General features: G+C 40.5%; 2 protein-coding genes, 2 non-coding genes and 1 pseudogene across 4 annotated transcripts; 1 reads left to right on the forward strand and 4 right to left on the reverse strand.

Moving 5' to 3' along the window:
* Positions 1–40678: 40678 nt before the first annotated feature.
* Positions 40679–69329, reverse strand: CISD1 (CDGSH iron sulfur domain 1). Its single transcript, XM_049790530.1, has 3 exons — positions 69188–69329; positions 60462–60667; positions 40679–41074 (listed from the first exon to the last, which is right to left on the reverse strand). The coding sequence occupies exons 1-3, from the start codon at positions 69210–69212 to the stop codon at positions 40985–40987; spliced, it is 321 nt and encodes a 106-aa protein (XP_049646487.1). The 5' UTR covers positions 69213–69329; the 3' UTR covers positions 40679–40984.
* Positions 69330–71243: 1914 nt separating this feature from the next.
* Positions 71244–119295, forward strand: IPMK (inositol polyphosphate multikinase). The gene is made up of 6 exons (XM_049764559.1): positions 71244–71484; positions 88489–88574; positions 96209–96305; positions 106150–106322; positions 114649–114730; positions 118330–119295. Exons 1-6 carry the CDS (start codon positions 71244–71246, stop codon positions 118953–118955), a joined length of 1305 nt encoding a protein of 434 aa, XP_049620516.1. The 3' UTR covers positions 118956–119295.
* LOC125995412 (U6 spliceosomal RNA) lies at positions 77281–77383 on the reverse strand. The gene has a single exon (XR_007490946.1). It is a non-coding gene; the product is annotated as a U6 spliceosomal RNA (small nuclear RNA).
* On the reverse strand, positions 97493–97607 carry LOC125995224 (U5 spliceosomal RNA). The gene has a single exon (XR_007490778.1). It is a non-coding gene; the product is annotated as a U5 spliceosomal RNA (small nuclear RNA).
* LOC126033557 (cytochrome c-like) lies at positions 102990–103777 on the reverse strand (annotated as a pseudogene).
* Positions 119296–132539: the final 13244 nt, after the last annotated feature.

Below are 132539 nucleotides of genomic sequence, written 5' to 3' on the forward strand. Positions count from 1 at the left end.
CAACACAGTTGCATTAATGGTTTCTTTCTCCCAATTACCAAAGGAGAGGGCAATTCAAGCCAATAAACTTGTGGTGATGATGCACACTGAAAACACCTTACAGAACCTTACCAGAAAGAATAGAATGAGATAGGTAAAGAAGTTTTCAAAGATCACATTGCCAGCCCTGATGGGGTAGTCACTATATCCCAACTCTAGAGAAGAAGAAAGGTTTCAAAATAATAAAAAAAGTGTTGTACATAAGCCACTCAAGATTTCTCTAGCATTAACTATAGAAAGCACAATAAGATGGCACTTTCAGAAACAGCAGCTTCAGTCCCAGGAAAGGGTTATGAGATGTTTCACAAGGCTAACTTCGTAGGGAAAACATTATCTTTTAAGGAAGCAAGAATGCAGTTAAGTGGTCACTTCAACCTAAAAGACATGATTCATTCTGCTGGAAATGTGGAGAGAAGGATTTGGTCTCAAGGGCTGGAAGGGTAGCACAGCAGCAGGGCGTTTGCCTTGCATGTGGCTGACCTGGGATGGACCCCAGTTAGGTTCCTGGCATCCCTTATGGTCCCCCAAGCCCACCAGGAGCTATTTCTGAGCAGAATCACGAGAAACTCCTGAGCGCCACCGGATGTGGCCCAAAAAACAAACCAAACCAAACCAAACCAAAACAAACAAACAAACAAAAAAACAGAGAGAGAGAGAGAGAGAGAGAGAGAGAGAGAGAGAGAGAGAGAGAGAGAGAGAGAGAGAGAGGGAGAAAGAAATGACCCTTTCTCAAGCACAGAAAAAAAAGTTTTGGTCTCAATATCTTAATTTGAGTTATTGTTATTTTTCCCTTCTTGGGCAACATCCAGCTGTGCTCAAGGGACCATAAGAGTTCAAAGGGGGGCCCGGAGAGATAGCACAGCGGCGTTTGCCTTGCAAGCAGCAGATCCAGGACCAAAGGTGGTTGGTTCGAATCCCGGTGTCCCATATGGTCCCCCGTGCCTGCCAGGAGCTATTTCTGAGCAGACAGCCAGGAGTAACCCCTGAGCAACGCCGGGTGTGGCCCAAAAAACCAAAAAAAAAAAAAAAAAAAAAAAAGAGTTCAAAGGGGTTTGAATCCAGGTCAGTCATATGCAAGATCCACAATACTAACACTCCAGCCTCTTGAAACTCTTATTTAAAATTTAAAAAATAAAATTGACAGTTGCCCAGAGATACCTTAAAGCTGAAAAACTAAACAGCTAACTCCTCTTGGTATCCCCTTTCACTATCTGGCTAGACTTTGTACAGAGCTGAGATTTCCCCATAGTGGAGTCTTTCTCTACCAGTGGTCCTCAAACTATGGCCAGCGGGCCACATACTGTATTTGTATCTGTTTTGTTTCTTCATTGTTAAATAAGATATATGCAGTGTGCATAAGAATTCGTTCATAAGTTTTGTTTTTACTAGAGTCAGACCCTCCAATGGTCTGAAGGACAGTGAACTGGCCCCCTATTTAAAAAGTTTGAGGACCCCTGCGTGAGACTCTGTACGGCAGGCCCAGTCCTTATCCTTTTCTAAAGAGAGGACAAAATGCATTCAGCTAAAAAGTTCCCTTCCAAAAGAGAAAGGATTAGAGTGCTGCCTCAATACTGTAGAATGACTTGGAATGTCTCACAAATGGCTTGCTACAACACAAAAGGGTCAATTACACAACGTGTACATTTGACAACATGCTTTTAAAGATACTTTGCATTGTGCTCACGTTCCCTTGCTTAGATGTTGTTCTGAAAGGTGCTTTACCTCTCTCCCAAGGTGCTTTGCCTCTCTTTCAAAGGGAATCTCTGAAGGAGAGGCAAAGAGAGTTTGGCCCATAGCTCCCACCCTCACCCCCTGCTATCTTTTGGGATTTTTTTCTTATCTATTTTTAGGACAAATTTATCTCTAACAGCAATCATACTTAAATAATAAACAACTATAACATCTTATACTAATAATTTAAGGGGCCGGAGCTGTGGTGCAAGCGGTAAGGTGTCTGCCTTGCCCGTGCTAGCCTAGGACAGAAAGTAGTTCTATCCCCTGGCATCCTATATGATCCCCCCAAGCCAGGGATGATTTCTGAGTGAGTACACAGGAGGAACCCCTGAGTGTCACTGGGTGTGGCCCAAACCCAAAAAAACTGGGGAAAAAAATTTACACTTTGGGATTGTTTTAAGTGTTTCAAAACATTTTAGAAAACAAAAGTACAAAGACACTGTCATCAGAACTTTTATTTAATCTTAATCTTTATTTATTTAACCTTAATCTTTCTTTCCAGACATATTATTATTATTATTATTATTATTATTATTTCTATTATTATATTTTGATTCAGGGTCTACACCCTGTGATGCTCAGGGCTTACTCTTTTTTTTTTTTTTTTTTTTTTGGTTTTTGGGCCACACCCGGCGGTGCTCAGGGGCTACTCCTGGCTGTCTGCTCAGAAATAGCTCCTGGCAGGCACGGGGGTCCATATGGGACACCGGGATTCGAACCAACCACCTTTGGTCCTGGATGGGCTGCTTGCAAGGCAAAAGCCGCTGTGCTATCTCTCCAGGCCCTCAGGTCTTACTCTTGACTGTGTTCAGGGATCACTCTTGGCAAAGATTAGTGAGTCCCCTAATATGTGGTTTTAGGAACCAAATCATAGTCTTTTCTTTATTTCTCTCCTTCCTAATTTTGTCCCTTAATTGAAAATTAAAGGAGCTAAAAAAAACTACAGGCCTCAGATTAGGTTTTCTTTCCAAAAAATTGGGACTGAAAGTTCTTTGTTTTTTGGACTGAAAGTTCTTCAACATTCTCTCTGCCAATCACAGTCTAATAGAGTGTGGTACTTGAGGCTTAACTGTTTGCCCTTCCGAGGCAAAGTGAGCAGAGCACTCTTCATCTAACCTACATTTGTCACTGGTCACTGCCCCTGCCTGAACTTTGACTCATTCTTTTTGTTTGTTTGTTTGTTTGTTTTTGGGTCACACACAGCGGCACTCAAGGGTTACTCCTGGCTCTGTGCTTAGAAATCGCTCCTGACTGGCTCAGGGGACCATATGGGATTCGAACCACCAATCTGTCTACATGCAAGGCAGGGAACAGGCCAGCACTATTGTTCCAGATGTCCTATGGAAACTGTGGCCTAGTGGTAGTTTTGTAAATCCTCTTGTCAGCAGCGATGCCTCTAAAACAGGTTTGTTTATCTATTTATCTATCTATTTATTTATTTATTTATTTTTGGGGCGGGATAACAGTCTAGATCTGGGGATGTCTTATCTTGACTCTTTTGCTGATTTCTATCTACTCTCCCTTTTGCCATTTCAGTAATATGGGACAAGCCAGTGCCATTCCCTGAGACTTTCCCTGGGAGGTCTCTTTAATGATGGGCCTAAATTTGATCTCCAAACTTAAAAAGTGCCTGATTTTCTCTGAAAATGTCACATAGTGCCAGTATGAATTACTGCAGCAGGAGGCATAGCCCTTCAATAGCACTAACTCTGGTTGTTACCCCATTCTTTAACTCAATTTTAAATTTTTATTTATTTTTGTTTTTTGGCCACACCTAGCTGTGCTCAGGGTTTACTTCTTTTTTGTTTGTTTGCTTGTTTTAGTTTTTGGGTCATACCCGGCAGCGCTCAGGGGTTACTCCTGGCTCTAGGCTCAGATATCGCCTAGGGCAGGCACGGGGATGGGGGTGGGTGGGTGGGTGGGGGGTGTGTGTGATCATATGGTCATATGGGATGCCAAGATTCAAACCACCTTTCTTTCGCTTGGAAGGCAGATGCCTTACCTCCAGGCTATCTCTCTGGCAGAGGGCTTACTTCTAACTCATTGCAATGGCAGAGTTGAAGGACCATAACTTGTGCTAGAGATTGAACCTGGGTCAGCTGTATGCCAGGCAAACATCCTACCTGCTATATTTTTCTCTCTCTACCTTGACCTTTAATGCTGCCACATTGAAAAGTAATCTGAGGGGTTGGAGAGATAGCATGGAGGTAAAGCGTTTGCCTTTCATGCAGAAGGATGGTAATTGGAATCCCGGCATCCCATATGGTCCCCTGTGCCTGCCAGGGGCGATTTCTGAGCCTAGAGCCAGGAGTAACCCCTGAGTGCTGCCGGTGTGAACCAGAAACAAAAAAAAAAAAAAAAAAAGAAAAGAAAAGAAAAGAAAAGTAATCTAAGTGCCCATACATTCAAGCCTGTATGGCTCCTGACATACAGTAAACATGTAATGAAGCATCCATAAACCCATTAACTATGAAATTAAAAGATCACCAGAATCCAATAAAAACCCAACACTTTTTCATTTTGGATTACCTGAAATATATTTCAACTTAAATCATAACTTTGTCCTGATAACAGGAAAAAAGTTACAAAAACTGAATCAGGGCAACAAATCTCTCTACTAGTTGTTTTTTGTTTGTTTGTTCTTGGGTCACACCCGGCATCGCTCAGGGGTTAACTTCTGGCTCCACGCTCAGAAATCGCCTTTGGCAGGCTCTGTGGACCATATGGGATGCCGGAATGAGCCCTTAGCCAGTAGTAACCCCTGAGCATCAAACGGGTGTGGCCCGAAAAAACCAAAAGAAAAAAAAAACTGCCTAAAACAAAACAAAACAAAACAAAACTGCCTGAAAGGCAAACACCTTACCTCCATGCTATCTCTCCGGCTCCCTCTTTACTAGTTTTAAGTATGTTCTTCAAGGTTTATAACAATAGGGAGAAATCTGATTAAGACAAAAAATATCTAGAGGGAACTGAAAAAAGAGGTCTGATGTGTGACAGTGGCTGTGGGTTTGTGCTTCACTGGCCCAGGCTCCTTCATGGCCTCCACTAAAGCCATGTGCTTGGGGGGGGGGGTCACATAGAGAGAGTACATCAAGTGTAGATACAGAACTTTATCCTTTGGCCTATTGTGTTACTGCTTTAAGTCCCACTTATAGGAAAGATCATTCAGTGTCTATCTCTTATCTTCTGACTCCTTTACTCAGCATGATATTCTCTACTTAACTCTATGTTGCTGCAGATTGCAGAATTTTGTCTTTTCTGATGTTCCATAGTATTCCATTTTGTGTATATATATTATATGCATATGGTATGTATGTTATATATATCACATATACTCATGGTATAGTATATATATCTACATATAAACACCATATATATGGTAAATATCATTGACATATACATATATGTATATACATATGTATATATACACCATATATGTGGTATCTACCATATACATATCACATATGTATATATGATATATATATATATATATATATATACACACAACAACTTCTTGACCCATTCATCTGTATTGAGCTTTTAAGCTGTTTCCATAGATTTGTTATGGTACAAAGCAGTGCTATGAATATAGGAGTGCAGATATCATTTCAAATGAATATTCTGTGTTTTGGAGATAGATACTGATAAGAGGATAGCTGTGTCATACGAGAATTGTATTCCTTTTTTTTCCAAATTTTATAATGTATTTAAACACTGTGATTACAAACATGATTGTAGTTGGGTTGGGTCCTTTTTTTGAGAGAGAGAGAGAGAGAGAGAGAGAGAGAGAGAGAGAGAAAGAGAGAGAGAGAGAGAGAGTGAGAGAGAGAGAGAGAGAGAGAGAGAGAGAGAGAGATCTCCATATTGCCTTGGGGGGGGCACACCCAGCAGCCCTCAGGGGTTTCTTCTGGCTCTGTGCTCAGAAATCGTTCCTGGCAGCTCGGGGACCATATGGGATATTGGGAATCAAACCTGGTCCTACCGCTGTGCTATCATTTGGGCGCTCCATATTGCCTTTTATAAGGGTTGAACCAAATGGCATTCCCACCACAAGCCCATCAAAAAGTTTTCAGGCTTTTTGGCATATGCCATTCTTCTTTTTTTTTTTTTTTTTTTTTGGGTCACACCTGGCAGCGCTCAGGGGTTACTCCTGGCTCTATGCTCAGAAATCGCCCCTGGCAGGCACAGGGGACCATATGGGATGCTGGGATTCGAACCACCCCACTATTCTTCTGCATGAACGGCAAATGCCCTACTTCCATGCTATCTCTCCGGCCCCAAGCATATGCCATTCTTTTTTTTTTTTTTCTTTTTTCTTTTTTTTTTTTGGTTTTTGGGCCACACCCGGAGGTGCTCAGGGTTTACTCCTGGCTATCTGCTCAGAAAATACTCCTGGCAGGCATGGGGGACCATATGGGACGCGGGGATTCGAACCAACCACCTTGGGTCCTGGATCAGCTGCTAGCAAGGCAAACACCACTGTGCTATCTCTCCAGCCCCCGCATATGCTATTCATTTTTTTGTTTGTTTGTTTGGTTTTTGGGCCACACCCGGTACTGCTCAGGGGTTACTCCTGGCTATGCGCTCAGAAGTCGCTCCTGGCTTGGGGGACCATATGGGACACCGGGGGATCGAACCGCAGTCCGTCCAAGGCTAGCGCAGGTAAGGCAGGCACCTTACCTCTAGCGCCACCGCCCGGCCCCCGCATATGCTATTCTTTTTTTTTTTTTAATTTTTTTTTATTTAAACACCTTGATTACATACATGATTGTGTTTGGGTTTCAGTCATAAAAGGAACACCACCCATCACCAGTGCAACATTCCCATCACCCAAGTCCCAAATCTCCCTCCTCCCCACCCAACCCCCGCCTGTACCCTAAACAGGCTCAACATTTCCCTCATACATTCTCAATATTAGGACAGTTCAAAATGTAGTTATTTCTCTAACTAAACTCATCACTCTTTGTGGTGAGCTTCCTGAGGTGAGCTGGAACTTCCAGCTCTTTTCTCTTTTGTGTCTGAAAATTATTATTACAAGGGTGTCTTTCATTTTTCTTAAAACCCATAGATGAGTGAGACCATTCTGCGTTTTTCTCTCTCTCTCTGACTTATTTCACTCAGCATAATAGATTCCATGTACATCCATGTATAGGAAAATTTCATGACTTCATCTCTCCTGACAGCTGCATAATATTCCATTGTGTATATGTACCACAGTTTCTTTAGCCATTCGTCTGTTGAAGGGCATCTTGGTTGTTTCCAGAGTCTTGCTATGGTAAATAGAGCTGCAATGAATATAGGTGTAAGGAAGGGGTTTTTGTATTGTATTTTTGTGTTCCTAGGGTATATTCCTAGGAGTGGTATAGCTGGATCGTATGGGAGCTCGATTTCCAGTTTTTGGAGGAATCTCCATATCGCTTTCCATAAGGGTTGAACTAGACAGCATTCCCACCAGCAGTGGATAAGAGTTCCTTTCTCTCCACATCCCCGCCAACACTGTTTATTCTCATTCTTTGTGATGTGTGCCATTCTCTGGGGTGTGAGGTGGTATCTCATCGTTGTTTTGATTTGCATCTCCCTGATGATTAGTGATGTGGAACATTTTTTCATGTGTCTTTTGGCCATGCGTATTTCTTCTTTGTCAAAGTGTCTGTTCATTTCTTCTCCCCATTTTTTGATGGGGTTAGATGTTTTTTTCTTGTAAAGTTCTGTCAGTGCCTTGTATATTTTGGAGATTAGCCCCTTATCTGATGGGTATTGGGTGAATAGTTTCTCCCACTCAGTGGGTGGCTCTTGTATCCTGGGCACTATTTCCTTTGAGGTGCAGAAGCTTCTCAGCTTAATATATTCCCATCTGTTAATCTCTGCTTTCACTTGCTTGGAGAGTGCAGTTTCCTCCTTGAAGATGCCTGTAATGTCCTGGAGTGTTTTGCCTATGTGCTGTTCTATATATCTTATGGTTTTGGGGCTGATATCGAGGTCTTTAATCCATTTGGATTTTACCTTTGTACATGATGTTAGCTGGGGGTCTAAGTTTAATTTTTTGCAAGTGGCTATCCAATTGTGCCAACACCACTTGTTGAAGAGGCTTTCCCTGCTCCATTTAGGATTTCCTGCTCCTTTATCAAAAATTAGATGGTTGTATCTCTGGGGAACATTTTCTGAGTATTCAAGCCTATTCCACTGATCTGAGGACCTATCCTTATTCCAATACCATGCTGTTTTGATAACTGTTGCTTTGTAGTACAGTTTAAAGTTGGGAAAAGTAATTCCTCCCATATTCTTTTTCCCAATGATTGCTTTAGCTATTCGAGGGTGTTTATTGTTCCAAATGAATTTCAAAAGTGTCTGATCCACTTCTTTGAAGAATGTCATGGGTATCTTTAAAGGGATGGCATTAAATCTGTATAATGCCTTGGGGAGTATTGCCATTTTGATGATGTTAATCCTGCCAATCCATGAGCAGGGTATGTGTTTCCATTTCCGTGTGTCCTCTCTTATTTCTTGGAGCAGAGTTTTATAGTTTTCTTTGTATAGGTCCTTCACATATTTAGTCAAGTTGATTCCAAGATATTTGAGTTTGTGTGGTACTATTGTAAATGGGGTTGTTTTCTTAATGTCCATTTCATCCTTATTACTATTGGTATATAGAAAGGCCATTGATTTTTGTGTGTTAATTTTGTAGCCTGCCACCTTGCTATATGAGTCTATTGTTTCTAGAAGCTTTTTGATAGAGTCTTTAGGGTTTTCTAAGTAGAGTATCATGTCATCTGCAAACAGTGAGAGCTTGACTTCTTCCTTTCCTATCTGGATTCCCTTGATATCCTTTTCTTGCCTAATCGCTATAGCAAGTACTTCCAGTGCTATGTTGAATAGGAGTGGTGAGAGAGGACAGCCTTGTCTTGTGCCAGAATTTAGAGGGAAGGCTTTCAGTTTTTCTCCATTGAGGATAATATTTGCCACTGGCTTGTGGTAGATGGCCTTCACTATATTGAGAAAGGTTCCCTCCATTCCCATCTTGCTGAGAGTTTTGATCAAGAATGGGTGTTGGACCTTATCAAATGCTTTCTCTGCATCTATTGATATGATCATGTGGTTTTTATTTTTCTTGTTATTGATGTTGTGTATTATGTTGATAGATTTACGGATGTTAAACCAGCCTTGCATTCCTGGGATGAAACCTACTTGATCGTAGTGGATGATCTTCTTAACGAGGCATTGAATCCTATTTGCCAGGATTTTGTTGAGGATCTTTGCATCTGCATTCATCAGTGATATTGGTCTGTAATTTTCTTTTTTGGTAGCGTCTCTGTCTGGTTTAGGTATCAAGGTGATGTTGGCTTCATAAAAGCTATTTGGAAGTGTTTCTGTTTGTTCAATTTCATGAAAGAGTCTTGCCAAGATTGGCAGTAGTTCCTCTTGGAAAGTTTAATAGAATTCATTAGTGAATCCATCTGGACCTGGGCTTTTGTTTTTCGGCAGACATTTGATTACTGTTTTAATTTCATCAATGGTGATGGGGGTGTTTAGATATGCTACATCCTCTTCCTTCAACCGTGGAAGATTATAAGAGTCTAAGAATTTATCCATTTCTTCCAGGTTCTCATTTTTAGTGGCGTAGAGTTTTTCAAAGTAGTTTCTGATTACCCTTTGAATCTCTGTCATATCAGTAGTGATCTCTCCTTTTTCATTCCTGATACGAGTTATCAAGTTTCTCTCTCTCTCTTTCTTTGTTAGGTTTGCCAGTGGTCTATCAATCTTGTTTATTTTTTCAAAGAACCAACTTCTGCTTTCGTTGATCTTTTGGATTATTTTTTGAGTTTCCACTTCGTTGATTTCTGCTCTCAGCTTTGTTATTTCCTTCTGTCTTCCTATTCTTGGGTCCTTTTGTTGAGCATTTTCTAGTTCTATTAGCTGTGTCATTAAGCTACTCAGGTAAGCTCCTTCTTCCTTCCTGATGTGTGCTTGCAAAGCTATAAATTTTCCTCTCAGTACTGCTTTTGCTGTGTCCCATAAGTTCTGAGAGTTTGTGTCTTTATTGTCATTTGTTTCCAGGAACCTTTTGATTTCCTCCTTGATTTCATCTCGGACCCACTGGTTATTGAGCATGAGGCTGTTTAACTTCCAGGTGTTAAAGTGTTTCTTCTGAGTCCCTTTGGAGTTCACAAATAATTTCAGAGCCTTGTGGTCAGCGAAGGTAGCCTGCAAAATTTCTATCCTCTTGATCTTATGGAGGTATGTTTTATGTGCCAGCATGTAGTCTATCCTGGAGAATGTCCCATGTACATTGGAGAAGAATGTGTATCCAGGTTTCTGGGGATGGAGTGTCCTATATATATCCACTAGGCCTCTTTCTTCCATTTCTCTCCTCAGGTCTAGTATATTCTTGTTGGGTTTCAGTCTGGTTGACCTGTCCAGTGTTGACAAAGCCGTGTTAAGGTCCCCCACAATTATTGTGTTGTTGTTGATATTATTTTTCAGATTTGTCAACAGTTGTATTAAATATTTTGCTGGCCCCTCATTCGGTGCATATATGTTTAGGAGAGTGAATTCTTCCTGCTCTACGTACCCCTTGATTAATATAAAATGTCCGTCTTTGTCCCTTACAACCTTCCTGAGTATAAAGTTTGCATTATCTGATATTAGTATGGCCACTCCAGCTTTTTTATGGGTGTTGTTTGCTTGGATAACTTTTCTCCAGCCTTTTATTTTGAGTCTATGTTTGTTCTGACTATTCAGGTGCGTTTCTTGTAGGCAGCAGAAGGTTGGATTGAGTTTTTTGATCCATTTAGCCACTCTGTGTCTCTTAACTGGTGCATTTAGTCCATTGACGTTGAGAGAAAGAATTGTCCTGGGATTTAACGCCATCTTTATTTCAAAATTTGGTGTGTCTTTTGGGTAGTCTTGTCTTAGATTTGGTCTTTCAGTTTTTCTCTTAAGACTGGTTTTGTGTCTGTGAAGTTTCTGAGCTGTTTTTTGTCTGTGAAACCATGTATTCTTCCATCAAACCGGAAAGTGAGTTTTGCTGGGTATAGTATTCTGGGTGAAGCATTCATTTCATTCAGTCTTGTCACAATATCCCACCACTGCTTTCTGGCATTGAGCGTTTCTGGTGACAGGTCTGCTGTAAATCTCAGGGAAGCTTGCTTGAACATGATTTCCCCTTTTGATCTTGCTGTTTTCAGAATTCTGTCTCTATCTGTGGGATTTGTCATTGTGACTAGGATGTGTCTTGGGGTGGTTTTTCTGGGGTCTCTTTTGGTTGGTACTCTTCGGGCATGCAGGATTTGATCACATATATTCTTTAGCTCTGGAAGTTTCTCTTTAATGATGTTCTTGACCATTGATTCTTCCTGGAAATTTTCTTCCTGGGTCTCTGGGACTCCAATGATTCTTAAGTTGTTTCTGTTGATCTTATCATAGACTTCTATTTTCGTGTTCCCATTCTTTGACTAATTTTTCCATTGTCTGCTCATTTGCTTTAAGTTTTTTGTCCAATCTCTCCTGCTGTATGGAATTGTTATTTATCTCATCTTCCACAGCACCAAGTCTATTCTCAGCTTCTGATACCCTGTCCCAGAGCTTATCCATTTTGTCATTCACTTCGTTTACTGACTTTTTCAGTCCTGTTAGTTGACATGTTATTTCAGTTTGGAGTTTTGTCATTTCTGCCTTCATATTTTCTTGGTTCTTATTAGTGTTCTGTTCAACTCGATCCATGGTTTCTTGGAGTCTGTTGAGCACCTTCCATATTGCTAGTCTAAAGTCCTTATCTGAGAGGTTGATTAGTTGTTCAGTCATTATCTGGTCCTCAGAATTGTCATCTTCATTCTCTATGTCTGATGCTGGCCTGCGTTGTTTCCCCATTGTCACACTTGTATTGTGGGTTTTTCTACGTGTTGTGGTGGTATTCATTGTCTATATGATGTAGGCAGCACACTCCTCTGGCTCCTCCCTTTCTGGATGGGCTGACTTGCCTCTAAGGGAGGGGAGTCCTCCGTGGATGAAGCCTCACACTGGGTCAAATCTTAGGCCCGAGCATGCAACAGAGAAGACAGTCCAGAGAGAAATGTTTGCTTCTGTGATATAGCGCCGTTCTTAGTGTGATTTTTCCTTCTTGTTGCAATGGAGTTCTTTCCTTAGAAAGAGTGCACGGCCACGTAGCGAAGCGGAGCGGCCGTGCTCCTCTGAGCCTCTTTTTGCCCCACTCACAAGAGTTTCACGCAAGAGGACAGTAGACAGACATAGACAGGTCACACTCACAGTCTTTCACAGCTGAGCCCCACTGGGTCGGTGTACTTTCGCGGATTTTCCCCGCCTGGTGTCACACACAGGGAGCCAGCTTTTGCAAAGGTTAGCCGGTTTTTATGCTCTGAAGTCCCTCCCTGAAAATGGCGTCTGGGCGAGCGAGGTTTCTGGAGGCTCTTTTTGCCCCACTCGCAAGAGTTTCACGCAAGAGGACAGTAGACAGACATAGACAGGTCACACTCACAGTCTTTCACAGCTGAGCCCCACTGGGCCGGTGTACTTTCGCGGATTTTCCCCGCCTGGTGTCACACACAGGGAGCCAGCTTTTGCAAAGGTTAGCCGGTTTTTATGCTCTGAAGTCCCTCCCTGAAAATGGCGTCTGGGCGAGCGAGGTTTCTGGAGGCTCTTTTTGCCCCACTCGCAAGAGTTTCACGCAAGAGGACAGTAGACAGACATAGACAGGTCACACTCACAGTCTTTCACAGCTGAGCCCCACTGGGCCGGTGTACTTTCGCGGATTTTCCCCGCCTGGTGTCACACACAGGGAGCCAGCTTTTGCAAAGGTTAGCCGGTTTTTATGCTCTGAAGTCCCTCCCTGAAAATGGCGTCTGGGCGAGCGAGGTTTCTGGAGGCTCTTTTTGCCCCACTCGCAAGAGTTTCACGCAAGAGGACAGTAGACAGACATAGACAGGTCACACTCACAGTCTTTCACAGCTGAGCCCCACTGGGCCGGTGTACTTTCGCGGATTTTCCCCGCCTGGTGTCACACACAGGGAGCCAGCTTTTGCAAAGGTTAGCCGGTTTTTATGCTCTGAAGTCCCTCCCTGAAAATGGCGTCTGGGCGAGCGAGGTTTCTGGAGGCTCTTTTTGCCCCACTCGCAAGAGTTTCACGCAAGAGGACAGTAGACAGACATAGACAGGTCACACTCACAGTCTTTCACAGCTGAGCCCCACTGGGCCGGTGTACTTTCGCGGATTTTCCCCGCCTGGTGTCACACACAGGGAGCCAGCTTTTGCAAAGGTTAGCCGGTTTTTATGCTCTGAAGTCCCTCCCTGAAAATGGCGTCTGGGCGAGTGAGGTTTCTGGAGGCTCTTTTTGCCCCACTCGCAAGAGTTTCACGCAAGAGGACAGTAGACAGACATAGACAGGTCACACTCACAGTCTTTCACAGCTGAGCCCCACTGGGCCGGTGTACTTTCGCGGATTTTCCCCGCCTGGTGTCACACACAGGGAGCCAGCTTTTGCCACGTCTCTCCCTTTATCAGAACAACTTCATATTGAATAAGACAAGATGCCTTCAATCTTAAACCAGGTGCAGCTCGACCGGCTGCGGCCAATCCTGCGGCGCCCAGGAAAAGGGGCTCCTGTGAAGAAGGGGGGGGTCTTCTCCAGGGTTCACGAGGTAAATCGAGGCAGCGGCGGGTTGTCCCAGGTCACTTTCCCCAAGGCACTCCCAGGCGCCGCATATGCTATTCTTTTTTTTTTTTTTTTTTTTTTGGTTTTTGGGCCACACCCGGTGACGCTCAGGGGTTACTCCTGGCTATGCGCTCAGAAGTCGCTCCTGGCTTGGGGGACCATATGGGGCGCCGGGGGATCGAACCGCGGTCCGTCTCCTAGGCTAGCGCAGGTAAGGCAGGCACCTTACCTCGAGCGCCACCGCCCGGCCCCGCATATGCTATTCTTAATGTTGTTTAATTCTCCTAAAAATGAGGAGGGCCTTTTAATACCTGAGGGCTTTTTCATATGCCTATCTGTCATCTGTATGTCTTGTTTGGGAAAAAGTCTTCCATCTCCCTTCCCTGTTTATGGATGGGGCCATTGAATGTTTTGTGTTGAGCTTCGTGAGTGTTTTATAGATCTAGAATATTAGTCCTTTGTCTGATGAGTTTTATGGAAATATTAACCACTCCCATTTAATTTCTTTTATAGCTTGGTGTTTTGTTTTGTTTTGTTTTGCAAAGAAGCTCTTTAAATTGATGCAGTCATATTTGTCTTTGCTTTTGCCTCTGATCATCTCCTTGAAGATATCTCTGAGGTCAATTTTCTGGGAGATTCTGGCCAAGATTTTCTTCAATATATTTAATGGATTCTGTTCTAATCTCCAGGTATTTAATCCACTTTGAGTTTACTTTTGTGAATGATGTGACATATGGTTCTAATTTATTTATTTTACATGTTTTATTTTACAGTTTTCCCCAGCACCACTTACTGAAGAAATTTTCTTTGCTCCACTTCCATGTAGTTAGCTCCTTTGTTGTAGATTAACTATTCATAAATCTGGGGGTTTAACTCAGGATTCAGTTCTGTTTTATCGGTCTGCGGGTCTACCTATATTCCCTCACCATGAATGTATTATTATTATACCATTGTATTGCACTCCAAAGTTGGGACATGCAATGCCTTCCATTTTCTTTTGTTCCCCTGAAAATTGATTTGGCTATTTGGGGAGTTTTATGGTTTCATACAAATTTTAGTAAAGTTGATTCTCCATATAGCTTTTAGTAGTTTGTGTTTAGACTTCATCATCTGTGGAGCCCAAGATAACCCTTTTGCTGCTAATGCTAGCAATTGTCTCAATGGACAGACTCAATAGTGGCCCCGCATCCACAATCTTACCAACCAATAATATTGACATTTGTTCTTAACCTTGTAACCTAATTTGTCTCCTCTTGCCTCCAGGATCTCAACTGACAATTTGTGGTTCAACCAACCAACAATTTAGACAGTCAAGTGTAATGTTTTCACATGGCTACCTCCTCCCTCAATCTAGAGACAACTACTCCATAATCAGTTTAGAACAGTTTTAGAACACAAGACATTTATTGTCTCCATTCTACGATTTTCACTGTAGGCTGCAAAGTAATATTTTGAGCACAGCTCTGCAAACTGGCTGACCATGGGATCATACTATTTATGGAAAACACCCCCTGCTGTGAAAACATCTGTCCTGTTCCTGCAAAACACCCTGCTACCTCAGGCAGGAGGAAAAACAAACACTAGCTATTGTAAAAAACATGCATATAAACACCTCAATAACATCCTTCTGCTCTAAGTCTATATAATGCCACCAAACCCTACTCTTACAACACTCTTCCGACTTGGCTTTTGCTCTCAGTGCCGAAGCATTTTGGGGTCTGCTTTTACTTTAGTTTTTGGTAAATTCTTTGACCGCTGCAGCACAGGACATACCCATAACCTGCAGAAAGAATAGTTGGGGAGGTTTTTGGATACAATTTCAGTTTTTCAAGGTGAAAAATTATGAAGATTACTGCACACCAATGTGAATTTATTCAACTACTACCCCAGTGGTCCCTGAGAAATTTAAGATGACAAATTTTATGTGCTTTTAAATTTTTACAATAAAAAAGTCACACTAAAAATATAGTTATACTAACAAGGCAGCTATTAGGAAAGATGTAGACAGTTTTAATTCTATAAATCCTGGATACCTCAATATTTTATAGCAATGTATTTCCAGTAATAGCACAGGAAATCTGATGAGTAAGTTATATAGTAATCTACCAAGCTCCGTGATTTTTTTTTGGATTTTGGGCCACAGCCAGTGACGCTCAGGAGTTACTCCTGGCTCTACACTCAGAAATTGCTCCTGGCTTGGTGGGGTGAGGGGGGGAACATATGGGACTCTGGGGATGGAACCACAGTCATTCCTGGATCAGCCACGTGCAAGGCAAATGCCCTACCACTGAGCCATCACTCTGGCCCCCAAGCTTAGTGATTCTAAACAGCAACTCAGAAGGCTCAACTTGTACCATCCACCACTCAGTTAATAAAATCATCAGAAACTGACTTTTTTTTGTTTTGTTTCGCTTTGTTTTTGGGTCACACCTGACAGCTCAGGGGTTACTCCTGGCTCTACGCTTAGAAATCACTCCTGGCAGACTCGGGGGGACCATATGGGATGCCAGGATTTGAATCACCATCCTTCTGCATGCAAGGCAAACACCTTACCTCCATGTTATCTCTCCGGCCCTAACAATGATAACTTATTTTGGGGGGTTTTTGGGTCACATCTGGAGGCACCCAGGGGTTACTCCTGGCTCTGCCTGAAAAAATTATCCCTGGCAGGCTTGGGGGACCATATGGGATGTTGGGATTCCAACCACTGTCCATCCTGGGTCGGCTGCATGCAAGGCAAATGCCCTATCGCTGTTCTATCTTTCCAGTCCCACAATGGTTAATTTATATAGATCAAGATGCAGCATTTTAGTGGTTTCTTAGACGGGGCTATCCAATGAGGGATAGGCTATCAGCAAACCTAATTAAAACTTTTGAGATAATGGAAATTTCTTAAAACAGTATGAAATGATGGTTGTGTATGTGAAATTCACAAAAAATCATGAAAATGTACATTTTAAAGGTAGATTTTATAGTATGAAAATTATACCTCAGTAAGATAAATATTAGAAATAATCATTTAAAATCACCATACCTACATTAGACTGAACTGTTAGCCTTATTCCAGAGCAAGTGTCTCTAGGAACAAAAGTGAATTATCTTGCTGAGTCCAAAGTAAATATTTGTGAACAATATATTATCTATTTATGAGGGGCTGGAGAGATAGCATGGAGGTAAGGTGTTTGCCTTGCATGCAGAAGGACGGTAGTTCGAATCCCGGCATCCCATATGGTCCCCTGAACCTGCCAGGAGCAATTTCTGAGCGTAGAGCCAGGAGGAACCACTGAGCACTGCCGGGTGTGACCCAAAAACCAAAAAACCAAAAAAAATTTTTTAAATTTATTTATGTACTCAAAACCATAATAAAAATAAAATCTAGTTTTCCTACAGATTCTAACGTGTTCCCCATGCCTTTTCTTTTTCTTTTTCTTTTTTTTTTGGGGGGGGCCACACCCGGCGGTGCTCAGGAGTTACTCCTGGCTATCCACTCAGAAATAGCTCCTGGCAGGCACGGGGGACCATATGGGACACCGGGATTCGAACCAACCACCTTTGGTCCTGGATCTGCTGCTTGCAAGACAAACGCCACTGTGCTATCTCTTCGGGCCCTCCATGCCTTTTCTTTATTTTTTCTTTATTTTTTATTTTGGGGGTCACATCCGGCAATCAAGATAAGGCATAAGTATATACATAATACAAATCACCACAGATGACCAGACATTCCAAATTCATAAACATCCCCAAAATAGCCAGACAGTTGCCTCTTAATTAAGAAACTATGTCATTTGCCTAAGTTTACTTATCTATAAACAGATTTAAATAGCAAAAGTAGTCATTTTATGAGGTCACATACCATATATGTGACCAACCTAATAGCTGTGCTATGTGATATTAGCCAAGGCACTTCCACCACATTATAAAACACATTTTTCCTCAAGATATACTGCTCTCCTCAGAAATAACTTCTGTCTTTTAAGAATAGTATATCTCTTCAGAAGAGGGGATTTGGCATTGGAGGATAATCCTCTGGGAGGTTCAGACAGACTTTGCCTACCTATGCCATTTTGGAACCCTGTATATTAGATTCAGCTAGGTCTACTAAAGTAGTCATATGAGAAACTTTTTTTAAATCACTTTCTTAACTACCTAGAGAAATATAAGTTAGAGGTAATACATAGTATTAGGATTTTTTTTGTACCAGAAATAATGTGTCTATTGGAAAACTCTTATCTAAGGTTGTGAAAATATGTAATTATAGAGCTTCTGGTTTTGGTCATATGAGTCAACCTTTCCTCATTACATGAGTTCCTTTCCTCCCTCCTCGAAACCCATGGCCCTTATCCCATTCCATAGCTCTCAAGCAAATGAATTCTTTTGAAAATCTCTATTCATACGAGAGAGAGAGAGAGAGAGAGAGAGAGAGAGAGAGAGAGAGAGAGAGAGAGAGAGAGAGAGAGAGAGAGAGAACAGTGGTTGGAATGCTTATCTTGCACATGGCTAACCCAGGTTCTATCCCCAGAGTTTCCCTAGAGTAATCCTGAACACAGAATAAGTCCCGAGCACTATCGAGTGTGGCCTAAAAGACAAAATAAAAAAAAAAAAAAGCAAGGAAGGAAGAACAAAAGGAAAAATAAAAGAAAAGAAAGAATGGAACAAAGGGAAGGAATGAAAGAAAGAAAGAAGAAAAAAAAGGAGAAAAGTGAAAAAGCAGAATCTATAAGTACATAGTTTTTTTTTAAACTACTACTACTGATCTCCCTCCCTCTCTTTCCCCCTCTCTCTCCCTCCCTCCCTCCCTCTCTCTCCCTCCCTCCCTCTCCCTCTCTCTCTCTCTCTCTCTCTCTCTCTCTCTCTCTCTCTCTCTCTCTCTCTCTCTCTCCTTTTTGGGCCATACTGGTGATGCTCAGGGGTTACTTGGCTCAGGGGACCATATTGGGGGGGGGATTTAATTGCCGTCGGTCCTACATTATCATGCAAGACAGATGCCCTACCGCTTGCTCCACTACTCTGGCCCCTACTGATCTCGCTTGTCATTTGATCAGCCTAAGGACAACCAAGAACTATGAAGAGAATTATTTTTCCTTTCCTCTTCAGCATTCATTCAGTCACATCAGCTATCTTGGGCCTGTCAAGCCAAGTTGTTTCTCCCTTCTATTCTCGGAAAGCAGATGGCTATCGCTCAACTCTGAGCCTGAATATTTCCCCCCTCCCCACCTATCCCATCTTCTCCCATTTTTTGTTGGACTGGGGAAAGGGAAACAAAATCATTGATGATCAAGAAAAAAAAAATGAGGGGTCAGAGCGGTGGCACAAGCCGTAGGGCATTTGCCTTGCACGTACTGACTTAGGATGGACCGCGGTTCGAGCCCTCGGAGTCCCATATGGTCCTCCAAGCCAGGAGCTATTTCTGAGCACATAGCTAGGAGTAACCCTGAATGTCACCAGGTGTGGCCCAAAAAGAAAGAATAAAAGAAAAAGAAAATAAAAGAAACGAGTAAAAGCTTTTCTTGCATGTGGTTGACTCTGTTTTGTTCCCCAGTGTTTCATATGATCTCCCAGCCCTGCAAGGAGTGTTCCCTGAGCACAGATTCAGGAGTAAGCCATGAGTACTACCTTGTATGGTCCCCTAACAAAAAATTAAAACAAAAAACAATGAGGAGTCAGAGGCCAGAGAGATCGCACAGCAAAGCATGTAGGGCACTTACCTTGCATGCAGTCAACCCAGGCTTTGATCCCTGGAAACCCATGGCCCTCTGAACCTTCTCAAGAATGACCCCTAAGTACAGTCACAGAGTAAGCTCTGAGCACAGCCATATTGACCTATTGACCCACCTTTGTTTGTTTGTTTGTTTGTTTTGCTTTTGGACCATGCTGGTGGTGCTCAGGAAATACTCTTGGCAGTGGTGGGGAACCATATGGGATATTGGGGACAGAATTCCAGTCAGTTATGTGCAAGGCAAATGTCCTATTCACTGGCCCAACCAATCTTTTAAAGTCAACCTGCTTCTTGAAGCTTGAAGGTAAACGAATGTCGCTGCTTGGAAAACAATAAAGAGAAAGTATATTTGACCTGGAGAAAAAGATGAAGCAAACATCCCATGTTTGCAAAGAAAACTGCTTGCCCACTGGGAAAAGAGGAGAGGATAATGGCAAAGAAATAGCAAAGATGGCTATATTTAAATCCCGGTTTCTGGCTTGTGACAAAGACATCCTATAAAGGGTATTCTCACATAATGGACTGCTATGTTGTTAATTTTTTTTTAATTCTTCAATCCACCACCTTTACTGGAGGTTAGAAAACCATTGAATCACAATCTCATAGTCACATATGCCCCTGGCAAAACAAAGCAAACTTTTGTTGCCTGACTGATGGTTTCTCTTGCCTTTGCAGAGAGGTAGAATTAGTGTGAAGGTAGGTGTTGGAGCTGCTATAAACTTATATCTTAAAAAAGAATCACCTTATTCTGCGAAAAAAGCCTCAGGCAACTGGCAGGTTTAAGAACATTAAGCCTCTTGAAATTATTTTCAGATCTTTTAAATATGAAATGCTGGGTAGGGAGAAGAGAGAGGCATAGAGAATTGCAAGTCGAAAATTCAGCATAAAAGAAAGGGAAAGTGGGGGCCAAAGTGATTGAAAAGTGGTAGGGTATTTGCCTTGGTCTCAGACAGACCCAGACAGACCCGGGTTCGATCCCCTATAAGGTCCTATAAGAACCTTATAACATCCTATAAGGTCCCTGGAGCCTACCAGGAGTGATTTCTGAGAGCAGAGCCAGGAGTAAAATCTGAGCACAGCAGGGGCTGGAGAGATAGCATGGAGGTAAAGTGTTTGCCTTTCATGCAGGAGGTCATCGGTTCGAATCCCGGCGTCCCATATGGTCCCCCGTGCCTGCCAAAAGCAATTTCTGAGCATGGAGCCAGGAGTAACCCCTGAGCACTGCCGGGTGTGACCCAAAAACCACACACACACAAAAAAAATCTGAGCACAGCTGAGTGTGGTCCAAAAAAGAAAAAAAAGAGGGTAAATATATAGTCAACCCTGAATAAATTATTTTGCACTGGATTCCACAATACCCTGTATTTACGGGTAGTTTATAGTTTAAGCAACTATAGTGTACTGTAGACTAAAGAATTAAACTTTAAAGTGCCAAAAAAATATAGAACAATGGCTCAAGAGATTGTATAGGGCGTATATAAGGTGATTGCTTTGCATGCTGCTCACCCCTGCTTAATTCCTAGGGTCACTCATGATCTTTCAAACAAGGATGAGCCTTGAGGAGTCAGAGTAAGCAAGAAGTAAGGATTAGGGGCCGGGCGGTGGCGCTGGAGGTAAGGTTCCTGCCTTGCCTGCACTAACCTAGGACGGACCGCGGTTCGATCTCCCGGCGTCCCATATGGTCCCCCAAGAAGCCAGGAGCAACTTCTGAGCGCATAGCCAGGAGTAACCCCTGAGCGTCACAGGGTGTGGCCCAAAAACCAAAAAAAAAAAAAAAAAAAAAAAAAAAAGAAGTAAGGATTAAGTCAGCAAAGAGTAAATTCTGAAGCACTGCCAGCTCTGGTCCAATCCCCTGCCCTCTGCCAATGAATAATTTAAAATTGTTTTGGGGGCAGAGAGATAATATAGTGTGCTTACCTTGCACACCATTGACCTAAATTCGATCCCTGATGTTCCGTATGGTCCCCCAAGACTGTCAGGAGAATTACTGAGTACAGAGCCAGGATAACTCCTGACCATCCTCAAGTGTGGTCTAAAAACCAAAACAAACAAGCAAAAGGATAGTTACCTGGCTTAAACATTATCATTAACATTAAACATTATTGCTTTATGTTCCAAACTATCACTACATTCTTTTTGAAATTTTAAAACTTTATTAAAATATATTCATCTACCATAAAATTCACATGCACAAATTCTATAATTAAATGGCTTTTAGTATATTCAGAGTTCTTTAGCCATAAAATGTAGCCTGAATAAAGATGATATTTCCTGAAGCCTGCCTGTGAGTGGATTGTCTCCTTGCCAACACCCTGAACCAGTAGACCCGCCAGCTGAAGGGGGTTGCAGAAACACTGTCCTGGGCTGGAGGAGAAAGGCCTCCATCTCCATCCACCACCATCCAAGCCCGTTCAAAGGGCTTTAATGCAACACCTCCCTACTGGTTTTGCTCTGCTCCAGCTGTGCTGAGAGTGAGTGAGTCTTAGTAATATAGCCCCCTCAGAGTCTTTAAGGGATTAGTCTGGGTGTTTATTCTTGCTTTCCCAATCCTCTTCATGCAGTGGCAGGAAGCATAATTGAGCAGTGTGAGATTTGATGACTAGAGCTGTCCTATAAGGGTGGGTGGAGGGAAGGCATCAAGTTCAGGAGATGTGAAGTTGGACCCATTGATATGGCAAGAGGTCAGTCTTTCAGGGTGCTGGGACCTAGCAGGAAAGGAGGGCACTCTGCCATAGAAAAGAAAATCTGACAAGAAAATTTTGAATTATTTTAAAAATACATTTTTATATTACTGGAGCAATAGTACAATGGGTAAGGAACTTGCCTTGCACAGGGCTCACCTGGGTTCAATCGCTGGCATCCCATATGGTTTCTAAGCATCACCAGGAGTGATTTCTGAATGCAGATACAGGGATAAGACATATGCATTACAGGGAATGTACCCCACAAATATTAAAGTAAATAAACAAAGTTGTATGTGATTAAACAAAGTTAAACCCAACTACAAACATGTTTGTGAGCATGGTGCTTAAATAAAGATAATTAAAAAAAAAAAAGAATATGTTCTAGGGGCCAGAGCGATAGCACAGAAAAAAAACCCTATTCTTTCACACACACACACACACACACACACACACACACACACACACACACACACACAAATAAATGAAATCTTATACACTTGCAAATATTCCTTTCCCAGTTTCTTACTTAAGTTTTGGTTTTATATTTGGGTTATCTATATGCAGTCTGTTTTTTTTTCTTTAAGGGAGTAAAAAGTATGGTTTCTGTATTATACTTATAAAAATTTTTGCCAACTTAAGAGTCCAACAAAAATGTGATCTTCACTTTTACCAGAAAGTATCTGCTCAGTGTTTTTACATTTTGCAGGTCAGGGTATGGAGCCAGAGAAAATTCAACTCGTGAAATATCAGGTAAGTAGTAGGTATTAACACTGTTCTTTCTGCCAAGCTGGTTTTTTTTTTTTTTTAGTTGTTTCAGTTCTGAATACTTTGAATTATTTTTCCTTTATCGATGATTCGAGAGGCGCCACTTTTATTTTCAAATTCTTATTTGCATCAAAGTCTTTCTTAAGCTTCTGTTTTTCATAGATATTTGTATGTAAATTCACGTGTGGTTATCATACAATTTCAATTATTATTGTGCTTTAATAATAGGTCTAGCTCTCTGAGGTTGCTAATTTGGGGCATAATTATAGGTTTTGCTCTCCTCCTACAGCAATCTGGAGAACATCTCAGTAAATGCTTAAGTCAAGAGCCTTGCAACCATCTTTCCTCTTTCTCTCACATTCTATATCCAATTTGTCCACAAATCCCATCCATCCTACCTTTAGAATAAATCATGAATGAATGAGATTTTCTGCCAATTTTTCTTCCATTCTTCACAAGTGCCAATCATTTCCTTGATCTGGATTATGATAATAGCTTCCCAAATAGTTTCCTTGCTTCTGTGTTTGATCCTGCATTTCATCTTCCCCCAGAGAAACCTGTGCTAACATGTAAATCAGATGTCAGCCTTTTCTCAGATATCACTAGAGCCTCTGATATGACTCAACCCCACCAAACATCTCTGTTCCCCTTATTCTTCCACTGCCTCCTGACTCAATTCCAGTCCCAGAACTGCCTCATTGTGTATATGCAAATATACAAACAAATAAAATGCCACTTTATTTCCGGCTTTTTAAAATCATTTTTTATTTAAAGAAAATGCATCACCTAGTCCACGTAACTCATCATAATACATTTGTTTCAAGATGACAAAAAGCAAAGTTATTAAAAATAGAAAGAAAAACAAAAAAATGAAATAAAACGGAATTACCATAAAATAAAATGAAATGAAATATTTCAGGTTTTTAAACTTGCTGGTCTGCCCTCTGACATTGGTTTTTCTCAAATATTTATTTAGGTTGGTGGCAGAGAGGGAAGAAAGGAAGAATAACTATAAATAGATGCATAGCATCATTTCTTTATTAGATAGTAGAATACACCAAACAAATCAAAGAGCACATTTTATAACGAAAATAACAATCACAACAAAAAACTGCTGGGGGCTGGGATCATAGTAAAATGGGTAGCTGCTTGCTTTGTATGCATTTGACTGGGGTTCATTTTCTGTAAACAGAGCTCCATGCTCTCTAAAACTAGGATCTGATGAGACATGGGTCTGGAAGCAAACATCAAAGCAGAAATAATCCACATAGCGAAAGGGTGCAAGAATGGGTTCAGGAGTTCCAACATTCAAGCCAGGAATCCCACCACACACGCCTTCTGCTCCTTAGAAGGAAAGCAGCTTAGTGGAGGAAAACAGAAGAAAAATGAGTCCTTTTTTTCCCCTGAAACCCAGGCTTCTATTTGTAAGAACTGGGCCACATCCTAAAGTGGAGAAGGAATACCAAGTGGGGAATAATCCAATAATCCCATCAACAGATCATACCCTAGGGTGGAATATGAATACTGAATAGGTTAGTACCAGTAATCCAACAAATCCCAGAGCCCAGTCAGCAGTGATACTGAGTGAAGAGCCAGGACTAAATTCTGAGCACTGCTAGGGATGGCCCTAAAATAAACACAAACACAAACACAAAACAAAAATCAATTGTCAGCATGCATCGAACATGTAGCAAAATTATTTTTATTGTACCATCAGGGCTTCTATGATTTTTTTTTGTTTTTGTTTTGTTTTGTTTATCTGTGATGGGGGTTTGAAATCACTCCTGGAAGGCTCGGGGGATCATCTGAGATGCTGTGGAGCAAATCCGGGTCATTCCTGGGGTAGTGTGTGCAAGGCAAATACCCTATCACTGTGCTATTACTCCAGCCCCTTATTTGAGAATAAATTGGTGAACAAAAATATTTCAGAAAATACAAATAAAAGAAAGTGAAATCTGAGATATTATCTGATGAAGTTAATCTTCAAAGGCCAATTACAAAGAGGATTTTATAGGAAGGGTCCAGAATATGGGGTTGGAGTAATAGCACAGCAGTAGGGCATGTGCCTTGCACTAGGCTGACCCAGAAAAGACCTAGGTTTGATTCCCAGCATCCCATATGGTCCCCTGAGCCAGGAGTGATTTCTGAGCACAGAGCCAGGAATAACACTTAAGTATCACCAGGTATGGCCCCAAAACAAACAAAAAAAGGAAGGGTCCAATATATATTAAAGATTCATCATAAGGGCCGTTGTAGGTACATTTGGACCCTCATTCTTAGAAGATGCAAGTGAGGATGTGATGGGTAGTAGTGAAATTCAAAACTCCAGTGTTGCTTTCTATGATCTTGGGCCCTAGCTGCACCATTGGTGCTAAATCTAGGCATTGCCTGGATAGTTACCTACCTTGTGTTTTTCTTTCAAGATACACTTTGAGGAAAGGGCTGACTCCATCCAAGGCCTCAGATACACAAAACAGCTCTACCACTGAGTGGCATCCCTAGCTTCTTTTTTTTTTGGGGGGGGGGGCACACCCAGCGTTGCTCAGAGGTTACTCCTGGCTGTCTGCTCAGAAATAGCTCCTGGCAGGCACAGGGGACCATATGGGACACCGGGATTCGAACCAACCACCTTTGGTCCTGGATCAGCTGCTTGCAAGGCAATCGCTGCTGAGCTATCTCTCCGGGCCCGCATCCCTGGCTTCTAAAGGAACTTGCTGACTTTGTGGAAGTAAGAGGAGACACTCAAAACGAGTCCCTTTCTATGTCTCTCCTATGTCTTTGTTTAATACAGGCAATATCTCCAGAAACGCTTTTCCATTCATCTCTTCATCTTAAATTCTTAAATTCCTTAAGAATAAGGATCCTAGCCTCTCATCTGTTGTCAGGCATCTTATACAATGGAATACAATGCAGATGTCAGGAAAAATGAAGTCATTAAATTTTCCTATACATGGATGAACAGGGGAACTATAATGCTAAGTGAAATGAGTCGGAGAAAGAGAGAGAGATACAGAATAGTTTCACTCATCTATGGGTTTTAAGAAAAATAAAATACATTATTGTAATAATGCCCAGTGACAATAGTGATGAGAGCTGGAAGGACCGGCCCATGATATGAAGCTTATCACAGAGTGGTTAGTGCAGTTAGAGAAATAACTACACCGACAACTATCATGACAGTGGTAATGAATGAGAGAAGCACAATACCTGTCTCGACTACAGGCAGAAAGTGGGGGAGGAGAGAGATGGGGGGCATAGGTGGTGGAAAGGTTACACTGGTGAAGGGGGTGTTTTTTGTTTTTTTTTTTTTGGTTTTTGGATCACACCCGGCAGTGTTCAGGGGGGGTTACTCTTGGCTCTACACTCAGAAATCACTCCTGGCAGGCTCGGGGGACCATATGGGATACTGGGATTCGAACCACTGTCCTTCTGCATGCAAGGCAAATGCCTTACCTCCATGCTATCTCTCCAGCACCAGGGAGTGTTCTTTTATGACTGAAACCCAAATACAAACATGTCTGTAATCATTGTGCTTAAATAATTATAATCCTTTTTTAAAAAGGAATGTTTATAGAAAAAAGAGTAAGGATTATAATTTATGGTAGCTCCTCCCCCATGGCTCTTAATTTTACTTTAAGATTTTGGGCCACATCCGGAGATGCTCAGGGGCTACTCTTGGTTTAGGACTCAGGAATCATTCTTGGTGGGGCATGGGGGACTATATGGAATGCAAAGGATCAAATCTGTGTTGGATATATTCAAGGTGACAGCCCTACCTTCTGAACTATTATTGTTCTGGCCCCAGAATTTCTGATCCTTTAATAGGTGTTCATTCCTTCCTTTCTTCCTTCACCCATCCCATAACCATTAGAAAGGAAACAGAAAAGACTTTGTAGCCTAAGCGGAAAGATTTATAGCAAGTGAATTGAAGACCCATTTGAAGGTGAATGGCATTCTCTGGGCTACAATGAAGAGAACTTCTAATCTTGGCTGGCTCCTCAGAAGAGACAATACTCTGAATGGGCCTTTGATGCTATGAGAAGTTGAGTTTATCTTGGAGGAAAAAAAATTCAAGCAGTGGGAAGCATTCCAAGAAGAGAGTGGCCCAATAAAGGATGTAAATTAGAGTGATTTGGCTGATTCTAGAGCAGGGGTCCTGAAACTTTTTAAACAGGGGGCCAGTTCACTGTCCCTCAGACCATTGGAGGGTCTGACTCTAGTAAAAACAAAACTTATGAACGAATTCTTATGCACACTGCATATATCATATTTTGCAATGAAGAAACAAAACATACAAATACAATATGTGGCCCGCGGGCCATAGTTTGAGGACCACTGTTCTAGAGCATGGGTTGGAAATGGAGCTAGTAGATGGCTAGGTTTGGGCATGAAGAATGACATTGAAATAATACTTGGTGGGGCCCGGAGAGATAGCACAGCGGCGTTTGCCTTGCAAGCAGCCGATCCAGGACCAAAGGTGGTTGGTTCGAATCCTGGTGTCCCATACGGTCCCCCGTGCCTGCCAGGAGCTATTTCTGAGCAGACAGCAGGAGTAACCCCTGAGCACCGCAGGGTGTGACCCAAAAAAAAAAATAATACTTGGTGCAATTTGATAGTACTGCGCACCACTGGGATAACCCAAAAGTAGGCTATGCATTGCTGGGTGGTTTCTCTCTCTCTCTCTCTCTCTCTCTCTCTCTCTCTCTCTCTCTCTCTCTCTCTCTCTCTCTCTCTCTCTCTCTCTCTCTCTCTCCGCTCATTCTCCTATACCCCCTTCTTCATGAATAACACTAGTGTTAGGTAAACTAGCACCTTTCATTTTTCTTTTCCCAGTGACTTTCCTTACTCCCTTCTCTGACCTCTGCAATTTCTTTTTATTTGTTTTTGATTGGAAAAAAATCTCATTATATCCTTTATATATATTTATTTATTTATATATATTTATTATATATATATATTTATATATCAGGTCAATGTCACTTCTAAAATTTTTCTTTATTTTAGACATCATTTATTTACAAAATTGCTCATAAGAGTTATTTTTGGCATTTTGATATTCCAACACCAGTCCCACCACCATTGTATCATTGTATCATTGTATCATTCCCTTTACCATTGTCCTCAATTTCCCTCCCACCCCAAAACTTGCCCTTGGCAGGTACGAATAATTTACTTAATATTGTTTGTCACTACTAAATGGTAGTGGAATTATCAAATAAAACTTTACAAAAAGAAAATTAGTGAAAATTGTCATATCTCACACTGGGGTCATTTATACCATGAACTGAAGGTTTAGTTAGTTATTGCTAGTGAGCTTTCTCTTTTTTTATTTTGTTTGTTAAGCTTAGGTGACTTCGGGGATAATTTCAGATCTAATATGGTGCATTCCAACTGAGATGTCAGTATTAAAATTATGGAGGTATCCCGAGGCCGTGTGATCAGCTGCTCGATCCAAGACTTCGAAGATCTGCAGAGCTGGGCCAGTGAGCTCATATGATGGTAGCAGTGAATCATGGACGTGGCTGTTTGTACTTCTGGAAGTTCAGTAGAGGCATGGGAGGCTGAGGGTCAGCCCTGGCTCCAAAGAGCCCTAGGAGATCTCAGCCACAAAAACAGCATTCCTGGAGTTTTGGGCTATTGGGAGTCTCTACAGAGAAAGTAGTAGTGAAGCTGGGCCATTGGCATGGCGGTAGTTGTGTGTTGTGTGTGCAACTGCAGAAGGGGAACTTGCCCTCCTCTCAATGCTCCCAGAAGTCCCAGTGCTCAGCTTTGAGTTGGATATTTTCATGAGTTTTCACGGAAAACTAGTTGGCCTCTCTATTGCGAGCTAAAACAATCTGTGGCATTGGCTTCTGGGCAGACATGGCAGTGGCTCTGAATCACTGGCATGGCTGCCAGGACTTCTGGAAGTCTAGAGATGGGGGAAGGAGTTTGGGCTGGTAGGTGGGGGAGCAGCCCGCCCAGGATCCAGAGTTCCTGGATATCTCAGAGAGAAAAAAAAATGTCATTTCTTTGTAAAGATGTCTCCTAATTTCTACAATCTTCAAGAAGACAGTTTGAATAAAAAGAACCACTAGAGTTTACATTTTAACTCTATTTTGTTTCATAGTTATTAGGTTATCTTTTTAAATTTTCAGATGAAGTTCCTTCAAAGTCATTTTTAAAAGCTAACTTGGAGTTGTTTTAAAGTAATTTAATATATTTCTGAATTGAAAGCATCTTACATATTTTGTACTTGTTCTTTGAATAAGTATCTCATATTAGTATTCTGGAAGTGCAAAACGAACAAGAGATTGTCAAGAATTTCTCAGAGCAAAGAACATTTGAGATGGTTATTGAAAATAATATTAGAAACAAAAATAACTGGAGGAAATATCATGCAAATGGAATATTGAATAAAGATGATTTATTAAATGACCAAATGATTAAAATAATTAAATGATTTTTCTGGTAACTAAATGGAGATAAAACTTGATGTATTTATATGAAGGAATGTTGTTATGGAATCCCACTTTACTCTGAGCTCTTCTTTCTTCATTTTGACCTATGTTCAACATTTTTTTATTAATATTTTTAAACACCTTCTTTACAAATATGATTGTAGTTGGGTTTCATGTCATGTAAAGAACACCTCCTTCACCAGTACAACATTCCCATCACCTATGTCCCAAATCTCCCTCCTCCCCACCCCACCCCCACCTGCACTTGAGACAGGCTTTCTACTTTCCTCATTCATTCACATTGCTCTGATAGTTCTCAGTGTAGTTATTTCTCTAACTGCACTCATCACTCTTTGTGGTGAGCTTCATGTAGTGAGCTGGACCTTCCAGCCCTCCTGTCTTTTGTCTCTGAGAATTATTGCAAAAATGTCTTTCTTTTTTTTTTTTTTAAAGACCATAGATGACTGAGACTAATCTGCCTCTATCTCTTCCCTCTGGTTTATTTCACTCAGCACGATAGATTCCATGTACATCCATGTATAGGAAAATGTCATGATTTCATCTCTCCTGATGGCTGCACAAAATTTCATTGTGTATATGTACCACAGTTTCTTTAGCCATTCATCTGTTGAAGGGCATCTTGGTTGTTTCCAGAGTCTGGCTATTGTAAATAGTGCTGCAATGAATATAGGTGAGGAAGGGTTGAGGAAGGCAAAGATATTTGCTTCTTTCTGCTGAACAAAATATGATGCCATTTTTTTGGTCACATCTTGTGAAAATCAGAAATTACTCCTGGCTTTCTCAAGGAAGCATGTGAGATGTTGGGGATTAAACTCAGGTTGGTAGCATGCAAATGTAAGGTATTACAGTGTTATTCGCTGTACTATCACTCTACCCCCATGACCACTATTTATTATTATTTTAAGACCCAAATTATATTTGATTTTCTCAACAATCAAAATCCAAAGATGGGACTGGTGAGGTGGCACTAGAGGTAAGGTGTCTGCCTTGCAAGTGCTAGCCAAAGAAGATCCTTGGTTCGATCCCCTGGCATCCCATATGGTCCCCCCAAGCCAGGGGCAATTTCTGAGCACTTAGCCAGGAGTAACCCCTGAGCATCAAACAGGTGTGGTCCAAAGAACCAAAAAAAAAAAATCCAAAGAGTTCTGTTTTCTTTTGAGTCCTCAATTTTCTGCTGGCCCACATTTCAGTACAAACTATAACTCTTTTTTATGGGATGGGGGTCACACCCTGCAGTGCTCAGGGGTTACTCCTCCTGACTCTGTGCTCAGAAATCACTCCTGGCAGTCTCGGGGGACCATATGGGATGCTGGGATTCGAACCACCACCCTTCTGCATGCAAGGCAAACACCCTACCTCCATGCTATCTCTCCGGCCCCTTGTACTTTTATTTATCTTTAAAATGACTTTTTTGGGGCCTGAAGTTGATACTGGCAAGTCACCATATTTACTAGGTTATATAAAAATAAAATTACATTAAAAATTAAAAAAAAAAAACAGGGGCCCGAGAGATAGCATGGAGGTAAGGCATTTGCTTTGCATGCAAAAGGGCGGTGGTTCTAATCAAGGAGGGAGGGAGGAAAATCTTACTGCCTTTTGCAAAATTACAAGATAGTTTTAAATATTAGTTTCAAAGAAATATGCTTTATTCAATAAGAGTATATATTTAAAAACATTCCCTATAATTAAAGATGTATCTGAGATCAATAAAATTATTAATTACTTTAATATTACAAGTGGAGTTTCTCTAAGAAACTGCAAGAATGAGCCTTCCCATATAGACTGAAGCTCCTTTCGATGTTTTTTTTTTCTTTTCTTTTCTTTTTTTTTTGGAGGGGGGTCACACCCTGCAACTCTCAGGGGTTCCTCCTGGCTCTACACTCAGAAATCGCTCCTGGCAGACTTGGGGGACCATATGGGATGCCGGGATTCGAACCACCGACCTTCTGCATGCAAAGCAAATGCCTTACTTCCATGCTATCTCTCTGGCCCCAATGTTTTTTTTTCCTGAAAGGTGTTTGAGTCTGTGCCCTTAGGTTATATTATGCTTTTTTCCCTTAGGATGCTAATAAATTAGCTAGTTTAAAGTCCTTTTTTGAAATAAAGTGGTACACTCTTATTTGTCAAAAACACTTTAGTTTTCCAATCTTGATGAAAGGCTAATGATAAATTTACAAGAGACTTTGCTCCTCTCACCGAGTATCATGCCATAGGTGATGTCAGAGCTCCCCCTGGTGGGAATGGCAAAAAGTACATGGGACTCTCCAAAACTTGGCCTTTTCTCAAACTTCCATCCTACAGAACTAATAAAAGATACTGACACAGGGGCCAGTGGTAGGGTGTTTGCCTTGCATAGAGACCGACCCGGATTCGATCCCCAGCACCCTATATTATCCCCTGAGCCTTCCAGGAGTAAACCCTGAGCTCTGCTGAGTGGCCTAATCCCACCCAATATATACTGATACAAATATTATAAATAATAACAGAAGAAACCAAAAGTGAAGAGTAAAAGTCTAGAAATATTTGGGTTACTCCTGTTTGAAATTTAAATCCAACTGCCTTTGGATTTTTATTGCTTCTCTTCTGCAGTTGATTTACTATTTAATCAATGGTGATTAGTGTAAGAATGAAAGTAAACATTGAATCCAACTCTAGTTCATTACAGTTCTGATCAGAAGTGAGATTCTCAGTGATATACTGTTCCTTCGAAGTGTGATAATGATTCCCCTTGTGAGATACTGTTGAACAATTATTGTCAATAATGATTGAGCACATTTTTTTAGGTGTTAGGCATACTGTGTAGTAATTCAGACATTTTATCTCGTTTGTTTTTGGTTCACATTGGATAGTACTTGGGGTTAGTTGGGGGACCAGTTAGTTAGGCATCAAATATCCAGATTTGGGGGCTGGAGAGATAGCACAGAGGGAGGGAGTTTTGCCTTGCACGTGGCCAACCCGCAACGAACCCGGATTCGATCCCCAGCATCCCATATGGTTCCCTGAGACTGCCAGATGTAATTTCTGAGCCCAGAACCAGGAGTACAGAACCTGAGCACTGCTGAGTGTGGCTTCCCAAAGAAACACGCCCCCCCAAACATCCAGATCTGAGATGTCCCACATGCTATTAAGTTTTCCCAATGAAGCATCTGAAAGGTCCGGAAGTCCTAATTTAGTTACCCGGCGCAGAGAAATGAAGAGGCTTATGAGTTCCAACAGATGCTTTAAAGTGCTTTAATACTGACCAGTCAAATGGCCAGGGTCAAAGTTCCCCCAGAATAGAAAGGGGACCAAAGACCTCGTGGGTCCCTCGTCACCCCCTTATATAAGATGGGAAGTGGGAGGGGAAGAAGAGTCCTTGAGGGCTGGACTTCCGCTACGATAACACCAATGATTCGTGAGGTAGGGGTAGAGGTGGGGCCGAGGCAGTGACGACTTCCTTAAGGGGCAGGACACCCGCCAAGGTTGGTGGGGGGGGGGGGCTGATTTCCCTTTTCACATCACATGCACCATGCCTTAAAACAAACTGACCTGCTTTATGTATCAGCATTTGTCTGATGGTTTTTTTTTTTGGGGGGGGGGTCACACCCAGCGGCACTCAGGTTTACTCCTGGCTCTACGCTCAGAAATCACTCCTGGCAGGCTCAGGGGACCATGTAGGATGCCGGGATTTGAACCACCATCCTTCTGCATGCAAGGCAAACGCTTTACCTCTATGCTATCTCTCCAGCCCCAATGGTTTGTTTTTTATACTGAAAATTGAGACAAAAAAAGTATTGATGGTATTGATTGTAAACTATTATAAGCCAAGTTTGTCAGGGTAAAATAGATATTGAGAGAATTTTCCTAATAGACATGCTCAAAAGCTTATAATAGGATTAAAATAAAAAGTAACTGGTTTTAGTGCAGAGTAAGATTCAGATTATAACATTTTGGCAACTATCAAATATCCTTCCATGATTACATTCAAATTAGAAATTAAACATTTGCTATGTGCAATTGGTCTGCTGCAAAATGCCCTCTAAATGCTCAAAATCTGAATGATTTTCTTTGAAAATAATATATAAAATGAATGTGGGGCTGGAGTGATAGTGGGTTTAGGTGTTTGTCTTGCACACAACCAACCTGGGTTAAATCTCTGGCATCCAATAGAATGATTCCTGAGTGCAGAGCCAGGAGTAACTACACACACACGCACACACACACACACACACACACACACACACACACACACACACACGTAGAATTGCCAATAATTTGAAAAATCATATGAGACTTAAGAGCATATGCTACATGGCAGAACAAGGAAAGTTGGGGCTGGAGCGATAGTACAGCAGTAGGGCATTTGCCTTGCACGCGGCTGTCCAGGACAGATCTGGGTTCGATCCCCGGAGTCCCTTATGATCCCCCCCCCCAGCCATAAGCAATTTCTGAGCACATAGCCAGGAGTAACCCCAGTGTCGGTAGGTGTGACCCAAAAACCCAAGGAAAAAGTTTACTTTTAATAATAATAATAATAATAATGCATATTTAATGTCAATTATTTAATTAGGACTCTACACTAGGTGGCGCCCAGAAGCAGGAGTAAAGCTATAATCTGTAAAAATTAAAAATCCAATGTTACTTTAGAATTTCCTAGAATTTTTTTAAATATGTTTTTTAATTTTTTTATCTTTTATTATTATTATTTTTTGGCTTTTGGGCCACACCCAGCAGTGCTCAGGGGTTACTCCTGGCTGTCTGCTCAGAAATAGCTCTTGGCAGGCACGGGGGACCATATGGGACACTGGGATTCGAACCAACCACCTTAGGTCCTGGATCGACTGCTTGCAAGGCAAACGCCGCTGTGCTATCTCTCCGGGCCCCCCTAGTAGAATTTTTTAAGAGAGAAGTGAGAAATTATTATTCATTGGGAAAAAAATCTTGGGAGTGAGGTTGTAAAATAAAAATTCACGACCTGAGGAAATGTTCCAATGATGGCCACAGGGCCAATTCACAGTTGAAAAGATAAAGGCTGAATATTATCTAAATTAAAAAATTGTAATATTAAGGTGAACACTCAGTCTTATACTTTACAATAAGAGGAAGTTTGTGTCAAGAAATTTTTAGGATAAAAACACAGGACTTCCAGGCAGACATAGATAAATGGGATTTTACCTTCCTAACTTTACCTTCCAGTTTTGAAATAATTTCAACTAAGTTTAGTGGCTAGAATTTTAAGACATCATTTCTTCTATTTCCCCTTTTTTTATACATGCAGTTAGATGGCCCATGGCCTAAAAGAAAATGTTGGTAGGCAGCATTACTGTCAGAAAGACAATTTTATCCCACAACCATGAGCCAAGTGGGCAGGAAGGCAACCTTCGGAATCATTTTAAATGTAAAATAAAACGGGGAATCATGTAACTGCTTATTTATAGGCGAAAGCAATTTTTGAAATTGAACTTGAATAACTTGCCTTGACAGAAATGAAGTTATCTGTGACAGGTTGAAAGAACTGGAAATAAATAGAATCAACGGACTATCTTGGGATGCAGGTGCTAATGAAAGTGAAGAGAATCTAGTTTGTACAGTGGCTGATAATATTTCAGGTACAGCATGCTTGTTTCACCTTTGTAGGTCAACAGCCATTTCTGCTGTTTGAAAACGTTAGAGGTAGCAGAGTACCAATACTAATTGTATGTATCCTTTACTGATTAAAACTTTATTACGAACCTTTCCCCCTTTGCATGATTCCTACTTTAGAAAAAATACTTGAGTTCTTGGACTTATAAACACTTCTTACTTTAAATCCATTAAATATGTACTTTACTCAGAAAAAATCAGCAACCACACTTTACACATTTCCATGTTGTGCATTTTATTTCACCCTTTAAAAAGTTGTGAAGGGGGGCTAGAGAGATGGCATGGAGGTAAGGATGGAGGTAAGGCGTTTGCCTTGCATGTAGAAGGACGGTGGTTCGAATCCCGGCATCCTATATAGTCCCCTGTGCCTGCCAGGAGTGATTTCTGAGTGTAGAGCCAGGAGTGGCCTCTGAACATTGTTGGGTGTGACCCAAACCACCCAGCCCCCCAAAAAAAGTTGTGAAGGGATTGAAGAGATTGGTGTTACATCTAGTTTGGATTCATGATGGTAAAATAACTGTAAAAATAATCTTTTTTGGTTTTTGGGTCACACCCGGCAGCACTCGGGTTACTCCTGTCTCTGTGCTCAGAAATCGCCCCTGGCAGGCACAGGGGACCACATGGGATGCTGGGATTATTTGAACCACCATCCTTCTGCATGAAAGGCAAACGTCTTACCTCCATGCTATCTCCCCAGCCCCCCCAAAATCATCTTGTATATGAATAATTTTGTATGAAGTCTCAATGCATTGTGCTTCTGGAGTTTAAGAAATCTCTTAAAAATTAAAAAAATTTTTGGGCTGAGAGATAGCATGGAGGTAGGGAGGTAGGGTGTTTGCCTTACATTCAGAAAGATGGTGGTTCGAATCCCGGCATCCCATATGGTCCCCGAGTCTGCCAGGAGTGATTTCTGAGCATAGAACTGGAGTAACCCCTGAGCATTGCTGGGTGTGACCCCAAAACAAAAACAAACAAAAAATTAAAAAAAATTCAAAAAAAATTTTTTGGAGGGGGCCACATCTACAGCCCAATTGTGAAAAATGTTAAATATGCATTCTACATAATAAAATATCAAGTCTGAAAACTTTAGGTAGGACCATGGACTTGTAGTTACCATACTTTTAGATTCATGGAATAGATTTTTTTTTGTTTGTTTTTTTGGGGGCCACACCCGGCGTTGCTCAGGGGTTACTCCTGGCTGTCTGCTCAGAAATAGCTCCTGGCAGGCATGGGGGACCATATGGGACACTGGGATTTGAACCAACCACCTTAGCTCCTGGATCAGCTGCTTGCAAGGCAAACGCCGCTGTGCTATCTCTCCGGGCCCTTTTTTTTCTTTTTTGAGGGCGAGCCCATACCTTACGATGCTCAGGGGTTACTCCTGGCTCTGAACTCAGGAATCACTCCTGGCAGGGTTTGGGGAACCAATATGGGATTCTGGGGATTGAACACAGGTTAGCAGCATGCAAAGTAAGCACTGTACCCTCTACTCTCTCCAGCTCCTCTTGGAATAGATTTTTAAAACGTGCGCACACTTATTTTATCAAGTAAGGATATTTTAAGCTACTAAAACTGTCAGCATTTCATACAAAAGAAAGGATACTTTGAGACCACAGCACTTAGAACAAGATAATAATAAGAAATAAATCAAGTTGATCACAATCATTTTTTTCTTTGTGGAAGCTAAAATTAAGTATTGACCTAAGGGGGCTGGAGCAGTGGCACAGCTGTAGGGCATTTGCCTTGCATGCGGCTGACCAAGGACAGATCTCGGTTGGAATCCCAGCATTCCATATAGTCCCCCAAGCCAGGAGTGATTTCTGAGCGCAGAGCCAGGAGTAACTCCTGAGCATCACCGGGTGTGACCCCCCCCCCAATGTATTGACCTAAAACTGGTAACTGCCTAAAATACCATTTAAGTCCTTCAACTGAATCACAGAGGTCAGTGGCATTGTCTGAAATATCAGTGCTAGAATCAGAAAAAAATTTAGCTTCTGACAATTAGGGGTCACTAACATAGATATCGTAGCACATTGCTTGCTAGGAACATTAGAGTTACCTTAAAGACAAAGTTCTTCTCAACAGGAATAAAAAAACAACAACAAAGATGGGCCAGAGTGATAGCGCAGTGGTAGGGCATTTGCCTTGCATGTGTCCGACCTGGGACAGACTAGAGTTCAAGCCCAGCATCCCATATGGTCCTCTGAGACGGCCAGGAGCGATTTCTGAGTGCCGAGACAGGAGTAACCCCTGAGCACTGCCAGGTGTGGCCCAAAGACCAAGAACCAAAAACCAACCAACCAATCAAACGAACAAAAACCAAATCATTTCAACTACTTGGTAGTAGGAAGAGTTGTTGCAATCTGTCAAGGTAAATAATCCCAAATCAGAAATGATGATAATTCTATAACATACTATAAATGGTTCAAGAAAATTGGTGAGTTTTAGTTTCTCAAAATGTTTTATTAAGCTACAAGGGCTACAGGAGATGCTTAATAAATGTCTGCTGCATGAATAGATGTAGCCTTAAACCATTGCATGACAAGTTCCTTTTTTTTTTGTTTTTGGGCCACACCCGGCAGTGCTCAGGGGTTACTCCTGGCTGTCTGCTCAGAAATAGCTCCTGGCAGGCACGGGGGACCATATGGGACACCGGGATTCGAACCAACCACCTTTGGTCCTGGATCGGCTGCTTGCAAGGCAAACACCGCTGTGCTATCTCTCCGACAAGTTCCTTTTTAACATTAGAAACATACTTTTTTTTTTTTTTTTTTGGTTTTTGGTTTTTTTTGGGTCATACCCAGCGGTGCTCAGGGGTTACTCCTGGCTGTCTGCTCAGAAATAGCTCCTGGCAGGCACGGGGGACCATATGGGACCCTGGGATTCCAACCAACCACCTTTAGTCCTGGATCGGCTGCTTGCAAGGCAAACGCCGCTGTGCTATCTCTCCGGGCCCTAGAAACATACTTTGAGGGCTGGAGAAATAGTACGATGGTAGGGCACCTGCCTTGCATGCAGCAGGCTGAGGTTGGATCCTCAGCACCCCACGTGGTCCATGAAGCACTGCCAGGAATGATCCCTGAGTGCAGAGGCAGGAGCAACTCCTGAGCTTCACTGGGCATGAACCCAAATCGCAAAACCAAGCCAAACACCTTAATCAAAATTCACTGTTATATAAATAAAACATGATAAGAGAAAAATAAGATTTGTGTTCTGGGTGACCCTAACTGCCTACATTCATAGAATGAAAAAGCAACAGGAAGCTGGAAGGTGCTTTAATGAGATCTGAATCCTCACACATTGCTTTTTGTAGGAATATTTCACACTTATTTTACTTTTTAGATTAGCATCTTGAAATTAGTATCCTAATGGAATTCTACTTCAAAAGAACATTAAGACACTCTGAGTATGACCTTGGAAATTTACTTATTTTGGATTTCCAAATGGCTAAAAGAGATCTGTGTATCACTATATAAAGCAACTATTGGGGCCGGAGAGATAGCATGGAGGTAAATAGCATTTGCCTTGCATGCAGAAGGACGGTGGTTCGAATCCTGGCATCCCATATGGTCCCCCGAGCCTTCTGAGCAGAGCCAGGAGTAATCCCTGAGTGCTGCCGGGTGTGACCCCCCCAAAAAAACAAAAAAAGCAACTATTATCTGTTCATCATATAAACACAATACACATAATCTATACCTATGGAAAAATAGCATTAGTAGTTCTTTTCCTCCACTAGCTATAAAAATGCCTTTCTTTTTTTTTTAATATTTTATTTAAACACCTTGATTACATACATGATTGTGTTTGGGTTTCAGTCATGTAAAGAACACCACCCATCACCATTGCAACGTTCCCATCACCAATGTCCCAAATCTCCCTCCTCCCCACCTGACTCCCGCCTGTACTCTAGACAGGCTTTCCATTTCCCTCATACATTCTCATTATTAAGACAGTTCAAAATGTAGTTATTTCTCTAACTAAACTCATCACTCTTTGTGGTGAGCTTCCTGAGGTGAGCTTGAACTTCCAGCTCTTTTCTCTTTTGTGTCTGAAAATTATTATTGCAAGAATGTCTTTCATTTTTCTTATTTTCTAATTACATTTAAAGTTAAATAGTTTAGTTTCATTAAAAAAATTGTCCCTTTATCAAAAGCTTTGGAACAGTTTTTCCTTTAATACAATAATGCTCTCCTTTGCAGGCCCATTAAAAAAAAAAGGCAGGGCCGGAGAGATAGCACAGCCATAGGGCGTTTGCCTTGCACAAAGCTGATCCAGGAAGGCCAGTGGTTGAATACTGGCATCTCATATGGTCCCCTGAGCCTGCCAGAAGTGATTTCTGAGCGCAGAGCCAGGAGTAACCCCTGAACATGGCAGCAAAAACCCCCCCAAAAACCAAGAAAACCAACCAACCAACCAAAACCTGGTGAAGTCAGTTTGTAGTAGTCAGATTTTGTACTAGAGATGTATCTTGAGCACAAATCCAGATAAACCACATGGGCTATTTCAAAGAAATATGATCTGTAGAAATCAAAACTGCCTATTTAAAAAATATTTGTGGGCTGGAGCAATAGCATAGTGGTAGGGTGTTTGCCTTGCACAAGGCCAACACAGGACGGACCCTGGTTCGCATTCCAGCATCCCATATGGTCCCGAGGCTTGCCAGGAGCAATTTCTGAGCACAGAGCCAGGAGTAACCCAAGTGCTGCTGGTGTGACCAAAATACCAAAAAAAAAAAAATTGTGATCAGAATCTAGGAATCCTAGTTTTGTGTTTCCTGTGACTTCTATAGTAATTCTGAATATTAGCAAGTAGAAATTTGTAACTGCTATTAATAATTCAAGCATTGGGGAGTGGGAAAAATAATTCAAACATCATAAAATGAAAATATTGACTTGTTATCAATTTAAAACTGTTTATCTTCAGAAATAAATTTTTTCTAATCCATAAAATCTAAAACCATAAACATATATATTTATTTCTTTTTTTGTTTTTGTTTTTGAATTTTGGGCCCCACCCAGCAGTGCTCAGAGGTTACTCCCGCAGGGCTTTGAGGGTCATATGGGATACGGGAGATCTAAACTAAGTAGGCTACGTGCCAGGCATGCCACAATTTTTTTATTACTGTTTCTATAATATTTTTCCTTATTCAATAATGGATACAATCTTTCTATTGAGTCTGGGAATATCACATATACTTATCTGGTTTTTTTTTTTGGGGGGGGGTCCACACCCAGCTGTGCACAGGGGTAACTCCTGGCTCTGCATTAAGGAATCACTCCTGGTAGGCTTAGGGACCATATGGGATGCTGGAAATTGGGTTGGTTGTATGCAAGTCAAATGCCCTATCAGCTTCTCTGTCGTTTCAGCTCCATCTCTGATTTATTAACCCTTGGACATCATTGGGGTTGCTTCCCTTACCCCCACTCCCATCTCACAATTAAGAAGGGGAAATAGTAAACTTTCCCCAAACATTCACTCTCTTTATTAACATCAGCTATGTTCCTGATTACTAAGAGTGGGAAATAAAAACTGTCTCATGCCTTCGATAACAACCTCTTTTATTTCTGTGATGAACATGAGATTTCATGTCTGAGATTTGGTATGGATGGCAATTCCTGCAATGCTCTGATTTCAAGTGTTGGGACAAGAACAATTCTGGAATGTTACTTTTTATGTTTTCTTCATGACTATGTTAAGTCTAATATCAATTGATCTGAATGTCTCTGACTTCCCTTAATACCCACTATTATTGACATGATTTTTAAGTAGGATAGTCAAAGTTCATTTTGATTGCAACTGTGAAAGAGAAAAGCCACATTTCCTCAGCTTCAGCATCAGTGTCAAAAAGAAATCGAGAACGTAACAGATTTTCCCAGATTTCATTATAAACTCATGGAGTGGTGACACAACAATTTACTTTCTAGGTTAAATCATCTTAAGAGGTGATTATTTTTGTAGTCTTAGAAATTTACAAGTACAGTCTACATATACATGATTTTCAGAATAATTTAATTGTTTTTCAAGATACGGCTACATTCGAATGTTATTCTTTTTCAATGTATAGAAACGGATCCTTACAATAACCCACAAGCCAGGAGGCTGGTTTTAATGCTCTCCGTTTGTTCAAAGGATGTGGCTTGACAAGAAAAAAATGCCATGAATGAGCGAATTGCAGTTTACAATATATACCACAGAGAGAACTCAGGGGTAAGTGAATTAGACACAAGTGGTGGTCAGACTAATTGAACGATCGTGGAACATCATGACGAGCTGGTTCACAGCATCAAAACTGTCCATTTTAGGTTTCTCTTTTCTTAATGATCAGAGGTCCCACGTTGTCTCCAGTCTCTTCGTTGTGTTTTGTGTGAGCTCCGTCGCAGAAGGGGAACTAGGAAGAGAAAAGGAGAATGTCAGATGCTTTATCCAAAAATGGGTATTATGTTTGGCGGAGAGGGGGCAAAACTCAATTCACATTTATCACATGGTAGGTAACTCAAGAGACTTCCTTTGGCTACTTAGTATGAGTTGGACTTATTTTTGGTGTTTGGGCCACATCCGGAGGTGCTCAGGGCTTACTTACTCCTGGCTCTACACTCAGGTTTCTACTTCTGGTGGGGTTCAAATGATCATATGGACCCAGGGGCGGAACCTGGGTTGGCCTCATACAAGGCAAGCAAACTTACACACTTTAGTATTTCTTCAGTCTCCCTATTATGAATAATATTAAGGAGCACATATATTTTTATACTAAGTAGAAGAAATCAACTTGTGGATAATAAAGAGATTGTTAATGTTACTTCCATTTGTGATATTTGGATGCTGAATATCTTTTTCTTTTTCTTTTTTTTTTTTGGGTCACACCTGGCGGTGCTCAGGGGTTACTCCTGGCTGTCTGCTCAGAAATAGCTCCTGGCAGGCACAGAGGACCATATGGGACACCGGGATTTGAACCAACTACCTTTGGTCCTGGATCGGCTGCTTGCAAGGCAAACGCCACTGTGCTATCTCTCCGGGCCCTGAATATCTTTTTCAAGATTACGTATTACACTAGCTATATTTCCTTTCTCCTAAACTCTTTTTGTTTTTGTTTTTGGGCCACACCTGGTGTTGCTCAGAGGTTACTCCTGGCTGTCTGCTCAGAAATAGCTCCTGACAGGCACGGGGGACCCTATGGGACATCGGGATTGGAACCAACCACCTTTGGTCCTGGATCGGCTACTTGTAAGGCAAACGCCACTGTGCTATCTCTCCGGCCCTCTCCTAAACTCTTAACATTGCCTGTTATTCATAGGAGTACAAACTCATTTACTTAGAGTGAATTTGCACTTTATTCTTTTGTGGAAATTTTTCTTATGAACTTTTTATTTGGCTTATTTTTCACACCCTCAATTCCACTACTTTCATAAACACAGGCTAATATCACCTTTAAAAAAAATTGGGGGTCATACCCAGCCTTGTTCAAGGCTTACCTTTGCATTCAGGAATCATTCCTGGCGGGGCTCAGGGGATCATAGGGGATGCCAGGGATCAAACCAAGTGTCCTACCTGCTGTATTGTCTCTGGTCCCATTCTTTTTAAGATCCTTTATGGAAACTTCTTCCTTCTAGAATAGATCTACATTCCTTTTATGATTTTTTTTTTTTTTTTTTTTTTTGGTTTTTGGGCCACACCCGGTGGTGCTCAGGGGTTACTCCTGGCTGTCTGCTCAGAAATAGCTCCTGGCAGGCACGGGGGACCCTATGGGACACCGGGATTCGAACCAACCACCTTTGGTCCTGGATCGGCTGCTTGCAAGGCAAACGCCGCTGTGCTATCTCTCCGGGCCCCCTTTTATGATTTTTACATCTACAATTAACTATAGCAATTTGGGTCCAGTGGGAGAAAAAGGGAGACTTTATATTTTGGTAACTACTTCATGGTATTCTATAAAGCACACTTTTTTGGTTGTGTTTTGTTTTTGTTTTTGGGCCACAACCAGTGACGTTCAGGGGTTACTCCTGGCTATGTGCTCAGAAATTGCTCCTGGCTTGGGGGACCATATGGAATGCAAGGAATCGAACCAAGGTCCGTCCTAGGTCAGCACATGCAAGGCAAATGTCCTACGGCTGTGCCATTACACTGGCCCCTAAAGCACACTTTTTGCAAAGTACTAATCTAGTCCAGTTGCTTCATATTAGAGGTAGCTTCTTCCTGAGTTATTATACTTCTGCTAATAAATAATCTTTTCCAAGTAAATTCCTCATAAAGAATGCTCATTTATAGCTTCTACATTTTGATGAATCTTTTCTGTTTCTTACCAAGTTTCTTCTTTCATGCAACCTTGAGTGTTTGGTTCTGGGGAGCAAACCTAAGGCCTTAAGGCAGTGCGCTACTACTTGGAAGGGAACAGAGACTCTTATAGGCACCGGTCATCAGCCATAGAAAGGCCTGTTCCTTTAAGGACTAAGACATCAACTGGCAGGAGCCAGAGTGGTGGCACAGAGGTAGGGCGTTTGCCTTGCACACAGATGACCTAGGAAGGACCATTTTGTCCCTCAAGTCAGGAGTGATTTCTAAGTGCTTAGCCAGAAGTAACCCCTGAGTGTCACCAGGTGTGGCCCATAAACAAAAACAAAAGAAGACATCAGTGGATAGTTCCTGATGAGCTGCTGGAGAAACTGGAGAATCTCTTGATTCTGTGGCCTTTTGCTGTTTCTCCTTCTGTTCTCTTTTCTCTTCCTGGTCCTCTCCCTAGCTGACTCCTAGACCTTCTCTCTCCCTTTCTTGGCCTAGGCAGTGGTCGGCAACCTTTTTTTTTCAACTGAGCCAAATCTCGCCAAAACCACAATTGAAATTTATTTTGAGAGCCACACAGGGCGCGCACTGACAGAAGCTAGGAGCAGAGTCCTGACTCCTGGAGCGGCCGCCCGGCACACAGAAGAACCAAATTAAAAGCGGAAAGAGCCACATGTGGCTCTCGAGCCATAGGTTGCCAACCACTGGCCTAGGGGGTTGGCTGTAAGGTCCTGCTAATCCTCTCTCATAGGGGTTTTGTTTATGAAAACTTCTTCCTTCTAGAGAGGCTATAGACTTATATTCCTTTTTATGATTTTTACATCTACAATTAACTAGCAATTTGGGTCCAATGAGAGAAAAAGGGAGACTTTATATTTTGGTAACTACTCCATGGCATTCTATAAAGCACACTTTCTCCAGACCTAAGCTTGCAAAAATTTTTTTTCTGCAAACTTCTATTTTATGTCTTAGTTTATTTTTGGAGGGTGGGAGGGCACAGCCAGCAGTGCTCTTGGTTCTATGCTCAGGAGTGACCAGAGAGTGTTGGAGATACGAATCATGATGTGTTTCCTCTAGCAGCATACTACTAGGCTTTAGTGCCTTCCCTCCTGCACTATTTTTCCAGTCCTCTTTAACAGTTATTATTCTCAGATCCCATGCATACTCAGTTAAGATTATCTGGCTCATTTGTTTTATGGCTATTAGTTTGGTGTATTTTCAGTTTCATACCTGAAACTTCCAATTATATACACTACTGGCTTTCAAACTTGCTAAAAATAAGTTTCCAAAACTCAGGATTGTACACTTTGAAAAAGGTCCAATTCTACGAAAATCATTTTGTTTTGGTTGTTCTCTAAGCTACTGATTTGTTTCACGTACTACTTAACAACTAGGATCTTTACTTTATTCCTGATGTCCTGAAGATACTTACAGTCTAAAATCTAGAGTTCCACTGTTTAGGAAAAGACACTCTATGGATAGGAGTCTGCTTAGAAAAGTCAGAGAAAGAGAAAGACAGAGAATGGTCTCATCTACAGGTTTTAAGAAAAATGAAAGACATTTCTCAACTATTTTCAGAGACAGAAGAGAGGAGGGCTGGACATTACAGCCGACATCATGAAGCTCACCACAAAGAGTGATGAGTTTAGTTAGAGAAATAACCACATTGTGAACTATCCTAATAATGAAAATATATGAGGGAAATAGAAAGCCTGTCTAGAGTACAGGTAGGGGCAGGGAGGGGAGGAGGGATATTTGGGTCATTGGTGATGGGAATGTTACACTGGTGATGAAGGGGTATCATCTTATATTACTGAAAACCAATCACAATCATGTTTGTAATCAAGGTGTTTAAATAAAAAATATCTTTTTTTTTTTTGGTTTTGGGGCCACCTCCGGCGATGCTCAGGGGCTATTCCTGGCTATCTGCTCAGAAATAGCTCTTGGCAGGCTCAGGGGACCACATAGGACGCCAGGATTAAAACCAACCACCTTAGGTCTTGGGTCGGCTGCTTGCAAGGCAAACACCGCTGTGCTATCTCTCGGGCCCCAATAAAAAATATTAAAAAAAAAAAGAGAGAAAAGAAAAGTCAACCAATGGGGGTCCTTGGACAAGATTAAATTAATCTATAACACAAAGGTAGAAAATATTATTGTAGCTTATTTGAAACTATATTATGATATATGATCTTAAACTCTGATACTAGCAGTGTCTAAGATTAAAATAATATCTGGTATATGTTTAAGAAATTTTAGTCTTATTATTTGTATACAATTAAAAGTTAAATATTAGCATACTTTATATTTCCAGGTAGAAATTCTATCATGAAGGGATGGAGTGATATCACACTGGAAGAGCATTTGCCTTGCATGCGGCAGACCCAGGGCAATGTGGGTTCAATTCCCAGCATCCCATATGGTCCCTCAGGCCTGCCAGGAGCAATTCTTGAGCAGAGCCAGGAGTAACCCCTGAGCTCCATCGGTGTAACCCAAAAACCAACCAACCAACCAATCAAACAAACAAACAAACCAAAAGAAGAAATCCTATCAAGATAGGATTATAAATGTAATATATATGACACATTATTCTTTTAAAGCCAATGAAATATGGAATACAGTATATATATGTATATATACATATATATGTATACATATATATACATATAAATACTGTGTTCCATATTTCATTGGCTTTATTAAAAACAAGTCCTGGGGCCGGAGAGATAGCATGGAGGTAAGGCTCTTGCCTTTCATATGCAGGAGGTCATCGATTTGAATCCCAGCGTCCCATATGGTTCCCCCCACCCCCAGTGCCTGCCAGGAGCAATTTCTGAGCCTGGAGCCAGGAATAACCCCTGAGCACTGCTGGGTGTGACCCAAAAACCACACACACACACACACACACACACACACACACACACACACACACACACACACACAAAACAAGTCCTGGGCTGGAGTGATAGTACAGTGTGATACAGCATTTGCCTTGAATGCCACAACCGCAAATGGTCCCCTGGGCTCTACCATGAGTGATTCCTGAGTACAGAGCCAGGAGTAAGCCCTGAGCACCAATGGGTATGCCCTCCCCTCCCCCAAGAAAAGGCAAACAAACCAATAAACCAAGTCCTTAGAACAAAAATTTAAATCATGCTTTCAACTATTTTTTGAACAGATAAAACACTAAAACAAAAATGTATCTCCTAGCAGAGAACAACATTTCATAGTGACATGTTTAATAAACATTTCACAGATGATTTTATATTGAGGATAAAGTTTACATTATAGAACACTTCATATTTATAAACAGTACATGAAAAAACAAGCCACTGTATAGCTTTATGCGTAAAAGTCATAAAACATAGTTCTGAAAATGTTTGTAAATTAAAAATACTCAAATCAAAAAATAGCAATTTTAACTTTTATTTAAAAAAATATCGTGTGCAAAATATTAACAAATTGGTAATGCCAGGGTTACCCCTGGCTGCCAGCTAGCTCAGGGTCCCAGCAAGTGGGTTCTGGCAAGGAACAGTTTAAAGGAGAAAAAGAAAAGAAAAGAAAGAAAGGACAGAAAGAAAGAAAAGAAAGAGAAAGAAAGAAAAGAAAGACAGAAAGAAAGAAAAGAAAGAAAAAGGAAAAAAACAGAAAGAAAGAGAAAGAAAGAAAAGAAAAAAGGAAGGAAGGAAGGAAGGAAGGAAGGAAGGAAGGAAGGAAGGAAGGAAGGAAGGAAGGAAGGAAGGAAGGAGACCCCCAGGCTTCTCCGTTCTTGCAGGGGTCGGGTAGGAGACTGGTGAACTTCCAGCAGACAACATGGGGACAACATGGCTCCATGCGGTAGGCTTTTTGGTCAAGCTTAGGGGAAGATGTAGTCTCGGCTGTCCCCCACAGCCTTCTCTCAAGTCCCCTTTAATTTATATAGATTTGTAGGATATCATATCATTTAATCCACTTTCATTATACAGTACACATAGTTAAGTAGGATATCATAGGGATTCATCTATGTTTAAAACATACAGAATGTCTATGTTGTATTATTTCCTCCCACCATTGGCTCGCCACCCTACAGGCTCATATTTCTAGACCTTTACTCTCACCCTCACTGTCTATCACCCCACACGTAACCATTTTTACCCCCAGCTCTTCGCTTTTTATGAAGCAGATTATTATCCTCTCTCAAGCTAACTGTCAGCCAGCTCCCAAAATGAAAAAATAGACTTTCCGCCTGAGAAGAAACCAAAACTCTGTTCCTATCAATCTATTATCAATGGACTCCTATCTTCAACTCCCTTCACTGGGTTTCTGTGCTTGCTACCATAACCAGTTTCCAAGACGCCCCCAGTCAAAGACATTTCCTGATATGAGGTACTGTGAGTTACAGACTCTAGATGGCCAAATCACAGACCAAAGTGGTGTCCCGGAAACAACACCCTCCCCCTCGAATATTTCTAAAACATAAAAGGGACACGTGTTCTCCTTTGTATATCTCAGATGTATCCCCTTAACATCTATAACTCTTTTCTAAATATCCTCTTGTATAGTGACAATTTTGCCCACTGGTTTTTCTATTTGTTTGTTTGCTTTTTCCCCATTGAGATCTGTTTCATAAGCAATGCTGTTAGAAGAGTACCTCTGTATAGAATTCATGGTTTTTTTGTTTGTTTGTTTGTTTTTTGGGCCACACCCATTTGATGCTCAGGGGTCACTCCTGGCTATGCACTCAGAAATCGCTCCTGGCTTGGGAGACCATATGGGATGCCGGGATTTGAACTGATGACCTTCTGCATGAAAGGCAAACGCCTTACCTCGAATCCGTATTTTTTAAATTTACTTTTCTACATATATACCACTCAAGAACAAAAAATACACAAGGAAAATCTTATCCACATGAGAACAGTTTTTGTAATCTAGTTCTCCATAAAAAGTGAAATTTAGGGATGGAGTCAATGACGGCATAGTAACAGGGCTTTTGCCATGCGTGCAGCCGACTCAGGACCGACCCAGGTTTGATCCCCAGTATCCCATATGGTTCCCCAAGCCAGCAAAGAGCAATTTGAGCGCCTCATGCATGAACCCAAAACAAACAAACAAATAAAAAAGTGCAATTTATTTTCTCATGTTTATATTTTTTTTAGTGGTATGTTGGGAAGCCATACCTGGAGTTAGCTCAGGCTGACCCTACTTTTTGGCTCTGTGCTGAGGGATCACTCCTGACAGGGCTCAGAATATAAGCCCTATGCCTGAACGTCTCATTCCATCAGGTGCAAGGTAAGAGCCCTACCCACTGTACTATCTCTCCAGCTCCCCATTTTCTTGTGTTCTTAAAAGTAAACGAAAGGAAAACAAGTATTTCTGGAGTCAAAAGAAAAGAACATGTGAGCCCTGGTTAGACACTAGCACGGCATAATCATGTTCCCTGTACTGTTATGTGGGGTTTTGGTAAGCCCTCATCCCTCAGTACTCTGGGAGTGATAACCATTGTAATTCCCAAGCAATATTGCTGGGAGGTCCCCCAGGCCCCACCCTAAGTATTAACTGAAAAAAACAATGAGTCCCAGGAGCCAGAGAGATAGCACATCAGGTAAGGAGCTTGCCATGCATGTGGCTGACCTGGGGTTGACCCCTGGCATCCATTTGTTCCCTGAGCCTACCTATTAGCAGTGACCTCAGAGCACAGGAGGCAGGATTAAGTCCTGAATTCCAATGGGTGTGGGCCCCAAACAATACCTGTCCCCCCCAAAAAGCAGTGAGTAATAAATCTGCTTACATAATAAACGTTTAAGCTTTGAAAGTGTGTAAAAACGATATGTCTTTAAAATGAAAACTAGGTATTACCAATTTTGTTCAGAGGCACAGATACTTTTAATGGTACCTTAAACATGCAAAATCAAAAATTATCTGCACATCAGAATCATCTCCCAAATTTCATACGATTAGGTTTTCTTATTAGGTATGACTTATTTTAAGTCAATGAATAAGCTAAACTCCCTTTTTTTCAAACAAGGGGAAAAATAAAAATAGAATTAGAAATCTTTCTCTTCCTCCTTTCCTCCCTCCCTCCTTCTCTCTATCTCTCTCTCCCTCCCCCCCTCTTTCTTTCGCAGGTTGGTGGTGGTTTTTGGCCACATCCCATCATATTCAAGGTTTATTCTAGGCTCTGAGCTTAGATAGGGAATCACTCCTAGCAGGGCATAGGGGACCAAGTGGGGTGCTGGGGATTGAACCCAGGATTAGTCATTTCTTAAATGCATTTCAACTGCCAATAGAATGTAATTGATGTTAAAGATTTCCAACATAATATAAATGAATGATAATTAGTTGATACGAAAATTCAAATAGATCAACACTATTCATGCCTTTTATGAAGTATCTTATTTCTAACCTTTCTATGCAGAATAAAGAAAATTTATGGTAGAAAATAATTTTAGACATAATCTAAGAATATTAAAAAGTAAACCTGGGGGGGGAGTTAACCTTAAAGAAAAAAAAGATAGCATGCTTTTCAGTCTATATTTCCAGTATTTCTAGTTTTATCCTAAAGGCTCCTGAGAATAAAAATAAAAAATTTTATATTAAAGAATACTGAGGCCAGAGCAACATTACAGTAGCTAAGAAGCTTTCCTTGCACATAGCCAATCTGGGTTTGATTCCCAATATCCCATATGGTCCTCTGAGCCCACCAGGAGTGAGTCCCTGAGTGGAGAGCCAGGAGTAGGCCCTGGGTGCTGCCAAGAGTGACCCAAAACCAAAATAAAAAAAAGTTAAAATGAGAATTTAACTAACTTTTATTAATTTAGTTAACTTCTTAGTGAAATTCTTAAATTGTCAGAGCTGAGATTACATAAAGGCACAAAGGGCATATTTACTTACTAAAATGATCTCCACATTTTAATTCATTTTTTTTTTAACAGAATAGGTAATATAATTACAATAGTGTTGGGGCCGGAGAGATAGCATGGATGTAAGGTGTTTTGCTTTGCATGCAGAAGGTTGGTAGTTGAAATCCCGGCATCCCATATGGTCCCCTGAGCCTGCCAGGAGCGATTTCTAAGCATAGAGCCAGGAGTAACCCCTGAACGCTGCCGGGTGTGACCCAAAAACAAAAACAAACAAAAAAACCCCAAAAAACAATAGTGTTAAAAGCACTGACATAGTGACTGCACTTCATTTCTAGCGAAGTGTCCATTCCCTTCCGCCACTGTCTTTAAGGCATATCCAATCTGTTTTTTATCCTCTTCCCCCACTACTGTTTGTTATGAAGTTTGTAATCCAAGGCCAAGGGGTTATCGTGATTGATAATATTTCCGTGTTCTGTTTCTATGTCTTCCACAGATGAATGAGATGGAACAGGAAGTCCTTCTGACTTATTTCAGTTAACACTCTCAGTTCCACCCATGTTTAAGTGTACTGTATACCATAATATACGTCCTTACACCACACACGAAGACAACCTTTTCATCCACTCATGTGTCCTTGGACATTTGGGTTGTTTCCCTATTCCAGTTATTATATACATCCTGAAATCAACATAGGTTTGCACGTATCTTTTTGAGTCAGTATTTCTGAGTTTGGGGGGGGGGTTAAATACCAAGAAGCAGGGTCATTTAGAAGGTCTGTTCTTAATTTTGGGGAGGGGGCCACAACTGGTGGTGCTCAGGGGGTGACTCCTGGCTATGCTCTCAGAAATCGCTCCTGGCTTGAGGGACCATATGGGATGCCGGGGATCAAACCAAGGTCCGTCCTAGGTTGCACGTCCTAGGGCGTGCAAGGCAAACATCCTACTGTTTATATCACTGCTCCAGCCCATCTGTTCTTATTTTTATGAGGAAGCTCCATGTTTTCCGTAAAGGCTGAGAAAGATACATTCCCACCGATAGTGAATGAGGCTTCCTTTCTCACAAAGGGTATATTTACTTTGGTTGAGGCACTAAGAGTATTTATTGAAAGAGTTTAGCTCACAGTTAATTCTTAATTTGTTTTGAGATACCAGTGTTTGTAGGTTTTTCTTATGTCTGAAAGTAGAATATTCCCATTTGGTATGAATTCACTGAACAATTTTTGGGCCTCGGGATACACAAAATGTTTCTATACAAATGAAAGGTAATGGCACAGTTAGATCACCATGTGCCCCAAATAACTGACAAATAGTTCAGTTTAAATCTGTTTTACTTTTCAGTACTCCATGTGACGGTCAGGAGGGCCAGGCCACTCCTGGCAATTCTTGCTCACTGAAGGGCTGAATACTTGGCTCTAAGGTGTGGGCGACTCCAAGGTCATACTCAGCTCTGCTGGAAATGGGGGGATGCATCTGGCAATTTTCCCAGGGCCTTGAAGATAAATCTGGGATCCATCTATCCATCTTTCTTTCCTTCTTTCCTCCTTTCCTTTTCCCTCCCTCCCTCCCTTCCTTCCTTCTCTCTGCCTCTCTTTCTCCTCTCTGCTTCCCTGTCTCTCCCTCTCCTTCCCCCCATCACCCCACACACAAAACTCGAATTATAAAAAATAATAATAACAAAAACCCAGGATCATGGCCCTAGCCCATCTTATCTACATGGCCAGGATCATTACACCTTTCAACAGCGGGGGAAGCCTGTACTAATTAATACATTCTGGAGAAAATCTGTAGTCTAGCTGAAAAAAAAATCCATCATGCTTTTTAACCCAATTATAAAATAATAAAACCCCCAAATTTCTTAAAAATAAAGGAAGATAGAATAAAAATAATAAATTGTTTTTTGTTTGTCTTGTTTTCTGATCAATACCAACAGCACTTAGGGGCTACTCCTGGCTTTGTACTTATAAATATATTGGAGAAAAAAACGCCCAATCCAGCAAGGCTGGAAAGCTTTGCTTTCTACTTGGAAAATTAGTAAAAATGATCAGGATCTTCACAAAAAACACAAAGTTTCATTTCTCAAGTAATGGTGCTTCTACTTTTAAGATGACTTATAATGAAAATAAACAAATGTTCTCCCTTTACCCATCTTTTCTCTGCCTGAAAGCAAAAACAATTTTCTTTCACATTTTTAAAATTTTATTTATTTATTTATTTTGTTTTTTGGGTCACACCTGGCAGGCTCGGGGGACCATATAGATGCTAGAATTTGAACCACCATCTTTCTGCATGCAAGGCAAATGACCTACCTCCATGCTATCTCTCCGGCCCCTCACTGTTTTTTTTTAAGCTACACTTGGTAGTGCTCAGGACTTACTTCTGGTTCTATGCTCAGGAATTACTCATAGTGGTAGGGCATTTGCCTTGCATGCAACTGACCCGGGATGGACCTGGGTTCAATCCCTGGCATCCCAAATGGTTTCCAGAGCCTGCCAGGAGTGATTTCTGAATGCAGAGCCAGGAGTTACCCCTGAGCACTGTCGGGTGTACTCGAAAATTTAGTTTCTAAAGAGATTTTGGATCATATTTTCCTGGGAAATTGTTTAGTGCCATTCTGGCTCATTACCATAAACTGCTGAGAATTATGCTGCCCTTGGTTGAGGCAGCTCAGAGTTTGCTTACTCTGCATGAATTCAATCTCTGGCAGTGCTGGGAGTGACTCGAGTACAGAGTAAGACATATCTCTTAGGGCTATGACCCTCCAAAACAAACAAAAAATTGTTTTTGAGCAAAACATGACATTCGAAATAATTTTGGGTAGGGGATTTGGGGCCACATCCTGTGGTGCACAGGGGCTACTCCTGGCTCTGTGCTTAAGGAGTGACCACTGGCAGTGCTCATGGGACCATATGACGTCAGAGCTGGGGAACAAAACTGATGCCAGAGGCAACAATGCAAGTATTTTATTTTATTTTTTTGGTTTTTGGGTCACACCCGTTTGATGCTCAGGGGTTACTCCTGGCTAAGCGCTCAGAAATTGCCCCTGGCTTGAGGGGACCATATGGGAAGTCCTATGCTAGCGCTTGCAAAGAAGACACCTTACCTCTAGCGCCACCTTCCCGGCCCCCAACAATGCAAGTATTTTAACACTGTCCTCTCTGCCATTCTTATATACTTCCTTTAATAAACTTAAGTTAGGGGCCGGAGAGATAGCATGGCGGTAGGGCATTTGCCTTGTATCCAGAAGGATGGTGGTTCGAATCCCGGCATCCCATATGGTTCCCTGACCCTGCTAGGAGTGATTTCTGAGCATAGAGCCAGGAGTAACCCCTGAGCACTGCCAGGTGTGATCCAAAAACAAAAAACAAATAAGAAATAAACTTAAGTTAGTAAACATCACAGGAAAATATGTAGAGAAATGTAATTTTTAAGATTGTATTTATGTGGATCAGCAAACAGAGTTTCCGACATTGAAATACTATCTTTATGAAAAACTAAATTCAGTGCAACTTACTTCCAAATCACTGACTGGGATTCCATAACACATACACTGAAAACAAAAATAATGAACACTGGTGCTGAAGAGGCAGCACAGCAGTAGAGTGTTTGGCTTACACATGGCTGACCCAGGATGAACCCAGGTCTGGTCCCTGGCATCCGATATGGTCCTTCCAGCCTGCCAGGAGCAATTTCTGAGCACAGAGCCAAGAGTAAACCCCTGAGCACTGCTGGGTGTGACCCAAAACTACAAACAAAACAAAAACGAGGGGCCAGAGCAGTGGCGCAATTGATAAGTCTTGCTCCTGCTAGCCTAGGACGGACTGCAGTCAGATCCCCTGGCGTCCCATAAGGTCCCCCAAGCCAGGGGTGATTTCTAAGCACAAAGGCAGAAATAATCCCTAAGCGCCACTGGGTGTGGCCCAAAACCCAAAAACCACACCAAACCAAACCAAACCAACCAACCAACCAACCAACCAAACAAACAAACAAAAGAAATAGATACCAAACAACGAACTTGACGTTCCCCTCAGTCCTATAGGTACATAGTATGTCTAGTTATATTTCCTTTTTCTTTTCTTTTTTTGGAGGGGTGCAGTATTCAGGGGTTATTCCTCACTTTTCCTTAGGAGTCACTTCTGGCAGGCTCGGGGGACCATATGGGATGCCAGGGATCAAACCTGGGTTGGCTGCATGCAAGGCAAGTGCCCTCTATCTTTCCAGTCCCTTTGCTTTCTCATTTTTCTTCCCTTCCCTTCCTTTCCATTAAAATTTTATTTCAAATTCAATTGAGCTCTTGATGCTCACAGGCAAGCTCTATTTCTTGCTTATTACTTAGTCTGCATTCTTTAATAGTCCTTATTCAAACTTTCTCTTCCTTCCCTTACAAGTCAGCAAATGGTGAGAGGGAGAAAATGGGAGTATAACAAGACTCTGCTGTTGTTTTGTATCCTCTGATAGACACTTATGGTCTCCCCCTGTTTTGCCAGTGAAACGGCCTCTTTCTTTTTAAGTTTCACATCTGCTCCCTTACTTTCATTTCCTTCTACCTTCCATAAGGATACCGCTGCCTCAATCCGCTTTCCGTGAAGGTGCTTTAATCATTTCCTCCACTGGATCCTTTCCTTCCCACTTCCCTTCTAGAGAGCCTTTGGGTGAAATATTATTGTGAAACAGCAGGGGGAGGAAAGCATGCAATCCATATGGGAGCAGAGGAGAAACTGGATATACAAAAATTGATGGAATTTCTGCACACCAACAGATTTGTTCATTGACTCTAAGAAATCTGCTCAAAATGTCTGATACACAAGAAAATCACTGTAGCTGAAGAATGAATTGGGGGTGCTGGTGGTATTGGATCAGATCAGTGTATAAAGTGCCTGATTTGAAAGCGAGGCCCAGACTTCACTCACTGGTGCTGATCATGAGCCAAACACTGGCATTATCTGTTGTTGGGGCTCTCCGACATTTGTAGTGTGTCTTGGGACCAGAAGCGAGGAAGCCATGGAACTCAAGCAAGAATTCTGTCTCAACGGAAAATGTGCACGCACTGAGGCCTGTCTATGATCCTTGACCGCAACTAAGATTTATAACCCCTGGAGAACAGATTAACAGATGTGCAAATCCTGGCAAATACCACAGTCAAGGATGTGCGTGGATCCAATGCATCACAACAACAAAAAGCAAAGGAAAGGAAGGGGCAAAATGAATTAGGATTGCGTTAAAAATTTACTTTGCACACAACACACACATTTTTTGAGGAGCACAAAGGCATTTAAACCCCGCAAACAGCACTAGTTGGTCTAAGGGAAAAAATTACTACAAGAAACGGGAGATAGCCATCTAATCAAAGGTTTTAATAACAAGTCTGGATTTATGACTTGGCATCTGTGTGACAAGTCAACCTCAAGGATAGGAGGAGTTTCCAACCATGTGTGAAGTGTCATTAACTGAGTAATATTCAAAGTGAATTCCTCATTGATTTGTGCAAAAGTGTAGGAGTGTCCCAGATTTAATGAAAATTCAGAATGAACAAATCCTAGAAGAGGAACGAACCACTGACGTCAGACATGTCCCACCTACCTAAAAGAAGACCCGGATCATTCTGGTGTTTGTTTCCTTATGGTCTATATGGGAAATAGCCTCCCCCAAGTATTACCAAATGGAAAATTGACATTTTATGATGGAAGAATTACTTCAGGACTGTTTTGTTGAACTGTGGAGTCTAATAAATATTTAAACCACTAACTTGTGTCCATTTGTGATTCTTCCTGAAATACTTGAGATGTTAGTCCATGGAAGATGTTACTCACTGATCCCTATTCCTCTGGGAAAAGCAAACCAAAGCAAACATCCTTTACTTGACCTCAAAACTCAGCTAAGTTTTTGTGCTCATAGTTATCTTGTTTTCTGTTCTTTCCATACACTTACGTTGACTCAAATATTGACATATTTTGACATACACAAAAAGCGTTCTTTATTCACCAGAGCCCACTTGGACATAAATTTTACTGTAATTGTTCTATTGAAAAGACACTAAAAGGTCAACTGCCTCATAGGTTAAGACAACCAATCTACTGTGGAATTACTGTGGAAGTCCACAAGTAAATATTTATAACTTTTGGGCCAGAGAGACAATTTAAAGGGCTGAATATATGTCACAATACAGAAAACCAGATTTCCATTTTCAGAGGTCACAAGCTTTCCCCTGAGCTAGCAGCATCTCAATAAAAACAGAACATACTCTTGAAACACTGAAATTTTACTGTGAAGTCAAAATACAATATTTTTCTACTCTGGCCATTTCATTCCCTCACCCCTACCATTTTTCCCCCCTTTTCTAAACTAGACCATTTCCCAAGATTTTTTATTTTCTAAACTGTAGACAATTTCCCAAGATTTTCTACTTAGCCTTTGATTTTTATCTGTTGCATTCCTACGCTTGACTCATCAGTTTTGCTATTCTGTCGCAAACACTGAACTTTAGCCCCGAATTTCAGAGAGTTGCACTTTCCCATCCAGATGCCACCTCCACTTTTCTCTTGAACTTGAACTCTTTACTACTGTGCTACATAATGAGCTCTTCATTTTGAATGTTCTTTCTGTTAATGGCGGCACCTTTTCCAATCCCACATTTTTTAGATACTCGAGTGAAACTAGTTTTTCGCTCCCAATCTTTCACACAAATCAATCCCTGTAGTTAGCTGAACCTCCTCCCAAAAATGCCTCTACAGTCTGCGTCTGTTTCTTGTTCCATCAGCTAGCGTCCTGGTGCATAAATATTGAAACTTTATTTCATTAATCCCTGACAAGGAATTTGTTTAGGTGTGGAAGCACCCACTCCTCACACTGGCTGGGGTTTGGATGTATTTGAACTTATTCCTGGAGGGTCTGGGGAAGTAAAGATGTCATTAGATCATTAACTAATTTTTAATCATAATAATCAACTAATTATTTTTAATTATAATAATTTATAATAATTATAAGATTCATAACAATCATATTTATAATTTATATAAATTTATAATAAATATATAATTTATAATAATTATAAAAAATTTAATTATAATAATTAACTAATTATTGACTAATTACTGAAAGGAGTCCATTAAGACAGACTGAAAAAGAATTCTTTTTTTTTTTTTTTTTGGTTTTTGGGCCACACCCAGCGGTGCTCAGGGGTTACTCCTGGCTGTCTGCTCAGAAATAGCTGCTGGCAGGCACGGGGGGACCATATGGGACACCGGGATTCGAACCAACCACCTTTGGTCCTAGATCGGCTGCTTCCAAGGCAAACGCCGATGTGCTATCTCTCCGGGCCCTGAAAAAGAATTCTTAAGACTTACCTTTATTCACTTGTCACGGTTCTTTCTAGGGGCTTCACGTCCCCATTTATCATCATGCTTTTCACAAATTCAATGCTGAAAGATGGAAGCTCTTCCTTGGATTGAAAGCACTTGTGCTACAACTGCTACACAATAGGTCCTCACTTAATGTTGATAGATTCTTGGAAACTGACTTTAAGCAATGTTAAGTCCTCAAAATAAAGCTATTTCATTCAACCTCAGCTGAGACAGAGCTTTTTTTCCTTCCCCTCATTACATTGAAATGACACTAAATAAAATGATATTGTTCAAGGACTTGCTAAGCAGATCTATAAAAGCTGCTGCTTTACTTCGTATATTTAACTTTTTCTGTATGCATATTTATTTAGTAGACAGTAAGTAATTTAAGATTACTGATCAAAGAAAAATTACAATCTATCGAACTTAGAAATTCCACAATTTCTGTAGATTGTATTTTCTATACTTTGATGAGCAAGAAAACAAAAATTCTTACTGAATTTTTTTTTAAACTAAACCACGGGGGATAGAGATACCTCTAAAGAGGCCTGTATTTGTTGCCCAACGCCACCCTATCTCTCTTAAGAATAGAGAAGCAAGCAAGCTTTAGCACTATTGAGAGTGGCTCAAAACAAAATATAAATAGATCAATAACACAATGGAGATGTAGATCAGTGGTAAAGCACATGCCTTGTATGTGTGTGAAGCCCTGGATTCAATCTCCAGCATCACAAAAACATCCCAACCAACCAACTAACCAAAACCAAAATCAATTCAAAACACTGGGGCTAAAGCAATAAATAGTAAGCAATAGATGGGCATTTGCCTTGTACACAGCCAATCCAGGCTTGATCCCCTGCAAACCATATGGTCCCATGACCCATCAAGAGTGATCCCTGAATAGTCAGGAGTGAGCCTTGAGCATCACTGTGTGTGGCCCAAAACCAACCAACTAACTAACAATCAACCAACCAAGCAACCAACCAACCAAAGAACCAAAAACAACCCCCAAACAGGTCTTGTTTCCTAGGATACCAAGATATTAGTTCCAAGTAGCCAACCATATTGGCACTCCCTTCATTTTGTTGTTTTGTCCAAAGGAGACAAAAGGAAGGTGAACAGTTCACCACCTTGAGATTATTAGCTAAAGTGGAGGAGGAGAGCAATTTACAATCTTTAGATGACTCGCTTTTAGTCATCGCAGTCTAAAAGCTTCAGGTAGCACAGTTAATGCTTCCAAACAAAACTTGATGAAATTCAATTCTCAAAGAAGAAAACATTAAGAAATAAAAAGAAGGGTCCGGAGAGATAGCACAGCGGCGTTTGCCCTGCAAGCAGCCGATCCAGGACCAAAGGTGGTTGGTTCGAATTCCGGTGTCCCATATCGTCCTCCGTGCCTGCCAGGAGCTTTTCTGAGCAGACAGCGAGGAGTAACCCCTGAGCACCGCTGGGTGTGGCCCAAAAACCAAAAAAGAAAAAAAGAAATAAAAAGAAAAAACACAAACCAAACCCTACAGGAGCTGCAATTTAAAGAAGGCATAGAATGCAGACAATATCTGTCACGCAAAAATAAGACAGGCTAAATAGTAAATTTTAAAGTATTTCTTGGGATTTCTAAAACTAGAATGCCCCCAGAATCAAGGAAATAAAAGCAAGAGAGAAAGAAAAGAATTTATTGGGGAGTGGAAAGATAGCAGAGGGTAAGTGCTTCTGGTCTGATATGCAGTCAACCTGAGTTCAATTAATAACACTGAAAATGGTTCCTCAGGCCTCACCTGGAATGACCCCTGAGCATAAACTGGGGATAACCAGATTGCTAGGTATGGAGCCCAAACCAAACAAAAAAAAACCCGTGATTTTTTTTTTTAAATTTATTTTTGTTTCTCTTTGCTTAAGGAATCAGATCTCCTTTTCTTGGATAGTAGAAGTTAAGTTTACTGGGGAAGGAAATCCTAAAATATAAAGGGATTTTCCTCTCCTATTTAGATAAAAGTGTGATTTTATTCACCTGAACACAATGAGGTCTATATATATTTTGTATTGCATAGTGGTTAATGTTTTAGGATATAAACATATTCCTGAAAAGAATACTTCAAGCAAAGAGAAAAGGGTGTGTGTCAAAGAGACAGTTCCATGAGTTGGTTGCAGGAAATCTGGATTTGATCCCTAGCATCTTCTAGTTCCCTGAGCAGTTCCAGGAAATGCTGAAAACACTCCATGGCCCTGTTTTAATATCTGGTGATGAAAATTTGATAGAACAGTTAAAATAAAAATGACACTACCAAGTGCCCCGAGAACAGATAAGTAAATAAAGAAATTATGGTACATTTCCACGATGGATTACTATGCAGTTATTAGGAAAAATGAAGTCATGACATTTACTTAGACACGGAGACACACGAAGAACATCAATGTCGAAGACCATCATTCTGATAAGTCAGAAGGAGAGGAACAGATAGAAAGATCACACTCATTTGCAGGAATATATTAAAGTGTATATATATGAGAGTAATACCCAAAGACAATAGAAATGAGGGTGAAGAGGAATGATCTATGGTAGGAAACTTGCCACAATTGGGGGCAAAGCAGGGTGGGGAGAGGGGAAGTGTGCAGTTAGGACAGAGAAAGGATCACTATGACAATGGTAGTTGGAAATGATCATTCTGGCCAAGAACTGGGTGCTGAAAGGAGATAAAAGTGGTATGTAGAATACCTTTTCAGTAGCAGTATTAAAAACCACAATACCTGGGCCCGGAGAGATAGCACAGTGGCGTTTGCCTTGCAAGCAGCCGATCCAAGACCAAAGGTGGTTGGTTCGAATCCCGGTGTCCCATATGGTCCCCGTGCCTGCCAGGAGCTATTTCTGAGCAGACAGCCAGGAGTAACCCCTGAGCACTGCCGGGTGTGGCCCCCAAAAAACAAAACAAACAAAAAAAAAACCCACAATACCTAAAAGGAAAGATATAAGAGGTGAGGGAAAGGGGGGGGGGGGAGAGAGAGAGAGAGAGAGAGAGAGAGAGAGAGAGAGAGAGAGAGAGAGAGAGAGAGAGAGAGAGAGAGAGAGAGAGAGAGAGAGAGAGACAGAGAGAGAGACAGAGAGAGAGAGAGAGAAGTCTGTCATAGAGGCAGGATGGAGTGGGAGAAGACAGGTGGGGGACTAGGGACACTGGTGACAGGAAGTGAATAATGGTGAAGGTAAGGATGTTGCAACGTCGTATGACTGAAACTCAACCATCAACAACTTGTTATCTCTGTATCTAAGGATGACTCAATAAAAAAAGCATTTACATTCAACATGGCACTCATAAAAAGAAATGGTTTCTGCTCACCTTTTTGGACCTCCAACAACGGCAGTAAACAGCTTTGTCTCCCAGATCCTCCATGTCAAACGCATGGACCACCTTGGGGTTATCTTTCTGAATATGAAGGTTGACCATAGACTTGCTGCGAGTATCTCTGCTGTAAAATTTTCTGTACGCTAGATAACCGAGCGCAGCTGTCCCAGCGGCAAAGGTGACGGCTGCGATATACTCAACTAGAGCAAGGAAGGAACACAGAATAGTCAACACCAAAACATAAACTTACAACCTAACCTGTATGCAAACTAAACCAGGGCTTTTTAACATTATATAACTCATAAAAGACTTGTTTCTGTTTTGGGCCACCTCCATAGATGGCTCCGCCCTCTGGGACTGCTGCTGTTGGGCTCAGGAGAACCATATGGGATACTGGATATCGAACATGGGTCATCCATGTGCAAGGCATACGCCCTACCTGCTGGATTACCTCGTTAGCTCCCAAACAAATGCTACTAGGGGTGAGGGCATACCTGGCCGTGCTCATACACTTAGCTCTGTGCTCAGAGATCACTCTTGACAGGCTCAAGGGATTGCAGGGGGGTGCAAAGGACTAAATATGAGTCAGCTGATTACAAGGCAAATGCCCTACGGTGCTCAGGGGTTACTCCTGGCTCTGTGCTCAGAAATAGCTCCTGACTCGGGGACCATATGGAATGCCGGGGATCAAACCCAGGTCCGGCTGTCCAAGGCAACCGCCCTGCTGCTATGCTAAATCTCTGGCCAGTGGCAGCGGCAGCGCTCAGGGGTTACTCCTGGCTCTATGCTCAGAAATCGCTCCTGGCAGGCTCAGGGGACCATATGGGATGCCGGATTCGAACCACCGATCTTCTGCATACAAGGCAAATGCCTCACCTCCATGCTACCTCTCCGGACCCTGGCTAAAGCTTTTTGAACCTTTACTGAGGCATACGTGTCTCCTACTGACTGCTGATATTTAAATTAAGGTAGAAACCAGAATATTTTGTAGCTGGAGGAAACAGGCTTTTCAAACTGCTTATGAGTTTCAAGTAACACCTGAACCTGAGATCTGTACTTTTCTTTAAAATTCACATTATAAATGAGACCAAACTAAATGAGGCAGGAGGTGATTTTGCTAACAGAACCAATCACTAGACTCCATTTAAATGGGAAGGTCTTTTCGTGATTTTAAAATACATAACCACCAACTGGATTGGTAGCGAAGAAAAAGCAAAGAGGAACAAATACATAAAACACCTTTACTCTTAAAACAGTCTAAGGAATATACCCAGTGGAATCATGGCTTTCATAGTCTTTCAAAAGAGTCTATGTGCTTTTTAAATCTAAAAGTCCTTTCTCATCAAAATAACCAGGATGTGCCGATTTCGCAGGAAGCGTGACTAATAATTAGCTTCTCATTTGATATACTGTAAGTTTCTATTACCCACTAGTAGATGATCATCTAAATGCTCCGCAAACTTCATTTAAAAATGAAATGCCATTTTCTCCGCTCTGCCATTTGCTTGACTAGCAAACAGGCCACCTAGTTCTTCCTTGGCAGGGAGCTTTTCCAGGAGCCCTCAGCAACCCCAGCACTTAACAGCTAGCTACCCCATGTCCAGAGAACGCTGGAGAGAAGAAAATCCTGCATAGTCTGGCTAGCCTCAGAGGAGAGTTGTCTATTCTCAGCATGGAGAGTGCTGCGGGAAGAAGACGAACAGGGGTCAGGATTGCTTTCCAGCACTTCATGAGTCAGATCTTCAGTGTTTGAAAATAAGTTCCCAGACTATCAAAGAAAGCCCTAGAGAGAGAAGTACAGAAAACACATTCCAAAGCCAACAAAAATATAGCGTGAGTAATTAACCATAGGGCTTATTTGCACGTATCAAACTTATTCTACTAATGGGACTAATCACAGTTACTCGTAGTATCTCACACGAAACTGGAGCACAGTCTTTTAAGAGTGTTGAAAGGCTCGGCCATTTTCACACTTAGCCCTCTTTACTTTGGAACTCTTTTCTTTCTACCTTTCATAATTTACTTTTGACCGAATGCTTCTAGTTAGCAATTTCCTTGGATTCTATTTTTTTCTCTAGAGTCATTTAGCCTGTTTTCCTTCTCCAAAATTTCTAATTCCCCTCCTGCTGGAATCATCTCAAATAAACATTAACATTATGGCTTTTCCAGGTGTTGCGTGACTTAAAAAAAAAACAACCCACAAAAAACAACCAAGTTAATAGTCCTGTGAAAGCCTCAAACCTTTGGCCCTAGATGCCTTTTTAGCGACACAATTGGGTGGACTTTTGTCTTGCATTTTAATGCTGCTTCAGGGAATTGCTGTGGCAATTCCAAGCAGGGTTGGAGTTTTGCTCTGATTTCTAGCTCAACTCATTAGCCTTTTCTCTTTTATGTATTATTTACTGTGGAACTCCCTTGAGAAAACATTCTGTCGGGAGCCATATGCAATCTACCTCTTAGCTTAACGGAGGAAAGCCTTCAGAACAGCTAGTATAACTCTAACAAAATGGAACAAAATACTACTTTGCGTAACGTATGCTCAATTATGTTCCCTGAATCTTATAAACTCGAAAGGAGGGGCTCTCCCCACACACTTTTAAAAATAACACCTCTCTAATGTTAATCTCACTAACGCAATACTTTATTTTTAGTATGTTAGAGAACAGTCCTTAACGATGCCTACATATATTAAAAAGAATCTAGAGATTCCAGTCAAATTAGCTGGTATTAATTTCCCATATTATACAAAGAGAATCCCACAGCAATTTCTACCTGAAATTATGACTGGTAGAGAATCTTTTTTTTTTTTTTTTTTTTTTTGGGTTTTTGGGTCACACCCGGCAGCACTTGGGGGACCAGATGGGATGCAGGGATTCAAACTACCGGTCCTTCTCCAAGTAAGGCAAACAAACGCTCTACCGCTGTGCTATCTCTCCGGCCCCTGGCAGAGAATCTTAAGTCACAGAAAACAGTCTTCTATTTATCTTAATTCCAACTAAATAAATATGGTGGCAGCTTTGATTTTTTTAAGTCTGAACCAACCCTGGATTTTTTTTTCCCTTTTGTGTTTGTTTTCGTTTTGGGGCCACACCTGGGAATAGACAGGTGTGACTCCCAACTACGTAAATTCATAGGGATCACTCCTGGTGAACTCGGGAGATCATAGGGGATGCTGTGTATTGAACCGGGGTCGGCTGCTTTAAAAGGCAAGTATCCATACCATCTTTCTGGCTCCGGATTCTTTTGATGGAGGAAGATATGACAGACCAGATATAGAAAAGCAGAACATAAATGAAAAAAAAAAAAAAAGGAACCAGTTATTACCCAAGAAGGGCCACTCCCTGGGGAATCCTAACATGTATTATGACCTACTCCTTAAAAGGGGGTCACTAATGAACACATAAAAATGTCAGACTATCAGATTTATGACGAAAATGGGTTTGTCTTTAAGTTCCCAGATAAGGTCTTAAGGGTTTCCCTTTCTTTTGTTTCCCCTTTTCAAAATTCCAATTTTCTAATCTCATTTAAGGAAAAAAATGTGAGTCCCCAAGAACAAGGTTGTTATTTTACCATTTTCATTACTACAGCCTGAAATCAGTCATTCCTGGCAAAAAGCTGTGGATACTAGAGGCAACTCCAGAGAAAGGAAAAAAGAACCTATTTAGAAATAGGCAAGGATAATGGCTCAAAAAAAAAAACAAAAACAAAAAAAAACCAATTAGGATACACTGTATTCAAAACATGAAGCTATAATATATATATAAAAGACAAGTAATGTTTAGTTCTTGACAGTAAATAAGGAAAAAAATAATTTCAGATATAACGAAGGACCCAATTTTTAATTAAGAACTGTCAGATCCTTTTAGAACTGGGAGACAGGAAAACTTTAAACATTATTTTTGCTGCTTCTGATTCATACTCTTCCCTGTTCTATAAATTTCTCTCAAAGTACAATAATTCTGTAATTTAATCATTTCCCAATCTGCTAACCCAAACTCTAAGGAATTTGTTAACATCAACAACACAGAGACTGCACTCCTAAATACTCCTCTCTACTTGTATTCTAGCTTTGGTCTATTATTGTATATTTGGTTTTCTCTCTTAAAATTACCCCGTTCAAGAAAACATGAATTTGTTCCCATATTCCACACCCTGTTGAGAATTCATTCTAGTCTATTCTATGACAGAAATGAATTCCTTTGGATAAAAATCTCACCCAACTTCTCTTCCTCCAGTCCCTTCCTTTCTCCTACAAACTGCCTTTGGCTCACGGTAAACTGCCAGAGAACCAGAATGTTCCTTTCCTCTTAGGTGAGGGGGAGGGGAGCTGGGTTGACATTTTTGCTTCCATAAGTCTCCCTGGATTGCCAGGCTATGCCTGGTGATGTTTTTCTCTCCAGGCCTGGCACACAGGTTATGTTCAATGTTAAACTGGAGTAAAAAAAAAAAAATAATGGGTTACTAATTTGATTTCGCAATACCATCTGTCTATCCTACTACCATCAAACATAGGAGCAAATGTCACCCTGGGACCTGTGTTAGCATGTTGCACCAAAGTGTGGAATTTACTTCCTGAGATTAGAAGACATTCCGACATACACAAGGAAAATTATAACAAACACTTATTTACTTGCATGCACTTCTACTCAGTGGTAATTCAAGGTCAATCTTATTACATTTGGAATCAATCCCCAATCCTGCTTTTCTGCTGATTAGTTAGCTCTGGTTTATAAACTACAGGTATTACCTCCTTTACTTTCAGCTTGACCTGCATATTATTTGCAGACAAAAAACAAACTCTTAAATAGATAAATGACCCAATTTTGGGGGCTGAGAAATAGTATGAGGGTTAAGGTAATCCTGCACAGAGCAAGCCCAGCACTGCATGGTCCCCTAACAATGCCAGAAGCAATCCCTGAGCACAGAACCCTGAGAAGTATAAGAATAACCCTTTCACCCCCTCAAAGACTATTTATCAACCCAAATGGCATTTTTATAGATTGAGATTGATTTATAAAAATGACCAATTACAAAATTACAACCTTAACAATAAAAAAAAATATATAGTACAGCAGTACATTGCATATGGCCTACCTGGGTTCAATCTCTAGCAGCCCCTTTGGTCCCCAGAGCCTAATAGGAACAATTTCTGAGTGCACAGCCAGGAGTGTAACCCTGAGTGATGCTGGATGTGGTCCATCCCCCATTCCCCAAGGATTAAAAAAAAAATCAATGAAGAAATAAAAACTAATGAAGTTCAGTTTTGATTACATGCTTTTAAGTGCTCAAGGCCTTGGAAGGTATAACAAGATGGCAAATAGATGAACTCTTATTTTGTAGCCTGAGTGTGTGAGTATGGAGTAAAAGGAATGATTTGAGGGGAAGGCAGATTAAGAAAAGTTTAGCTGAGGCTGGAGAGATAGCACGGTGGTAGGACATTTGCCTTGCATGTGGCCAACCTGGGAGGGACCCGGTTTGATTTCCAGCACCTCATATGGTCCCTAGCCTGCCAGGGGGCAATTTCTGAGTGCAGAGCCAGGAGTAACCCCAGAGCGCCGCTGGGTGTGGCCCAAAAACCAATCAATCAATAAAGGTTTAATAAAAAGAATAATTTAGCTGTCTTTTTTTTTTTTTAGGCCACACCCGGTGTTATAGGTGGACAAGGAGGCTTCTCCTTGACAGAAAGTGGGGGGTCTGATGAGTTCCAGCTCCTGGATATAACAGGTGTGTATGTATGTGTGTGTGTTTCTTTAAAGAAACATGAGGATATCTTAGGAGTAGGGTATGGAGGATGGTAACAGTATATGGGAGCACTGGTGATGGGAGTTGACACTGATGGTAGGACTAGTGTTGAAATATATGTCTAAAACTCAACTACAAATAACTATGAAGCATGATTTTTTTAATTAAAAAATGAAAAAAAAAACAAACAAAAAAACAAAATAAACATGACCATGACGTGTCTTCTGGGAGTCTTTCAATTCTTTAAGGATTGTGTCTTTCTTTAAGCTAAAGCAAAACCTCATGAGCAGATTTCGTCAGTGACAGAAGTTAAGGAAGTAGGCAAAACAGTCTGAGTCTCACTCACATCATGAGTCAGTCAAAGCAGATTCAGAGTTTTGTGGGTCAGCTGTTAGATGATGAGTCATAAAACCTCTGTGACTCTGGTGGTCACTTGTTATACGTAAAAATGCTAATAATGAGGTGTGTGTGGGGGGGTTTGATGATTCAAAGAACCATGCTTGCATGCTGTGGGTCAATCCCCAGAGCATCAAGCTGGAAATAGCCTCTAAGCACCATGGAGTATTAGGGGCCTTAAAGCTCTGTGTGTGTGTGTTTATGTATGCATAACATGCACATATTATAATGATGTAATATTTGCTATCAAATAAAAATTAAGCATGCTATCATGACCGTAGAGCTGTTAAAAGCCATCACTGTAATGGGATCTTTGGATTTCACTTCCAATCATTCTCTTCACCTCTTCCATACTCCTAATTTGGCTTGACCTGCATTCATTTTTACTTATAATACACGCAATATTTTTTTTTTATAAATAAGAACTTTGTATGCATACAAGATAGCCTTTTTATCTTTTAAAAAGTTTTATAGAGCTTACTATACTATCTGAATTTATATCATTTAATGAAAAGAAATATGATCATCTCCCCCACAGATCTAAATCAACTTGTAAACTGTTGCAAGTTTATCTTTCTCTCCTACTACAGGTTTGCTTTTTAAAAAACTAGGACATTCTTTTTTTTGTTTGTTTGTTTGTTTTTGGGCCACACCCGGTAACGCTCAGGGGTTCCTCCTGGCTATGTGCTCAGAAGTTGCTCCTGGCTTGGGGGACCATGGGACGCTGGGGGGATCAAACCATGGTCCATCCAAGGCTAGCACAGGCAAGGCAGGCATCTTACCTCTAGCGCCACTGCCCGGCCCCCAAAAAACTAGGACATTCTAATCTAAAAATTGAAGATGGATTCCCAAAACATTTTCTTGACATACCCCTATATTTGAGTATAAAAGTGCACACTAGCAGAGAGATTCTAGACATGGACATTGAGGTCATGGGTCCTTTGCACAATGATTCCACTCACCTTTATGCTTTTAAGTGAAACAAAGCAAAAAAAATTTTTTTGAATACCGGAATTTTAAGATAACTTGGCTGCTCACAAATTTTCTATCCCCATAACTCAAAAAAGGCCACAGGTTATGACACTCTACTGGTAAAGGTGAAAATCCTTCAATTTACAAAATTTATAAAAAAGAAGACTCAAATGGGTAGAGATTTTGGAGCCTGGCATTCATGGTCTGTTGGCTATTTTCCAAAAGAATCAACAGGATTATTTGTAATGAACTTCTGCACAATTTCTTCCCTCAACTTTGTTATACAGAGAGCCAAGCCTTGGGGTGTGGCATTTTACACGTGGGTGGAGCGATCCCCAGGTATAGCTTAGTGCTGTTGTCCTGTTAATAATTATCTCAGACCTGCTATAAAACAAAACGTTACATTCAACGATATCAAGTGAGCCTCTTTCAACTGGACCTTTGGCAAATTTATTTCCGAAGCCCCATTTGGGAGGCTGGAGAAAGCTGAAAAGTTTTCAATCCACTCTCTTGGACTTGGGCCATCAGTGCCTGATGACCAAAGGCATAAAAAAAAAAAATAAATAAAACAGGAAAAACTGAAGACCGCGGATTGGGTTTCTGCCCTTAAAAAGTGCAAAACCCTTTAGTCACGTATCGCATCACTTTAGGGGTTGCATTGCAGGAAATCCTACATGGAGGATTCAGCAAGGGAAAGGAAAAGTGAGAAGGGGGTGTACAGGATTATTTTCAATCCCCCCCATCTTTCCTGTTTTGCAAGGCCTTATTAATAATTCTTAGGGGCCTGGCAGAAACAAATAAACAAACAAAACCCAAGAAAACAAGGAAAACTAGAAGGAGTGATCCACAGGTTTTTTAGGGCCAGATGCAATGGGTCAAGGATGGGGGTGGGAGATGGACACACGTGATCCAGATCTGGGTGGTGAATGTTTGCATGCCCTTTGGCATCCATGCCTGGGGGGTCATCACCCATTTTAGGGTGAGATGCAAGGGGTCAAGGTGGGTGAGTGGGAGAAGGCCACAGGTGGTCTAGATCTGGGTGGATGTTTGCATACCCTTTGGCATCCATGCCTGGGGGGTCATCACCCATTTTAGGGTCAGATGCAAGGGGTCAAGGGGGGTGGGTGGGAGAAGGCCACAGGTGGTCCAGATCTCGGTGGATGTTTGCATACCCTTTGGCATCCAGGCCTGGGGGGTCATCACCCATTTTAGGGTCAGATGCAAGGGGTCAAGGGGGGGTGGGTTGGAGAAGGCCACAGGTGGTCCAGATCTGGGGGGATGTTTGCATACCCTTCGGCATCCAGGCCTGGAGGGAGTCATCACCCTTTTTAGGGCCAGATCTGGGTGGTGGATGTTTGCATGCCCTTTGGCATCCAGGCCTGCCTGGGGTGGGGTCATTATCACCCATCCCAAACCCTTCTTTGTGTCGGTCCGTCCCTTTTCCCAAATCGACCCAAGAGTTTGTCCTTCTGGAATTTCAAGGTTACAAGGAAACCTTGTAATCCCAAAAGCCAAAAAAGCCCAGAGAGGAGCTGAAGCTGAGACTAAGGGGTTGCAGGGCCTGCCTTTCCAGCCTCACCCACTCCGGGGGGTCCCCCCACTTCATTCACCTCGTACGCTGGAATTCAGACTCATGGCGCAGTCGCTTGCAAATGGGGGGTCACGCAGGACACCTAAAAGCACAAACCGGCTCGCGCGCAAGGTGCCAGGGAAGGCGTCCTACGGGCACTGACTCCCGGGCGGCTACTGCGCAGGCGCCGCGCAAGCACGTGTGAGTTTCCACTCTTTCCTTCCCCCGCCCCGGGGCGATGCTGAGCATGCGCAGCACGGTTCCGTCTCCGGCTGGGAGGAAGTCTCGAGCCCGGATTTTTGACAGCCGCAGGGAGTGGGCGGGGATAAGGACAAATTGTCAAGTGGTCGCTACTGAGTCTGCGCAGAGCCCCGAGGGGGCGAGTTCCGGAGCCCGGTGGGCGGGGCTTTGGGGGAGGCTCAGCCAATCAGGGCCAGGCTTGATGACACTCCAGGTGTGCGTTTATATATTTTTTTCACCCCCACCCCTCTTCCACCTCTGGCTGGAGGACAGGTGATAGAGGACAGTTAGGGGGTGGTTTTCTACAAGTCCAGGGTTACCTCAGATTCTTTCCTGGTTCCGACCGGTTTCCATTCCCTGATTGCTACAATACCCAGGCACTGCAATGAGTTGCAAAGCGTCGCCCACTGGCTCCCTTGTCCTGTGCACGCTCGACCTCTGCCTTTTGACCTGAGAGTTGGTTTTCAGGGGAAAAAACCTTGCCAGGAGCCAAGCTAGGGGCCTAAGGGTGAGAGGAAAAAGGGCTCATTCCTTCCCCCAAAATATCTCCTCAGATATTAAGATCCTATTAAAATATTATTAATGATCAATATTAATCTTATATATCATCATTCATATTATAACATATCATAATTGTGCTATGGGAGTATGTTCATCAGTGATGTTAATATTAATGATGATTAATCATGTGATTATATCATGATATTGATATTATCTGATATGTAATATACCATATAAAATGTTATGCTATATATACTATCTAGAATACAGGATAGTAGTAACTCTATTCTTATAATATTTTGATTATTAAGGCTCATTTCTTCCCCCCAAATATCTCCTCAGATATTAAGGTCCTATCAAAATATCAATATTATTTATATATTAATTGTCAAGATTATGATATATATCCTTTAACATATGATAATGTATAGCATATTATAAGATTGATATCATAGGATATATATCATAATATAAACATGTAACATTATATACTATTGATAACTATATTATGCTATATGAATGATTCATATTGACATGAATAATGATTGAGATGTCAAGATAAGTCGGACAGGAGTCTCATGCATCTGTAAAAATTAGACTCATCAAGGCGGCTTTGACTCAAGTTGGGGCCCCCCCACTTCAAAGAAGGGGCCCAGAGAAGAGCAAGGGGCGTCTGCAGTTGGGACCCCAAAGAAGCGCCTGGGCGGAGGCGGAAGGACCTGGGAGGAGATAGAGACAGATAGAGACAGACCAGCCCCAAGAGTTACCCCGTGTGTCAAAAAAAAAAAAAAAAAAAAAAAGCCTCCGCGCTTCTGCGCGTGCGCGGTCGCCCCCTCCGGCCCTCAGTCCGGGAGGCGGGGGTGAGGGTAGGGTGTGTGTGTTCCCGTCAGGCGGCTCCCGCGCATGCTCCGCAGCGGACGGCGCGAAGGAGGGCGTGGCCTGCCGTGGGGCGTGGCCACGGAGGCGAGGGGGCGTGGCCAGGCGGCGTCGCCTCGGGGGCCTCAGAAGCGCGCTGGGGCGCCGCTGTGCTGCAGCTCCGCGGCGCCGCTGCCGCCGTTGCTTCTTCCCCAGCGGGGTTCGGGGCCGCGTCCCGGGCCATCGGAGCCGGATCGGGAGCGAGTCGTCCGGGCGTCATGGGCCCCTTGCCCGCGCCGGGCACCCCCGGGCCTTCTCCTCCTCCTCCGCCTCCTCCTCGCGTCCGGGCCTGAGGCGACGACCCTGCAGCCCGGTGTCCTCGTCGCCGCTTCCCGCTGCTGCGATCGCCCGTCTCATTTCCTCCCCTTTCCCCGTCTTTCCCCCCCAGGAAGACCTCGCCTCGCCTCGCCTCCCCTTGGGGGGGGTCCCAGCGCCCCGCGATGGCCACGGAGCCGCCCTCCCCGCTGCTGCGCCTGGACGCCGCCGGCGCCCCGCATCATCCTCATCACCGCCGCCGCCACCACCACCGCCCCGAGCTCCGCGTTCGGACCCAGCTCCTGCCCCTGCCCCGCGCCCCCGAGGGGCCCCCCCAGCGCCCCGGCGACCCCCCGCGGTTCCTCAACGGCTGCGTCCCCCTGTCGCATCAGGTGGCCGGCCACATGTACGGGAAGGACAAAGTGGGTGAGTTGGGGGACCCCCCCCGGGCTGAACCCCCACCACACGCATACATGCACCTCGGGCCTCTGATCCCCCCCCACTCGGCCACCCAGCCCTTCACCCAGCCCTGGGGTGCTTTCTCAGGCTTTGGGGGTTACCCTGGGTCCTCCTTGACATCCTCCCCATATAGGTCTCCTTCCCACTGGGTTGAACCCCCTCTGATCCCCCCCCACTCAGCCACCCAACCATTCACCTAGCCGCTGTGCGATTTGGGGACCCCTGGGGTGCTTTCTCAGGCTTTGGGGGGGCTGCCCGGGCTCTCCCCTTCCACCTCCCCATCCTGCTCTCTTCCCCCTCCCCGGGTTGCACCCCCTCTGGAGCGCCCCACATGCTTGCTTGCATGCATGCACCTCGGGCCTCTGACTCCCCCACTCAGTCACCCAGCCATCGAGCTATTTGGGGGACCCCCCTGGGGTGCTTTCTCAGGCTTTGGGGGTTACCCTGGGTCCTCCTTGACATCCTCCCCATATAGGTCTACCCCCCCACTGCGTTGAACCCCCTCTGATCCCCCCACTCAGCCACCCAACCATTTGCCTAGCTGCTGTATGATTGGGGGACCTCCTGGGGTGCCTTCTCAGGCATTTGGGGTTACCCTGGGTCCTCCCTTCCACCTCCCCATGTAGGTTCCCCCCCTCTGGATTGAACCCCCTCTGGAGCGCCCCAGAAATACTTGCATGCATGCACCTCGGGCCTCTGACTCCCCCACCCAGTCACCCAGCCATCGAGCTAATGGGGGACCCCATGGGTGCTTTCTCAGGCATTGGGGGTTACCCTGGGTCCTCTCTTCCACCTCCCCATACCGGTCTCCCCCACCCCCCCGTTAAACCCCCTTTTGAGCGCCCCACATGGCATGCATGCACCTCGGGCCTCTGACCCCCTCATTCAGCCCCCCAGCCATTCACCCAGTCATCGAGCTAATGGGGGGCCCCCTGGGGTGCTTTCTCAGGCTTTGGGGGGTTGCCCCAGGTTCTCCTCCTTCACCTCCCCAAAAGGACATTGGTTGGTGCGAGCAAACGAGGAACTTGGTTTTTTTTTTGGTCTCCCACCCACTTGCAAGGGGAAACTCACTTCTTTTCATCCCCAATCCTCATCACCCTGACCCAGCACCCACCCCAGCAAGGTTCGTTTCTTCTAGGGGGGGTAGTTATTGCAAAAGAAATGGGAATGAAATGCAGATGATGCTAATCTAGGGTTCTCCCTCGCTCTCTTCTCTCTTTCCCGGGTGCAGCTGCATAGCTGGAGGGGAAGGAAAAAAGACCCACATAGGCAGCACCAGGACGTGTGAGCCTGTTGGGGAGCTGGTGGTAGATAACGTGTGTATGTATGTGTGTGTATGTTGTCTGGGTGGGGTGCTAGAAAAAGCCTGTCACGTCTTATCCCCTCCACCCCACCCCGTTTTTCTGATACTGCCTGCATCTATCTATCTATATCTCTCTATCTCACTCTTTCTGGGAGGTGTGGTTCCAGTAAGACTGAAACTGGAATTCATGAGGAGCTGGTGGTAGATATCGTGTGTGTGTGTGTGTGTGTGTGTGTGTGTGTGTGTGTGTGTGTGTGTGTGTGTTGTCTGGGTGGGGTGCTAGGAAAAGCCTGTCACTTATCCCCTCCACCCCACCAAAACTCGAATTCATGAGGAGAGCTGGTGGTAGATATCGTGTGTTCGTGTGTGTGTGTGTGTGTGTGTGTGTGTGTGTGTGTGTGTGTGTGTGTGTGTGTGTGTGTTGTCGTCTGGGTGGGCTAGAAAAAGCCCGTCACGTCTTATCCCCTCCACCCCACTCCGTTTTTCTGATACTGCCTGCATCTATCTCTCTATCTATATCTCTATCTCACTCTCTGGGAGGTGTGGTTCCAGTAAGGCAGAAACTGGAATCCGTGGCCCTCTATATGCGCTCTGCCCTCCGGCTTTGAAGGCTACAAGGGACACACAGGACATTCCTTTCTTCTTCAGCGCCTTGCTGGATTAGATCCAACAGTTATGGCTGGTGTCATCAGTTCTGGGGGGTCACCATCTGTGTCCAGAGCGCAGGGCCCATTGCATTTTTATTCTCTTGGTGGTGTAAAAGTTCGTTTTCAGGGATTGTAATGCAGCTAGATAGTTGATGGCCACTTGGTTCCTTGGGCCGAGGTGGAAGAAAATCATGATGACATTTAAAAATTGAGGGGCTTGGAAGGGAAGACTCTGAAGAGGTTTTTGCTAGGAGGAGGACTCAGGGTTTAAGCTGGTGAAAAGAAATAAATTTTTGAGGTGCTAATTAAGGCCTAGCCTGGTTCAATGACGCTTTAAAAGTCATGTGTTAGAATGAGGGACCAAAGTTTCTACTTGGAGCACTTTCCCCTACCCCCTACTGGATGTGTATGCATGCTGGTAACTCTTTATTTTGGAGTTTTTAATTTTTAATTAATTTTTTGGGGGGCTGGGGAGCATTCAGTGATGCTCAGGGCTTACTTCTGGCTTCGCACTCAGGGATCATTCCAGGCATCTGATGCTTTGTAAATGGATGAGTGCCTGTTGTTACCTTTCAAAGAGCAGCATTTTCCTCTAGTTTTATCTTGACTTCTTTTCTCTCACTGAGTGGTGACAAGTGATACTGGATTTCTTCCACTCTACTTGGATTGTGATTTTCTTGAAGTTAAAGGCAACATTTGTTTATCTGTTTCTTTGTACACATATGTAGGCTCCGTGACACACTTGGGAAATGTTCAAAGAGCTGAAATTCCCAATTGTTTTAGTATTCCCAGGTAAGGGAATATCCAGTATGTACTAAAAATTAGGTTCTTAAAAAATAGTTACTTAAAAATACACCAATATTTCTTGCTGGACATAAACATATTTTTTATTAGCAATGAAAGTTTGAGAGTACTTGTGGAATTATGATTCATAGATTTCTATTGCATTCCTATTGGTTTATATTAATGAGTTAAAATGTAAATATTTCTGATAATATCCTGGGGGCTTCAAAAAATAAATGCTTCCCTAAGGGTTTGTAGAAAATGATTTATATGCAAAGGAGAACAATGAGAAATCTCAATTTAAATAGTCTCACTGATGATTGCCTTCTAAGAGTGTAACTATTAATTAATGAAAGTCTATATAAAGTAAGCCTGTTCTGTATTGTCTCTGGCTAATTACAAATATACTTTGAACGTAATTTATAACTTGCTAATTGGGGCTGAAAGAGTTTCTCTCCAGAGTAACTATTTAGATTCTAGAAGAAGGATTCTATCTTTTTTTTTTATTGCAATTAGTTTAAAGGAAATGTATTTTTGAGGTGGGAGACCAGAGAGATTGCTCAATGGGCTGAAGTACATGGGAGGGGAAGGCCTGGGTTTATTTACTCCATGGTAAATTTGCACATGGTCCTCTGCAAAACAGGGAGTAGCCCCCAAGGGCTGCTGGGTGTGCCTCCAAACAAAAACAAAACAAAACAAAAACCCGAGTTTATTTTTAATGTTGTAAACTTCTTTCGATCAGGAACCATTTTATGTCACAAGAACACATACTCCAAACTTTGTGTTAGTGCCCTAATATTTGCTGAGTTTGTGATTTACAATCTTGCATGTTTTTTTTTTTGTTTTTTTTTTTTTTTGTGAAATGATAACTCAATGATGATGATCTTCTGTTATTTATAAAATAGATAGTAAGATGTTCAGTAATTCAAAGTTCAACAGTTCTGTCACTCCATGATCATATATCTGCTATAGTTGTAGGGAACATCGCTGTCAGACTTTGGTGACTGACAACTGAAATTACTAGAAGAAACTATGCGCACATTTTTCTTTTGTTTTTCATAATTTGTTATTAGAGTAAGGAGGGTTTTTTTTTTTTTTTTTTTTTTTTCTTGGTTTTTGGGCCACACCCGGTGACGCTCAGGGGTTACTCCTGGCTATGCGCTCAGAAGTCGCTCCTGGCTTGGGGGACCATATGGGACGCCGGGGGATCGAACCGCGGTCCGTCTCCTAGGCTAGCGCAGGTAAGGCAGGCACCTTACCTCGAGCGCCACCGCCCGGCCCCTTAAGGAGGGTTTTTAATTTAGGGTTAAACCTAATTTGAACAGGAGCTGTCTGAAAGAAAAAAATGAAAAACATGGAGCCAGTAGCAAACACCAAGATACTTGGACAGAAAAATAGATCTTGGATGGGATGTTAAGTAACAGCATTATAGTTCTTTTTTGTTTGATTGTTATTTTTTCTTGGTTTGTTTTTTGGCCATATCCGGTGATGCTCAGGGGTTACTCTATATGCTCAGAAATCGCTCCTGGCTTGGGAGACCATATGGGATGCCAAGGATCGAACCCAGGCCCACCCTGGGTCAGCTGTGTGCAAGGCAAACGCCCTACTGCTGCACTATCACTCCGGCCCAACATTATAGTTCTGATATCAGTTAAAGATTATGTCTTCACTAAAATTTTTATTTCATTAGAAAACTTTTAAATCTTGGTCTAAAATGATAGAGTGTTTTTGTTAAAACTGTGGTGAGAGTAGCGGTTGGAGAAATAGTATGGTGGGTGGGTAGACGTTTGCCTTGCATTCTGGTGTCCAGGGTTTGGCATCACCTATTTCCTGAACATATCTGGGTGTGACTGGCCTGAAAGTCAAACTCCAAAACATAAAAAGAAACAAACAAAAAACCTGTAAGAGTACTAAATGTTGGGGTGTGGAAATGTGCTAGATTGTATAGCAAGTTAGGCACTTGCCTTGCATGTAGCAGGCCCTGATTACATCTCTGGCATTCTATCTGGTCCCTCAAGAACTACTCGGAGAAATTTCTGAGTGCAAAGCCAGAAGTGATTTCTGAGCATTATCGTGTGGCCCCCAAACAACAAAACAAAAAGAGTAGTACCTGCTCTTAGGGAAAGAACGAGTTACAGTAGCTCATTGATCCTACTTTTCTTCTCCTAGAGGTAATCATTGGTAGCTACTTTCAAGTTCTGTTTTTGAGCATAAATACTTGATCACACTTCAGATTTTCTTAGCAAACATCAGCAACGTTTGTTTTCGCCCTATTATGTAGTATAACAATACTTTTGTACTTAGAATATGCTTTATTCTTTGGAAAACTCTGTATTTTGAAAAACAGTCTTGATGGATAATAGCTTATTCTTGTAATTCTAGATTTTTAGATTCTCTTCTTTTGCTCGTATAAATAATGTAGAAAACATTTTTGAGTGTTAACACCACATACTTTGCTCAGAGTGCAGCTTTTTCTATAGGAATGCTTCACAAAAGTGTAGTTAGTAGTGTTGTTAATATTAATTTAAGGGCCCGGAGAGATAGCACAGCAGTGTTTGCCTTGCAAGCAGCCGATCCAGGACCAAAGGTGGTTGGTTCAAATCCCGGTGTCCCATATGGTCCCCCATGCCTGCCAGGAGCTATTTCTGAGCAGATAGCCAGGAGTAACCCCTGAGCATCGCCGGGTGTGCCCCCAAAACCAATATATATATATATATATATATATATATATTAATTTAAATTCCTATAGCTCACTAAAGTTACTGATTCTTTTTTCTTATTTTTGTATGTTATATGTACCATTAATTTTGTTAAAATTTTCATAGAATTTTTTTTTTTTTTTTGGTTTTTGGGCCACACATGGCGATTCTCAGGGATTAGTCCTGGCTGTCTGCTCAGAAATAGCTCCTGGCAGGCACGGGGGACCATATGGGACACCGGGATTCGAACCAACCACTTTTGGTCCTGGATTGGCGGCTTGCAAGGCAAACGCCGCTGTGCTATCTCTTCAGGCCCATATTTTTATTTTTTTAGAATATGGAGCGCTTCACAAATTTGCGTGTCATCTTTGCGCAGGAGCCATGCTAATCTTCTCTATATCGTTCCAATTTTAGTATATGTGCGGACGAAGCAGGTATGTGGGTCATACCTGGCAATACTCAAAGGTTGTATTTTTGTCTTGGGGCTACACCCACAGATGCTCAGGGGTTACTCCTGACTGCACCCAGGGATTCTGGTGTTGCTTGGACGACCATAAGGGATGCCAGGGATGAAACACTGATTAGCCAAAGGCAAGGCTAGTACTTACTGTACTATTGCTCTGGCCCCAGATTCAGGGTACCATATGAGATGCTGGGATTGAACCCAGGTGAGCTGCATGTAAATCAGCTATCCTATTGTTCTGGCCCTGTCCTTAGAATTTGAAATAAAAATTTCAAATGTTGAAAAACAGTATTTGTATATAGATTTAGTTTATGATGCAGAAATTAGTCTGAGCTAGGGATGTGGTTTACTGGGAGAATGCCTGCCTTTCTCATGAAGTCTGGGTTTGATTCCCTAAAACCTCTCCTTTTCTCACCACTTACTCCCTCTGCCGCCCATCCCGAAGATGTAGTCTGTAGGAAAAAAAAGGCTTAAATTGGTTTTATTGTTGGAGGAGGAATCCACAATTACTTAAGATTTTTATTGGTTCCTTTTTGTTTGTGCTCAGGGATTTATTCGTAAATTTTGGCTCACAGATCACACCCTGGCCGTGCAGGGAACCATATACGGTGCCTGGGATCAAATCCTAGTTTTGTATGCAAGCACTTTACCCGCCAGAACCATATATGGTACCTGGGATCAAATCCTAGTTTTGTTTGCAAGCACCTTAGTATCTCTTCATCCCAACTGTTTTGTTGTATTAGATTTCTCTGGAACTAGTTGTTCCAACTAGGGAGGTTTGGTGCTCACTTAGCTGAGGTTTTCACCAGGGATAACACTCCTCCTTTTAGTTAATGTTACTTGACAATGTCATGGGTGGGTGGTAGTCACATTTGTTTGGTTGTGCTTGCTTAAGCACATTCTGTTCCTAGTATTCTCCAAGGGTTACTGTGGTCCTTGGGAATGTGCTCTGAAAGTGATGGTATTCCTGGCCACAGTGTGATGCTTGGCCAAGAGATAGGCACCGTTGATTTGTGATGTTCTAACATACCTGGTTCCAATGCAACCAGAAAGAACTAGTGGTGCCAAGGATCACAGAGAACAAAGCTGTCATGATTCAGACATGATGCATGTCCTGGCATTAGGAATCAGATTCCTGGCTTCTTGCTGGTATGGCAAGTGTTTTAGACCTTGAACCCTCTCCTGGCACCATTGATCATCGTTTTGGTCATTGGATGAAGTATGACATGATTTATTCACTGTGTAGTTATTTGTCTTCCCGTTATTACACTTTACCCCTGGATTTGGCATTTATTGATGATTCTTGTCTGAAGTAGTCATTTTCTCTGATATTTAAAAATTGTGATTTTTATCCCAATTCTATTTTCACAGTCAGTAATAATAAGGGTAATAAGGGTAGCTCTCCTTTTGCTCCAGTGTATGTTTGTTTTTATTTATGATTAGTTTGGACTCATGAATTCTTACTTTGTAAAAGGTTAGATAAAACTTAATCATTTTGCTGCTGGTGTAGTTTCAAATTCGGGCCAGTGTGAACTCTTCCTTTTCTGTTAAATTTAGATTCTTAGCTTCCCTTTCCATCTTCAGAATTAACTTCTCCAAGGAGCCCTAATAGGAAATAGCATTTAGAAACTAAGATCTGGATGTTTGCTCTGCTCATTATGTCTTTTTGGTAGACATAGAAGTTATAGATGGATAGTTTAGAAGTAACATGTTGACACCTCCAATTTTAATTTATTTTCCAGTCTTCCCTTTCTTGTTTCTAAATTTGTATTTTCTATTTACCATGGTAAGAACCCAGCCATCCAGTAATAGTACATATTTTGTTCTCAATTGTGTAGGTTTTCAGAATTTTTATATCCATATTACTGCAGGGGAAAAAAGCCCAACATTCTATATTTATCTTTATCTTCTTTTTCTTTTCTTTTCTTTTTTTTTTGGTTTTTGGGCCACATCCGACGGTGCTCAGGGGTTGGTTACTCCTGCTGTCTGCTCAGAAATAGCTCCTGGCAGGCACGGGGGACCATATGGGACACCGGGATTTGAACCAATCACCTTTGGTCCTGGATCGGCTGCTTGCAAAGCAAACACCGCTGTGCTATCTCTCCGGGCCCTTTATCTTCTTTTTCAATATGAATGGTCTTGCTAAAACTTGACTATATTTTCTTATTTTAAAATATTTAGAACTTTACATTACTGTCATAAAATCCAAGTGGTCATAGTAAACTGTTTTTAATTTCTTGCTGGATTAGATTTTGTTTTTGTTTTTATGTTTTGTTTTTGAACCACATCTAGCAGCACTCAAGGGTTACTCTTGGCTCTGCACGTAGGAATTAACCCTGGCAGGATTGGGCCACCATAATATGCCAGGGATCAAACCCAGGTCAGCCATGTACAAGGCAAACACCCTACCTGCTGTGCTATCCACTTGACCCCTGGTATAGATTTTTTAAAATGATAATCGTTTTAATGATTTGTTCAGTACGGAAAATTGCAATGTCTTTTAAGTTCTCTTTTGGGTTCGAAGTCAGTATCCATAAATTTTTGTAAAATACATGGGGAAGTAAACTTTTCTGTTTCTGAGCAAATTTAATAAGATTGGCATTTTTTCTGAAAATGTTTAGTAACATTTGCTGAATTCATTTTGATTTACGGTTGACTCAGGATTTTTTTGTTTTGTTTTGTTTTTTTTTGGGGCCACACCCGTCAGTGCTCAGGGGTCACTCCTGGCTGTCTGCTCAGAAATAGCTCCTGGCAGGCACGGGGGACCATATGGGACACCGGGATTCGAACCAACCACCTTTGGTCCTGGATTGGCTGCTTGCAAGGCAAACGCCGCTGTGCTCTCTCTCCAGGCCCGACTCAGGATGTTTTATACTGTGAATTTAATGTTTTGATTTTACATAGGATAGTTTAGATACTTCATTTCATCTGTGTCAGCTTTAATGTGCTTTTTAAGCTAATTTCTTCATTTTACATACATTTTTATATTTTTTAATATGAATTTTATTATTATGCTTTTAATAGCTGTTGGGTGTAGTGTATTCTATTTGTTTCCCCATATTTTCTCTAATAATGGTAGTTTATGCCTCCCCCACTCGATGATACTTTTTTCTTGATCTGTCTAGGTAGAGGTTTATTTTATTGAACTCAGGGAACCTTTTAGTTTTACTGATCTTTTATTTTTCCTTTGTCCATTCTTTTTTGGCGGGTGGTGGACGTGTTGGTCACACCTGGTAGTTACTCAGACTTACTACTGGTTTTTTGCTAAAGGGTGCTTGGGGATCATATATAATAACTGGAGACTGAACCCAGATTAGAAGCATGTAAGGTGAGCATTTTTCTCCAATACTATTTCTCCAACTCTCCTTTGTCTATTCTTTTTGTTTGTTTTTGGAGGGCAGCCACATTCGCTGACGCTCAGGTGTTACTCTTGGCTCTGTGCTCAGAAATTGCTCCTGGCTTGGGGCACCATATGGGATGCCGGGGATCAAATCACGGCCAGTCCTAGGCTAACGCTGGCAAGGCAGGCACCTTACTGTTCTGTGCCACCACTCTGGCTCCTTCTTTGTCTATTCTTGTCCATTGATTGGTTTTACTTTGTCTTTTTTATTTGGGGTTACCATATTATTCTCCTTTTTGACATACTAAATTAAATAAAATTTTCTTTCCCAACACAAGCATTTTTTGGGGGGAGGGGTCACACCCGGTAGTGCTCAGGGGTTCTTCCTGTTTCTACGCTCAGATATCGCTCCTGGCAGGCTCTGGGGACCATATGGGCCAGGAATTGGAACCACTGTTCTTCTGCGTGCAAGGCAAACACCGTACCTCCTGCTATCTCTCCGGCCCCCAACACAAGCATTTAAAGCTATGTATTTTCGTCTCACAAAATGATAGTTTATTTTTCTACAAATTTTGACAAGCCAGTTTCGTTATCATTTAATTAAAAGTATATCTAATTTCCTTTTTATTTATGATTATTGGGTTAGTTACAAGTGTGTTTATTTTGATTTATTTGATAGTTTTTCAAATACTATTTGTGTGGGTAGAGAATAATTGTCTAATTTAAATATTTTAGAATTTTAGATACATTTATGTAACAAGTGGTTACTCTTTGTGTGGTTTTTGGGTCTCACCCGGCAGTGCTCAGGGGTTACTCCTGGCTCCATGCTAAGAAATCGCTCCTGGCAAGAATGGGGGACCATCTGGGACGCCAGGATTCGAACCAATGACCTTCTGCATGAAAGGCAGACACCTTACCTCCATGCTATCTCTCTGGCCCCACAAGTGGTTACTCTTAATAAATGTTCCATTTCTACATGGTAGAAATGAGTGTCAATATGATCAAATTGTTTATAATGTTCAGGGTTTTTGAACATAATTACTAATGTTTTAATGGTATAATGAATGATTTTCCATGGAGTATAGAGACAGAGATTTTGGTCTGTCTGTTCTTGTTTTTTTTTTTTTTTTTTTACCTTTGGCTTTTATTCTATGTATTTTGAGGCTTTGCAGTTTTGCATACGTACATTTGGGATTGTTCTGTCTTAATTGATTTTTGCATCATTATTAGAAATATTAATGTTCTAATAATGTCTAGGATTATTAGGATGTTGGTTCTAATGCTTAGATATTATATAGCCTGATATATAATAATGTTAATGTATCCATTTACATTCGATAGAACATCTTTTTTCTTTCCTTTATCCTTTTTTCTTTTAGTCTATTTGTGTCTTTATATTTAAAATACTCAGGAGGCTAGAGAGATGGTAGAGTTTAGAAACTATCCTAGCATGCAGCTTCAGCCCTGGCCCCTATTCAAATTCTAGCATTGCATTTGGTCTACCAAATACCTCCAGGAGTGTGTGTCCCTTTACCAACGCTGGGTGTGGCCTCTTAAAAAACAAGCCAAACATTGTTAAGGTATTTCTGTTTGTATGTTTTAGATTATTTGTCATTTCCTGAGCTCTTTGGCTGCATTTTGTGTCCATATGTTTTAGAACATATTTTAGTTATTGTCAAAATTTTCTCAGCCACTTCTTCTGTTATTAAAAGAAATTAATTCTTTTTTAGTAGTAATTGTGATAAGGACATAGTTAATTTGACATGTATGTATGTGATAGATACATGTCTTAAGATTTTAAACTTTTCCCTCTCTATTACAATTTTGGTCATTTCTAGTTCTGTTGCCTAATTCACTGATTCCTCTGTTTAGGTAACCAGTTGTGTTTTACAGTATCTTATCTCTTTTGAGCTATCTCTCTGTGCCTCCCCACCTATGCTCAGAATCAGAAATCCTGGGGGATGATGGAGATTTACCTGGGATGAAACTAAATCCAGATTATGGGCCTGATGATCTTCAGGCTCTAGGATGCCCTGACTTGGTGCTACTAAGTTTATACCCTGTAGTACTGATGGAGACTTTGATGACAAAGATGTAGTGTTGTACTTAGAGTCTGGTAGTATGCAAAGCAGCATATAGTCTTAACACTTTGAACTATCTCCCTAGCCTCCATGTTTCTGTTTTTATTTTTTAAGATGCTTTATAACTTAATTTTTTTTTTTGTGGTTTTTGGGTCACACCCGGTGGTGCTCAGGGGTTATTCCTGGCTCCACGCTCAGAAATTGCTCCTGGCAGGCACGGGGGACCATATGGGACACCGGGATTTGAACCGATGACCTCCTGCATGAAAGGCAAACACCTTACTTTCATGCTATCTCTCCGGCCCATGACTTAAAATTTTTATGTTGAAATTTACCATCTTTTCATATATATTGGTTACCTCTTACATAATGACTGGTAAAGTTTCATTAGTAATCCTAATATTGGTGTCGTCTTTGAAACTGATTTGCATGCTGCATCTTTCTCATTTTTAAATTGGGTACAGGGTTGACCAAACTTAGCAGTGCCTGGGGCTATACAACTCAGTATTTGGGTTACTCCTGGTTGGGGGACCAGGCACTGCTGGGGATTGAACCCTAATTGGTTGGCCCTGTGTAGGGTAATATCTTTAACCCCTAGCTTCTGTCCTCCCTCTTTATTTGAAATGTAGGTTGCATTGCCTCTTAACAAAGGGCCCCTCTGCCTTTTTTTTTTTTTAACATTATTATATGGTTTCTATTTATTTTAGGTATTAAATACCAGAATTGAGTCAGGCAAGATTTGTCCTTGAAAACATTGCCTTCTGTTAGGCTCTTAATGTTGCTCCTTAAGCTTATCTTGTCTGGAGTAGACCAGTTTGAGTTTTGTTACTATATTAGAGTTACTTTCTGTTAAAAGACTGTGAAAGGCCAGTCCAAATAGGATTCTGCTCAAGATAGAGCCTTTATGCAGATTGAAATCTGTAAGACCATAAGGTAGAGAGAAATTTGGTTTAGTAGAATTAATGCCCTTACAGAAATTGAGACATGAAGGTGTTCCCTTTTGCTTCCGTGTGAGGGCAAAGTAGAAAGATGGCTGGTCACTAGTTTGGAAGACAATTTTCTCCAGGAGTTCAATTGTTGTCACTTTGATCTGGGATTTCTAAGATCCAGAAGTGTGAACAATGAATTCTAGGTTTTTTTTTTTTTTTTTCGTTTGTTGGATTTTGATGGAGGTAGAAGAATACTTGATTGTGCTTGGGGGTTTCTGACAGTCTGCGCAGTCCAAATTTCTGCTATTTAGCCCAATAAGCTTCTGCTATTTTGTTATGGAAGCATTTAGGAGACTTATAAACCTTGTAGTCGGATGTTTATTCTCTGCTGTAGATCTTCCTTGGGGGTACCCAAGCCTCAGTAAAGCTTTTCCCGCACGGGTTCATTCTCCGATTCTATCAAATAAACATCATGGTTATTAATTATTTCATCATTGTCAGCCTGGTTCTAGGCTTCAGCTTTTTTCCTAGTCAGCTTTGCTATTTTATAAACCTGTGATCATGAGCTTTAAGACGGAACTTTTTTCATGACCTTTTCACTTTTTTCATATGGTAGTCAAAGTCCTTAACAGGTGCTTTATAAGAGTTACCTCTCCCAGCTATACAATACATATAAAGTCATGACTCAGTATGGTTTCCTATCTCTCCTCATCCACAGAATAATAAAATGTTTTTTTCTTTTGGGTTTTGAGACATACATGGCTAAGCTCAGGGTTTTTTCCTGGCTCTGCACTCAGGAATCACTTCTGGTGGCCTTGGGGGACCCATTAGATGCCTGTAAGGGAAGCACCTTCCCAAGAAACCATTGCCTCAGTCCCAGGGTTTTTTTTCTTTTACGATTTTCCCTGATCCACAATGAATTACCTAAATTATTGGGTGTGCTTTGATTTATTGCTGTTTACCTGAGACGTTTGAGAATTTTATTCACTGTGGAAATGGTTAGGGCACGGGTGTCATTTTTTCCTTATACTTCTGATAATCACCTTTTTTTCTCAATGCCTTTTCCTCCAAGTACAGGCCTAGGAGGGTGAGCGGGGTAAGCCATACCTGGTGCTCAGAGTTTCCTCCTGGCCTTGTGTTCAGTGGTCATTCCTGGGGTGCTCACTGGAACCATATGTGGTGTTGAGAATAGAAAAAGGTTGGCTCTATTCAAGCACTTTGCTTTTTTTTGCTCGAGATCTTTGTGAAAAGATGCTGCATCTACCCTAAGAGCTCTATATCCACTTTGTTTCTTGACCTTCACAACTTGGAAACATTTGAGTTGACTTTTTCTTACCTGTTTTATCAGAAAATCTATATTCATTTCTTCTTTGACAGCAGTTGGGGAGGGGATTTGTGGCCTACCCAGCTGTGCTTGCTCCTGGCAGTGCTCCTCTTGTATCATCTGTGATGTCTAGATCAACGCAGGCTCAGTTGCATACAAGCAAGTGCTGTACTCTCAGTACTATCTCCCCACCCCAGTCCTCTCTTATATTTTTTTCTCTCCTATCCCTTTTCTGTGGATTATCAACTTTTATATAGTTGGTAATTTAAATTTTTTTTTTGACGGACGGGGCTCTACACTACTGTTAATGGTAGAATGGGTACAATGTTCTGAAACCACACCCTCCACCCCAGCAAGCGTCCACTTCCTGTCACCATTGTCTCAGTGTCCTTCAACCTGCCTTGGCCCACTGACATCTTTTTCTGTTGTGCTTCAGGCGAGCAGCGCTTCCATTCTGCTTTCACACTGTTAAGTCTTTCCTTGCACGTGATTTTTTTGGTCATTTATAATCTCAGCATTCTGATGATTTCAGGAAAAGATGATTTTTGTAGCTTATTTAACTTTCCTTTATTTTAGATGACTTTTTGTTTCTTTTTGTATCCTTGGTTGAAAGGAAGTCCAAATATTTTCTGACCCAGAGTTTATGAGAAACCAAATTATGAATTTGTTGGAATGCTCAGTACTATCCTACACCACGTTTCTAGTGATTTGATGTTTTCTATTGTGTTTATTGCCTGTTTAACTTAATACAGCAGTTAACATTTTTCTTTCAGATATGAGGGCTTTTTAGTTCTTTTTTTTTTTTTTTTTTTTACAGTTCCTTGTTAGAGTTTCAGTTCTTTTCCCCCTGAAATCCTTCATCTAGTAACCTATTATATCCGCCTTCTCTTATTTCTTTAGCATGTTTGTTGTTTTAACATCCTTACTAAATGTAATTGCTTGGTCAGCTATGTACAGGCAGTTTCAGTTACTATTTCTTCTTGAACATGCATCACATTTTCTTGTGAGGTTTCACTTTTTTTGTTGGATTTTGGATAATGTAAATAGTAGCGACGTGTAAAATTTACTGTTATGTTTTGTCGGGCATAGAATATAAGACCTTTCCTTCTGCTGTTTAGAGTGAGGTTGATAAATGGCATTTCTATAATTTGGTTGAGCTGGTGCTTAAAAGTCACCTCAATAATCATTGACTTTGTTTTATACACTCAGCTATCACTTATTGATTTAATCTTCAAAAGTGGTCTGTTTTATCTTTACACTTTCTTGGTGGGAGAGATTTGCCCCTGCTTTATCTGTTTACTTTTGCATGTTGATATTAATTTTACAGAAAGGATGACTGGTACTACCAGTTTCTCCCATTGGCTACTTTCTCTAAAAGGTGGAAAAGTATGTTGTAATGTGGGAGAATTTCTAAAATAAGCAATTTTTGTTTTGTTTTGTTTTGGGTCACACCCGGCAGTGCTCAGGGTTACTCCTGGCTCCATGCTCAGAAATGCTCCTGGCAAGCTCGGGGGACCATATGGGGCACCGGGATTCAAACCTATGACCTTCTGCATGAAAGGCAAATGCCTTACCTCCATGCTATCTCTCCGGCCCCAAAATAAGCAATTTTTTTGTGTTGAGACTATTGAATGTCTCAGTCCATTCCTGTTACCCCCATATTGTCTATCTACCAGAGTTCTCTGCCTGTCTAATGACAAGTTCACCTCTTTCTTTTTTGGAGGGGGCACACCCTGTGACACTTAGGGGACGTTACTCCTGGTTATGCACTCAGAAATATGGCTTGGGGACCATATGGGACACCAGGAGATGGAACCAAGGTCTGTCCTAGATTGGCCGCTTGCAAGGCAAACACTTTACCTCTTTGCTATAACTCCGACCCAGTTTGCCTGTTTCTAAACAAGATACCTGCTAGGAAAGGAGAAACTGCTATGATTTCTTTTTTCCACGTTCCTCATAAGAATTCAGCTCATCAAGCCTTCTCTATCATTTAGCACATTCCATTAGCCCATAGAAAATGTCTGTTGAGGGCCCGGAGTGATAGCACAGCGGTGTTTGCCTTGCAAGCAGCCAATCCAGGACCAAAGGTGGTTGGTTCGAATTCCGGTGTCCCATATGGTCCCACACCTGCCAGGAGCTATTTCTGAGCAGACAGCCAGGAGTAACCCCTGAGCACTGCTGGGTGTGGCCCAAAAACCAAAAAAAAAAAAAAAGAAAATGTCTGTTGCCATGATTGTAAGGCCATCTCTACTAGTTTTATATCCTAACCTTCACTAACAGAATTTTTCTCTGTTAACTTTCAGTTAAATATTATGCCAGAAACTTGAGCACTTACCAACCATTTGTATCCATAGGAATTAATACTTTTCTCTATACCTAGGTCTTAAACAGATTCATTTAAATTGAGATTTTTGTACTTCTCTTGATTAAATTCTGCATTTTGGAGGTAGTATTAGAACTTTCTGACAACAAAAGCAACAGAAACTTTAGTGTAGCATGTTTTTACCAAAATTGTAAATAACTTTGCTTGAGCCTTATATTCTAATCTACATGATTTTGTGAAAATTTAAGATTCTACATAAGTTTGGGAATGAATCTTTATGGTATTAGAAGAGGAGGACTAGTGCTGGTGTGTGTGTATATATATATATAATATATATATTATATATATATATATATGTATGTATGTATGTATGTATAAAACTTCAAAAAGAGTCTTCAAATAGGCAATTATCTATCAGGGTTGGTGCCCGAATTCAGCCTCCACTTTTCTGATTAGCTTAGTATTAGGTATAGCTAAGTAGTATGCTCTCTGTGTGTACAAGTGAAGCAAGAAAATAAAAATGTGTTGCTTTCTTCTACCAGATGAAAAAAAAAATCATGATGTAGGGAATTCAAGTAGGATGATTAACATTTGTCCCATATTTATGAAAGTGGGATCAGCAGATGCTTCTACTGGTTTTGTTGAAATGATGCACTTATTGCAGTAATCGCACTGCTTTTATCTTGTTTATCAGTAAAATAGCATCTCTTACAAAATCTTTCACTGAGTGATTTTACTTGTTTTTGTTTTTTTTTTCTTCTCCTTATGGGCTGCGGTTGGGCCACACCTGAACATTCAGGGCTTACTCCTTGCCTGTGCTCAGGAATATATCTGAGGGGACCATCAAAGGGTAGCATAAGATGAGTATTAGGCAAATCTGAGCTACTTAAAGTCTTTGTTCTGGGGCTTTGCATGTAATAGGCACTGAAACAGCGTGGTTGAATGTTAAGATTTCTAAAGTGAGTAAAAGGAGACCTTTAAATTTACGAGAGTAGTTTTTATCTGTAACTCTATACTGTGGTAAAGGTTACACTATTATTACTAAAGCATTCAAAAATGCACAATTTTTTGTTCTCTAGGTATCCTACAACATCCTGATGGCACAGTTTTGAAACAGTTACAGCCTCCTCCAAGGGGTCCTAGAGAGCTGGAATTCTATAATATGGTAAGCAAGATAAGATTTACTGGCTCTCTCATGTGTAGAAGTTTTTCCTTTATATAGTTTTCTGGTCATCATTCTTATATTTTAGTGTCCTGTGTGTACAGAAACATTTTTCATGATATACAGCTTATATTTCTTTGTTTATTTTGGGCCTGGGAGGGGCAGTGCAGGGGACTGACTGCCTGACCAGCTGTGCTAGAGGCCTCCAGCCATAGCCAGTGGTGCTGTAGGGATTAAGAGCCTCTTGGTAGTCCTGAGCTGGAGCCTTAAGAGTTATTTCCCTGGCCCCTGAGTTTACCTTTCATGATGGCAGTCTAATAGAGTCTGTTGTACTCATTCTTATCACTAAATTGATTTCACTTATTGTGTTATAAACGACATTTTGAAAAACACTTACCTGCTCAGATATGCTAAATTTAAGTGATTGTTTTTTTCAACCTCCAAACCTTAAAATGTTCTAATGTGCATTGTGAAATCTCTGGAGAGGGAGGGGAAGGAGTATATGTAGCATATGATAAGCTGTATGACAGGGAACATTTTTTTTAAATTACTCTGTTACTTTTAATTATTATAGTTTGTCTCAAGTTTACAATAGTGTTAACATTTCCGCTTTTATTGTACACAGTTAGCTCGCCTTACCACCAGTAGTGTTCAAAACCTTCCACCAGTGTCTCCCAGTCCACTTCTTCACAACACCCCTCCCCATTTTATTTTGGGATTTGTTTTATGTTTTTTGGGTCACAGCCCGTGATGCTCAGGACTCACTCCTGGTGACGCGGGGTGGGGAGCATATGGGATGCTGGGGACAGAGCCCAGGCTGCCGCTCCCAAGGCAGACATCCTTCCTGCTGTGCTATCATTCTCAATTTTGTAAATCAGGGCCAATGGTTTGTTACCATTTTGAGACCTTCTATTCCCTTGTTTTGTTTATCTGTATACTACACATGAGATTGTTATTTTTCTCTCTTCTGACTGGCTTTGCTTCAGTGACCTGCAAGATTCCATTTTTCCCCCTGTGGCTACATAGTATTAGAAATACTCCTGAATGTGTCTAAAGTCTTATAAAGTCTTATAATTTTTTTTTTTTTTTTGGTTTTTGGGCCACACCCGGTAACGCTCAGGGGTTACTCCTGGCTATGCGCTCAGAAGTTGCTCCTGGCTTGGGGGACCATATGGGACACCGGGGGATCGAACCGCGGTCCGTCCAAGGCTACCGCAGGCAAGGCAGGCGCACCTTACCTTTAGCGCCACCGCCCGGCCCCATAAAGTCTTATAATTACCTAAATAATCTATTTAGTGACAAAACATTGAGCACTCTAAAAGAAAACCCCCATCCATACCTATTAAATCATGAGACCCTGTTCCTCCCTTTTCCCTGTCCCTAGAAAACCCATGTTTGCTTTCTATGAACTTAACCCATTATGGTATCCTATATAAATGGAGCAATACAGAATGCAGCTGTTTGTGTCTATTATGCTTTTGGGGGGAGGGTGTGGCTTTTGTGTAATGTGTATCTGTTCACCCACTGATTTGTCATTTGACTTATTTTCTACCCAGTAAATTGTGCTGCTATAAACATTTATGTGTTGTATTTGAGCACCTACTTACAATACAATATGCTGGTATATACTTAGGAAAAGAATTGCTGGGTCATAGAATTTCATATTTAGGGGCCGGAGAGGTAGCACAGCGGCAGTTTGCCTTGCAAGCAGCCGATGCAGGACCTAAGGTGGTTGGTTCGAATCCCGGTGTCCCATATGGTTCCCTGTGCCTGCCAGGAGCTATTTCTGAGCAGACAACCAGGAGTAACCCCTGAGCACTGCTGGGTGTGGCCCCAAAAACAAAACAAAAAAAAAGAATTTCATATTTAACTGGTTAAGGAGCTCCTATAGTATTCTTCAAAGTGACCGCCCATTAAAATCTTGACTATTTTCACCAGTTAAGTATGAAAGTTCAGTTTTTCTGAAACCATACCCAACATCCTTCTCAGTCTTTGTTTGCTGCAATTGGCTTGTGTCTTGCAGCGCCAGTGGGATTTCGATTAAATCACTTCAGGGAGAGTGGGTTTCTCGGACCAACATACGGAAAAATATGAAATAATATGAAATAATGTGGGGTCAACACGTTTTCTGGCAGGAGTTCGACAAACTTATTTTCCAAACGGGTTTTTATAGGGGTAAGCCAGTCCCAGGTACAGAGAAGGTTAATTGCAAAAGAAAAGGTAACACTCAGGGCAGCTTTAAACAACCAACCTTAATTGCAAAACAAGGGTTAGGGAGGTGGTAAGAAATATCTAGAAATTTGATCTTCCTGAGCTGGGCTCCATTGTTTTGGGGTCAAGCACAGGAAGAAACCAAATCTTCTAAAATGTGTTTTCCTATTTTCTGAGCAGAGTCAATTTTGCCCTTGTCTACCAGAAACTTCAGCTGCAAGGACATATTTGAAACATTGTCTGAACTTTTAGGGTTATACATCTCCAGAAAAAGGGATTCTCTTAGTAATCCTTGGTGCTGGAATTTCTGAGCCAAATTATTTGATAGAGGCCACAATTTTGCCTGAGATAATGCCAAGCATCTCTTCGGAAATTCCTTAACCATTCACGCAGGGGAAAAAGGCATCCACAGTGGGCCTTTTGAGGAACCCTGTGGGGGATATTGCAGTTCTCCCCACCAGGAAAATCTAAGAATACCTCTGGTGGGCTGAATTCCCCTAAAGGTTTATGATGCCGTGGCATTTGTTAGTTTACTTTTTGTTGTTGTTGTTATGTTTTGGGGCCACAGCCGCTGGTGCCCAGGGGTTATTCCTGGCTCTGCCTGGTATCACTCCTGGTGGGTTCCATGGCCATATTTAATGTTGGACATTGAACCCGGGTCAGCTGCATGCAAGGCAAGTACCCTACTCTATCTCTCCAGCCCCTGTTAATTTTATTTTTTTTTAGTGATCATTCAAGTGAGTGTGAACTGTTACCATTTTGTGGTTTGTTTTGCTGTTGAGTCCCTTTTCACATTCTTTTTTTAATTTTAAAAAGGAATCACTGAGAGGCTTTCAAATTTGGTTAAGTTTCAGTCATACAATATTCTAACACCCATTCCTTTACCAGTGCACATTTTTTATCACCAGTGTCCTTAGTTTCCCTCCTTGCCCACCTCCAGCCTACTTCTATGGGCAGATACTTTTCTTCTCTCTTCCTGTTCTTCTTTTTAGACCATTTCGGTTTACAATATTATTCCTGAAGGGTTACCATGCATATTACTTTACCTCCTTTCAGAACCCAGTTTTTGTCCAGATTGATCATTCAACTATTATTGTCATAACAGCCAAATACATATTTTATTTTTTTTTAGTAATGTTTATTCAGGTGGTTTGCTTGCAGTTTTATTAGAACTTTAAAAAAAATATTTTTCTTACTTATTTTGGAGAGGGAGGCATCTCGGTCCATATTGTGAGTTCTTGAGTACTGGGGACTTTTCTAATCTGGGGCACCCTGTACCAAGCGGCCTGCAACATGTTAGGCAAGATTGCAAACCCCAAGATTGCTTAAACCTGGACTCTTGCCTTAGTTGTCTTTTTTTTTTTTTTTAAACACAAATTCTTTATTACTGGGTAGCATGTTTTTGAATGTTTTCTTCCATTCTGTGATTTTCTTTTCAATTTCAGTGAAGCACAAATGTTTCAAAATGTTCAGTTCAATTTATTTGCTTTATCGTCTGTCCTTTTTGTCTTTTTTTGGGGGGGGTCCACTGAGCCTCCGGGGACGCCGGAGGATTGAACTGTGGTCCTTCCTTGGCTAGCGCTTGCAAGGCAGACACCTAACTCTAGCGCCACCTCACCAGCCCCCCCTTTTGTCTTTTGATGTCTTATCTAAGGAACAGTGACCATTATGACCAAGGTCATAAAGTTTATGCTTATGTTTTTTTTTTTTTAAGAATTGTATAGTGGGGCCGGCGAGGTGGCACTAGAGGGAAGGTGTTTGCCTTGCGAGTGCTAGCCAAGGAAGGACCGAGGTTCGATCCCCTAGCGTCCCATATGGTCCCCCCAAGCCAGGGGCAATTTCTGAGCACTTAGCCAGGAGTAACCCCTGAGCATCAAATGGATGTGGCCTGAAAAACCTAAATAAATAAATAAATAAATAAATAGAAAGAAAGAAAGAATTGTATAGCATTAGCTCTGAAATTTCGATACAAGTAATTAAAAAATAACCCCAAAACAAGTGCTGCTGAAATACTTTTTCAGTATTAGCTCATTCAGTCTCACAATTAGTTTCACATTTTAACTTCCTCATTTTATATTATCTAAATAATTTGATCCAAATTGTTCAAATAGTAAAGGGTAGTACAGGATTTCAAAATAAGTTTTGCTCTATGTGCAAGGTTTACCTAGTCATATTTTTTTTGGGGGGGTGTTATATCTTAATATTTTCTTTTTTAAGGCTTTGGGGCTACATCTGGTTGTACTCAGGGATTGGTCCTGCTTCTGTGCTGAGGGATCATTATTGATTCCTGGGAGGAACATATTCAGTGCTGGGGATACAATTGGGAGCCCACCACATGCAAAGCAAACACCTTACTCTCTGTACTATCTCTAAGGCTACCCAGATTTTATTTTATTTTTTTAAAAGGAAGTATTTTTATGTCATACTATAAAAATTTTGTGCATACTTTGCTGAATTTATTCTAGGAACCCTATATTTGTTTCCATTGTTAAATAGTATGTATCTTTTAAGGAGGCTTTCTAATGATTGCTAATATGTATGAATAAACTAGAAATAATGTTCACATATCTAGCATTCTTGCAATTTTGTTTTTGTTTTTGTATTGTTTTATTTTGGGGCCACTCACGGCAGAGGAGCTTGGGTTACTCCTGGCTGTTCACTCAGAAATGACTACTGGCAGGCTCAAGGGAGCATATGGGATGCTGGGAATCAAATCTGGGTCTGACCCGGTTGGTTGCATGCGAGGCAAATGCCCTACCGCTCTGCTGTCGCTCCAGCTAATTTTCTTAAACTTATATTTATCTGAGATTCTCCGGCAGTTCCAGTTGTTTTCTGTATAGACAATTACATTTTCCATGATTGGAGGTTTGTCCCTTTTGAGTCCATCCACATCAGGATATCAGGGACTTCTAGCTCAGCAGATGTGGGGAGGCTGGTCAGAGGGCAGAGGGTATTTTAACTGTGGTGCTTCTAACATTTACCATTTAGGGTGTGTCTTTCCAAAGCTCTTGTTGAAGGAAGTTGTCTTCAGTTTCAAGTTGTGTGAGTCACACTGCTGTCAAGAAACATGCGGTGCCCTTTGCACTTTAATAGACACTTTACTAAGGTGTGGTGAGGTTTAAGGCCACCTGCCAGAGATAACACTGGACCATTCCTGGGCTGAAAGGGCAGAGAGGGAGGAGGGAGTGCTTACTGGAACCAGGCTTGTGAGGAGACGAAACTGATAGAGAAAGGAACTGTGGATGAATATTCTGATTGGCTATCATTTTGTTACCCTCTGCTCTTGCTCCAATAAGAGACAAAGCAAGAGGACAAAGGATTCCAGTGAAGGGGGTAAAGGAAGCTATATGGCATTCTTTCTACTTCTATTTTAAGAAATAATTTAAAAACACTAAATTCTAAGAGTTTTTCAACTATCTTTTGGTAGCATTTGAAATGACCATCAGTGTGTTTTTCTTTAATCTGTTAGTGTGGTAAAATGACATAATACATTTCTTTTTTTTTTTTTTTGGCATAATACATTTCTAATGTTATATTACTTATTAACTCCAATTTGGACATGTCTTTTTAAAAGTACTGTTTTTTTTTTGTTTTTTTTTGGGGGAGGTCACACCCAGCAGAACTCAGGGGTTACTCCTGGCAGGCTAAGGGGAACATATGGGATGCCAGGAATCGAACCACTGGTCATCCTAGGATGGCCACGTGCAAGGCAAATGCCCTATCACTGTGCTCTCTCTCCAGGCCCCTAAAAATATTTGTTACAGTTATGAATTACTGACTTTTGTTTCATGGTGTTCAATTTTTTTTTTCTAAAAACCCTTATAAATGAAGTTAAATTACCATTTCCTCAATTTTGGTTTTTTTGTTTGTTTGTTTGTTTTTTGTTTTTGGGTGGAAGATTATTCCTGGTGGATTTTGCAGACCATATGGGATTCTGGGGATTTGAATCCTTGTTCAGGGCAAGCACCCTAGCACTGTGCTATCACTCTGGCCCTTACTGTTTGGTTTTGATACCAGGTTTTCTTTAGGTTGATATAATGAGTTAAACATTTCTTTGCTATTTTGTGAGAGATTTTTTTTGTTTGGTTTGGGCCACACCCGGGAACGCTCAGGGTTACTCCTGGCTATGCGCTCAGAAATCGCTCCTGGCTCAGGGGACCATATGGGATGCCGGAGATTGAACCAAGATTCGTCCTGGATCAGCTGCGTGCAAGGCAAATGCCCTATTGCTCTACTAGGGCTCCAGTCCCATATTTTAATGTTTGGATTATGAATGAACTTAATTGGGCAGTAATTAAGAGTCACAGTGAGTTGAATATTTTAAGGTAAAATCACAACTTTGGCCTAAGTGTATTGATCAGGTAGATGACATCTCCTGTTATGGGTAAGTTCCTGTGTTCAGTGTTTGGAACTACATGGTCCCCACATACTATAGGAATGACCTTCAAGCTTTGAGCCTAGAGTAACAGTTCACTGTCATGTGGCCCCAAAACAAATACTAAGATTTTTGTTAAGGGGCCAGAGTGAGAGCACAGTGGATAGGGTACTTGCCCTGTATGAGGCTGATGTGGGTTTCATCTTTGTCATTCCATATGGTCCCCTGAGCCTGCCAGTAGTGATATCTAAGCACTGTCAGGTGTGGCCCAAATGTCCCCCCCAATTTTTTTTTTGTTTAAAAAAAGGCATTTAAAGGGACTCGATTAAGATGATAAAACTCATTTGAGAGAGAAACTAAAGGAACACAAATTTATATGGAATAAAGTGGCAGTTAAATGAATTGACTCTTTGTGAAGTAAAAGCAGATTTTATTTGGAGGTACATAACATAGGAAGGAGAGAGAAAGAAGGGGGGAGAGAGGGGGGGAGAGAGAGAGAGGGAGAGGGAGAAAGAATGAGATGAATATAAGGGATACATACGGACTCTATACCTCCCGGTCATGGCTTATGAAGGAAAATCAATTAAACCTCTTTATTTTTTAAATAAAATATCTTAATAAGGTTTTTGTTTGTTTGTTTGTTTGTTTGGTCACATCCAGTGACACTCGGGTTACTCCTGGCTCTGCACTCAGAAATCACTCCTGGTTGGCATGGGGGACCAATGGTCTGCAGGGAATCGAACCACCGTTCTTCCTGGGTGTATTATATAGGAGTTTATGGATATTTATGAAGTTTTCATTTGCCGAGAGTCTTACTTCATTACTTCATTGCAAAATTGTTCAAGGACAATGAAACTTGAATTGGAAATCTATAGTTTCTCATTTGGAGACAGTAATTGTTTTTTTCTGTTCCAGATTTACTTCCAATTAAATGTAGTATTTAAAGATGGATTATTATTCAACATTAATGTTTCTTTTGAGAGATGTTTAGGGCTATTGCAAAGTTTTCTAATAATGCAAAATGAAAATGTTGTGTTTTTGTTTGTTTTAGGTTTATGCTGCTGATTGTAGTGATGGTGTTCTTTTAGAGCTACGAAAATATTTGCCAAAATATTATGGCACCTGGTCACCCCCCACTGCACCAAATGGTAATCCTTTCTTAGAAATGCTTTATTCTTTTTAACCTTAATTTGTGAGTGGCTTTAAAATGATTTAAGCCTAATACTATCTAAGCAAACTATGTGTGTTTTTTTGCTTGACAATTCTCACTTTCATAACTAGCTTCTTCAGTCACATATATGTTAATGATCAATCTTAAGTGAAAAATTATATACTAATAATATTATAATTTATCAATGTTTTCTTTTTCCCTCCTAATTTATATTTCAATTTTATTTGAACAAAATCAGGGATATTTACTTTCTTTTCTTTTCTTTTTTCTTTTTTTTTTGGGGGGGTGCCACACCTGGCAGTGCTCAGGGGTCACTCCTGGCTATCTGCTCAGAAATAGTTCCTGGCATCCTGGCAGGCACGGGGGACCATATGGGACGTTGGGATTCGAACCAACCACCTTGGGTCCTAGGTCAGCTGCTTGCAAGGCAAACACTGCTGTGCTATCTCTCCGGCCCCAGGGATATTTTCTTAATGTTATTTCCACATTTCCTGTTCTTTACTTTCAGTTTGTTCCTTTTGGCTTTAAATTACAGTATTTCTGTTTGGGGCGGGGGGTGGGGGGGCGGGGCACACTCATGAGGATGCTAGGAACCTAGTCCTGGCATCTTGGTTGGGCCCAGATTCTCCATTTGTCCTTTTTCCTCTTTGGGCCAATAGACTATGTAGAGATAGATGGTGGGGTAGAACTTGATGAAATGTGGAGTACATAGTCTTAAAATTTTACAGAATAAATAACATTTGTTTTTGGGCTACATCCAGTGATGCTCCTGGTTCTGCACTCAGAGAATTACTCGTGGCAATACTTGGTGTTTGAACCCAGGTTGGCTGCGTGTTAGGCTGCTGTCCTATCTCTCTGGCCCCACAGTCAATAATTTTCATTAGGAAGATCGAAATAAGTTCTCAGTTCTTTGTTGTTGTTGGTTTTGGTTTTTGGGTCATACCCGGCAGTGTTCAGGGGTTACTCCTAGCTTTTGCACTCAGAAATCACTCCAAGCCAGGCGGGGGGTGGGGGGGCAGAAGAGGACACACACTATATGGGATGCAATGCCGGAATTGAATTTGGGTCTGTCCCAGGTTAGCTGTGTGCAAGGCAAACGCCCTACCGCTGTGCTATCTTTCCGGGCCTTCAAGTCTTTATATGAAACTAGTTTTTTTTTTTTTTAACCCTGCAAGTGCAAGGCCTCAAAAAATTGATTAGAACTCAGAATTGTTCCTCTCCACAGAAATCTTTAGTAAAAGACGAAAGATTTATATGATCTGAAGAGAAACCAGAGTATGAAACTAGTTATCTTAACTGTTCAATTATTTGTAAATATTTTAGTTTTCCACAATATTTAAAATATTTCCATTTTTTGGCCAGAGCGATGGCACAGTGGTAGGGCATTTGCCTTACACGCAGTTGGCCCAGGACGGACCTTGGTCCAATCCCGACATCCCATACGGTTCCCCAAGCCAGAGCGATTTCTGAGCACATAGCCCAAAATAAAAAAAAAAAAAAAAAAAAAAATTTCCACGTTTTGTTCTTTTGATACTCGGTAGTTTACTGCATCTCAGTTTTAGGACTATATTCTAGCAATAGGAAATTTGCTAGAGGAAATACTATTTTTGGCTTTTGGGCCACATCCAGTGACGTTCAGGGGTTACTCCTGGCTAAGCGCTCAGAAATCGCTCCGGGTTTGGGGGACCATATGGGACACAGACAAGGCAAATGCCTTAACCACTTGTGCCGCTGCTTCGGCCCCTAGAGGAAAATTTTTTATCCTTAATATACTATGAAACAAAATAGATTTAATGTATTCAAGATAATTAGTTGTACATATTTAAATAAAAATAAATTTGAAAGAGAAAAACTTGCTTCACTGATAGTAACCTGGCATAAACTTGTATTATCATCAACACCATGAACTATATGAGTTTAAAAAGATTTAATTTTGGACCATACATGGCATATGTGGGACTCCCACATACAAATCACCCACACACATCCATTGAGCTTTTCATTTACTTGCTAAAAACTCAGAATCATACATCATAGTTGTCTTATAACAGCAATAAAATAGACATGTTTGAAATAGCTGGTATTTCTTCTCATAATGTTTACCTAACAATGAAGGAAATGTCTAAATTTTGTAGCTAACATTTCACAAACTAACAAATAATAGGCTTGTCTTTTATGGGCATAGCTGCTGCTACCATGGTTTGCATGTGTTTTGGGGGGAGGCCCATACACAGTAGTAATGCTTGAGGCTCATTCTTGGGCTCTGCATTCTGTGTTCAGGGATCATATGGGGTGCCAGATATCAGGCCTGCTACATGCAAAGCAAGACCTGCTATATTATCTTTTCAGCTTCTGGACATAACCTCTTAAATTGAACTACATTTTTTTAATTAATATCTTTATTTAAACACCTGGATTACAAATACAATTGTAGTTGGGTTTCAGTCATGTAAAGAACATCCCCCTTCACCAGTGCAGCATTCCCATCACCAATGTCCCAATTCTCCCTCCTTCCCACCCCACCCCCACCTGCACTTTCGATAGGCTTCCTACTTCCCTTATTTATTCACATTGTTATGATAGTTCTCAATGTAGTCATCACTCTTTCTGGTAAGCTTCCTCTTGTGAGCTGAACCTCCAGCCCTCCTCTCTTTTTGTCTCTGGGAATTATTGTAAAAATTTATTTTCTTTTTCTTTTATTTTGGTTTTTGGGCCACACCCAGCGGTGCTCAGGGGTTACTCCTGGCTGTCTGCTCAGAAATAGCTCCTGGCAGGCACGGGGGACCATATGGGACACCGGGATTTGAACCAACCACCTTTGGTCCTGGATCGGCTGCTTGCAAGGCAAACACCGCTGTGCTATCTCTCCGGGCCCTATTTTATTTTTCTTAAAACCCATAGATGAGGTAGACTATTCTGCATTTATCTCTCCCTCTGGCTTATTTCACTCAGCATAATAGATTTCATGTACATCCATGTATAGGAAAATTTCGTGACTTTTTCTCCTGATGGCTGCATAATATTCCATAGTGTATATGTACCACAGTTTCTTTAGCCATTCATCTGTTGAAGGGCATCTTGGTTGTTTCCAGAGTCTAGCTATTGTAAATAGTGCTGCAATGAATATAGGTGTGAGGAAGAGATTTTTGTGTTGTATTTTTGTGTTCCTAAGGTATATCCCTAGGAGTGGTATAGCTGGATCGTATGGGAGCTCAATTTCCAGTTTTTGGAGTTAACTACATTTCTAATCCCTGTGATCTCTTACAATGATAGTTATATCATCTTATATTGTAGTGATCTACATATTTATAAAAAGTAGATGTTTTTTTTATTAATTATACAAGTAACAAGAGTAAGCATTGTGAAATCTCTCTTAGCTCTCATATTTTCTTTCTTTCTGTTTTTGGAGGCACATCTAGTGGTGCTCAGGGGTTTACTCCTGGCTCTGCACTCAGAAACTACTCCTGGCAGACATGGGAACCATATGGGATGCCAGGGATCGACCTGGATCAGCCACATGCCAGGCAAATGCCCTACCCGATGTGCTGTCGCTCTAACCCCAAGATCATACATTTTCAAGTGTTAATTCTTGTATCTCTGATGGTCTAGCTTCAACAGAATTTGTTCAACAAAATGAGCATTTTAGCAATAAAAAATTAATTTAGTTGTGTTCTTTATACACGTGTATGTCTATATAAAAATCTCCCATTTTTAAGACTAAAAATTCTAATTTATAAGTTATACATATGTAAAATCTCAAATTATTGTTATTTTTCTAACTATAATATTATTTAGTTTGGGTTTCTTTTGTGTGTGTGTGTGTGTTTGTGTTTTTGTTTTTTGGGCCTTACCTGGTGATGCTCAGGGATTTATTTCTGGCTCTGCACTTAGGAATTACTCCTGATGGTGCTCAGGGGACTATATAAGATGCTGGGGATGAATCCAGGGTGGCTGCATGCAAGGCATACACTCCTGTCCCATTGTACCTCTCCAACCCCCATAATTCGTTATTTCTTTAAGAGCCCTGCAATCTCTGAAGCAAGTTTTGATCATTTATTTTTATAACTTAGAGAAAAAGAGAACCTCATGTTTTCTAATTTTTACTTAAAAGAATAGAAGCTAGAGAACTGAAACACATTTAGTGTTTAAAACCCTCTCAGAAGGTTTTAAGGTTATAGTATAATACTGCTGATTACTATCCTGGACGTTAGTTGGTAATTCAAAGTCCATAGAATATATTGAGAACTAAAAGTAAGCTTTTATTGCATATAATATATTAAGAACTAAAAGTTGAGAACATTGACTAGTAAAAATGAATATCAAATAAAACCCATAATACTATAAGCCCATAAAACAGACTTGATTTGTATGTTTATTGAAGGAGTGACTCAGTTTATTATAGTGTGAAGAAAGCCAAACCCAAAGTCTCTGGGAAGCAAGAAAAAGAAGAGCAAACATTCATTCACTTAGCAAACATTATTCTATTCCTACTGTCTAGAGTGTTCTGCATTTACATTTTCCTCCTTCCCAAGAGAAGGTACACAACATTTATGTTCAGAATTTTAAAGTAAGGACTAACGTTTTATCTTTATGGAAAAATTACTGTTATTATTTTGAATTTTGGGTCATACCTGGTGATGCTCAGGACTTATTCTTGGCTCTGCACTCACAGGGATCATTCTTGGGAGAAGCATAAAGGATGCTGGGGGTCAAAACTGGGTTAGCCGCATGCAAGGAAACTGCCCTGTCTCTCTGGCCCATTTTCAGGAACTCTTTTTTTTTTTTTTTTTGTGGTTTTTGGGTCACACCCAGCAGTGCTCAGGGGTTACTCCTGGCTCCATGCTCAGAAATTGCTCCTGGCAGGCACGGGGGACCATATGGGACGTCGGGATTTGAACCAATGACCTTCTGCATGAAAGGCAAACGCCTTACCTCCATGCTATCTCTCCGGCCCCATTTTCAGGAACTCTTAACCAGGATTGTTTTCGCTTTTGATTCAGCACCAAAACTTCTTTGTTTTTTTTTTTAATAGCTTTGCTAATCTTGCTGGGACATGGAAAAAGAAAAGACCATAAAGGGTAAAATTTTTTTATGGAAACATTTTAGTTAATTCATAGCAAATGTCCATCTTTTCTAACTTTGTTACATTAATGAAAAACAGATATAACTTCTGTTTCTGTGGGAAATATTTTAGGGGCAATGCTTTATATTATATATTCAAAATTTAAAGTTTTTTTCTCATTTAAAACTTTGTTAAGGGAGATTCCTTTTATCATAAAAGGAAGAAGAGTTTATCTTCTTTCCCTTGTCCCTAGATCCTTACTTTTAAATTGATATTTATATTTTAACTGCAGTATGTGATGAGAGTTTTTTTTTGTTTTGTTTTGGTTTTGGTTTTTGTTTTTGGGCCACACCCGGCAGTGCTCAGGGGTTACTCCTGGCTGTCTGCTCAGAAATAGCTCCTGGCAGGCACGGGGGACCATGTGGGACACCGGAATTCGAACCAACCACCTTAGGTCCTGGATCGGCTGCTTTCAAGGCAAAGGCTGCTGTGCTATCTCTCTGGGCCCAATAATGAGAGATTTTAATTTTTAAACTTGAACCTTCAATTGCAATGATCCTTTTTTGAAATATGTATGTGGAATGGTAATGTGATTTGCTGGTGAGCTTTGTAGGAATGGCTATTTTGCTTATTTTTATTTTTTAATAATTTTTAATTTGGGGCTTGTTTTTCTGTTATTTTAGAAAGCAGGATAATTTAGCAGAGCTCGTATGGTATAGCGCCTTGTGTGAAACTGATCTCAGTTTGATTTCTAGCACCGTATATGGCCCTCAAGCTCTACCAGCTGTGGCCTCAAAAAACAAAAACAAGATACTTTTTCTTTTTTTGAGAATAATAAGCCTGGAATTTAAATGATTAACATTCGACTTGATTTACCTTTCTTTTTTTTTTTTTTTTTTTTTTTTTTTTTTGGGTCACACCCGGCAGTACTCAGGGGTTATTCCTGGCTCCAGGCTCAGAAATTGCTCCTGGCAGGCACGGGGGACCATATGGGACTCCGGGATTCGAACCGATAACCTCCTGCATGAAAGGCAAACGCTTTACCTCCATGCTATCTCTCCGGCCCTGATTTACCTTTCTTAATCTATTCCTAGTTGTATATTCCTTGAAGGATTTATTTCTAGCTACTAATTTTAAATTAAATAATTAAAATGATTAAAACATTGATTTGCTGAGGCATAGAGGAAAAATTATATAAAATGTCATTGCTCATTTGAATTTTGTTCCCTTTCATTTAATTTTGAAACTGCTCTTTAAGCGATCTCGTTACCTTAAAATTGATCAGTTTTTTTAATTGAATGTGAGCTATCCAGTTGCAAAGTTAATCATGATTGAGTTTCAGGCATAAAATGTTCCAACACCTATCCTTTCACCAATGCACATTTTTTGTCCCCAGTGTCTCCAGTTTCTCTCCTGATTTCCCCCATCCTCACACTTGCCTCTATGGCAGACATTTCTCTTTTTTTTGTTGTTAAAAGATGAGAAGTGTTAGGTATTTTTATTTGATACTATACATATATCACACTAAAACACTTGTCTTTAAGTGAAAGAAAACATTTTAGATATAGGGAATTTTTAATTAAGTTGGCATAATTAAGAAAAAAAAAGATTTAAGGGTCACTGTCATCTTATCCTGTTTTTTCCTTTACTAAATTATTGAACACAACCTAAAACAGTAAGTCTTCCTGCTCTAGGTGACAGTGATTTCCTTAATCTTTAGGTATATTAACCTAGCCAGTTATAGAAAACTATTCTCCAACAGGTATGTAAATGGCAACCCCATCTCTTGGAAAGGTGACTGTGACCAATTAAGTTCAATCATATCTTTAGAAGGAGCAAAGTGATTTGCACTTGCTGACCTGGAATTATCAAAATTCATAAAGCTGATAAGTCATTTAAACACAAGCCAATCTTATTTAAATCAGGGCTGTCCAACAAAAAATACGCTACACCAGCCACTCATGATCAGAATTCTGATGAACGAGATGGAATTAAGTATGGTACACATAAAAAAGTCATGAGACATTTTTGTAATAAATAAGGCGGTGCCAACTATTACTCATTAGTAGCCTTTTTGAGGTAAGCTATCAACTCTGCCCTCTCGGTCTTCTTAATGCCAGCGAAGATCATTTTTGTTCCCGGGATGTACTTCATGGGGTTCTCCAAATACTCAATCAGCGTGTCCTCTCCCCAGGTGATCCTTTGTTCTTGTTAGCATCAGTATAAGAGAATCCAGGTGCCTGACCCGTCTTCCATCCAAACAGACAATGGAGATTGGGCCCGGTCTTGTGCTTGCCTCCTTTCTCCACGGTATGGCACTGAGCACACTTCTGGACAAAAATCTTTTTGCCCTTCTCAATATCACCCATCTTAGAATCTGACCTCGCTCGCAGTCGTGGCACCGGACCCAAAGACCAGCTCGCAAGTTTGCTGTCCTGCTCTCTCGGCAGACATTTCTCTCTCTGTCTTTGTCACTGTCTCTTTCTGTCTACCCCTCCCTCCCTCCCTCTCTTTTTATTCCAGGGGTCTCAAACTCAATTTACCTGGGGGCCGCAGGAGGCAAAGTCGGGGTGATCCTTGAGTGCAAAGTCAGTAGTAAGCCTTGAACATTGTGTGTGTGTGTGTGTGTGTGTGTGTGTGTGTGTGTGACCCAAACAACTAAAACAAAACAAAACAAAAAAAGATTCCTCTAGGGTAGGGCCACAAAATGTTGTACGGAGGGCCGCAAACGGCCTGCGGGGCCGCGAGTTTGAGATCCCTGTTTTAGGCACTGTCATTTTTAATAATGTTAAGGCATATCCTTAATTTTTTTAATACTGTGAAGGGGTATCATGCATGTCACTTAACCTTTCAGCTTCCAGTTCTTGTCTTGATTGAGATTGACCATTTCCAACTATCATTGTCAGAGTGGTTTCTTCTCTGCCCTAACTTTATCCCTCGCTTGCCTTTTGTGCAAGCTTCCTACCATAGATTAGTCCTCTTGGCCTTCTTCTCTGTTATTACTATACTTTAATTTTTTTAATCCCACAAATGAGTTCAGTCATTCTATGTGTATCACCTCTCCTCTGACTCATTTTGCTCAGCATAAGACTTCATATTCATCCATGTATAAGCAAATCTCATGACATTATTTTCTTAACAGCTATGTCATATTCCTTTGTGTAGATGTACCATAGTTTCTTTAGCTACTCATCTGTTTTTAGGTACTTGAATTGCTTCCAAATTCTGCCTATTGTAAATAGTGCTTCTGTGAACACAGGAGTCCAAAAACACGACACTGTATGTTTGGGCTCCGAGGCTGTATTCCCAGGAGTGGTATTGTTGGGCCACATAATTTCTAGTTTCTTTTTGAAACTATGAACTTAGAAATTGCTTCTGGTTTGGGGGACCATATGGGACGCCAGGATCCAACTGCTATCTGTACTCGGTTAGCGCGTGCAAGGCAGACATCCTACTACCTGTGCCACCATTCCAAACCCATGTTCTTGTTCTTTTTTGACGTGTACTAACTAGTATCTGTGGCATGACTTGTTATCTTACTGTTTTGATATGCATCTCCCTGATAATGATTTGGAGAATTATTTCATGTATCCTTTGACATTTGTATTTCTTTTTTTGTTGTATTTTGTTTTTGGCCACACTTGGTGGTGCTCAGGGATATTTCCTGGCTCTGCACTCAGGTATCACTCCTGGCGGGTTCAGATATAAGGATGCTGGGGTTTGAATCTAGATTGATCTCTTTCAAACATATTTCTTCTTTGATGGTTTCTGTTGATATCTCCTCCCGATTTTTTGGCTGGAGATAGATTTTTTTTTGTTAAGTTCTTCCAGTCCCTTAATCTTAGATATTCAACTCTTATCAGATGGATATTGAGTGAATGTTTTCTTCCGATCTGTAGTTGTTAACCTTTTTGATGTCCCTGAAGATCTTATATCTATTTTGTGTTTTCCATATAGTTGAATATTATTTAATCTATGTCCTCAAGAGTTTTTCTGTGGGGCTGGAGTGGTGGCATAAGCAGTAGGGCAGTTGCCTTGCTAACCTAGGATAGACCGCGGTTCGATCCCCCAGCATTCCATATGGTCCCCCAAGCCAGGAGTGATTTCTGAGCTTATAGCCAGGAGTAACCCCTTGAGCGTCACCGGGTGTGACCCAAGAACCCACCCCCCAAAAAAGCTTTCTATGATGTTTATAATTCTTTAAATAGATATGTATAGACTTATATTAATTAAGACTTACGGGCCCGGAGAGATAGCACAGCGGTGTTTGCCTTGCAAGCAGCCGGTCCAGGACCAAAGGTGGTTGGTTCGAATCCCGGTGTCCCATATGGTCCCCCGTGCCTGCTAGGAGCTATTTCTGAGCAGACAGCCAGGAGTAACCCCTGAGCGCCGTCGGGTGTGGCCCAAAAACCAAAAAAAAACCAAAAACAAACAAACAAAAAAAAAACAAAGACTTACAATACATGTATCAATATTTGAGTGTGTTAATAAATTACAAAATTATACTAATAATCAGATTATATACTAATACATTTATTAACTATAGCAACACATTAAAGATTAACAATAATTAATACTTATAATATACTTATTTAAATATAGATATATATTTGTTGGTCAGTCTTTTGGTTTTAGATGAAATTATAATTGCTTCCTTAGTCTTTCGTAAATTTTTTTGGTCAGTTTTAGATGTTTTGTTTTACTCTGGCAGTTACTTCAGTATACTATGCTTTCTAATCAAGGTTTTCTTCAATAACAGATTTATACCTTAAACTGGAAGATGTGACCCATAAATTTAATAAGCCCTGTATAATGGATGTAAAGATAGGGCGAAAAAGCTATGATCCTTTTGCCTCACCTGAGAAGATTCAGCAGCAGGTCAGCAAGTACCCACTAATGGAAGAGATTGGGTTCCTGGTGCTTGGCATGAGGGTAAGAGTGATTATTAATATAATATGCACATTTAGCTTGAAAACTATAGACAACATTGTCATAGGAATATATTGAAAGAGAATATGTTTTCGAGTTTTGTTGTCTGTAATTCCTAATATGGGCATAGTTTGACCTGCTATTCACTGATTTGCTTCCTTAATGTATGTAGTTGACATTTTAATATTTGTAAAAGTTCTGGTATTTAGTAAGTGATCATAAACCTCATCTCACTCTTTTTTTAAAAAAGTTAGGTGCAAAATAACCTGGTAACTGGTTTTATTTATGATTCTTCTTGAGGACAGAAGCTAACTCTATGTTTAGCAGTTTTTCTTTTTTAATTTTAAATCGAAAAGGAAAGTTACCAAATAGGTATTGTTTCACAGGCTGTCATTTAAGGCTTAAGACACCTGTTTTATTTGGTTGTGATTCTGAAGTTGGTGATTTAACATAGATTCTGGCCAACCGTTTTTCTGTTTATTTCATGTAAGGTCCTTCCTCTAGCTGCGCTGCGCTCACTGCTCGACTGGAGCTCAATTCTGGTTCGAATCAAAGCTTCTTAAACTAGAAAATGTTTAATGATCCAATAAGTACTGAGTGTGTGTGAGGGGATTGAGCTGAAAATGTGAAAACATTTTTCCTTCTGGTTTATTAGCAATAGATGTTAGAGCTGTATAACTATTTTGATACACCTATTTTATACCCGAGTCACATAAAAATCTCTGAGGTGAATGTAAAAAGTTTAAGAAGGGCTGGTCTCATTTTTGTTTTTGAGAGGCGTTACTAGTGGCTGCATCTTTTCCCAGGTATTCACTCTTCTTGCAGAAAGTTACCTAGTTCTTCATTCTGCTTTGCATTGCAAGATGATGAGAACAGGAGCTGTTAAGGCTCTTGAATTTATTTCGTGAAATCACCATGAAATTTTATGTCAGTCTATCTCAGAGCCAGCCCATACTGGTAAAGAGGAGAATTAGACTGCATTTTATTACAGTATTATTTAAGGTATGGTAGGTACACAGAGATAAGGGTTGTTGAGAATATTTCCACAAATAGTATGCTCTAGTTAAAAAAAAAAAAAGATGGGCAAGGGGAAACAAAAAAGAAATAATGAAATATCTCTTTCTCTAGACAAACATTATATCTTCTTGATATGTTAGACTTGAAACTTGTGAACATATAGATCTATGGTTTTCAACTATAAATCCATGGACCAGTGCTATAAAGAGGGATAAAGAGGTTAAGGTCAATATTGTCGCACATGGTTGTTAAATCTTCAGTAATACAACAACAAAGTTAGTATGCAAGTTTAATGCTTGAGAAAAAGAATTGTAATTGGAGAATACAAAGATTCGAATTGAAACCTAAAACACTGTCTTCAGGAAGGGCAAAATGGGCTGGAGAGATAGAACAATGGATGGTAAGGTGTGACTCCACCCAGGATTTACTGTAACTACCTGCACGACCTGCCCATTCCTGGGAGGGGTCTTGTGAAGGTTAGATAAGGCCTTTGACCAAAGGGATGGGAACTGAGGGAGCATGGAGAGGTAATAGGAGGAGACATGGCTGGAAAAGCTAAGACGCAGGGCAAGCTAAGGATAGCATGTGTAAATGGTTAAGATTAACCACACATGTGGTGGATAGGGCATGAATAAAACGGATACTTCCTGAAGCCTGCTTGTGAGTGAGCTTTCTGCCGGACACTTTCCTGGACCCAGATACCCTCCAGCTGAAGGGGGTTGGAGAGCCTGGGATGGCAGAGAAAGGTCCCTCTATGTGTCCACCACATTCCAAGCCCATCTAAGGGCTGTAACTCTACAGTAAGGCAACCTGAGTCCGATTCCTGGAATCCCATATGGTTTCTTGAGCCTGCCAGGAGCAATTTCTGAGTGCAGAGCCAGGAGTAACCCTTAAGCGCTGCCCTGCCTAGTGTGGCCCAAAAAAACAAAAAAGGGGGGGAGGATAAAAACTAAGGGTTTTCTTATAGAGAAAAAGAGGAGTGAGGAAATGGTCAAATAAAGGAATTACAAGGTAAACTAGTCAGCTGCTGCAGGAATCACAAGTTAAAAGTAAAATTTATTCTTTTTTTTTTCTTTTTTGTTTTTGGATCATACCTAGTGATGCTCAGGGGTTACTACTGACTTATGTGCTCAGAAATCACTCCTGGCTCAGAGGAACATATGGGACACCAGGAATTGAACCCAGGTCCGTCCTGGGCAGCCACGTGCAAGGCAAATATCCTATTGCTGTGCTATTGCTCTGGCCCCCAAATTTACTTTTTTCATTCTTCTTTGAAGTTTGTGGTTTGGATGCAAGTATGGACCAGTGTAAGAGGGGATAGTATAGTGGGTTCTCTTTAGTGGCTACTTGGTTCTATTTTTAAATGCCTTCATTAGTTTTAGAATTCATTTATATGAGATGTTATGTAGTTCTTTTAAATGGAAAGATGAATTGTTAAGGTAAAGATTATTGGGGCCGGAGCAATAGCGCAGTGGTAGGACGTTTGCCTTGCATGTGGCTGACCCAGGAAGGACCTCAATTTGATCCCCGGTGTCCCATATAGAGCAATTTCTGAGCACAGAGCTGGAAGTAACTTCTGACCCAAAATCAAAATAAACAAACAAACAAACAAATAAAAGATTCAAAAAATAAGGTTTTTTCATTACCTTACTTTCCACTTCCTTCAGGCCAATTTGATATCCATCTCATGCTGATTCCTTAGACTTCTTTATCACACCATCTCCTAAGAATGACTTGTAAAGCGGTATCTAAAGGTGTCTCTGTGTCATTAAATTCAAATGACTGTTTTCACTAGTTATTTGATTTACTTTGAAAAATAGCCGTCATGGGTGACAAGGTCCTCTTGAAACATCTCTCGTTGTGGTCTGTGGTCACTTTGCTGTCTTTGCAGCTTTTTCTTTCTATTCTAAACGTTTAGACAGTTCATTTACATCTATATTACTGCCTCTCCTCTCCCCTCTCTTTTTTTTTTCTTATGCTTCTTAAGTAGAATTCTTGTTGCTTTTGTTTCAGTTATACTAATAACTCCTATCTTTAACTTTATTTTTTTGTATGTTTGATTGCTTCTTGGTTATATCCAGTTGTGTTTAGGGACTCACTTGTGGTGGGTAGGGGTCTCAGGACTCAGGTCAGCCACAGGAAAGCAAACTATTCATTATACTATTGCTCTGGCCCTTGTTTGACAACCTACTAGACATTTTGCTTGAGTAACTTTAAGGCTTTATACTAATATGTAAAAAAAATGGTCTCATGCTTTATAGAGTAATAGTCACAGTGGTAACAGTAAATATTATTCTCTAGTTCAGTGGCATCCCTCTACATTCAGTTTACAAAGTGGAATCCCTGTAGTCAGAGCTTTCAGTCCTTTTGATTTTAATTCTCAAAAAGTTCTATTACAATTTGCCTCATTAGCCCCATTCCAGAATCTGGAATCACCTAATGACTAGTAGATAATGGCCCCCAAATTTGAAGAATAGGGCCAGAGCAATAATACAGTGGATAGAGTGCTTGTCTTGCACACAGCCAACCTGGGTTCTATCTTCTGCATCTCATATTGTTTTCCCCACCCTTCCAGGTGTGATCCGTGAGTTCAGCGTCAGGAGTAATCCCGGAGTACTGCCAGATGTGACCCAAATACAAAAAATTTTTTTCTAAAGAATAAAAGCAAAGAATTCATATGTTAACTTATAGATAAAAATAACAATCAGTACATGTGCAAAGATGATCAAGTCAATCCATTATCTTCAGTATTGTGTCCAGAACAGAGCAGGTGTCTTTACAATGTTATTTTCATTTCCTTTGTGTGTGTACATCCAGGAGAATTGCTGGAACATAGAACAATACTTAGTTTTACTTTTTTGACGAATCTTTATATGGTTTTAATAGTTGATAGAAACAGTTTTACATTCCCACTGACAGTTCATAAGCTCTTTTCCTTTCTGTAATTTTTCAGCCCTTATCTGTTGCTTTTTGTTTTTGAGCCACACCCAGTAGGTACTCAGGGACAATCCCCTATGGGTGTGTGTGTACTTGGGAGTCTGGCGAGGCTCAGGGGTTACTCCTAGCAGGTGTGGCGGATCATATGTGATGTCTAGGAATTGAACCTTGGTCACCCATGTGCAATGTCAGCACCTGCTTGCTGTACTAGCTCCTCTGTTGTTTATTTTGACAAAGACGGTTCTATCAGGTGTGAGGTGTATTTTATTCTGGGCTTTCATTTTCATTTCCCTGATGATTAGGGATGCTGAGTACCTTTTCATGTTACTGTTGGGCACTTGTATGTTTTCTTTAGAAAAATGTCTTCTTTTACTCTGGCCCATATTTAAACACGCTTTATTTTTGTGTGTTTTCATGTTCTGCGAGTGTTTGGGTTCTTCATGTATTTTAGTAGTTTCCTTTATCAAGTGAATGATTTGCAAATACATTTTCAGAACCACACTATCAGATTAATGTCGCTTTGGAATCAGGAATTGTAAGATCTCCATCTTTGTTCTTCTATTTCAGGATAGTTTTGTAATAAATTCCCACATGAATTCTAGGATCAACCTGGTGGTTTCAACAAAGAGCCACCAGCTGGGATGTCTAGGAAATTTTTTTATTTCTGTGAATTAAAGTGACTTTCCAAACTTGACTGACGTTCCATATTTTTCTTTTTATAGCTTCCTTTAGTGTTAAGTGTGGATCATTTAAGAAAGAATATGGTTAATGTATTAAAGTAAAAAGGTTCTGTAAAATAAATTTAACTGTGCATGGTTGAGAGTGATAGCACAGCGGGTGGGGTATTTGTCTTGCTGAGCCTGCTGGTTGTGCCCACTACCCCCAAAAATAAATTAACTGTATATTTCTAGAATATTAAAATAGGAGATAAAACTTAAATTTACACTTGCCAATACTCAGGAGTGACTTCTGCACTCAGAAATGACACCTAGTGGTATTTGGGGTATTTTATGGGATGCTAGAGATTGAACCTGGTGTGACCCTTTGCCAGGTGAATGCACTACCTGCTATACTATTGATCTGGTCCCTTTATTTTGATTAAAAAAATTTTTTTTGGGCCCGGAGAGATAGCACAGCGGTGTTTGCCTTGCAAGCAGCCGATGCAGGACCAAAGGTGGTTGGTTCAAATCCCGGTGTCCCATATGGTCCCCCGTGCCTGGCAGGAGCTATTTCTGAGCAGACAGCCAGGAGTAACCCCTGAGCACCGCCGGGTGTGACCCAAAAAACTAAAAAAAAAAAAAAATTTTTTTTTTGTTTTTTTCAGGCCACACCCGTTTGATGCTCAGGGGTTACTCCTGGCTAAGCGCTCAGAAATCGCCCCTGGCTTGGGGGGGGACCATATGGGACGCCGGGGGATCGAACCGCGGTCCTTCCTTGGCTAGCGCTTGCAAGGCAGACACCTCACCTCTAAAATTAAAAAAAAAATTTTTTAAGGCCCACACTTGGGACTTGGAATACTCCTGGCAGTGCTCAGGGGACTATATGGAGTGCCAGGGATTGAACTTGGGTTATTTGCACACAAGGCAAGCTCCTTACACACTGTACTATCTCTCTGGTCCCTATACATAGTACTTTTTTCCCTATCATTTAACACATTGTGGAAGTTTTTCTTTAACAGTAATATAGCATGATTTAACCAGTTTCTTTTGATATTTTTTAATTTTTATATTATAAGTAATGGTACAGAGATGAGTAATGAGAGCTCCCTCATTCTCCCTCATTCTGTCACTGTGCTATCATATTTATGGAATAAGTTTCTAGGAGTTATGCTAATATACATTTATAATTTTGGTATATTTTGGCAGTCTTTATGATACTATGCAGTGATTTTTCTTTTTAAATCAACCATGGATAAATTTGCTCCCTGTGACTACATTTGGCAATGTCTAGAGACGTTTTTAGTTGTCGAAATTTTGTAGGGAGGTTGTGTGTGCCAGTGATGTAAAAAAAACTGATTTTTTGGTGAGCTCTTTAGATCCTTTGTTCGTTTTCCTGTAAGACTAAACCTGCTTTACTCTTAGGTATTTTTTTTTATAAATTTCATGTACTTTTTCTATTTATCTTTTGATTTATACCTGGCAAAAACACTGACATTTTTAATACATAAAGTATGGGGAGGGAATTTCTGGGTTTTAATTCAAATTACTTTGCCCAGTTTTATTTATTTGAGGAATTTTCCATTGGCGGGACACATTTGTCATTGCTTACATACATTTTTACTTTTGAGGAATTTAATATTCCTTTGTATAAGGTATAAATAAGACTTATTTTTCTGAACCAAAGGTATAAATAAGACTTATTTTTCTGAACCAGTGCTTTATTATACTAACAGCATTTTTTGCTATTTTTTCCCACTGATGTAAATACTCTTCTATATAAACTCTTAAGTATTTGATTTTGAAATGTGTTAGCAAAATCAGTGTCCTGAAGAGATATTTACACTTCTGTGCAGCATTCACAATAGCCAAGCCATAAAGTGCTGTATATAGATGAATGGATAAAGAAGGCCTGCAGCGAATACTATTTAGTCATAAGAAAAAAGGAAGCCTGCCATTTGCAACAACATGGATAAACTGAGAGAATATTTTTTCTAAGATAAATAAGACGAACACTGTGTGGGCCACTTATTTGTAGATTTTTTTAAAGCCAATGATTTAAAGCCTATTCTATTTGAGAAGTATAAAATGGTGGTTAAGAGGCTACAGAGTTTTGATAATGACAAATAAATATTGAGAATCTAATCTCCAGCATGGCGATCATATTAGTAATATGGTAATATATATTTTGAAATTGGCTGAGATCTAGGGAGTCTTACTTACCTCCCCTCCACACACACATACAAAGATAGTCATGTGAGGTAAGAAATGTATTAGTTGATTTTGGTACCTATTTGGTGCCTATTTGTGTATGTTCATATATTAATCACTTGTAAAGGTCAGAGAGATACACTGGCATTTTTAGGGCACTACAGCCCAAACAGTAGGCAGAGGGGAAGAACATGTGCTGGATAACTATCTATCTGATTATAAGAATCTCCTGTCTGGGGGCCAGAGCAATAGTGCAGTGGTAGGGTGCTTGCCTTGCATGCGGCTGACCCAGGACAGACCTTGGTTCGATCTCCGGTGCCCCGTATGATCCCGCGAGCCAGGAGTGATTTCTGAGTACATAGCCAGGAATTACCCTGAGTGTCATCGGATGTAGCCCGAAAACAAAAACAACAACAAAATAATTCTGTCTGAAGAGGAGCTGTACCTCTCTACTGCAGATCTTTTTACACCTTCTTTTCCTTGGTTCACTTTTGGCTCTGCAGCCAGATTAATGTCTAAACCTGGCCAGCACTCATTCTGCTATCCTTTCTTGCTAAGCAGCATGAGTATTTCTCTTACTAGCACACAAAGGCAAGGGTCCTCTGAACGGAAGCAGCCCGCCGTTTTGCCATTTTGCCCTATTTCGTGAAGATTGTCACCACATTGGGCATCTTGACCATCAGAGCATTGAAATTCCCAATGGAGACAGGAGAGTTCAATGAGCAAGGGCCTGTTGTGTTGGTAACATTGCCAGCTGTTATCTTTTTTTTTTTTTTTTTGGTTTTTGGGCCACACCCGGCGGTGCTCAGGGGTGACTCCTGGCTGTGTGCTCAGAAATAGCTCCTGGCAGGCACGGGGGACCATATGGGACACCAGGATTCGAACCAACCACCTTTGGTCCTGGATCGGCTGCTTGCAAGGCAAACACCACTGTGCTATCTCTCCAGGCCTGCCAGCTGTTATCTTTGATGATCGGATTTCTCACACTATTAGAAACATCAAATGAAAGCTCACAAGTGGGGAGGGAGAAGAGATTTGATTCTGAAACTCCTATCCCCGATTCTACATGGGGAAATGAACTGTTGGATTTTTCAACTTGCAACCGCTTAGTTTTCATCTCTTCATCCTGGATCCTTCTTTATTTCCACTTTAAACTTGTTTAATCTTGGTGCATTGATTTAGACGTGATACAGATGTGATACTGTGAATCCTGTGTATCCTTTTAAAGAATTTTATTGATAATGGACGTAGATTTGTTAGCATCCATTGATTTCATAGGACTTTTTCCCCCCTTAAATCTACTGCAAGGCCAGTGATTGAGCTTCATGGTAGATCGAGGGCTTCCTCATCCATGAGGCCCTTGGTTTAACCTGTTACCATACATGAATACGTTAAAGTGCATGACAGGTGCAGATCTTCCTATCCTTTCTTGTCCTTGTATTGCTGGAATAAAGCCCACATGACCAAGGAGTGTTGGTTTTTAATAGTCATTGTTTTTTTCCTGACAGGTATATCAAGTTCATTCTGATAGCTATGAGACAAAAAATCAGCACTATGGGAGAAGCTTAACGAAAGAAACGCTAAAGGATGGTAAGGATTGGAGTTTAAGCCTTTTTTTAAAAAATATTTTTTTTTAAACTTTATTGATTGATTGGTTTTTGGGTCACACTCAGCTGCACTCAGGAGTCCCTATTGGCTCTGCACTCAGAAATCACCTCTGGCAAACTGGCAGACTATATAGGCTGCCGGGAATCAAACCAGGTTCCTTCCTGGTCAGTCACATGCAAGGCAAATGCCCTACTGCTGTGCTATCTCTCTGGCCCCAGGAGTTTAAGCTTTTATTACTGCACAGTTACCGAAATCATTCTAAAGTTATTTCAGTTTTTTTTTTTTTTTTTTTTTTTTGGTTTTTGGTTTTTGGGCCACACCCAGCGGTGCTCAGGGGTTACTCCTGGCTGTCTGCTTAGAAATAGCTCCCGGCAGGCACAAGCACGGGGGACCATATGGGACACCGGGATTCGAACCAACCACCTTTGGTCCTGGATCGGCTGCTTGCAAGGCAAACACCGCTGTGCTATCTCTCCGGGCCCTCAGTTTTAATTCCCCTTTTGTGCAGTCTTCTAATTTACAATAATCTTTTAAAAAATTAATCGTAGATTCTTGATTGAATGAATCATAATCTGGTCGACAATACGTTGAAATCATGACTCTTTGAATCAGACTTTTATATTTTCATTTGTCTAAATAAATATTCATGCTTATAAAAATGTATCTGAACTAACCCACTAGTTTAGGTTAATTTTGGTATCTAGAGTTTGTCTTTAAAATCATAGTATACAGGGGCTAGTGCGAAAGCACAGCAGTAGGGCATTTGCCTTGCCCATGCTGCCCAGGACTTCAGCATCCCATATGGTCCCCCGAGCCAGGAGCGATTTCTGAGTGCATAGCCAGGAGTAACCCCTGAGCGTCACTGGGTGTTACCCAACACCTCCCCATCCAAATCATAGTATACAGGTCATACTATATAACTGAAGTGTCATGTTCTCTAGGAGATTGGTTAAGGTTTGATTCCTACCGAGCTCCCAAACAGGAAAGGCAGTTCCCATTCCCCTGTCCGATTAGGTCAGGCGGAACAGTTCCAGTTGTAGAGATCCGCAGAAAATAATTCACACATTGAAAAGGTACAAGAATGGGTTCACAAGATGCCCTTCAACAGATGAATGGCTAAAGAAAATGTGGTACATACACACAATGGAATATTATGCAACTGTCAGGAGAGATGAAGTCATGAAATTTTCCTATACTTGGATGTACAATTTAGGGGTCTCAAACTCGTGGCCCTTTGTACATTTTGTGGCCCTGACCTAGAGGAATCTTTTTGTTTTGTTTTGTTTTAATTGTTTGGGTCACACCCCCCAATGTTCAAGGCTTACTACTGACTTTGCACTCAAGGATCACCCCGACTTTGCCTCCTGCAGCCCCCAGGTAAATTGAGTTTGAGACCCCTGAATTGTACATGGAATCTATTATACTGAGTGAAATAAGTCAGAGAGAAAGTTAAGGACTGAGAATGGTCTCACTCATCTATGGGTTTTAAGAAAAATGAAAGACATTTCTCAACAATTATCAGAGACAAAAACGTTACAGCCGACCTTATGAATCTCACCACAAAGAGTGATGAGTTTAGTTAGAGAAATAACCACTTTGCGAACTATGCTAACAATGAGAATATATGAGGGAAGTGGAAAGCCTGTCTAGAGTACAGGTAGGGGCGGGGAGGGGAGGAGGGATATTTGGGTCATTGGTGATGAGAATATTGCACTGGTGATGGGGGGGTGTCAAATGATATGACTGAAACCCAACCACAATCATGTTTGTAACCAAGGTGTTTAAAAAAAGGGGGGGGGGTGGGTTCAGGAAATCCAGTGTTCAAGCAAGGAATTCAAACCACGAAGCTTTCTGCTCCTAAGATGGAGTACAACTCAGTGAAAGAAGACTGAAGAATGAGCCCCAGCCTTCCTCAGACCCTTGCTTTTATTGACAAGAATCAGGTACCGCCCTAGAGTGGGAGCAGAATACCAAGTAAGGAATAATCCAATATACAATCACCAGGTCACACCCTAGGGTGGGGTACAATTGATTAGGGTAGGATCAGTAACCCAACATATAACAATACTAGTATAATTATTTATTAATATGATAAATGTCATCTAATTATCCCCTTACCCTAAAATATTATAAACACATTAAAAGTGCTTGTTACATATGAGACTTTTAAAATTTATATTTTAGCAATAAATGCTATTAAATTAGTCCATGTATAGTTGAATGGTATATTTTAGAACTATGCATTGAATAAGTTAATGGCATTAAAAATATGTTAAAAAGGTGCCGGGGAGAGAGCATGAAGGTAAGGCATTTGCCATGCATGCAAAAGGACAGTGGTTCAAATCCCGGTACCCTGTATGGTCCCCTCAGCCTGCCAGGAGAAATTTCTGAGCATAAAGCCAAGAGTAACCCCTGAGCACTGCCGAGTGTGACCCAGAAACAAAACAAAACAAAAAGGTTAAAAAGACTGTTTAACATATATGCCTCTAAAATATTTTTGCACAGGGTTTTATATAAGTATCCTAAATTTCCAAAAATTTAGTAAGTTTATTCTTAGTTGTCCTTAAATAAAGAATATTTTATGTATGAAAATAATAAAGACCTATAGTATTGTTTTGATATGTGTGGCTTAGTATGCTTAACCAGTTGTAAGATACTTATTAAAATATTTTCCCATACTATTTAATATTTTTGCAGTTTCGCATGCTATAGAAACCAAGCTGTATAGACCTAAGAATCTCGAAATGTCATAAAATAGGCATAAACAATTAAAATAAAGATGAATGCTTTGATAGGTTAAAACTTTTACAAGCCTCAATTTTGAACGAGATGTAATGATAATTCCTACAGATTAATTTTTGTGAATAGACTTGAACTATTGAAAACAAAGAAACAGTATAGTTCTAATTTCTCTTTTTTTGTAATGGACTGTTACCGTAATTCAAAATGGTTATAATTTGGGGCCGGAGAGATAGCATGGAGGTAAGGCATTTGCCTTTCACGCAGAAGGTCATCAGTGTCCCATATGGTCCCCCGGTCCCCCGTGCCTGCCAGGAACAATTTCTGAGCATGGAACGAAGAGTAACCCCTAAGCACTGCCGGGTGTGACCCCCCCCCCCCAAAAAAAAAAAAAAAACACCACCAAAAAGAAATGGTTATAATTTGACTCTAGCTTTTAGATGAACTCTTGAATATCATGCTTACAAATAAGTCAACTTAGTATAAAATCATCCGCAACAGAACATCTTGGAATCATATTTAAGAGAATATATAATACTAATTACAATTAATAGTAATGTATAATATATAAAGTACCAGAAATATATCTTAACACATTAATTTTTTTGTCTAAATAGAAATTTTACTTTTGAGTGTCACTTAAATATTTTCTATTATAAATGTCTTCACCGGAAGTAAATTCTGATTCAAGTTTCTGTGCCTGAATGAATTCTTACTGTTCAGTTCATTATAAAGGATGATGATGGGAAAAAGATTGAAAAATTCTATCTAAAATGAATTTACTTCCCAAATGAGAACAATTTCATAATTTTGTTATAATCCTAATATTTTTCTTTTTATAGGAGTTTCCAAGTTTTTTCACAATGGATATTGTTTAAGAAGAGATGCTGTTGCTGCCAGTATTCAGAAGATTGAGAGTATCCTGCAGTGGTTTGAAAGCCAGAAGCAGCTTAACTTTTATGCAAGCTCATTACTCTTTGTTTATGAAGGTTCATCTCAGCCAACCGCGACTACAAAAGTGAATGAAAGAACTTTGGCAGAAAAGATTTTGTCCAAAAGACAATTCTCGGATACAGATGTCCTCGAGTACAATAATAACTTTCACATGTTGGATTCTACAGCAAATGGAAAAATAGAGGCTACAGTGGGCAAAAGCTTGTCCAAAATATATGCCCGTCACAGAAAAATGTACCCCAAGAAACATCACAGCCAGACTTCACTGAAGGTTGAAAGCATAGAGCAAGACAATGGGTGGAAAAGCATGTCACAGGAACATTTAAACGGAAATGTGCTCTCCCAGCTGGAAAAAGTTTTCTACCATCTTCCCAGTGGCTGTCAAGAGATCGGAGATGTCGAAGTGCGAATGATAGATTTTGCTCATGTATTTCCCAGCAGCACAATAGACGAGGGATATGTTTATGGGCTGAAGCATTTAATAACTGTCCTGCAGAGTATTTTAGACAGTTGAACAATTTGTTGCTGTTTTTTGTAAGGGACAGGGCAATCATAATGAAGAGCAGCAGTTCATATCTCTGCCCTTGTAATGCTATGTAAAAACATTTGTATTGTGAGTCTATAGACTTTGTCTTTATACTTTTGGTAGAAGGGTTAACTTTTTTATAATCTTACTCAGGAAAACTAATTATTTGTTCATTCGAATACTATGAAGAATAAAGAAACCCAGGAATGGTCAGCAGGGAATGTGGTGGTACATGGCTTAAAAATCTATTTGGCTCAAACGAAATGTGAACCATTAATTCACCAAGAGGCTAGTTAGTTTTCTGTAGTCAGTTTATCACGACATTTCTTTCCACACAACCTTGGCAGTTAGCCAGACCTAAAATCATTACAATATTAGAAACATCTAGAAAGCACAGATACTGTGTCTAAAATGACTAAAACTGAAGAAAATTCTATTCCAGGGAAAGATAACTGTTTAGGCTGTATGTTAAAAGTTCAAACCAGCATATTAGGAGGTGTTCCTTGGTAAAAATGATCTAGAATTAATTGCATTCTAAAAATATTTTCCCTTTAATTTCCACTTATATGCAAATAAAAAATAAAAGTTTATGTAAAATGGGTACAACAACAGAAGTCTTAAAATTAGTGTTATTAATTATTGCCAGCTTAAAAAGAGAGCTTATATGCAAGGAACAAACTATTTTCCTTTAAAATCTTTCATTTGGGAGGCAATTGGTATATATATATATAAAAAGTGGTATATTATGGAAAGTATTATAAACTAAACTTTTACTGACTGCTGCTTCAAATAGTGAATGATTGAAGTTTGTCTTGTCTTACTTAGGAACTTTTGAAGGTTTTTTCTTTTCCTTTAAAATTTATTTATATGTCCCCATCTAGGAAAGCAGTTATATCTAGCAAAAATAATATTCTAAAAATTCTAGTAAACAGTAAGGGACAATATCCAGAATTGAGTGTTATCGAAAGTGCTATGTTTAAATCATTTAGTTTGATGCATTCATTATCTGACTCCTCAGAAAGAGCTTTAGATTTTATTCAAGAAAAATTATAATTTCTTAGAGGGGAGAAAGTACTGTTTTTCAGAAAAATTCTTAGGCATTACCTGCATTTCAAATTTCTCCTTACTAAAAGCTAGTTTTTTGTTATTGAAAAACACTCAAAACTCTGATTTAAATTCGCAAATCTGTAGGTGCTTGATAATCAATTGCACTTTGATTTACTAAATAAATAGTCCATCAAAGTAGAAATAAATTTTGCCATATTCCTAGAAAACGTTTCACTATGGTGAAGTATTAGGCTACCACCCCTTTTTCTTACCCTAAAATTGCAAATAAAACTCTTGAATTAAGCACTTTGTTGTTGTTATGGAGCAAAGTATTATTACTCTTATTTTTTCTTCTCACCTTTTCAATCCTTGCTGGGGCACATAGCAAATTATTTGAACACAAATTGAAGTACCAACTGGTTTATGAATTCTAAGCTTAGTAATTCTATTAAATCTGAATAACTTGAAAAAAAATATATATATGTGCATCTTGTTTCAAAATTTAGCAAAATTTAATCTGTTTGCTCTTTTACTGAATTTTTTTTATTGGTCTCTTCATACTCTTTACTGCCAAATTGGTTATTAGGTTTATTAGCTTTTTTGGGGGGGACAAATTTCAAGTCATTTAATGGTTATATTTTTTAGTTTTTTTTTTCCTACAATATCGACTTTCGTTGTTGTTTGAATAGAGATTCAACAAGTCTTAAATCAAATAATTGAATATCTTAATCTTAACTAAAATGAGCCTTGTTTTTATTGGATGGTGACAGCTATGTACATCAAATTTAATAAAAGTATTATCAAATATTTTGCACATTTTAGCTCAATAAAGTGAATCAACTGTTCTAGATTTTTTTTTTTAATCCATATTTGGAAAAAGGGTTTGTAAAACCAGTGTCTTATCTTTTTTACGATAGATTATGTTTTATTGTAATAAAACAGCGCTTTTACCTTTTGCTTTTCAGGGATGGGATTAACTTTTGTTTACATTTTTTTATCACTGTTATCCAGTGTCATTTTATGTTACAATGACTTTTACTATCTAGTCCAGTGATTTAACATGATGCCGAAATTTACCACTGTGGGGATGAATGATCACTATTCATGAAACATATTTAAACATGTAAATGTTTACATCACAAATATAGTTTGGGTTAACAGGATTATTACAGTTTTCCCTCCTGTAGAGAATGAAATAATGATTTTAGGGTATTTCTTAGGAAATACATTCATGAAAAAGAAATTGTGGCTAGTAAATATTACATTTCTCAATAAAAATTTAAATTGTATAATAGTTTTATAATAAATATATTTGCATTGATATTTTAATATGGATAAAGGTTGCATAGATTCAAATAAATTAAAAATTGGTAAATGCTAAGTATTTTATCTAAGTAGTTTTTCAAGAAACAATTGTGAAAAATGTGTATATTAAATGGCTCTAATCTGGGGCTGTTATATTCACTACTATTTGTTTTATGTGTCTGAAAAGACTTTATTAATAGTTTCTCTACACTACAGTTTGCTGTTGTGGGACTTTCGTTTGTACTCAGCCGAAAAAGAACTTTTTCTGAAATTTGAGAATACTTACTATCTTGATTTTCAAGATGATGTTTCATCTCTTTAACAACCATAAGCGTATAACTTACAAGGGATTAATTTCTGGAGATAGTCCAGTTGTAATGTTTCTGCACTTAACACTCAACCTGAGAACAGTTGTTTCTAGGACTTGGAATATTACAGAAAATGTAGGTGAAAAAGTGGTAGAGCAGTGTAAGATTTTTGCCTTTGTGTAATGACAGTTTCCTCCACTCTTAAAAGCATTGTCTTCATTGCGGTACCATTTTTCTCTTAACTGTTTGGGAATCTTAGTTTGCTTTAAAAATTGTTTACAATGCTTTATAATTATCTTCCTCACCCGGTGCCTTTAACTTTGATTTTAGGTATATTTGTAGCTTCATTTATCCGTCAGTTACACCCTATATTATTTTCAGAGATTAGAGTTCTACCTTTAAAAATTGTTAATCTGGTCATGAAAAGAGGTAGCAATGGTCCTAGTATTTTGGAAAAGGGGGAGAATGTATGAGACCAGGCTTCCTAGCATATTCAGAAGTACTTACTGGATGTCTACCATGCACCAATCATTTTTAGTCCCTACATACACATTTGTAAACCAGACAAGCCATTAACCACTTCCAGTTTTCTAAACGGAGTGGGGACATGGTTAAAGTAGAGTAATACATATTTAAGGATAGTAAGCTTAGCATTGGGATTTATGTAAAAGTAAAATTGATTGAGTTGAGAAGAAGCAACTTGCAATATGTTAGAGAGGTTAGGACTAATACATCCTTATAATCTCATTTGACTTTTGAGTTTAGATAGTAAGGATAGTTAGCACTAAATGGTCTTGATTTTTATTGTTAAAGGTACGTTTACTTAATTTATCCATTTAGTGTAGTGACTTAACAACATGACTGTGAAAAACATTCCAATACATATTCATAAGAAAATGACTGCACATTTAAAAATATATTCTCGCCATTTATTTACAAATAGGTCCTTTAAATCATTGAAACTTTAGATTTGGCGATTAATAAACGATTCCTTTTTAACTGAAGGTGATTGTATTGTTCATTTAAATACTTGTTATACTTTAGGAAGGTTTTGAGTTCATTTGAATTTTTATTTTGCCGTATCTAGTCAAGAAAAATACTTATGCCATTAGACACATTAAAATATATAAAGAAATTTAAAAAAATATTAAATGTTGACATCATTGAGGTTAAATATGGCCGGGTGTTCACTTACAGTATAGAACAACAAGTGAAATAGTCTTTTAAGTCTGATGGACGATGCACCTGCATATAATGAAAATGGCGTGCACAGTGACACTTTACTGGGAACTGGACTGGAAGACTTGGAAAGCATGTGAAATTATTGCACCTAAAATTGTATTATGACTATGCTAAATGTATTGTACTTGATGAATGAATGTATTTAGTCAAAGTTATTTTGTTTTAAGTGTCTAAACAATGTTTTTTAAAATAAATATATGTTTGTAATTTGTACAATTGGGGGATATTCGTGGACTGCAGGGGGGTTATTGTCAATGTGTGATATTTGTTTTTATTTTATAGATTTATCTAATGTGATATACCAATTTTTATAAGTGATATTTAGATAATTCTAATTGTATATTTGACACCGTATTAAAATGTTTTTCTTTGGATCTATTCCCCCCATTAATTGTAATGTGCAATTACATTAACCTGTGGTAGTTACTAAGCAGCATTATTCAACACATTTAAAGGCCTGTTTCAGAATCATTAAGAAATCAGTTAATTAGGATAATAGAAAATAATTGGTACCTGGGTATTTTTATGTGGGTATTTTTATATTTTTATTTTATATCTAATGGACTATAGTCATCAAACTCAATATAAGTGGAGTATAAGATAAATCATACTGCTTTAAATGTAAGTCAGTTACGATATTTGACTTTTGGACCACACCCAGCTCTGTTCAGGGCTCCTGGCTATGTGCCCAGGCCTCACTCCTGACAGTGCTCAGATGATTGAACTCTGGTCTGGTACATGCAAGGCAAGTGCCCTATTACTATATTATTGACGAGTCTGGTAAGATAATTTGATGGAGGGTTGCTTTGTTGGTGACCAAGCTTTACCTTTTTATTAAAAGAAGGGAATGCTTGAATACCTTTATGAGACACTCTTGAAGATAATTGAAAAGCGACTACCAGCCTTCAACTTGTCCAAAAGGGGTTCTACTTCTGAAACCCTGTAAGAGGAAGAAGTATGACTTAAAGTCTAGCAATTTTAAATTAATGCAGAGTCTTGTATAAAAATGCCCCTCGTGGGGCTAGAGCGTTGGCACAAGCAGTAAGGCTCTGTTTGGTAAGGGATCTATTCTATCCCCTGGTGTCCCATATTGTCCCCAAGCCAGGAGCAATTTCAAGAGCGTATAGCCAGGAGTAACCCCTGAGCGTCACCGGGTGTGGCCCAAAAATAAAAAAAAAATGCCCCACATGCTGTATTTCCAACCTGGCTGAACGGGTCTGAAGCAGGACGCCAGACAAATTAATAAACCAAGCTAGGCATAAGGGTGAAAACCATGGAGTTGGCTGGCTTCTCCCCTCATGGTCACCACCAAACTCAGTCCTCCATTTACCAGTTCAAATTCAACCGGGAGTGGGAGGATTGAGTGAGAGATAAAATTAGTCTTAGTGAACTTTGACATGTCAAAAGAGATGAGTGAAAGGAAAGGGAAACGCCTTTGTTTTGGTAAAAGATATAATCTAACACATATTTTTCTTAAGCCACGTATGAGGCAGTTTCTTAAAGACTGCCTACTAAAAAATAATAGGTAATCCCACTACTGTAGTCTGTGTTACAACTAAAACTACATCATGGCTGAAGTGTTATCAGTGTAGCAGATTGGGAGCTGCTAGGTTTGCTCCTTGGTGCCTTTTTTGGTCCCCTGAGCCTCTCTGGGAGTCACCCCTAAGCACAGAAATAAGTCGTGAGGACTGCCAGGTGTACCCTGAAAACAAGAAAAAAACGTTAAATAGGGATCGAAGAGAGGGTATAGGAGTAGGACACTTCCCTTGCAGATAGTGAACTGTATTTGGTCTCTAACACCGTGACCTGCCTAAGCATAGTGTGATCCAGAACACTCCCAAAATTATGATGAAAGGACTTTTTCTTTTTTTTTTTCGGGCCACACCCATTTGATGCTCAGGGGTTACTCCTGGCTAAGCGCTCAGAAATTGCTCCTGGCTTGGGGGGGGACCATATGGGACGCCGGGGGATCGTCCTTCCTTGGCTAGCGCTTGCAAGGCAGACACCTTACCTCTCGGGCCACCTCGCCGGCCCCGAAAGGCCTTTTTCTACTTCTGAATTTATTTTTGGTAATTTCTCTCTGTACACTTAGGTGATTTCCCCTAAAATTGTGTTCTTTTTCTTGATTACTACTACCCCATCTACTATTTTGTTCACTATTTTCATTAAGCTACTCACTCAAAAAGGCATATTCTCTACATTACAAATTACTATTCAATTAAAACTGTTCGAGAGAGAGAACTATCAGATAGTCCAAGGTTAAGTCACCTGGATCCCTGACTCCACATACGGTCCCCTGAGCAGAGTCAGGAATAAACCCAGAGCACTGCTGGGAGTGGCTCCAACCCATAGCCTTCCCTTCCAAACTCCTCTCTCCCAAAGACCTACCTCTACTTTCAGCGAGTCACTTTGGGCCCCATCAAGGTAGCTAGTAAATTATCTTTATTTCCTCATTTCTTTCTTTATACTTCATATCCACAACCTTTCAGTATTGCCACTCACAAACAGCCACAAACTCCACGCCATCCCCTTCATCACATTTTGTGGCAAGTTTTAGTCACAATAGTTTTCAGTAACTTCTTACATTATTCCATCTGCACTGTATAAAGCTTAGTATAGGAAAATAAAATTAAATCTAACGTATCACTTGAAATGAGATGCTATCCAGTGCAATACTCTCATACTGTCAAGATATTCTTCTGTACTTCCAAAGTCAATTCACTCTTTCATTGTAATAAATAACCAAAGAGGTAGCATGAGTTTACTTTTTTCACTAAGAATGGGGTTACAATGAAAAGAATGCTCACAATCACTTTACCTTCAGATTTCCCAGTCTACTTATTTCCAGACATTTTTATTATAATGGTTAAATATTGCTAATTTATCTATGAAGTCAACTAACATTTTTTTTTCAGCAGGGGAGGAGGTGAGGGTAAGCAGCACCTAGCATGTTTCAGGCTTACTCCTGGCTCTGGGCTTGAAGATTACTCCTCACCATGATCAAAGGATCATATGGGGTGCTAGGGTTCGAACCTGGGTCTGCTGTGTGTAAGGCAAACACACCTCACCTGCTGTACTATCTTACCAACTCTAAAGTCAACTAACATCTACATTGTTGACATATATTCCCACATGGTACACTACTGCCTTCTCTAGCTTGAATTTGTCCCACTTGACTGTTATCAGTACATATATAAAGTTTTTCACTCATTTCATTCTTTTTTGAAAATTCCCTGATTTATCTACAATTTCCTATTCCAGTCTCTCTCTCTCTCTCTCTCTCTCTCTCTCTCTCTCTCTCTCTCTCTCTCTAACATATAAATATACCTCTCAATAGAGGTTCAAGCCCCTGTACTCCATATGGTCCCCCAAGACCCTGTCAGGAATGATCCCTAAGTGAAGAGCATTACCGAGCCCCAAAAACCAAATAAAGGATATTTTCTTTTTGTTATTGTTGTTTTGTTTTGGCCCCATCCACCCAGTGACACTCGATCCTGGCTTGGGGGGACCATATGGGACGCCGGGGGATTGAACCATGGTCAGTCCTAGGTTAGCTCATACAAGGCAAACGCCCCAGGATATTTTTCTTTTCTTTTTCTTTTTGTTTTGCTTTGTTTTTGATTCTTTTTTTTTTTTTTTTTGGTTTTGGGGCCACACCCGTTTGACGCTCAGGGGTTACTCCTGGCTATGCGCTCAGAAATCGCTCCTGGCTTGGGGGGACCATATGGGACACCGGGGGATTGAACCGTGGTCCGTCCTACGCTAGCGCTTGCAAGGCAGACACCTTAACTCTAGCGCCACCTTCCCGGCCCCTTTGTTTTGTTTTTGGATCACACCGGGCAGCGCTCAGAGATTACTCTTGGCTCTACCCTCAGAAATCGCTCCTGGCAGGCTCAGGGGACCATTATGGGATGGCCGGGGGATTCAAACCATTGTCTTTCTGCATGGCTTGGCAAACACCTTACCTCCATGCTACTCTCTGCCCCCAGGACATTTTTCTTGATGTCGCTTTTTATTTACCAAAACAATTTTTTGCTCCTTACATACGTTTCTCTTTTTTGGTTGTTTTGATGACCTCAGTTGCACAACACTTGGTTGCAGCACTTGCTAGAGTCCCACACTTGGTGCAATGTTCTCAACACTTGGGGCATAGGAAATTTCATGCTTCATTGTGGCTCTGGGGGGGGTGGGGGGAATCTTAAAGAGCAGTGCTGATGGAGAGTGTCTCAGGCCTATGGGTTGGTGCCGAGGAATATTGAATTTGTGTTTGATACTTGCAAGGTAGGTCTCAACCAATCATCAGTTCCCCAGCTCCTGAATCATGTTGGCCATGATTGTGGCTAACATCCCCACTTTCAAAAAAAGAAAACAAAAAGAAAATCATAGTTGGTTTTTGTTTTTGTTTTTTTTTTTTGGTTTTTGGGGTCACACCCAGCAGTGCTCATGGGTTACTCTAGCTGTCTGCTCAGAAATAGCTCCTGGCAGGCACGGGGGACCATATGGGACACTGGGATTCGAACCAACCACCTTTGGTCCTGGATCGGCTGCTTGCAAGGCAAACGCCACTGTGCTATCTCTCCGGGCCCGAAAATCATAGTTTTTAATAATGATTTTTATATTGACCAAAAGTGGATTACATCTTTCACAGTAATATTTTAGGTACATATTGACATTGGATCAGGGGAATTCCACCACCAAAGTTGTCCTCCCTCCACCCCTGTTCCCAGCATGCATCCCATATTTCTGTCCCTTACCCTCTGGGCTGCTAGTATAAGTGGTCCCCTCTGTGTCTATCTTGTTGTAGATTAGGTATCGGTTCTGTTGTCGTTGGGTTGGGTTTGGTATTTAAGTCCGATCATTTTTTATTACTACTTAGTGATTATACAATTGTTTGGTCTTGGTGCCCTTCATTGTTTCTCCCTCAAATTGTAAGGTGGGACAAGTTGGTTCAAGTTATGTGGTTCTGTTTGAGGTAAAGAAAAAAATAAAGAAATAAAATGGGGGGTAAGAATCAAATAAGCAAAAAATGGGTGGAGTCCTTCTAGAGGCTATAAATATTAATTTGAGAGAAGAAAAGTAAAAAGGAAGAGAAACATGTCAACAGAGAAAATCATATTTTAAACCAGCAGATCCAGGTCACTTTGCAAATGAAGTTTGCCTGTGAATTGTTGCCAGGGAAAAAATGACTCATTTATAAAATGCAAAAATGGAGCTGGCGAGGTAGTCGAGTGGGTAAGTGCTTGCCTTGCCTTGTCAACCCCGAGTTTGATTCTTAATTCTGTATATGGTCCTCTGAGCACCATCAGGAGTAACCCCTGAGTAACATCAGGGTGGCTCCCAAGCCAGAAACAACAGAACAGAGATGTATTGCTACTGGAGAATGAATGAAAGTGAGTGAAATAAAATATTTGGAAGCAATCTCAAACATATATGACCAATAGCTTTTTGTTTTTTTAAATAAGTTTGCTTGAGGGATTGGAATGATGCACAATGAGTAGGGACTTTGCCTTGTATGCAGCCGGCCTATTTATTACTCACTCTATTAACTCCCTAGTCTTGTGTTTTTTTCTTTTTGCACTTTATGATTGGATCATCCCCCCCCACAAACAGTTTTATTAAACGTAGCAAATTTTTATTTACAAAGTTAATTATCACAGGGTTTTTATGAGATGGGTAGTCCACTTTCAGAGTCCATGGATGCACTCGCCCATAACTTTATGAATATACTTTTAAGATAAATTATATATTGGATTGAACACTACAATACCTTTAACATGAACAGCTTCATATTGTAATTATTTTATAAGGCACTTTAAAATTTATTTTCATTAAGATTTCTGCTTGACATATCAGAAAGCTTCAGTTCAATTGTTTAAATAACATTGTTGAAGATATCAGGACTTGAGTACAAACCCAAATAGCATAATTCAAAGAAAAGTCGAGCTTTAGCCATGAAATAGAGCTTGAAATTATTTAGATATTGCTGATATATTGGTTGTTTCTGAGCCAGGAGAGACTATTAATTACATTATGATAAAAGTGTAAGTTCAGTTTGTTTATAATTTAGTGGTCTCTGGTTTACTAAAATATTCTGACCTTTCATTATTGATGCTCCATGGCAGCATCAAACTACAATTCATTAAAAATATGGTTAAATGGGCCCGGAGAGATTAGCACAGCGGCGTTTGCCTTGCAAGCAGCTGATCCAGGACCAAAGGTGGTTGGTTTGAATCCCGGTGTCCATATGGTCCCCCCCCGTGCCTGCCAGGAGCTATTTCTGAGCAGTCAGCCAGGAGTAACCCTGAGCACCGCCAGGTGTGGCCCAAAAAACCAATATATATATATGGTTAAATGACGATGATGAGAGCTTCTAGAAGAATTCCGCTTATTTTCGAGCGTATTAGACATTTACCCCTGTTTTATTACTTTTCTCTTCTTCAATACAAAACCACGTAACTTGAACTAGCTAGTCCTGCCCCCCAGTTAGAGGGGGAAATAGGGAGGCACCAGGACCAAAACAGGTGCAAGACTACTAAGTAGTAGGCTAGGGTACAGAGGGGACCACATATTCTGGCAGCCCTGGGGGTGAGGGGAAGAGGATATGGGAGGTAGGACCAAAAACGGAGGTGTAGGGAGGACAAATTGGTGATGGAAATCCCCCTGATTTATGTAAATATGTACCTAAAATATTATTGTCTACAATATGTAAGCCACTATGATCAAAATAAAAATTATATTTAAAATATGGTTAAATGAAAATTAAAAAAAATAGAAAAATTTAGATTGCACTTCCATGTCCTTTTTATGTTAAAATAAGATTTCCCATATATTAACACTTCCATGTATTTTTAAATGAAGAAATAAACTGCTCATGCACATGAATTTGAAATTTTATCATTAACACATTTTTGGTGGTTTTCCCCTCTTGCGATCCTTTCGTCTGTCCACTGTCCTTTTTGCTTTTTCCCTTTTGAATAAAATGGTCCACAAATGTCAAAGAAAAAAAGCATGGTGTATGGGCAGAGATATTGATAGACTTTATTTTTTATTTATTTGTTTGGGGGAAAACTGGGGTACACTCAGTGGTGCTCAGGGGCTACTTCTGATTTTGTAGCTTGGTGTTTACTTTCTGTGGTGCTTTGAGAGTGGATCATTTGCAGTAAAAGGGATTGACTTGGGGTTGGCCACATGCAAAACAAAGTGCCTTCACTGCTGTAGTATCTTTGGCCACATCCAGCAAGGTTCAAAGAACCATCTAGATCAAACCCAGGAATCATGTTTGTAAGGCATCCACACTGGCCCTTTGAGCCACCTCCCTGATCTCATAAACTCTGAGGAAACCAACTTTGACTTGAGAAAAAATTTGTGAGCTTCTCAGAGTCACATAGTAAGTGCTACAGACTGGATTATCTTTCCCTGTGGACTAGGATTAGAAGGTGCAACAGAAGAAAGTATGATTCTGACTTCAAGTGGAGAGAGGTTATGAGAGAGGCAGATAAAGTCAATATATGAGACTAGTTTTACCTGATGAGGAAATTGAGATCCACCTCATGCAATGACATGTAGTCAAGTGTTAGATTTAAGATTTGAGACCAGACCTGGAGTAGTCCCTTCCTTCTCCCTCTGCACCAGACCTCACTCTTCTCCACCCTTGAATACACAAACTTTGATTCTCTTTTAGTAGCACGAAGTTTGAAAACTTTCCTCTTCTAGAGATAGTCTTTAATCTCCATATTCATGTGGATCAAGAATGAAACTCTGAGAAACTTCATTAATCCCCCTTTCATGCTTATCTCCTACCTCAGTTATAATAGAAATCATTGAAGTAGAATTTTGTTCTTTTTATCCAAAAGTAGAAAAAAAAGCTTCTGAACTCATAAATATGATTGGGTTTCATTAGCTGAGGAGAGATTCATAACAGGGTTAACTCTTCAAAAATAAAATGGAAGTGATTACAAAAGGTGGAAGGTGTCCCTTGGAGATTTTTGAATAATTACATTTTTGCACATGAATTATATTTCAATAAAGTTGATGAAGATCATCAACAGAAAGAGTAATACTTCTAAGTGTTTTATCATAATTGCTCTTTTGCAATTTCTTTTATTTATCTTCAGGAAATTATATGGTAGAGCTAGAGCAGAAATAGTATAGCTGAAAGCAATTTGCTTTTTCTGGTTAAATGTCCTTATCTCCAAAATATTTTTAGTTTACTATTTACTTCTCTTGAATTTTGGGTTGTCAGTCCAGTTATTACAAGAAACTAAGTCAGAAAGTAATATATTTATTATTTATTTATTTATTTATTTACTATACCTTTACTTAAGCACCATGATTAAAAATATGTTTGTATTTGGGTCTTAGTTATGGAAACAACACCCTCCTTCACCAGTGCAAATTCCCATCACTAATGCCCCTCTTCTTCCTCTTCCCCCACCTTTTGCCTGTCTTCAAGACAGGCTTTCTGCTTCTCTAACTCATCAACATTGTCATGGTAGTTCTTAGTGTAGTCATTTCTCTAACTGCATTCACCACTCGTTGTGATGAGCTTCATATCGTGAGCCGGTCCTTCCTGCCCTCATCTCTATCATCTCTGGGCATTATTACAATAAAGTCGTTTCTTTTTTCTTTTTTTCCCCATTTCTTCCAGGAGCTCATGTTTCTTGGCATAGAATTTCTCAAAGTAGTCTCTGATTACCCTTTGGATCTCTGTATTATCTGCAATGATCTCCCCTTTTCATTTCTAATCCAGTTTATTAAGTTTCTCTCCCTTTCTTTGTGAGTTTTGCTAGTGGTTATCAATCTTGTTTATGTTTTCAAAGAACCAACATTTACTTTTATCGATCTTTTTGGATTGTTTTTTGGATTTACATTTCATTAATTTCTGCTCTAAACTTTGTTATTTCCTTCTGCCTACTTATTTTTGGTTCATTTTGTTGATTGTTTTCTAATTTTATAAGCTGTGTCAGTATTATTTATGTAGGTCCTTTCTTCCTTCCTGATGTATACTGGAACTTTCATTTTGAGTCTGTGTTTGTTCTGACTATTCATTTGTGTTTCTTTAGGCAGCAGAATGTTGGATTCAGTTTTTCGATCCATTTTGCCTCTCTGTGTCTCTTAACTGGTGCATTTGGCCCATTGATGTTGAGAGATAAATGTCATGGGCTTTAGAGCCATTTTTGTGTAGAAGTTTGGTGTGTCTTTAGGCCTGTTTTGTCTTAAAGTAGACATTTCAGTTTATCTTTTAAGGTTGGTTTTGAGTCTGTAAAGTTTCTGAGCTGTTGTTTAACCATGAAGCTATGTATACTACCTTCAAACCTGAAAGTGAGTTTTGCTGGGTGCAGTATTCTAGGCAAAGCATTCATTTTGTTGAGTTTTGTCACTATATCCCACCATTGCCTTCAGGCCTTGAGGGTTTCTTGTGACAGATCTGCTGTAAATCTTAAGGATGCTCCTTTGAATGCAATCTCCCTTTTTGATCTTGCTGCTCTTAGTATTCTATTTCTATCTGTGGAATTCATCATTGTGATTAGGATGTGTCTTGAGGTGTTTTTCTTTGGGTCTCTTTTAGCTGGTTTTCTTTGGACATGCAGGATTTGGTTGCATATATCTTTAGCTTTGGGAATTTCCCTGTAATGGATGTCCTTGACTGTTATTCTTATGTTGTTACTTA

The sequence above is a fragment of the Suncus etruscus genome, chromosome 17, assembly GCF_024139225.1.
Source record: "Suncus etruscus isolate mSunEtr1 chromosome 17, mSunEtr1.pri.cur, whole genome shotgun sequence".
Classification (NCBI taxonomy): Eukaryota; Metazoa; Chordata; class Mammalia; order Eulipotyphla; family Soricidae; genus Suncus; species Suncus etruscus.

What these genes read in the sequence shown, in the direction of transcription:
- CISD1 (XM_049790530.1), bottom strand. Translation starts at nt 69,212, where the DNA reads ATGAGTCTGAATTCCAGCGTACGAG. An exon ending in TCTGAATTCCAGCGTACGAG is followed by an intron (nt 60,668 to 69,187) that starts GTGAATGAAGTG and finishes TCCTTGCTCTAG; the next exon opens with TTGAGTATATCGCAGCCGTC. An exon ending in GTTGTTGGAGGTCCAAAAAG is followed by an intron (nt 41,075 to 60,461) that starts GTGAGCAGAAAC and finishes TTCTCTTCCTAG; the next exon opens with TTCCCCTTCTGCGACGGAGC.
- IPMK (XM_049764559.1), top strand. Translation starts at nt 71,244, where the DNA reads ATGGCCACGGAGCCGCCCTCCCCGCTGCTGCGCCTGGACGCCGCCGGC. An exon ending in AGCTGGAATTCTATAATATG is followed by an intron (nt 88,575 to 96,208) that starts GTAAGCAAGATA and finishes TGTTTGTTTTAG; the next exon opens with GTTTATGCTGCTGATTGTAG. An exon ending in ACCCCCCACTGCACCAAATG is followed by an intron (nt 96,306 to 106,149) that starts GTAATCCTTTCT and finishes CTTCAATAACAG; the next exon opens with ATTTATACCTTAAACTGGAA.